Source organism: Anopheles funestus, unplaced genomic scaffold (genome assembly GCF_943734845.2).
Source record: "Anopheles funestus unplaced genomic scaffold, idAnoFuneDA-416_04 scaffold_18_ctg1, whole genome shotgun sequence".
NCBI lineage: Eukaryota > Metazoa > Arthropoda > Insecta > Diptera > Culicidae > Anopheles > Anopheles funestus.
Genome location: NW_026045355.1, coordinates 62842 through 196299, shown reverse-complemented (window position 1 = coordinate 196299; position 133458 = coordinate 62842). Strand labels below are relative to the sequence as shown.

General features: G+C 46.2%; 3 long non-coding RNA genes across 3 annotated transcripts; all 3 read left to right on the top strand.

Moving 5' to 3' along the window:
- Positions 1-23690: 23690 nt before the first annotated feature.
- Positions 23691-61941, top strand: LOC125774524 (uncharacterized). Its single transcript, XR_007421007.1, has 3 exons — positions 23691-24754; positions 60360-61017; positions 61604-61941. It is a non-coding gene; the product is annotated as an uncharacterized LOC125774524 (long non-coding RNA).
- Positions 27960-43013, top strand: LOC125774527 (uncharacterized). Its single transcript, XR_007421009.1, has 3 exons — positions 27960-29080; positions 40292-40599; positions 42964-43013. It is a non-coding gene; the product is annotated as an uncharacterized LOC125774527 (long non-coding RNA).
- Positions 61942-62747: 806 nt separating the features above from the next.
- LOC125774526 (uncharacterized) lies at positions 62748-109933 on the top strand. The gene is made up of 3 exons (XR_007421008.1): positions 62748-63855; positions 65144-66039; positions 109664-109933. It is a non-coding gene; the product is annotated as an uncharacterized LOC125774526 (long non-coding RNA).
- The last annotated feature ends 23525 nt before the right edge of the window (positions 109934-133458 follow it).

Here is a 133458-nt window from a genome sequence, read left to right as displayed (position 1 = left end):
ATGTGTCTTGGCTAATGTGTCTTGGCTAAGGTGTCTTGGCTAAGGTGTCTTGGCTCATGTGTCTTGGCCAAGGTGTCTTGGCTAAGGTGTCTTGGCTAAGGTGTCTTGGCTAATGTGTCTTGGCCAAGGTGTCTTGGCTAAGGTGTCTTGGCTAATGTGTCTCGGCTAATGTGTCTTGGCTAAGGTGTCTTGGCTAAGGTGTCTTGGCTAATGTGTCTTGGCTAAGGTGTCTTGGCTAATGTGTCTTGGCTAAGGTGTCTTGGCTAATGTGTCTTGGCTAATGTGTCTTGGCTAATGTGTCTTGGCTAAGGTGTCTTGGCTAAGGTGTCTTGGCTAATGTGTCTTGGCTAAGGTGTCTTGGCTAAGGTGTCTTGGCTAATGTGTCTCGGCTAATGTGTCTTGGCTAATGTGTCTTGGCTAAGGTGTCTCGGCTAATGTGTCTTGGCTAAGGTGTCTTGGCTAAGGTGTCTTGGCTAAGGTGTCTCGGCTAATGTGTCTTGGCTAATGTGTCTTGGCTAATGTGTCTTGGCTCAGGTGTCTTCGCTAAGGTGTCTTGGCTAAGGTGTCTTGGCTAAGGTGTCTTGGCTAAGGTGTCTTGGCTAATGTGTCTTGGCTAATGTGTCTTGGCTAAGGTGTCTTGGCTAAGGTGTCTTGGCTAAGGTGCCTTGGCTAATGTGTCTTGGCTAAGGTGTCTTGGCTAAGGTGTCTCGGCTAATGTGTCTTGGCTAATGTGTCTTGGCTAATGTGTCTTGGCTAAGGTGTCTTGGCTAAGGTGTCTTGGCTAATGTGTCTTGGCTAAGGTGTCTTGGCTAAGGTGTCTTGGCTAAGGTGTCTTGGCTCATGTGTCTTGGCTAAGGTGTCTTGGCTAAGGTGTCTTGGCTAATGTGTCTTGGCTAATGTGTCTTGGCTAAGGTGTCTTGGCTAAGGTGTCTTGGCTAAGGTGCCTTGGCTAATGTGTCTTGGCTAATGTGTCTTGGCTAATGTGTCTTGGCTAATGTGTCTTGGCTAAGGTGTCTTGGCTAAGGTGTCTTGGCTAAGGTGTCTTGGCTAATGTGTCTTGGCCAAGGTGTCTTGGCTAAGGTGTCTTGGCTAAGGTGTCTTGGCTAATGTGTCTTGGCTAAGGTGTCTTGGCTAAGGTGTCTTGGCTAAGGTGTCTTGGCTCATGTGTCTTGGCTAAGGTGTCTTGGCTAAGGTGTCTTGGCTAATGTGTCTTGGCCAAGGTGTCTTGGCTAAGGTGTCTTGGCTAAGGTGTCTTGGCTAATGTGTCTTGGCTAAGGTGTCTTGGCTAAGGTGTCTTGGCTAAGGTGCCTTGGCTAATGTGTCTTGGCTAATGTGTCTTGGCTAATGTGTCTTGGCTAATGTGTCTTGGCTAAGGTGTCTTGGCTAAGGTGTCTTGGCTCATGTGTCTTGGCTAAGGTGTCTTGGCTAAGGTGTCTTGGCTAATGTGTCTTGGCTAATGTGTCTTGGCTAAGGTGTCTTGGCTAAGGTGTCTTGGCTAAGGTGCCTTGGCTAATGTGTCTTGGCTAATGTGTCTTGGCTAATGTGTCTTGGCTAATGTGTCTTGGCTAAGGTGTCTTGGCTAAGGTGTCTTGGCTAAGGTGTCTTGGCTAATGTGTCTTGGCCAAGGTGTCTTGGCTAAGGTGTCTTGGCTAAGGTGTCTTGGCTAATGTGTCTTAGCTAAGGTGTCTTGGCTAAGGTGTCTTGGCTAATGTGTCTTGGCTAAGGTGTCTTGGCTAATGTGTCTTGGCTAAGGTGTCTTGGCTAAGGTGTCTTGGCTAATGTGTCTTGGCTAAGGTGTCTTGGCTAAGGTGTCTTGGCTAATGTGTCTTGGCTAAGGTGTCTTGGCTAAGGTGTCTTGGCTAAGGTGTCTTGGCTAATGTGTCTCGGCTAATGTGTCTTGGCTAAGGTGTCTTGGCTAATGTGTCTCGGCTAATGTGTCTTGGCTAAGGTGTCTTGGCTAAGGTGTCTTGGCTAAGGTGTCTCGGCTAATGTGTCTTGGCTAATGTGTCTTGGCTAAGGTGTCTTGGCTAATGTGTCTTGGCCAAGGTGTCTTGGCTAAGGTGTCTTGGCTAAGGTGTCTTGGCTAAGGTGTCTCGGCTAATGTGTCTTGGCTAAGGTGTCTTGGCTAAGGTGTCTTGGCTAATGTGTCTTGGCTAAGGTGTCTTGGCTAAGGTGTCTTGGCTAATGTGTCTTGGCTAATGTGTCTTGGCTAAGGTGTCTTGGCTAAGGTGTCTTGGCTAATGTGTCTTGGCTAAGGTGTCTTGGCTAAGGTGTCTTGGCTAAGGTGTCTTGGCTAATGTGTCTCGGCTAATGTGTCTTGGCTAAGGTGTCTTGGCTAATGTGTCTCGGCTAATGTGTCTTGGCTAAGGTGTCTTGGCTAAGGTGTCTTGGCTAAGGTGTCTCGGCTAATGTGTCTTGGCTAATGTGTCTTGGCTAAGGTGTCTTGGCTAAGGTGTCTTGGCTAATGTGCCTTGGCTAATGTGTCTTGGCTAATGTGTCTTGGCTAAGGTGTCTTGGCTAATGTGTCTTGGCTAAGGTGTCTTGGCTAAGGTGTCTTGGCTAATGTGTCTTGGCTAAGGTGTCTTGGCTAAGGTGTCTTGGCTAAGGTGTCTTGGCTAAGGTGTCTCGGCTAATGTGTCTTGGCTAAGGTGTCTTGGCTAAGGTGTCTTGGCTAAGGTGTCTCGGCTAATGTGTCTTGGCTAATGTGTCTTGGCTAAGGTGTCTTGGCTAATGTGTCTTGGCTAAGGTGTCTTGGCTAAGGTGTCTTGGCTAATGTGTCTTGGCTAACGTGTCTTGGCTAAGGTGTCTTGGCTAAGGTGTCTTGGCTAATGTGTCTTGGCTAAGGTGTCTTGGCTAAGGTGTCTTGGCTAATGTGTCTTGGCTAAGGTGTCTTGGCTAAGGTGTCTTGGCTAAGGTGTCTTGGCTAATGTGTCTTGGCCAAGGTGTCTTGGCTAAGGTGTCTTGGCTAAGGTGTCTTGGCTAAGGTGTCTCGGCTAATGTGTCTTGGCTAAGGTGTCTTGGCTAAGGTGTCTTGGCTAATGTGTCTTGGCTAAGGTGTCTTGGCTAAGGTGTCTTGGCTAATGTGTCTTGGCTAATGTGTCTTGGCTAAGGTGTCTTGGCTAAGGTGTCTTGGCTAATGTGTCTTGGCTAAGGTGTCTTGGCTAAGGTGTCTTGGCTAAGGTGTCTTGGCTAATGTGTCTCGGCTAATGTGTCTTGGCTAAGGTGTCTTGGCTAATGTGTCTCGGCTAATGTGTCTTGGCTAAGGTGTCTTGGCTAAGGTGTCTTGGCTAAGGTGTCTCGGCTAATGTGTCTTGGCTAATGTGTCTTGGCTAAGGTGTCTTGGCTAAGGTGTCTTGGCTAATGTGCCTTGGCTAATGTGTCTTGGCTAATGTGTCTTGGCTAAGGTGTCTTGGCTAATGTGTCTTGGCTAAGGTGTCTTGGCTAAGGTGTCTTGGCTAATGTGTCTTGGCTAAGGTGTCTTGGCTAAGGTGTCTTGGCTAATGTGTCTTGGCTAAGGTGTCTCGGCTAATGTGTCTTGGCTAAGGTGTCTTGGCTAAGGTGTCTTGGCTAAGGTGTCTCGGCTAATGTGTCTTGGCTAATGTGTCTTGGCTAAGGTGTCTTGGCTAATGTGTCTTGGCTAATGTGTCTTGGCTAAGGTGTCTTGGCTAAGGTGTCTTGGCTAAGGCGTCTTGGCTAATGTGTCTTGGCTAAGGTGTCTTGGCTAAGGTGTCTTGGCTAAGGTGTCTTGGCTAATGTGTCTTGGCTAATGTGTCTTGGCTAATGTGTCTCGGCTAAGGTGTCTTGGCTAAGCTGTCTCGGCTAATGTGTCTTGGCTAAGGTGTCTTGGCTAAGGTGTCTTGGCTAATGTGTCTTGGCTAAGGTGTCTTGGCTAAGGTGTCTTAGCTAAGGTGTCCCGGCTAATGTGTCTTGGCTAAGGTGTCTTGGCTAAGGTGTCTTGGCTAATGTGTCTTGGCTAAGGTGTCTTGGCTAAGGTGTCTTGGCTAAGGTGTCTTGGCTAAGGTGTCTCGGCTAATGTGTCTTGGCTAAGGTGTCTTGGCTAATGTGTCTTGGCTAATGTGTCTTGGCTAAGGTGTCTTGGCTAAGGTGTCTTGGCTAATGTGTCTTGGCTAATGTGTCTTGGCTAAGGTGTCTTGGCTAAGGTGTCTTGGCTAAGGTGTCTTGGCTAATGTGTCTTGGCTAAGGTGTCTTGGCTAAGGTGTCTTGGCTAATGTGTCTCGGCTAATGTGTCTCGGCTAATGTGTCTTGGCTAAGGTGTCTTGGCTAAGGTGTCTTGGCTAAGGTGTCTCGGCTAATGTGTCTTGGCTAATGTGTCTTGGCTAAGGTGTCTTGGCTAATGTGTCTCGGCTAATGTGTCTTGGCTAATGTGTCTTGGCTAAGGTGTCTTGGCTAAGGTGTCTTGGCTAAGGTGTCTCGGCTAATGTGTCTTGGCTAATGTGTCTTGGCTCAGGTGTCTTGGCTAATGTGTCTTGGCTAAGGTGTCTTGGCTAATGTGTCTTGGCTAATGTGTCTTGGCTAAAGTGTCTTGGCTAAGGTGTCTTGGCTAATGTGTCTTGGCTAAGGTGTCTTGGCTAAGGTGTCTTGGCTAATGTGTCTTGGCTAGTGTATCTTGGCTAAGGTGTCTTGGCTAAGGTGTCTTTGCTAATGTGTCTTGGCTAATGTGTCTTGGCTAAGGTGTCTTGGCTAATGTGTCTTGGCTAAGGTGTCTTGGCTAAGGTGTCTTGGGTAATGTGTCTTGGCTAAGGTGTCTTGGGTAAGGTGTCTTGGCTAATGTGTCTTGGCTAAGGTGTCTTGGCTAAGGTGTCTTGGCTAAGGTGTCTTGGCTAATGTGTCTTGGCTAATGTGTCTTGGCTAAGGTGTCTTGGCTAAGGTGTCTTGGCTAAGGTGTCTTGGCTAATGTGTCTTGGCTAATGTGTCTTGGCTAATGTGTCTCGGCTAAAGTGTCTTGGCTAAGGTGTCTTGGCTAATGTGTCTTGGCTAATGTGTCTTGGCTAAGGTGTCTTGGCTAAGGTGTCTTGGCTAATGTGTCTTGGCTAAGGTGTCTTGGCTAAGGTGTCTCGGCTAATGTGTCTTGGCTAATGTGTCTTGGCTAAGGTGTCTTGGCTAAGGTGTCTTGGCTAATGTGTCTTGGCTAATGTGTCTTGGCTAATGTGTCTTGGCTAATGTGTCTTGGCTAAGGTGTCTTGGCTAATGTGTCTTGGCTAAGATGTCTTGGCTAATGTGTCTTGGCTAATGTGTCTCGGCTAATGTGTCTTGGCTAATGTGTCTTGGCTAAGGTGTCTTGGCTAAGGTGTCTTGGCTAAGGTGTCTCGGCTAATGTGTCTTGGCTAATGTGTCTTGGCTAAGGTGTCTTGGCTAAGGTGTCTTGGCTAAGGTGTCTTGGCTTAGGTGTCTTGGCTAATGTGTCTTGGCTAAGGTGTCTTGGCTAAGGTGTCTTGGCTAAGGTGTGTTGGCTAATGTGTCTTGGCTAAGGTGTCTTGGCTAATGTGTCTTGGCTAAGGTGTCTTGGCTAAGGTATCTTGGCTAATGTGTCTTGGCTAAGGTGTCTTGGCTAAGGTGTCTTGGCTAATGTGTCTTGGCTAATGTGTCTTGGCTAATGTGTCTTGGCTAAGGTGTCTTGGCTAATGTGTTTTGGCTAAGGTGTCTTGGCTAAGGTGTCTTGGCTAATATGTCTCGGCTAATGTGTCTTGGCTAATGTATCTTGGCTAAGGTGTCTTGGCTAATGTGTCTTGGCTAATGTGTCTCGGCTAATGTGTCTTGGCTAAGGTGTCTTGGCTAAGGTGTCTTGGCTAAGGTGTCTTGGCTAAGGTGTCTTGGCTAATGTGTCTTGGCTAAGGTGTCTTGGCTAAGGTGTCTTGGCTAAGGTGTCTTGGCTAATGTGTCTTGGCTAATGTGTCTCGGCTAATGTGTCTTGGCTAATGTGTCTTGGCTAAGGTGTCTTGGCTAAGGTGTCTTGGCTAATGCGTCTTGGCTAATGTGTCTTGGCTAATGTGTCTTGGCTAATGTGTCTCGGCTAATGTGTCTTGGCTAATGTGTCTTGGCTAAGGTGTCTTGGCTAAGGTGTCCTGGCTAATGTGTCTCGGCTAATGTGTCTTGGCTAATGTGTCTTGGCTAAGGTGTCTTGGCTAATGTGTCTTGGCCAATGTGTCTTGGCTAGTGTGTCTTGGCTAAGGTGTCTTGGCTAAGGTGTCTTTGCTAATGTGTCTTGGCTAAGGTGTCTTGGCTAAGGTGTCTTGGCTAATGTGTCTTGGCTAAGGTGTCTTGGCTAATGTGTCTTGGCTAATGTGTCTTGGCTAAGGTGTATTGGGTAAGGTGTCTTGGCTAATGTGTCTTGGCTAAGGTGTCTTGGCTAAGGTGTCTTGGCTAAGGTGTCTTGGCTAATGTGTCTTGGCTAATGTGTCTTGGCTAAGGTGTCTTGGCTAAGGTGTCTTGGCTAAGGTGTCTTGGCTAAAGTGTCTTGGCTAAGGTGTCTTGGCTAATGTGTCTTGGCTAATGTGTCTTGGCTAAGGTGTCTTGGCTAAGGTGTCTTGGCTAAGGTGTCTTGGCTAATGTGTCTTGGCTAAGGTGTCTTGGCTAATGTGTCTTGGCTAATGTGTCTCGGCTAATGTGTCTTGGCTAATGTGTCTTGGCTAAGGTGTCTTGGCTAAGGTGTCTCGGCTAATGTGTCTTGGCTAATGTATCTTGGCTAAGGTGTCTTGGCTAATGTGTCTTGGCTAATGTGTCTCGGCTAATGTGTCTTGGCTAATGTGTCTTGGCTAATGTGTCTTGGCTAAGGTGTCTTGGCTAAGGTGTCTTGGCTAAGGTGTCTTGGCTAATGTGTCTTGGCTAAGGTGTCTTGGCTAAGGTGTCTTGGCTAAGGTGTCTTGGCTAATGTGTCTTGGCTAATGTGTCTCGGCTAATGTGTCTTGGCTAATGTGTCTTGGCTAAGGTGTCTTGGCTAAGGTGTCTTGGCTAAGGTGTCTTGGCTAATGTGTCTTGGCTAAGGTGTCTTGGCTAAGGTGTCTTGGCTAAGGTGTCTTGGCTAATGTGTCTTGGCTAAAGTGTCTTGGCTAATGTGTCTTCGCTAATGTGTCTTGGCTAAGGTGTCTTGGCTAAGGTGTCTTGGCTAATGTGTCTTGGCTAAGGTGTCTTGGCTAATGTGTCTTGGCTAAGGTGTCTTGGCTAAGGTATCTTGGCTAATGTGTCTTGGCTAAGGTGTCTTGGCTAAGGTGTCTTGGCTAATGTGTCTTGGCTAATGTGTCTTGGCTAATGTGTCTTGGCTAATGTGTCTTGGCTAAGGTGTCTTGGCTAAAGTGTCTTGGCTAAGGTGTCTTGGCTAATGTGTCTTGGCTAATGTGTCTTGGCTAAGGTGTCTTGGCTAATGTGTCTTGGCTAAGGTGTCTTGGCTAAGGTGTCGTGGCTAATGTGTCTTTTCTATTGTGTCTTGGGTAAGGTGTCTTGGCTAATGTGTCTTGGCTAAGGTGGCTTGGCTAAGGTGTCTTGGCTAAGGTGTCTTGGCTAATGTGTCTTGGCTAATGTGTCTTGGCTAAGGTGTCTTGGCTAAGGTGTCTTGGCTAAGGTGTCTTGGCTAAGGTGTCTTGGCTAATGTGTCTTGGCTAAGGTGTCTTGGCTAAAGTGTCTTGGCTAAGGTGTCTTGGCTAATGTGTCTTGGCTAAGGTGTCTTGGCTAAGGTGTTTTGGCTAATGTGTCTTGGCTAATGTGTCTTGGCTAATGTGTCTTGGCTAAGGTGTCTTGGCTAAGGTGTCTTGGCTAATGTGTCTTGGCTAAGGTGTCTTGGCTAAGGTGTCTTGGCTAATGTGTCTTGGCTAATGTGTCTTGGCTAATGTGTCTTGGCTAATGTGTCTTGGCTCAGGTGTCTTGGCTAAGGTGTCTTGGCTAATGTGTCTTGGCTAATATGTCTCGGCTAATGTGTCTTGGCTAATGTGTCTTGGCTAAGGTGTCTTGGCTAAGGTGTCTTGGCTAAGGTGTCTCGGCTAATGTGTCTTGGCTAATGTGTCTTGGCTAAGGTGTCTTGGCTTAGGTGTCTTGGCTAAGGTGTCTTGGCTTAGGTGTCTTGGCTAAGGTGTCTTGGCTAAGGTGTCTTGGCTAAGGTGTCTTGGCTTATGTGTCTTGGCTAAGGTGTCTTGGCTAATGTGTCCTGGCTAATGTGTCTTGGCTAATGTGTCTTGGCTAAGGTGTCTTGGCTAAGGTGTCTTGGCTAATGTGTCTTGGCTAAGGTGTCTTGGCTAAGGTGTCTTGGCTAATGTGTCTTGGCTAATGTGTCTTGGCTAATGTGTCTCGGCTAAGGTGTCTTGGCTAATGTGTCTTGGCTAAGGTGTCTTGGCTAATGTGTCTTGGCTAATGTGTCTCGGCTAATGTGTCTTGGCTAATGTGTCTTGGCTAATGTATCTTGGCTAAGGTGTCTTGGCTAATGTGTCTTGGCTAATGTGTCTCGGCTAATGTGTCTTGGCTAATGTGTCTTGGCTAAGGTGTCTTGGCTAAGGTGTCTTGGCTAAGGTGTCTTGGCTAAGGCGTCTTGGCTAAGGTGTCTTGGCTAAGGTGTCTTGGCTAAGGTGTCTTGGCTAAGGTGTCTCGGCTTATGTGTCTTGGCTAATGTGTCTTGGCTAAGGTGTCTTGGCTAAGGTGTCTTGGCTAAGGTGTCTCGGCTAATGTGTCTTGGCTAAGGTGTCTTGGCTAAGGTGTCTTGGCTAAGGTGTCTTGGCTAATGTGTCTTGGCTAAAGTGTCTTGGCTAAGGTGTCTTGGCTAAGGTGTCTTCGCTAAGGTGTCTTGGCTAAGGTGTCTTGGCTAATGTGTCTTGGCTAAGGTGTCTTGGCTAATGTGTCTTGGCTAAGGTGTCTTGGCTAAGGTGGCTTGGCTAATGTGTCTTGGCTAAGGTGTCTTGGCTAAGGTGTCTTGGCTAATGTGTCTTGGCTAATGTGTCTTGGCTAATGTGTCTTGGCTAATGTGTCTTGGCTAAGGTGTCTTGGCTAATGTGTCTTGGCTAAGGTGTCTTGGCTAATGTGTCTTGGCTAATGTGTCTTGGCTAAGGTGTCTTGGCTAAGGTGTCTTGGCTAATGTGTCTTGGCTAAGGTGTCTTGGCTAAGGTGTCTTGGCTACTGTGTCTTGGCTAATGTGTCTTGGCTAAGGTGTCTTCGCTAATGTGTCTTGGCTAAGGTGTCTTGGCTAATGTGTCTTGGCTAATGTGTCTTGGCTAAGGTGTCTTGGCTAATGTGTCTTGGCTAATGTGTCTTGGCTAATGTGTCTTGGCTAAGGTGTCTTGGCTAAGGTGTCATGGCTAATGTGTCTTGGCTAAGGTGTCTTGGCTAATGTGTCTTGGCTAAGGTGTCTTGGCTAAGGTGTCTTGGCTAAGGTGTCTTGGCTAAGGTGTCTTGGCTAATGTGTCTTGGCTAAGGTGTCTTGGCTAATGTGTCTTGGCTAATGTGTCTTGGCTAAGGTGTCTTGGCTAAGGTGTCTTGGCTAATGTGTCTTGGCTAAGGTGTCTTGGCTAATGTGTCTTGGCTAAGGTGTCTTGGCTAAGATATCTTGACTAATGTGTCTTGGCTAAGGTGTCTTGGCTAAGGTGTCTTGGCTAATGTGTCTTGGCTAATGTGTCTTGGCTAATGTGTCTTGGCTAAGGTGTCTTGGCTAATGTGTCTTGGCTAAGGTGTCTTGGCTAAGGTGTCTTGGCTAATGTGTCTCGGCTAATGTGTCTTGGCTAATGTATCTTGGCTAAGGTGTCTTGGCTAAGGTGTCTTGGCTAATGTGTCTCGGCTAATGTGTCTTTTCTATTGTGTCTTGGCTAAGGTGTCTTGGCTAAGGTGTCTTGGCTAATGTGTCTTGGCTAGTGTGTCTTGGCTAAGGTGTCTTGGCTAAGGTGTCTTGGCTAAGGTATCTTGGCTAATGTGTCTTGGCTAAGGTGTCTTGGCTAAGGTGTCTTGGCTAATGTGTCTTGGCTAATGTGTCTTGGCTAATGTGTCTTGGCTAAGGTGTCTTGGCTAAGGTGTCTTGGCTAAGGTGTCTTGGCTAAGGTGTCTCGGCTAATGTGTCTTGGCTAAGGTGTCTCGGCTAATGTGTCTTGGCTAAGGTGTCTTGGCTAAGGTGTCTTGGCTAAGGTGTCTTGGCTAATGTGTCTTGGCTAATGTGTCTTGGCTAATGTGTCTTGGCTAATGTGTCTTGGCTAAGGTGTCTTGGCTAATGTGTCTTGGCTAAGGTGTCTTGGCTAAGGTGTCTTGGCTAATGTGTCTCGGCTAATGTGTCTTGGCTAATGTATCTTGGCTAAGGTGTCTTGGCTAAGGTGTCTTGGCTAATGTGTCTCGGCTAATGTGTCTTTTCTATTGTGTCTTGGCTAATGTGTCTTGGCTAAGGTGTCTTGGCTAATGTGTCTTGGCTAATGTGTCTCGGCTAATGTGTCTAGGCTAATGTGTCTCGGCTAATGTGTCTTGGCTAATGTGTCTTGGCTAAGGTGTCTTGGCTAATGTGTCTTGGCTAATGTGTCTTGGCTAATGTGTCTTGGCTAAGGTGTCTTGGCTAATGTGTCTTGGCTAAGGTGTTTTGGCTAATGTGTCTTGGCTAAGGTGTCTTGGCTAATGTGTCTTGGCTAATGTGTCTTGGCTAAGGTGTCTTGGCTAAGGTGTCTTGGCTAATGTGTCTTGGCTAATGTGTCTTGGCTAATGTGTCTTGGCTAATGTGTCTTGGCTAAGGTGTCTTGGCTAAGGTAACTTGGCTAATGTGTCTTGGCTAATGTGTCTTGGCTAAAGTGTCTTGGCTAAGGTGTCTTGGCTAAGGTGTCTTGGCTAAGGTGTCTTGGCTAATGTGTCTTGGCTAATGTGTCTTGGCTAAGGTGTCTTGGCTAAGCTGTCTTGGCTAATGTGTCTTGGCTAATGTGTCTTGGGTAATGTGTCTTGGCTAAGGAGTCATGGCTAAGGTGTCTTGGCTAATGTGTCTTGGCTAAGGTGTCTTGGCTAATGTGTCTTGGCTAATGTGTCTTGGCTAATGTGTTTTGGCTAAGGTGTCTTGGCTAAGGTGTCTTGGCTAATGTGTCTTGGCTAATGTGTCTTGGCTAAGGTGTCTTGGCTAAGGTGTCTTGGCTAAGGTGTCTTGGCTAATGTGTCTTGGCTAAGGTGTCTCGGCTAATGTGTCTTGGCTAATGTGTCTTGGCTAATGTGTCTTGGCTAATGTGTCTTGGCTAAGGTGTCTTGGCTAATGTGTCTTGGCTAATGTGTCTTGGCTAATGTGTTTTGGCTAAGGTGTCTTGGCTAAGGTGTCTTGGCTTATGTGTCTTGGCTAATGTGTCTTGGCTAATGTGTCTTGGCTAAGGTGTCTTGGCTAAGGTGTCTCGGCTAATGTGTCTTGGCTAAGGTGTCTTGGCTAATGTGTCTTGGCTAATGTGTCTTGGCTAATGTGTCTCGACTAATGTGTCTTGGCTAATGTGTCTTGGCTAAGGTGTCTTGGCTAATGTGTCTTGGCTAATGTGTCTTGGCTAATGTGTCTTGGCTAAGGTGTCTTGGCTAAGGTGTCTTGGCTAAGGTGTCTTGGCTAATGTGTCTTGGCTAATGTGTCTTGGCTAATGTGTCTTGGCTAAGGTGTCTTGGCTAAGGTGTCTTGGCTAAGGTGTCTCGGCTAATGTGTCTTGGCTAATGTGTCTTGGCTAAGGTGTCTTGGCTAAGGTGGCTTGGCTAATGTGTCTTGGCTAAGGTGTCTTGGCTAAGGTGTCTTGGCTAATGTGTCTTGGCTAAGGTGTCTTGGCTAAGGTGTCTTGGCTAAGGTGTCTCGGCTAATGTGTCTTGGCTAATGTGTCTTGGCTAAGGTGTCTTGGCTAAGGTGTCTTGGCTAAGGTGTCTTGGCTAATGTGTCTTGGCTAATGTGTCTTGGCTAATGCGTCTTGGCTAAGGTGTCTTGGCTAATGTGTCTTGGCTAAGGTATCTTGGCTAAGGTGTCTTGGCTAATGTGTCTTGGCTAAGGTGTCTTGGCTAATGTGTCTTGGCTAAGGTGTCTTTTCTAAGGTGTCTTGGCTAAGGTGTCTCGGCTAATGTGTCTTGGCTAATGTGTCTTGGCTAATGTGTCTTGGCTAATGTGTCTTGGCTAAGGTGTCTTGGCTAAGGTGTCTTGGCTAAGGTGTCTTGGCTAAGGTGTCTTGACTAAGGTGTCTTGGCTAATGTGTCTTGGCTAATGTGTCTTGGCTAAGGTGTCTTGGCTAATGTGTCTTGGCTAAGGTGTCTTGGCTAAGGTGTCTTGGCTAATGTGTCTTAGCTAAGGTGTCTTGGCTAAGGTGTCTTGGCTAATGTGTCTTGGCTAAGGTGTCTTGGCTAATGTGTCTTGGCTAAGGTGTCTTGGCTAAGGTGTCTTGGCTAAGGTGTCTTGGCTAATGTGTCTTGGCTAAGGTGTCTTGGCTAATGTGTCTCGGCTAATGTGTCTCGGCTAATGTGTCTTGGCTAAGGTGTCTTGGCTAAGGTGTCTTGGCTAAGGTGTCTCGGCTAATGTGTCTTGGCTAATGTGTCTTGGCTAAGGTGTCTTGGCTAATGTGTCTCGGCTAATGTGTCTTGGCTAATGTGTCTTGGCTAAGGTGTCTTGGCTAAGGTGTCTTGGCTAAGGTGTCTCGGCTAATGTGTCTTGGCTAATGTGTCTTGGCTCAGGTGTCTTGGCTAAGGTGTCTTGGCTAAGGTGTCTTGGCTAATGTGTCTTGGCTAATGTGTCTTGGCTAAAGTGTCTTGGCTAAGGTGTCTTGGCTAATGTGTCTTGGCTAAGGTGTCTTGGCTAATGTGTCTTGGCTAATGTGTCTTGGCTAGTGTATCTTGGCTAAGGTGTCTTGGCTAAGGTGTCTTGGCTAATGTGTCTTGGCTAATGTGTCTTGGCTAAGGTGTCTTGGCTAATGTATCTTGGCTAAGGTGTCTTGGCTAAGGTGTCTTGGGTAATGTGTCTTGGCTAAGGTGTCTTGGGTAAGGTGTCTTGGCTAATGTGTCTTGGCTAAGGTGTCTTGGCTAAGGTGTCTTGGCTAAGGTGTCTTGGCTAATGTGTCTTGGCTAAGGTGTCTTGGCTAAGGTGTCTTGGCTAAGGTGTCTTGGCTAAGGTGTCTTGACTAAGGTGTCTTGGCTAATGTGTCTTGGCTAATGTGTCTTGGCTAAGGTGTCTTGGCTAATGTGTATTGGCTAAGGTGTCTTGGCTAAGGTGTCTTGGCTAATGTGTCTTAGCTAAGGTGTCTTGGCTAAGGTGTCTTGGCTAATGTGTCTTGGCTAAGGTGTCTTGGCTAATGTGTCTTGGCTAAGGTGTCTTGGCTAAGGTGTCTTGGCTAAGGTGTCTTGGCTAATGTGTCTTGGATAAGGTGTCTTGGCTAATGTGTCTTGGCTAATGTGTCTTGGCTAAGGTGTCTTGGCTAAGGTGTCTTGGCTAAGGTGTCTTGGCTAAGGTGTCTTGGCTAATGTGTCTTGGCTAAGGTGTCTTGGCTAAGGTGTCTTGGCTAATGTGTCTTGGCTAATGTGTCTTGGCTAAGGTGTCTTGGCTAAGGTGTCTTGGCTAAGGTGCCTTGGCTAATGTGTCTTGGCTAATGTGTCTTGGCTAATGTGTCTTGGCTAAGGTGTCTTGGCTAAGGTGTCTTGGCTAATGTGTCTTGGCTAATGTGTCTTTGCTAATGTGTCTTGGCTAAGGTGTCTTGGCTAAGGTGTCTTGGCTAATGTGTCTTGGCTAATGTGTCTTGGCTTATGTGTCTTGGCTAAGGTGTCTTGGCTAAGGTGTCTTGGCTAAGGTGTCTTGGCTAAGGTGTCTTGGCTAATGTGTCTTGGTTAAGGTGTCTTGGCTAAGGTGTCTTGGCTAATGTGTCTTGGCTAAGGTGTCTTGGCTAAGGTATCTTGGCTAATGTGTCTTGGCTAAGGTGTCTTGGCTAAGGTGTCTTGGCTAATGTGTCTTGGCTAAGGTGTCTTGGCTAATGTGTCTTGGCTAAGGTGTCTTGGCTAAGGTGTCTTGGCTAATGTGTCTTGGCTAATGTGTCTTGGCTAAGGTGTCTTGGCTTATGTGTCTTAGCTAATGTGTCTTGGCTAAGGTGTCTTGGCTAAGGTGTCTTGGCTAATGTGTCTTGGTTAAGGTGTCTTGGCTAAGGTGTCTTGGCTAATGTGTCTCGGCTAATGTGTCTTGGCTAAGGTGTCTTGGCTAATGTGTCTCGGCTAATGTGTCTTGGCTAAGGTGTCTTGGCTAATGTGTCTTGGCTAAGGTGTCTTGGCTAAGGTGTCTTGGCTAATGTGTCTTGGCTAAGGTGTCTTGGCTAATGTGTCTTGGCTAATGTGTCTTGGCTAATGTGTCTCGGCTAAGGTGTCTTGGCTAATGTGTCTTGGCTAATGTGTCTTGGCTAAGGTGTCTTGGCTAAGGTGTCTTGGCTAATGTGTCTCGGCTAATGTGTCTTGGCTAATGTGTCTTGGCTAAGGTGTCTCGGCTAATGTGTCTTGGCTAAGGTGTCTTGGCTAAGGTGTCTTGGCTAAGGTGTCTCGGCTAATGTGTCTTGGCTAATGTGTCTTGGCTAAGGTGTCTTGGCTAAGGTGTCTTGGCTAATGTGTCTTGGCTAAGGTGTCTTGGCTAAGGTGTCTTGGCTAAGGTGTCTTGGCTCATGTGTCTTGGCTAAGGTGTCTTGGCTAAGGTGTCTTGGCTAATGTGTCTTGGCTAATGTGTCTTGGCTAAGGTGTCTTGGCTAAGGTGTCTTGGCTAAGGTGCCTTGGCTAATGTGTCTTGGCTAATGTGTCTTGGCTAATGTGTCTTGGCTAATGTGTCTTGGCTAAGGTGTCTTGGCTAATGTGTCTTGGCTAATGTGTCTTGGCTAATGTGTCTTGGCTAAGGTGTCTTGGCTAAGGTGTCTTGGCTAATGTGTCTTGGCTAAGGTGTCTTGGCTAAGGTGTCTTGGCTAAGGTGTCTTGGCTAAGGTGTCTTGGCTAATGTGTCTCGGCTAATGTGTCTTGGCTAAGGTGTCTTGGCTAAGGTGTCTTGGCTAATGTGTCTTGGCTAAGGTGTCTTGGCTAAGGTGTCTTGGCTAAGGTGTCTTGGCTAATGTGTCTTGGCTAAGGTGTCTTGGCTAAGTTGTCTTGGCTAATGTGTCTTGGCCAAGGTGTCTTGGCTAAGGTGTCTTGGCTAAGGTGTCTTGGCTAAGGTGTCTCGGCTAATGTGTCTTGGCTAAGGTGTCTTGGCTAAGGTGTCTTGGCTAATGTGTCTTGGCTAAGGTGTCTTGGCTAATGTGTCTTGGCTAATGTGTCTTGGCTAAGGTGTCTTGGCTAAGGTGTCTTGGCTAAGGTGTCTCGGCTAATGTATCTTGGCTAAGGTGTCTTGGCTAAGGTGTCTTGGCTAAGGTGTCTTGGCTAAGGTGTCTTGGCTAAGGTGTCTCGGCTAATGTGTCTTGGCTAATGTGTCTTGGCTAAGGTGTCTTGGCTAAGGTGTCTTGGCTAATGTGTCTTGGCTAAGGTGTCTTGGCTAAGGTGTCTTGGCTAAGGTGTCTTGGCTCATGTGTCTTGGCTAAGGTGTCTTGGCTAAGGTGTCTTGGCTAAGGTGTCTTGGCTAATGTGTCTTGGCTAATGTGTCTTGGCTAAGGTGTCTTGGCTAAGGTGTCTTGGCTAAGGTGCCTTGGCTAATGTGTCTTGGCTAATGTGTCTTGGCTAATGTGTCTTGGCTCAGGTGTCTTGGCTAAGGTGTCTTGGCTAATGTGTCTTGGCTAATGTGTCTTGGCTAATGTGTCTCGGCTAAGGTGTCTTGGCTAATGTGTCTTGGCTAATGTGTCTTGGCTAAGGTGTCTTGGCTAATGTGTCTCGGCTAATGTGTCTTGGCTGAGGTGTCTTGGCTAAGCTGTCTCGGCTAATGTGTCTTGGCTAATGTGTCTTGGCTAAGGTGTCTTGGCTAAGGTGTCTTGGCTAAAGTGTCTTGGCTAAGGTGTCTTGGCTAAGGTGTCTTGGCTAATGTGTCTTGGCTAAGGTGTCTTGGCTAATGTGTCTTGGCTAAGGTGTCTTGGCTAAGGTGTCTTGGCTAAGGTGTCTTGGCTAAGGTGTCTCGGCTAATGTGTCTTGGCTAAGGTGTCTTGGCTAAGGTGTCTTGGCTAATGTGTCTTGGCTAAGGTGTCTTGGCTAAGGTGTCTTGACTAAGGTGTCTTGGCTAATGTGTCTTGGCTAAGGTGTCTTGGCTAATGTGTCTTGGCCAAGGTGTCTTGGCTAAGGTGTCTTGGCTAAGGTGTCTTGGCTAAGGTGTCTCGGCTAATGTGTCTTGGCTAAGGTGTCTTGGCTAAGGTGTCTTGGCTAATGTGTCTTGGCTAAGGTGTCTTGGCTAAGGTGTCTTGGCTAATGTGTCTTGGCTAATGTGTCTTGGCTAAGGTGTCTTGGCTAAGGTGTCTTGGCTAATGTGTCTTGGCTAAGGTGTCTTGGCTAAGGTGTCTTGGCTAAGGTGTCTTGGCTAATGTGTCTCGGCTAATGTGTCTTGGCTAATGTGTCTTGGCTAATGTGTCTTGGCTCAGGTGTCTTGGCTAAGGTGTCTTGGCTAATGTGTCTTGGCTAATGTGTCTTGGCTAATGTGTCTTGGCTAAGGTGTCTTGGCTAATGTGTCTTGGCTAAGGTGTCTTGGCTAAGGTGTCTTGGCTAATGTGTCTTGGCTAAGGTGTCTTGGCTAAGGTGTCTTGGCTAAGGTGTCTTGGCTAAGGTGTCTTGGCTAATGTGTCTCGGCTAACGTGTCTTGGCTAAGGTGTCTTGGCTAAGGTGTCTTGGCTAATGTGTCTTGGCTAAGGTGTCTTGGCTAATGTGTCTTGGCTAAGGTGTCTTGGCTAATGTGTCTTGGCTAATGTGTCTTGGCTAATGTGTCTTGGCTAAGGTGTCTTGGCTAAGGTGTCTTGGCTAATGTGTCTTGGCTAAGGTGTCTTGGCTAAGGTGTCTTGGCTAATGTATCTCGGCTAATGTATCTTGGCTAATGTGTCTTGGCTAAGGTGTCTCGGCTAATGTGTCTTGGCTAAGGTGTCTTGGCTAAGGTGTCTTGGCTAAGGTGTCTCGGCTAATGTGTCTTGGCTAATGTGTCTTGGCTAAGGTGTCTTGGCTAAGGTATCTTGGCTAATGTGTCTTGGCTAAGGTGTCTTGGCTAAGGTGTCTTGGCTAAGGTGTCTTGGCTCATGTGTCTTGGCTAAGGTGTCTTGGCTAAGGTGTCTTGGCTAATGTGTCTTGGCTAATGTGTCTTGGCTAAGGTGTCTTGGCTAAGGTGCCTTGGCTAATGTGTCTTGGCTAATGTGTCTTGGCTAATGTGTCTTGGCTTAGGTGTCTTGGCTAAGGTGTCTTGGCTAATGTGTCTTGGCTAATGTGTCTTGGCTAATGTGTCTTGGCTAAGGTGTCTTGGCTAATGTGTCTTGGCTAAGGTGTCTTGGCTAATGTGTCTTGGCTAATGTGTCTTGGCTAAGGTGTCTTGGCTAAGGTGTCTTGGCTAAGGTGTCTTGGCTAAGGTGTCTTGGCTAATGTGTCTCGGCTAATGTGTCTTGGCTAAGGTGTCTTGGCTAAGGTGTCTTGGCTAATGTGTCTTGGCTAAGGTGTCTTGGCTAAGGTGTCTTGGCTAATGTGTCTTGGCTAAGGTGTCTTGGCTAAGGTGTCTTGGCTAATGTGTCTTGGCCAAGGTGTCTTGGCTAAGGTGTCTTGGCTAAGGTGTCTTGGCTAAGGTGTCTCGGCTAATGTGTCTTGGCTAAGGTGTCTTGGCTAAGGTGTCTTGGCTAATGTGTCTTGGCTAAGGTGTCTTGGCTAAGGTGTCTTGGCTAATGTGTCTTGGCTAATGTGTCTTGGCTAAGGTGTCTTGGCTAAGGTGTCTTGGCTAATGTGTCTTGGCTAAGGTGTCTTGGCTAAGGTGTCTTGGCTAAGGTGTCTTGGCTAAGGTGTCTTGGCTAAGGTGTCTTGGCTAAGGTGTCTCGGCTAATGTGTCTTGGCTAATGTGTCTTGGCTAAGGTGTCTTGGCTAAGGTGTCTTGGCTAATGTGTCTTGGCTAAGGTGTCTTGGCTAAGGTGTCTTGGCTAAGGTGTCTTGGCTCATGTGTCTTGGCTAAGGTGTCTTGGCTAAGGTGTCTTGGCTAATGTGTCTTGGCTAAGGTGTCTTGGCTAAGGTGTCTTGGCTAAGGTGTCTTGGCTAAGGTGCCTTGGCTAATGTGTCTTGGCTAATGTGTCTTGGCTAATGTGTCTTGGCTAATGTGTCTTGGCTAAGGTGTCTTGGCTAAGGTGTCTTGGCTAAGGTGTCTTGGCTAATGTGTCTTGGCCAAGGTGTCTTGGCTAAGGTGTCTTGGCTAAGGTGTCTTGGCTAATGTGTCTTGGCTAAGGTGTCTTGGCTAAGGTGTCTTGGCTAAGGTGTCTTGGCTCATGTGTCTTGGCTAAGGTGTCTTGGCTAAGGTGTCTTGGCTAATGTGTCTTGGCCAAGGTGTCTTGGCTAAGGTGTCTTGGCTAAGGTGTCTTGGCTAATGTGTCTTGGCTAAGGTGTCTTGGCTAAGGTGTCTTGGCTAAGGTGCCTTGGCTAATGTGTCTTGGCTAATGTGTCTTGGCTAATGTGTCTTGGCTAATGTGTCTTGGCTAAGGTGTCTTGGCTAAGGTGTCTTGGCTCATGTGTCTTGGCCAAGGTGTCTTGGCTAAGGTGTCTTGGCTAAGGTGTCTTGGCTAATGTGTCTTGGCCAAGGTGTCTTGGCTAAGGTGTCTTGGCTAATGTGTCTCGGCTAATGTGTCTTGGCTAAGGTGTCTTGGCTAAGGTGTCTTGGCTAATGTGTCTTGGCTAAGGTGTCTTGGCTAATGTGTCTTGGCTAAGGTGTCTTGGCTAATGTGTCTTGGCTAATGTGTCTTGGCTAATGTGTCTTGGCTAAGGTGTCTTGGCTAAGGTGTCTTGGCTAATGTGTCTTGGCTAAGGTGTCTTGGCTAAGGTGTCTTGGCTAATGTGTCTCGGCTAATGTGTCTTGGCTAATGTGTCTTGGCTAAGGTGTCTCGGCTAATGTGTCTTGGCTAAGGTGTCTTGGCTAAGGTGTCTTGGCTAAGGTGTCTCGGCTAATGTGTCTTGGCTAATGTGTCTTGGCTAAGGTGTCTTGGCTAAGGTGTCTTGGCTAATGTGTCTTGGCTAAGGTGTCTTGGCTAAGGTGTCTTGGCTAAGGTGTCTTGGCTCATGTGTCTTGGCTAAGGTGTCTTGGCTAAGGTGTCTTGGCTAATGTGTCTTGGCTAATGTGTCTTGGCTAAGGTGTCTTGGCTAAGGTGTCTTGGCTAAGGTGCCTTGGCTAATGTGTCTTGGCTAATGTGTCTTGGCTAATGTGTCTTGGCTCAGGTGTCTTCGCTAAGGTGTCTTGGCTAAGGTGTCTTGGCTAAGGTGTCTTGGCTAAGGTGTCTTGGCTAATGTGTCTTGGCTAATGTGTCTTGGCTAAGGTGTCTTGGCTAAGGTGTCTTGGCTAAGGTGCCTTGGCTAATGTGTCTTGGCTAAGGTGTCTTGGCTAAGGTGTCTCGGCTAATGTGTCTTGGCTAATGTGTCTTGGCTAAGGTGTCTTGGCTAAGGTGTCTTGGCTAAGGTGTCTTGGCTAATGTGTCTTGGCTAAGGTGTCTTGGCTAAGGTGTCTTGGCTAAGGTGTCTTGGCTCATGTGTCTTGGCTAAGGTGTCTTGGCTAAGGTGTCTTGGCTAATGTGTCTTGGCTAATGTGTCTTGGCTAAGGTGTCTTGGCTAAGGTGTCTTGGCTAAGGTGCCTTGGCTAATGTGTCTTGGCTAATGTGTCTTGGCTAATGTGTCTTGGCTAATGTGTCTTGGCTAAGGTGTCTTGGCTAAGGTGTCTTGGCTAAGGTGTCTTGGCTAATGTGTCTTGGCCAAGGTGTCTTGGCTAAGGTGTCTTGGCTAAGGTGTCTTGGCTAATGTGTCTTGGCTAAGGTGTCTTGGCTAAGGTGTCTTGGCTAAGGTGTCTTGGCTCATGTGTCTTGGCTAAGGTGTCTTGGCTAAGGTGTCTTGGCTAATGTGTCTTGGCCAAGGTGTCTTGGCTAAGGTGTCTTGGCTAAGGTGTCTTGGCTAATGTGTCTTGGCTAAGGTGTCTTGGCTAAGGTGTCTTGGCTAAGGTGCCTTGGCTAATGTGTCTTGGCTAATGTGTCTTGGCTAATGTGTCTTGGCTAATGTGTCTTGGCTAAGGTGTCTTGGCTAAGGTGTCTTGGCTCATGTGTCTTGGCTAAGGTGTCTTGGCTAAGGTGTCTTGGCTAATGTGTCTTGGCTAATGTGTCTTGGCTAAGGTGTCTTGGCTAAGGTGTCTTGGCTAAGGTGCCTTGGCTAATGTGTCTTGGCTAATGTGTCTTGGCTAATGTGTCTTGGCTAATGTGTCTTGGCTAAGGTGTCTTGGCTAAGGTGTCTTGGCTAAGGTGTCTTGGCTAATGTGTCTTGGCCAAGGTGTCTTGGCTAAGGTGTCTTGGCTAAGGTGTCTTGGCTAATGTGTCTTAGCTAAGGTGTCTTGGCTAAGGTGTCTTGGCTAATGTGTCTTGGCTAAGGTGTCTTGGCTAATGTGTCTTGGCTAAGGTGTCTTGGCTAAGGTGTCTTGGCTAATGTGTCTTGGCTAAGGTGTCTTGGCTAAGGTGTCTTGGCTAATGTGTCTTGGCTAAGGTGTCTTGGCTAAGGTGTCTTGGCTAAGGTGTCTTGGCTAATGTGTCTCGGCTAATGTGTCTTGGCTAAGGTGTCTTGGCTAATGTGTCTCGGCTAATGTGTCTTGGCTAAGGTGTCTTGGCTAAGGTGTCTTGGCTAAGGTGTCTCGGCTAATGTGTCTTGGCTAATGTGTCTTGGCTAAGGTGTCTTGGCTAATGTGTCTTGGCCAAGGTGTCTTGGCTAAGGTGTCTTGGCTAAGGTGTCTTGGCTAAGGTGTCTCGGCTAATGTGTCTTGGCTAAGGTGTCTTGGCTAAGGTGTCTTGGCTAATGTGTCTTGGCTAAGGTGTCTTGGCTAAGGTGTCTTGGCTAATGTGTCTTGGCTAATGTGTCTTGGCTAAGGTGTCTTGGCTAAGGTGTCTTGGCTAATGTGTCTTGGCTAAGGTGTCTTGGCTAAGGTGTCTTGGCTAAGGTGTCTTGGCTAATGTGTCTCGGCTAATGTGTCTTGGCTAAGGTGTCTTGGCTAATGTGTCTCGGCTAATGTGTCTTGGCTAAGGTGTCTTGGCTAAGGTGTCTTGGCTAAGGTGTCTCGGCTAATGTGTCTTGGCTAATGTGTCTTGGCTAAGGTGTCTTGGCTAAGGTGTCTTGGCTAATGTGCCTTGGCTAATGTGTCTTGGCTAATGTGTCTTGGCTAAGGTGTCTTGGCTAATGTGTCTTGGCTAAGGTGTCTTGGCTAAGGTGTCTTGGCTAATGTGTCTTGGCTAAGGTGTCTTGGCTAAGGTGTCTTGGCTAAGGTGTCTTGGCTAAGGTGTCTCGGCTAATGTGTCTTGGCTAAGGTGTCTTGGCTAAGGTGTCTTGGCTAAGGTGTCTCGGCTAATGTGTCTTGGCTAATGTGTCTTGGCTAAGGTGTCTTGGCTAATGTGTCTTGGCTAAGGTGTCTTGGCTAAGGTGTCTTGGCTAATGTGTCTTGGCTAACGTGTCTTGGCTAAGGTGTCTTGGCTAAGGTGTCTTGGCTAATGTGTCTTGGCTAAGGTGTCTTGGCTAAGGTGTCTTGGCTAATGTGTCTTGGCTAAGGTGTCTTGGCTAAGGTGTCTTGGCTAAGGTGTCTTGGCTAATGTGTCTTGGCCAAGGTGTCTTGGCTAAGGTGTCTTGGCTAAGGTGTCTTGGCTAAGGTGTCTCGGCTAATGTGTCTTGGCTAAGGTGTCTTGGCTAAGGTGTCTTGGCTAATGTGTCTTGGCTAAGGTGTCTTGGCTAAGGTGTCTTGGCTAATGTGTCTTGGCTAATGTGTCTTGGCTAAGGTGTCTTGGCTAAGGTGTCTTGGCTAATGTGTCTTGGCTAAGGTGTCTTGGCTAAGGTGTCTTGGCTAAGGTGTCTTGGCTAATGTGTCTCGGCTAATGTGTCTTGGCTAAGGTGTCTTGGCTAATGTGTCTCGGCTAATGTGTCTTGGCTAAGGTGTCTTGGCTAAGGTGTCTTGGCTAAGGTGTCTCGGCTAATGTGTCTTGGCTAATGTGTCTTGGCTAAGGTGTCTTGGCTAAGGTGTCTTGGCTAATGTGCCTTGGCTAATGTGTCTTGGCTAATGTGTCTTGGCTAAGGTGTCTTGGCTAATGTGTCTTGGCTAAGGTGTCTTGGCTAAGGTGTCTTGGCTAATGTGTCTTGGCTAAGGTGTCTTGGCTAAGGTGTCTTGGCTAATGTGTCTTGGCTAAGGTGTCTCGGCTAATGTGTCTTGGCTAAGGTGTCTTGGCTAAGGTGTCTTGGCTAAGGTGTCTCGGCTAATGTGTCTTGGCTAATGTGTCTTGGCTAAGGTGTCTTGGCTAAGGTGTCATGGCTAATGTGTCTTGGCTAAGGTGTCTTGGCTAAGGTGTCTTGGCTAAGGCGTCTTGGCTAATGTGTCTTGGCTAAGGTGTCTTGGCTAAGGTGTCTTGGCTAAGGTGTCTTGGCTAATGTGTCTTGGCTAATGTGTCTTGGCTAATGTGTCTCGGCTAAGGTGTCTTGGCTAAGCTGTCTCGGCTAATGTGTCTTGGCTAAGGTGTCTTGGCTAAGGTGTCTTGGCTAATGTGTCTTGGCTAAGGTGTCTTGGCTAAGGTGTCTTAGCTAAGGTGTCCCGGCTAATGTGTCTTGGCTAAGGTGTCTTGGCTAAGGTGTCTTGGCTAATGTGTCTTGGCTAAGGTGTCTTGGCTAAGGTGTCTTGGCTAAGGTGTCTTGGCTAAGGTGTCTCGGCTAATGTGTCTTGGCTAAGGTGTCTTGGCTAATGTGTCTTGGCTAATGTGTCTTGGCTAAGGTGTCTTGGCTAAGGTGTCTTGGCTAATGTGTCTTGGCTAATGTGTCTTGGCTAAGGTGTCTTGGCTAAGGTGTCTTGGCTAAGGTGTCTTGGCTAATGTGTCTTGGCTAAGGTGTCTTGGCTAAGGTGTCTTGGCTAATGTGTCTCGGCTAATGTGTCTCGGCTAATGTGTCTTGGCTAAGGTGTCTTGGCTAAGGTGTCTTGGCTAAGGTGTCTCGGCTAATGTGTCTTGGCTAATGTGTCTTGGCTAAGGTGTCTTGGCTAATGTGTCTCGGCTAATGTGTCTTGGCTAATGTGTCTTGGCTAAGGTGTCTTGGCTAAGGTGTCTTGGCTAAGGTGTCTCGGCTAATGTGTCTTGGCTAATGTGTTTTGGCTCAGGTGTCTTGGCTAAGGTGTCTTGGCTAAGGTGTCTTGGCTAATGTGTCTTGGCTAATGTGTCTTGGCTAAAGTGTCTTGGCTAAGGTGTCTTGGCTAATGTGTCTTGGCTAAGGTGTCTTGGCTAAGGTGTCTTGGCTAATGTGTCTTGGCTAGTGTATCTTGGCTAAGGTGTCTTGGCTAAGGTGTCTTTGCTAATGTGTCTTGGCTAATGTGTCTTGGCTAAGGTGTCTTGGCTAATGTGTCTTGGCTAAGGTGTCTTGGCTAAGGTGTCTTGGGTAATGTGTCTTGGCTAAGGTGTCTTGGGTAAGGTGTCTTGGCTAATGTGTCTTGGCTAAGGTGTCTTGGCTAAGGTGTCTTGGCTAAGGTGTCTTGGCTAATGTGTCTTGGCTAATGTGTCTTGGCTAATGTGTCTCGGCTAAAGTGTCTTGGCTAAGGTGTCTTGGCTAATGTGTCTTGGCTAATGTGTCTTGGCTAAGGTGTCTTGGCTAAGGTGTCTTGGCTAATGTGTCTTGGCTAAGGTGTCTTGGCTAAGGTGTCTCGGCTAATGTGTCTTGGCTAATGTGTCTTGGCTAAGGTGTCTTGGCTAAGGTGTCTTGGCTAATGTGTCTTGGCTAATGTGTCTTGGCTAATGTGTCTTGGCTAATGTGTCTTGGCTAAGGTGTCTTGGCTAATATGTCTTGGCTAAGGTGTCTTGGCTAATGTGTCTTGGCTAATGTGTCTCGGCTAATGTGTCTTGGCTAATGTGTCTTGGCTAAGGTGTCTTGGCTAAGGTGTCTTGGCTAAGGTGTCTCGGCTAATGTGTCTTGGCTAATGTGTCTTGGCTAAGGTGTCTTGGCTAAGGTGTCTTGGCTAAGGTGTCTTGGCTTAGGTGTCTTGGCTAATGTGTCTTGGCTAAGGTGTCTTGGCTAAGGTGTCTTGGCTAAGGTGTGTTGGCTAATGTGTCTTGGCTAAGGTGTCTTGGCTAATGTGTCTTGGCTAAGGTGTCTTGGCTAAGGTATCTTGGCTAATGTGTCTTGGCTAAGGTGTCTTGGCTAAGGTGTCTTGGCTAATGTGTCTTGGCTAATGTGTCTTGGCTAATGTGTCTTGGCTAAGGTGTCTTGGCTAATGTGTTTTGGCTAAGGTGTCTTGGCTAAGGTGTCTTGGCTAATATGTCTCGGCTAATGTGTCTTGGCTAATGTATCTTGGCTAAGGTGTCTTGGCTAATGTGTCTTGGCTAATGTGTCTCGGCTAATGTGTCTTGGCTAAGGTGTCTTGGCTAAGGTGTCTTGGCTAAGGTGTCTTGGCTAAGGTGTCTTGGCTAATGTGTCTTGGCTAAGGTGTCTTGGCTAAGGTGTCTTGGCTAAGGTGTCTTGGCTAATGTGTCTTGGCTAATGTGTCTCGGCTAATGTGTCTTGGCTAATGTGTCTTGGCTAAGGTGTCTTGGCTAAGGTGTCTTGGCTAATGCGTCTTGGCTAATGTGTCTTGGCTAATGTGTCTTGGCTAATGTGTCTCGGCTAATGTGTCTTGGCTAATGTGTCTTGGCTAAGGTGTCTTGGCTAAGGTGTCCTGGCTAATGTGTCTCGGCTAATGTGTCTTGGCTAATGTGTCTTGGCTAAGGTGTCTTGGCTAATGTGTCTTGGCCAATGTGTCTTGGCTAGTGTGTCTTGGCTAAGGTGTCTTGGCTAAGGTGTCTTTGCTAATGTGTCTTGGCTAAGGTGTCTTGGCTAAGGTGTCTTGGCTAATGTGTCTTGGCTAAGGTGTCTTGGCTAATGTGTCTTGGCTAATGTGTCTTGGCTAAGGTGTATTGGGTAAGGTGTCTTGGCTAATGTGTCTTGGCTAAGGTGTCTTGGCTAAGGTGTCTTGGCTAAGGTGTCTTGGCTAATGTGTCTTGGCTAATGTGTCTTGGCTAAGGTGTCTTGGCTAAGGTGTCTTGGCTAAGGTGTCTTGGCTAAAGTGTCTTGGCTAAGGTGTCTTGGCTAATGTGTCTTGGCTAATGTGTCTTGGCTAAGGTGTCTTGGCTAAGGTGTCTTGGCTAAGGTGTCTTGGCTAATGTGTCTTGGCTAAGGTGTCTTGGCTAATGTGTCTTGGCTAATGTGTCTCGGCTAATGTGTCTTGGCTAATGTGTCTTGGCTAAGGTGTCTTGGCTAAGGTGTCTCGGCTAATGTGTCTTGGCTAATGTATCTTGGCTAAGGTGTCTTGGCTAATGCGTCTTGGCTAATGTGTCTCGGCTAATGTGTCTTGGCTAAGGTGTCTTGGCTAATGTGTCTTGGCTAAGGTGTCTTGGCTAAGGTGTCTTGGCTAAGGTGTCTTGGCTAATGTGTCTTGGCTAAGGTGTCTTGGCTAAGGTGTCTTGGCTAAGGTGTCTTGGCTAATGTGTCTTGGCTAATGTGTCTCGGCTAATGTGTCTTGGCTAATGTGTCTTGGCTAAGGTGTCTTGGCTAAGGTGTCTTGGCTAAGGTGTCTTGGCTAATGTGTCTTGGCTAAGGTGTCTTGGCTAAGGTGTCTTGGCTAAGGTGTCTTGGCTAATGTGTCTTGGCTAAAGTGTCTTGGCTAATGTGTCTTCGCTAATGTGTCTTGGCTAAGGTGTCTTGGCTAAGGTGTCTTGGCTAATGTGTCTTGGCTAAGGTGTCTTGGCTAATGTGTCTTGGCTAAGGTGTCTTGGCTAAGGTATCTTGGCTAATGTGTCTTGGCTAAGGTGTCTTGGCTAAGGTGTCTTGGCTAATGTGTCTTGGCTAATGTGTCTTGGCTAATGTGTCTTGGCTAATGTGTCTTGGCTAAGGTGTCTTGGCTAAAGTGTCTTGGCTAAGGTGTCTTGGCTAATGTGTCTTGGCTAATGTGTCTTGGCTAAGGTGTCTTGGCTAATGTGTCTTGGCTAAGGTGTCTTGGCTAAGGTGTCTTGGCTAATGTGTCTTTTCTATTGTGTCTTGGGTAAGGTGTCTTGGCTAATGTGTCTTGGCTAAGGTGGCTTGGCTAAGGTGTCTTGGCTAAGGTGTCTTGGCTAATGTGTCTTGGCTAATGTGTCTTGGCTAAGGTGTCTTGGCTAAGGTGTCTTGGCTAAGGTGTCTTGGCTAATGTGTCTTGGCTAAGGTGTCTTGGCTAAAGTGTCTTGGCTAAGGTGTCTTGGCTAATGTGTCTTGGCTAAGGTGTCTTGGCTAAGGTGTCTTGGCTAATGTGTCTTGGCTAATGTGTCTTGGCTAATGTGTCTTGGCTAAGGTGTCTTGGCTAAGGTGTCTTGGCTAATGTGTCTTGGCTAAGGTGTCTTGGCTAAGGTGTCTTGGCTAATGTGTCTTGGCTAATGTGTCTTGGCTAATGTGTCTTGGCTAATGTGTCTTGGCTCAGGTGTCTTGGCTAAGGTGTCTTGGCTAATGTGTCTTGGCTAATGTGTCTCGGCTAATGTGTCTTGGCTAATGTGTCTTGGCTAAGGTGTCTTGGCTAAGGTGTCTTGGCTAAGGTGTCTCGGCTAATGTGTCTTGGCTAATGTGTCTTGGCTAAGGTGTCTTGGCTTAGGTGTCTTGGCTAAGGTGTCTTGGCTTAGGTGTCTTGGCTAATGTGTCTTGGCTAAGGTGTCTTGGCTAATGTATCTTGGCTAAGGTGTCTTGGCTAAGGTGTCTTGGCTAAGGTGTCTTGGCTAATGTGTCTTGGCTAATGTGTCTTGGCTAAGGTGTCTTGGCTAATGTGTCTCGGCTAATGTGTCTTGGCTAATGTATCTTGGCTAAGGTGTCTTGGCTAAGGTGTCTTGGCTAATGTGTCTCGGCTAATGTGTCTTTTCTATTGTGTCTTGGCTAATGTGTCTTGGCTAAGGTGTCTTGGCTAATGTGTCTTGGCTAATGTGTCTCGGCTAATGTGTCTAGGCTAATGTGTCTCGGCTAATGTGTCTTGGCTAATGTGTCTTGGCTAAGGTGTCTTGGCTAATGTGTCTTGGCTAATGTGTCTTGGCTAATGTGTCTTGGCTAAGGTGTCTTGGCTAATGTGTCTTGGCTAAGGTGTTTTGGCTAATGTGTCTTGGCTAAGGTGTCTTGGCTAATGTGTCTTGGCTAATGTGTCTTGGCTAAGGTGTCTTGGCTAAGGTGTCTTGGCTAATGTGTCTTGGCTAATGTGTCTTGGCTAATGTGTCTTGGCTAAGGTGTCTTGGCTAAGGTGTCTTGGCTAAGGTAACTTGGCTAATGTGTCTTGGCTAATGTGTCTTGGCTAAAGTGTCTTGGCTAAGGTGTCTTGGCTAAGGTGTCTTGGCTAAGGTGTCTTGGCTAATGTGTCTTGGCTAATGTGTCTTGGCTAAGGTGTCTTGGCTAAGCTGTCTTGGCTAATGTGTCTTGGCTAATGTGTCTTGGGTAATGTGTCTTGGCTAAGGAGTCATGGCTAAGGTGTCTTGGCTAATGTGTCTTGGCTAAGGTGTCTTGGCTAATGTGTCTTGGCTAATGTGTCTTGGCTAATGTGTTTTGGCTAAGGTGTCTTGGCTAAGGTGTCTTGGCTAATGTGTCTTGGCTAATGTGTCTTGGCTAATGTGTCTTGGCTAAGGTGTCTTGGCTAAGGTGTCTTGGCTAATGTGTCTTGGCTAAGGTGTCTCGGCTAATGTGTCTTGGCTAATGTGTCTTGGCTAATGTGTCTTGGCTAATGTGTCTTGGCTAAGGTGTCTTGGCTAATGTGTCTTGGCTAATGTGTCTTGGCTAATGTGTTTTGGCTAAGGTGTCTTGGCTAAGGTGTCTTGGCTTATGTGTCTTGGCTAATGTGTCTTGGCTAATGTGTCTTGGCTAAGGTGTCTTGGCTAAGGTGTCTCGGCTAATGTGTCTTGGCTAAGGTGTCTTGGCTAATGTGTCTTGGCTAATGTGTCTTGGCTAATGTGTCTCGACTAATGTGTCTTGGCTAATGTGTCTTGGCTAAGGTGTCTTGGCTAATGTGTCTTGGCTAATGTGTCTTGGCTAATGTGTCTTGGCTAAGGTGTCTTGGCTAAGGTGTCTTGGCTAAGGTGTCTTGGCTAATGTGTCTTGGCTAATGTGTCTTGGCTAATGTGTCTTGGCTAAGGTGTCTTGGCTAAGGTGTCTTGGCTAAGGTGTCTCGGCTAATGTGTCTTGGCTAATGTGTCTTGGCTAAGGTGTCTTGGCTAAGGTGGCTTGGCTAATGTGTCTTGGCTAAGGTGTCTTGGCTAAGGTGTCTTGGCTAATGTGTCTTGGCTAAGGTGTCTTGGCTAAGGTGTCTTGGCTAAGGTGTCTCGGCTAATGTGTCTTGGCTAATGTGTCTTGGCTAAGGTGTCTTGGCTAAGGTGTCTTGGCTAAGGTGTCTTGGCTAATGTGTCTTGGCTAATGTGTCTTGGCTAATGCGTCTTGGCTAAGGTGTCTTGGCTAATGTGTCTTGGCTAAGGTGTCTTGGCTAAGGTGTCTTGGCTAATGTGTCTTGGCTAAGGTGTCTTTTCTAAGGTGTCTTGGCTAAGGTGTCTCGGCTAATGTGTCTTGGCTAATGTGTCTTGGCTAATGTGTCTTGGCTAATGTGTCTTGGCTAATGTGTCTTGGCTAATGTGTCTTGGCTAATGTGTCTTGGCTAAGGTGTCTTGGCTAATGTGTCTTGGCTAATGTGTCTTGGCTAATGTGTCTTGGCTAATGTGTCTTGGCTAATGTGTCTTGGCTAAGGTGTCTTGGCTAATGTGTCTTGGCTAATGTGTTTTGGCTAAGGTGTCTTGGCTAATTTGTCTTGGCTAATGTGTCTTGGCTAATGTGTCTTGGCTAATGTGTCTTGGCTAAGGTGTCTTGGCTAAGGTGTCTTGGCTAATGTGTCTTGGCTAAGGTGTCTCGGCTAATGTGTCTTGGCTAATGTGTCTTGGCTAATGTGTCTTGGCTAATGTGTCTTGGCTAAGGTGTCTTGGCTAATGTGTCTTGGCTAATGTGTCTTGGCTAATGTGTTTTGGCTAAGGTGTCTTGGCTAAGGTGTCTTGGCTAATGTGTCTTGGCTAATGTGTCTTGGCTAAGGTGTCTTGGCTAATGTGTCTTGGCTAATGTGTCTTGGCTAAGGTGTCTCGGCTAATGTGTCTTGGCTAATGTGTCTTGGCTAATGTGTCTCGGCTAATGTGTCTTGGCTAATGTGTCTTGGCTAATGTGTCTTGGCTAATGTGTCTTGGCTAATGTGTCTTGGCTAATGTGTCTTTTCTATTGTGTCTTGGCTAAGGTGTCTTGGCTAAGGTGTCTTGGCTAAGGTGTCTTGGCTAATGTGTCTTGGCTAAGGTGTCTTGGCTAATGTGTCTTGGCTAAGGTGTCTTGGCTAAGGTATCTTGGCTAATGTGTCTTGGCTAAGGTGTCTTGGCTAAGGTGTCTTGGCTAATGTGTCTTGGCTAATGTGTCTTGGATAATGTGTCTTGGCTAAGGTGTCTTGGCTAATGTGTCTTGGCTAAGGTGTCTTGGCTAAGGTGTCTCGGCTAATGTGTCTTGGCTAAGGTGTCTCGGCTAATGTGTCTTGGCTAATGTATCTTGGCTAAGGTGTCTTGGCTAAGGTGTCTTGGCTAAGGTGTCTTGGCTAATGTGTCTTGGCTAATGTGTCTTGGCTAATGTGTCTTGGCTAAGGTGTCTTGGCTAATGTGTCTTGGCTAAGGTGTCTTGGCTAAGGTGTCTTGGCTAATGTGTCTCGGCTAATGTGTCTTGGCTAATGTATCTTGGCTAAGGTGTCTTGGCTAAGGTGTCTTGGCTAATGTGTCTCGGCTAATGTGTCTTTTCTATTGTATCTTGGCTAATGTGTCTTGGCTAAGGTGTCTTGGCTAATGTGTCTTGGCTAATGTGTCTCGGCTAATGTGTCTTGGCTAATGTGTCTCGGCTAATGTGTCTTGGCTAAGGTGTCTTGGCTAATGTGTCTTGGCTAATGTGTCTTGGCTAAGGTGTCTTGGCTAAGGTGTCTTGGCTAATGTGTCTTGGCTAATGTGTCTTGGCTAAAGTGTCTTGGCTAATGTGTCTTGGCTAAGGTGTCTTGGCTAAGGTGTCTCGGCTAATGTGTCTTGGCTAATGTGTCTTGGCTAAGGTGTCTTGGCTAAGGTGTCTTGGCTAAGGTGTCTTGGCTAATGTGTCTTGGCTAATGTGTCTTGGCTAATGCGTCTTGGCTAAGGTGTCTTGGCTAATGTGTCTTGGCTAAGGTGTCTTGGCTAAGGTGTCTTGGCTAATGTGTCTTGGCTAATGTGTCTTGGCTAAAGTGTCTTGGCTAAGGTGTCTTGGCTAAGGTGTCTTGGCTAATGTGTCTTGGCTAATGTGTCTTGGCTAATGTGTCCTGGCTAAGGTGTCTTGGCTAATGTGTCTTGGCTAAGGTGTCTTGGCTAAGGTGTCTTGGCTAATGTGTCTTGGCTAAGGTGTCTTGGCTAAGGTGTCTCGGCTAATGTGTCTTGGCTAATGTGTCCTGGCTAAGGTGTCTTGGCTAAGGTGTCTTGGCTAATGTGTCTTGGCTAAGGTGTCTTGGCTAAGGTGTCTTGGCTAAGGTGTCTCGGCTAATGTGTCTTGGCTAATGTGTCTTGGCTAAGGTGTCTTGGCTAAGGTGTCTTGGCTAAGGTGTCTTGGCTAATGTGTCTTGGCTAATGCGTCTTGGCTAAGGTGTCTTGGCTAATGTGTCTTGGCTAAGGTGTCTTGGCTAAGGTGTCTTGGCTAATGTGTCTTGGCTAAGGTGTCTTGGCTAATTTGTCTTGGCTAATGTGTCTTGGCTAAGGTGTTTTGGCTAAGGTGTCTTGGCTAAGGTGTCTTGGCTAATGTGTCTTGGCTAATGTGTCTTGGCTAATGTGTCTTGGCTAAGGTGTCTTGGCTAAGGTGTCTTGGCTAATGTGTCTTGGCTAAGGTGTCTCGGCTAATGTGTCTTGGCTAATGTGTCTTGGCTAATGTGTCTCGGCTAATGTGTCTTGGCTAATGTGTCTTGGCTAATGTGTCTTGGCTAATGTGTCTTGGCTAAGGTGTCTTGGCTAAGGTGTCTTGGCTAAGGTGTCTTGGCTAATGTGTCTTGGCTAATGTGTCTTGGCTAAGGTGTCTTGGCTAAGGCGTCTTGGCTAAGGTGTCTTGGCTAATGTGTCTTGGCTAAGGTGTCTTGGCTAATGTGTCTTGGCTAATGTGTCTTGGCTAATGTGTCTTGGCTAATGTGTCTTGGTTAAGGTGTCTTGGCTAATGTGTCTTGGCTAATGTGTCTTGGCTAATGTGTCTTGGCTAAGGTGTCTTGGCTAAGGTGTCTTGGCTTATGTGTCTTGGCTAATGTGTCTTGGCTAATGTGTCCTGGCTAAGGTGTCTTGGCTAATGTGTCTTGGCTAAGGTGTCTTGGCTAAGGTGTCTTGGCTAATGTGTCTTGGCTAAGGTGTCTTAGCTAAGGTGTCTTGGCTAAGGTGTCTTGGCTAAGGTGTCTCGGCTAATGTGTCTTGGCTAATGTGTCCTGGCTAAGGTGTCTTGGCTAAGGTGTCTTGGCTAAGGTGTCTTGGCTAAGGTGTCTTGGCTAATGTGTCTTGGCTAAGGTGTCTTGGCTAAGGTGTCTTGGCTAAGGTGTCTCGGCTAATGTGTCTTGGCTAATGTGTCTTGGCTAAGGTGTCTTGGCTAAGGTGTCTTGGCTAAGGTGTCTTGGCTAATGTGTCTTGGCTAATGCGTCTTGGCTAAGGTGTCTTGGCTAATGTGTCTTGGCTAAGGTGTCTTGGCTAAGGTGTCTTGGCTAATGTGTCTTGGCTAAGGTGCTTGGCTAATTTGTCTTGGCTAATGTGTCTTGGCTAAGGTGTTTTGGCTAAGGTGTCTTGGCTAAGGTGTCTTGGCTAATGTGTCTTGGCTAATGTGTCTTGGCTAATGTGTCTTGGCTAAGGTGTCTTGGCTAATGTGTCTTGGCTAATGTGTCTTGGCTAATGTGTCTTGGCTAATGTGTCTTGGCTAATGTGTCTTGGCTAATGTGTCTTGGCTAAGGTGTCTTGGCTAATGTGTCTTGGCTAATGTGTCTTGGCTAATGTGTCTTGGCTAATGTGTTTTGGCTAAGGTGTCTTGGCTAAGGTGTCTTGGCTAATGTGTCTTGGCTAATGTGTCTTGGCTAATGTGTCTTGGCTAAGGTGTCTTGGCTAATGTGTCTTGGCTAAGGTGTCTTGGCTAATGTGTCTTGGCTAAGGTGTCTTGGCTAATGTGTCTTGGCTAATGTGTCTTGACTAATGTGTCTTGGCTAATGTGTCTTGGCTAAGGTGTCTTGGCTAATGTGTCTTGGCTAATGTGTCTTGGCTAATGTGTCTTGGCTAAGGTGTCTTGGCTAAGGTGTCTTGGCTAAGGTGTCTTGGCTAAGGTGTCTTGGCTAAGGTGTCTTGGCTAATGTGTCTTGGCTAATGTGTCTTGGCTAAGGTGTCTTGGCTAAGGTGTCTTGGCTAATGTGTCTTGGCTAATGTGTCTTGGCTAATGTGTCTTGGCTAAGGTGTCTTGGCTAATGTGTCTTGGCTAATGTGTCTTGGCTAATGTGTCTTGGCTAAGGTGTCTTGGCTAAGGTGTCTTGGCTAAGGTGTCTCGGCTAATGTGTCTTGGCTAATGTGTCTTGGCTAAGGTGTCTTGGCTAAGGTGTCTTGGCTAAGGTGTCTTGGCTAAGGTGTCTTGGCTAATGTGTCTTGGCTAAGGTGTCTTGGCTAAGGTGTCTTGGCTAAGGTGTCTTGGCTAAGGTGTCTTGGCTAATGTGTCTTGGCTAAGGTGTCTTGGCTAATGTGTCCTGGCTAAGGTATCTTGGCTAATGTGTCTTGGCTAAGGTGTCTTGGCTTATGTGTCTTGGCTAATGTGTCTTGGCTAAGGTGTCTTGGCTAAGGTGTCTTGGCTTAGGTGTCTCGGCTAATGTGTCTTGGCTAATGTGTCTTGGATAAGGTGTCTTGGCTAAGGTGTCTTGGCTAAGGTGTCTTGGCTAATGTGTCTTGGCTAATGTGTCTTGGCTAATGCGTCTTGGCTAAGGTGTCTTGGCTAATGTGTCTTGGCTAAGGTGTCTTGGCTAAGGTGTCTTGGCTAATGTGTCTTGGCTAAGGTGTCTTGGCTAAGGTGTCTTGGCTAAGGTGTCTTGGCTTATGTGTCTTGGCTAATGTGTCTTGGCTAATGTGTCTTGGCTAATGTGTCTTGGCTAATGTGTCCTGGCTAAGGTGTCTTGGCTAATGTGTCTTGGCTAATGTGTCTTGGCTAATGTGTCTTGGCTAATGTGTCTTGGCTAATGTGTCTTGGCTAATGTGTCTTGGCTAATGTGTCTTGGCTAATGTGTCTTGGCTAATGTGTCTTGGCTAATGTGTCTTGGCTAAGGTGTCTTGGCTAATGTGTCTTGGCTAATGTGTCTTGGCTAATGTGTCTTGGCTAATGTGTCTTGGCTAAGGTGTCTTGGCTAAGGTGTCTTGGCTAAGGTGTCTTGGCTAATGTGTCTTGGCTAATGTGTCTTGGCTAATGTGTCTTGGCTAAGGTGTCTTGGCTAAGGTGTCTTGGCTAATGTGTCTTGGCTAATGTGTCTTGGCTAATGTGTCCTGGCTAAGGTGTCTTGGCTAATGTGTCTTGGCTAAGGTGTCTTGGCTAAGGTGTCTTGGCTAATGTGTCTTGGCTAAGGTGTCTTGGCTAAGGTGTCTTGGCTAAGGTGTCTCGGCTAATGTGTCTTGGCTAATGTGTCTTGGCTAAGGTGTCTTGGCTAAGGTGTCTTGGCTAAGGTGTCTTGACTAATGTGTCTTTGCTAAGGTGTCTTGGCTAATGCGTCTTGGCTAAGGTGTCTTGGCTAATGTGTCTTGGCTAAGGTGTCTTGGCTAATGTGTCTTGTCTAATGTGTCTTGGCTAAGGTGTCTTGGCTAAGGTGTCTTGGCTAAGGTGTCTCGGCTAATGTGTCTTGGCTAATGTGTCTTGGCTAATGTGTCTTGGCTAATGTGTCTTGGCTAATGTGTCTTGGCTAATGTGTCTTGGCTAATGTGTCTTGGCTAATGTGTCTTGGCTAAGGTGTCTTGGCTAATGTGTCTTGGCTAATGTGTCTTGGCTAATGTGTCTTGGCTAATGTGTCTTGGCTAATGTGTCTTGGCTAATGTGTCTTGGCTAATGTGTCTTGGCTAAGGTGTCTTGGCTAATGTGTCTTGGCTAATGTGTCTTGGCTAATGTGTCTTGGCTAAGGTGTCTTGGCTAAGGTGTCTTGGCTAAGGTGTCTTGGCTAAGGTGTCTTGGCTAATGTGTCTTGGCTAATGTGTCTTGGCTAATGTGTCTTGGCTAAGGTGTCTTGGCTAATGTGTCTTGGCTAAGGTGTCTTGGCTAATGTGTCTTGGCTAAGGTGTCTTGGCTAATGTGTCTTGGCTAATGTGTCTTGACTAATGTGTCTTGGCTAATGTGTCTTGGCTAAGGTGTCTTGGCTAATGTGTCTTGGCTAATGTGTCTTGGCTAATGTGTCTTGGCTAAGGTGTCTTGGCTAAGGTGTCTTGGCTAAGGTGTCTTGGCTAAGGTGTCTTGGCTAAGGTAACTTGGCTAATGTGTCTTGGCTAATGTGTCTTGGCTAAAGTGTCTTGGCTAAGGTGTCTTGGCTAAGGTGTCTTGGCTAAGGTGTCTCGGCTAATGTGTCTTGGCTAATGTGTCTTGGCTAATGTGTCTTGGCTAAGGTGTCTTGGCTAATGTGTCTTGGCTAATGTGTCTTGGCTAAGGTGTCTTGGCTAAGGTGTCTTGGCTAATGTGTCTTGGCTAATGTGTCTTGGCTAAGGTGTCTTGGCTAAGGTGTCTTGGCTAAGGTGTCTTGGCTAAGGTGTCTCGGCTAATGTGTCTTGGCTAATGTGTCTTGGCTAATGTGTCTTGGCTAAGGTGTCTTGGCTAATGTGTCTTGGCTAATGTGTCTTGGCTAAGGTGTCTTGGCTAAGGTGTCTTGGCTAAGGTGTCTTGGCTAATGTGTCTTGGCTAATGTGTCTTGGCTAAGGTGTCTTGGCTAAGGTGTCTTGGCTAAGGTGTCTTGGCTAATGTGTCCTGGCTAAGGTGTCTTGGCTAATGTGTCTTGGCTAAGGTGTCTTGGCTAATGTGTCTTGGCTAATGTGTCTTGGCTAAGGTGTCTTGGCTAATGCGTCTTGGCTAAGGTGTCTTGGCTAAGGTGTCTTGGCTAAGGTGTCTTGGCTAATGTGTCTTGGCTAAGGTGTCTTGGCTAAGGTGTCTTGGCTAAGGTGTCTTGGCTAAAGTGTCTTGGCTAATGCGTCTTGGCTAAGGTGTCTTGGCTAAGGTGTCTCGGCTAATGTGTCCTGGCTAAGGTGTCTTGGCTAATGTGTCTTGGCTAAGGTGTCTTGGCTAAGGTGTCTTGGCTAATGTGTCTTGGCTAAGGTGTCTTGGCTAAGGTGTCTTGGCTAAGGTGTCTCGGCTAATGTGTCTTGGCTAATGTGTCTTGGCTAAGGTGTCTTGGCTAAGGTGTCTTGGCTAAGGTGTCTTGGCTAATGTGTCTTGGCTAAGGTGTCTTGGCTAATGTGTCTTGGCTAATGTGTCTTGACTAATGTGTCTTGGCTAATGTGTCTTGGCTAAGGTGTCTTGGCTAATGTGTCTTGGCTAATGTGTCTTGGCTAATGTGTCTTGGCTAAGGTGTCTTGGCTAAGGTGTCTTGGCTAAGGTGTCTTGGCTAAGGTGTCTTGGCTAAGGTAACTTGGCTAATGTGTCTTGGCTAATGTGTCTTGGCTAAAGTGTCTTGGCTAATGCGTCTTGGCTAAGGTGTCTTGGCTAAGGTGTCTCGGCTAAGGTGTCTTGGCTAATGTGTCTTGGCTAATGTGTCTTGGCTAAGGTGTCTTGGCTAATGTGTCTTGGCTAATGTGTCTTGGCTAAGGTGTCTTGGCTAAGGTGTCTTGGCTAATGTGTCTTGGCTAATGTGTCTTGGCTAAGGTGTCTTGGCTAAGGTGTCTTGGCTAAGGTGTCTTGGCTAAGGTGTCTCGGCTAATGTGTCTTGGCTAATGTGTCTTGGCTAATGTGTCTTGGCTAAGGTGTCTTGGCTAATGTGTCTTGGCTAATGTGTCTTGGCTAAGGTGTCTTGGCTAAGGTGTCTTGGCTAAGGTGTCTTGGCTAATGTGTCTTGGCTAATGTGTCTTGGCTAAGGTGTCTTGGCTAAGGTGTCTTGGCTAAGGTGTCTTGGCTAATGTGTCCTGGCTAAGGTGTCTTGGCTAATGTGTCTTGGCTAAGGTGTCTTGGCTAATGTGTCTTGGCTAATGTGTCTTGGCTAAGGTGTCTTGGCTAATGCGTCTTGGCTAAGGTGTCTTGGCTAAGGTGTCTTGGCTAAGGTGTCTTGGCTAATGTGTCTTGGCTAAGGTGTCTTGGCTAAGGTGTCTTGGCTAAGGTGTCTTGGCTAAGGTAACTTGGCTAATGTGTCTTGGCTAATGTGTCTTGGCTAATGTGTCTTGGCTAAAGTGTCTTGGCTAAGGTGTCTTGGCTAAGGTGTCTTGGCTAATGTGTCTTGGCTAATGTGTCTTGGCTAATGTGTCCTGGCTAAGGTGTCTTGGCTAATGTGTCTTGGCTAAGGTGTCTTGGCTAAGGTGTCTTGGCTAATGTGTCTTGGCTAAGGTGTCTTGGCTAAGGTGTCTTGGCTAAGGTGTCTCGGCTAATGTGTCTTGGCTAATGTGTCTTGGCTAAGGTGTCTTGGCTAAGGTGTCTTGGCTAATGTGTCTTGGCTAATGTGTCCTGGCTAATGTGTCTTGGCTAATGCGTCTTGGATAAGGTGTCTTGGCTAATGTGTCTTGGCTAAGGTGTCTTGGCTAAGGTGTCTTGGCTAATGTGTCTTGGCTAAGGTGTCTTGGCTAAGGTGTCTTGGCTAAGGTGTCTCGGCTAATGTGTCTTGGCTAATGTGTCTTGGCTAATGTGTCTTGGCTAATGTGTCTTGGCTAATGTGTCTTGGCTTATGTGTCTTGGCTAATGTGTCTTACCTAATGTGTCTTGGCTAAGGTGTCTTGGCTAATGTGTCTTGGCTAATTTGTCTTGGCTAATGTGTCTTGGCTAATGTGTCTTGGCTAATGTGTCTTGGCTAAGGTGTCTTGGCTAATGTGTCTTGGCTAATGTGTCTTGGCTAATGTGTCTTGGCTAAGGTGTCTTGGCTAAGGTGTCTTGGCTAAGGTGTCTTGGCTAAGGTGTCTTGGCTAATGTGTCTTGGCTAAGGTGTCTTGGCTAATGTGTCTTGGCTAAGGTGTCTTGGCTAAGGTGTCTTGGCTAAGGTGTCTTGGCTAATGTGTCCTGGCTAAGGTGTCTTGGCTAATGTGTCTTGGCTAAGGTGTCTTGGCTAAGGTGTCTTGGCTAATGTGTCTTGGCTAAGGTGTCTTGGCTAAGGTGTCTTGGCTAATGTGTCTTGGCTAATGTGTCTTGGCTAAGGTGTCTTGGCTAATGTGTCTTGGCTAATGTGTCTTGGCTAATGTGTCTTGGCTAAGGTGTCTTGGCTAAGGTGTCTTGGCTAAGGTGTCTTGGCTAAGGTGTCTTGGCTAATGTGTCTTGGCTAATGTGTCTTGGCTAATGTGTCTTGGCTAAGGTGTCTTGGCTAATGTGTCTTGGCTAAGGTGTCTTGGCTAATGTGTCTTGGCTAAGGTGTCTTGGCTAATGTGTCTTGGCTAATGTGTCTTGACTAATGTGTCTTGGCTAATGTGTCTTGGCTAAGGTGTCTTGGCTAATGTGTCTTGGCTAATGTGTCTTGGCTAATGTGTCTTGGCTAAGGTGTCTTGGCTAAGGTGTCTTGGCTAAGGTGTCTTGGCTAATGTGTCTTGGCTAATGTGTCTTGGCTAATGTGTCTTGGCTAAGGTGTCTTGGCTAAGGTGTCTTGGCTAATGTGTCTTGGCTAATGTGTCTTGGCTAATGTGTCTTGGCTAAGGTGTCTTGGCTAATGTGTCTTGGCTAAGGTGTCTTGGCTAATGTGTCTTGGCTAAGGTGTCTTGGCTAATGTGTCTTGGCTAAGGTGTCTTGGCTAAGGTGTCTTGGCTAAGGTGTCTTGGCTAAGGTAACTTGGCTAATGTGTCTTGGCTAATGTGTCTTGGCTAATGTGTCTTGGCTAAAGTGTCTTGGCTAAGGTGTCTTGGCTAAGGTGTCTTGGCTAATGTGTCTTGGCTAATGTGTCTTGGCTAATGTGTCCTGGCTAAGGTGTCTTGGCTAATGTGTCTTGGCTAAGGTGTCTTGGCTAAGGTGTCTTGGCTAATGTGTCTTGGCTAAGGTGTCTTGGCTAAGGTGTCTTGGCTAAGGTGTCTCGGCTAATGTGTCTTGGCTAATGTGTCTTGGCTAAGGTGTCTTGGCTAATGTGTCTTGGCTAAGGTGTCTTGGCTAAGGTAACTTGGCTAATGTGTCTTGGCTAATGTGTCTTGGCTAATGTGTCTTGACTAATGTGTCTTGGCTAATGTGTCTTGGCTAAGGTGTCTTGGCTAATGTGTCTTGGCTAAGGTGTCTTGGCTAATGTGTCTTGGCTAAGGTGTCTTGGCTAATGTGTCTTGGCTAATGTGTCTTGACTAATGTGTCTTGGCTAATGTGTCTTGGCTAAGGTGTCTTGGCTAATGTGTCTTGGCTAATGTGTCTTGGCTAAGGTGTCTTGGCTAAGGTGTCTTGGCTAAGGTGTCTTGGCTAAGGTGTCTTGGCTAATGTGTCTTGGCTAATGTGTCTTGGCTAATGTGTCTTGGCTAAGGTGTCTTGGCTAAGGTGTCTTGGCTAAGGTGTCTTGGCTAATGTGTCTTGGCTAATGTGTCTTGGCTAATGTGTCTTGGCTAATGTGTCCTGGCTAAGGTGTCTTGGCTAATGTGTCTTGGCTAAGGTGTCTTGGCTAATGTGTCTTGGCTAATGTGTCTTGGCTAATGTGTCTTGGCTAATGTGTCTTGGCTAATGTGTCTTGGCTAATGTGTCTTGGCTAAGGTGTCTTGGCTAAGGTGTCTTGGCTAATGTGTCTTGGCTAATGTGTCTTGGCTAAGGTGTCTTGGCTAAGGTGTCTTGGCTAAGGTGTCTTGGCTAAGGTGTCTTGGCTAATGTGTCTTGGCTAAGGTGTCTTGGCTAATGTGTCTGGGCTAAGGTGTCTTGGCTAAGGTGTCTTGGCTAAGGTGTCTTGGCTAATGTGTCCTGGCTAATGTGTCTTGGCTAAGGTGTCTTGGCTAATGTGTCTTGGCTAAGGTGTCTTGGCTAAGGTGTCTTGGCTAATGTGTCTTGGCTAAGGTGTCTTGGCTAAGGTGTCTTGGCTAAGGTGTCTCGGCTAATGTGTCTTGGCTAATGTGTCTTGGCTAAGGTGTCTTGGCTAAGGTGTCTTGGCTAATGTGTCTTGGCTAATGTGTCCTGGCTAATGTGTCTTGGCTAATGCGTCTTGGATAAGGTGTCTTGGCTAATGTGTCTTGGCTAAGGTGTCTTGGCTAAGGTGTCTTGGCTAATGTGTCTTGGCTAAGGTGTCTTGGCTAAGGTGTCTTGGCTAAGGTGTCTCGGCTAATGTGTCTTGGCTAATGTGTCTTGGCTAATGTGTCTTGGCTAATGTGTCTTGGCTAATGTGTCTTGGCTAATGTGTCTTGGCTAATGTGTCTTGGCTAAGGTGTCTTCGCTAATGTGTCTTGGCTAATGTGTCTTGGCTAAGGTGTCTTGGCTAAGGTGTCTTGGCTAAGGTGTCTCGGCTAATGTGTCTTGGCTAATGTGTCTTGGCTAAGGTGTCTTGGCTAATGTGTCTTGGCTAAGGTGTCTTGGCTAATGTGTCTTGGCTAATGTGTCTTGGCTAAGGTGTCTTGGCTAATGTGTCTTGGCTAAAGTATCTTGGCTAAGGTGTCTTGGCTAAGGTGTCTTGGCTAAGGTGTCTTGGCTAAGGTGTCTTGGCTAAGGTGTCTTGGCTAAGGTGTCTTGGCTAATGTGTCTTGGCTAATGTGTCTTGGCTAATGTGTCTTGGCTAATGTGTCTCGGCAAATGTGTCTTGGCTAATGTATCTTGGCTAAGGTGTCTTGGCTAAGGTGTCTTGGCTAAGGTGTCTCGGCTTATGTGTCTTGGCTAATATGTATTGGCTAAGGTGTCTTGGCTAATGTGTCTTGGCTAAAGTGTCTTGGCTAAGGTGTCTTGGCTATGGTGTCTTGGCTAATGTGTCTTGGCTAAGGTGTCTTGGCTAAGGTGTCTTGGCTAAGGTGTCTTGGCTAATGTGTCTTGGCTAATGTGTCTTGGCTAATGTGTCGGAGAATGTGTCTTGGCTAATGTGTCTTGGTTAATGTGTCTTGGCTAAGGTGTCTTGGGTAAGGTGTCTTGGCTAATGTGTCTTGGCTAATGTGTCTTGGCTAATGTGTCTTGGCTAATGTGTCTTGGCTAATGTGTCTTGGCTAATGTGTCTTGGCTAAGGTGTCTTGGCTAAGGTGTCTTGGCTAAGGTGTCTTGGCTAAGGTGTCATGGCTAATGTGTCTTGGCTAATGTGTCTTGGCTAATGTGTCTTGGCTAATGTGTCTTGGCTAATGTGTCTTGGCTCAGGTGTCTTGGCTAAGGTGTCTTGGCTAATGTGTCTTGGCTAATGTGTCTTGGCTAAGGTGTTTTGGCTAATGTGTCTTGGCTAATGTGTCTTGGCTAAGGTGTCTTGGCTCATTTGTCTTGGCTAATGTGGCTTGGCTAAGGTGTCTTCGCTAATGTGTCTTGGCTAAGGTGTCTTGGCTAAGGTGTCTTGGCTAATGTGTCTTGGCTAAGGTGTCTTGGCTAAGGTGTCTTGGCTAAGGTGTCTTGGCTAATGTGTCTTGGCTAATGTGTCTTGGCTAATGTGTCTTGGCTAATGTGTCTTGGCTAATGTGTCTTGGCTAATGTGTCTTGGCTAAGGTGTCTTGGCTAATGTGTCTTGGCTAATGTGTCTTGGCTAATGTGTCTTGGCTAATGTGTCTTGGCTAATGTGTCTTGGCTAAGGTGTCTTGGCTAATGTGTCTTGGCTAAGGTGTCTTGGCTAATGTGTCTTGGCTAAGGTGTCTTGGCTAATGTGTCTTGGCTAATGTGTCTTGGCTAATGTGTCTTGGCTAAGGTGTCTTGGCTAAGGTGTCTTGGCTAAGGTGTTTTGGCTAAGGTGTCTTGGCTAATGTGTCTTGGCTAAGGTGTCTTGGCTAATGTGTCTTGGCTAAGGTGTCTTGGCTAAGGTGTCTTGGCTAAGGTGTCTTGGCTAATGTGTCCTGGCTAAGGTGTCTTGGCTAATGTGTCTTGGCTAAGGTGTCTTGGCTAAGGTGTCTTGGCTAATGTGTCTTGGCTAAGGTGTCTTGGCTAAGGTGTCTTGGCTAAGGTGTCTCGGCTAATGTGTCTTGGCTAATGTGTCTTGGCTAAGGTGTCTTGGCTAAGGTGTCTTGGCTAAGGTGTCTAGGCTAATGTGTCTTGGCTAATGTGTCTTGGCCAATGTGTCTTGGCTAAGGTGTCTTGGCTAAGGTGTCTTGGCTAATGTGTCTTGGCTAATGTGTCTTGGCTAATGTGTCTTGGCTAAGGTGTCTTGACAAATGTGTCTTGGCTAATGTGTCTTGGCTAATGTGTCTTGGCTAAGGTGTCTTGGGTAATGTGTCTTGGCTAAGGTGTCTTGGCTAAGGTGTCTTGGCTAAGGTGTCTTGGCTAATGTGTCTTGGCTAATGTGTCTTGGCTAATGTGTCTTGGCTAAGGTGTCTTGGCTAAGGTGTCTTGGCTAAGGTGTCTTGGCTAAGGTGTCTTGGCTAATGTGTCTCGGCTAATGTGTCTTGGCTAAGGTGTCTTGGCTAAGGTGTCTTGGCTACGGTGTCTCGGCTAATGTGTCTTGGCTAATGTGTCTTGGCTAAGGTGTCTTGGCTAATGTGTCTTGGCTAAGGTGTCTTGGCTAATGTGTCTTGGCTAATGTGTCTTGGCTAAGGTGTCTTGGCTAATGTGTCTTGGCTAAGGTGTCTTGGCTAAGGTGTCTTGGCTAAGGTGTCTTGGCTAAGGTGTCTTGGCTAAGGTGTCTTGGCTAAGGTGTCTTGGCTAAGGTGTCTTGGCTAATGTGTCTTGGCTAATGTGTCTTGGCTAAAGTGTCTTGGCTAAGGTGTCTTGGCTAAGGTGTCTTGGCTAAGGTGTCTTGGCTAATGTGTCTTGGCTAAGGTGTCTTGGCTAAGGTGTCTTGGCTAATGTGTCTTGGCTAATGTGTCTTGGCTAAGGTGTCTTGGCTAATGTGTCTCGGCAAATGTGTCTTGGCTAATGTATCTTGGCTAAGGTGTCTTGGCTAAGGTGTCTTGGCTAAGGTGTCTCGGCTTATGTGTCTTGGCTAATATGTATTGGCTAAGGTGTCTTGGCTAAGGAATCTTGGCTAAGGTGTCTTGGCTAAGGTGTCTTGGCTAATGTGTCTTGGCTAAGGTGTCTTGGCTAAGGTGTCTTGGCTAATGTGTCTTGGCTAATGTGTCTTGGCTAATGTGTCGGAGAATGTGTCTTGGCTAAGGTGTCTTGGTTAATGTGTCTTGGCTAAGGTGTCTTGGGTAAGGTGTCTCGGCTTATGTGTCTTGGCTAATGTGTCTTTGCTAATGTGTCTTGGCTAAGGTGTCTTGGCTTATGTATCTTGGCTAATGTGTCTTGGCTAATGTGTCTTAGCTAATGTGTCTTGGCTAAGGTGTCTTGGCTAATGTGTCTTGGCTTATGTGTCTTGGCTAATGTGTCTTGGCTAATGTGTCTTGGCTAAGGTGTCTTCGCTAATGTGTCTTGGCTAATGTGTCTTGGCTAATGTGTCTTGGCTAAGGTGTCTTGGCTAAGGTGTCTTGGCTAATGTGTCTTGGCTAAGGTGTCTTGGCTAATGTGTCTTGGCTAAGGTGTCTTGGCTAAGGTGTCTTGGCTAATGTGTCTTGGCTAATGTATCTTGGCTAAGGTGTCTTGGCTAATGTGTCTTGGCTAATGTGTCTTGGCTAAGGTGTCTTCGCTAGTGTGTCTTGGCTAAGGTGTCTTGGCTAATGTGTCTTGGCTAAGGTGTCTTGGCTAATGTGTCTTGGCTAAGGTGTCTTCGCTAAGGTGTCTTGGCTAATGTGTCCTGGCTAAGGTGTCTTTTCTAAGGTGTCTTGGCTAATGTGTCTTGGCTAATTTGTCTTGGCTCAGGTGTCTTGGCTAAGGTGTCTTGGCTAAGGTGTCTTGGCTAATGTGTCTTGGCTAAGGTGTCTTGGCAAAGGTGTCTTGGCTAATGTGTCTTGGCTAATGTGTCTAAGCTGAGGTGTCTTCGCTAATGTGTCTTGGCTAAGGTGTCTTGGCTAATGTGTCTTGGCTAATGTGTCATGGCTAAGGTGTCTTTTCTAAGGTGTCTTGGCTAATGTGTCTTGGCTAATTTGTCTTGGCTCAGGTGTCTTGGCTAAGGTGTCTTGGCTAAGGTGTCTTGGCTAATGTGTCTTGGCTAAGGTGTCTTGGCAAAGGTGTCTTGGCTAATGTGTCTTGGCTAATGTGTCTAAGCTGAGGTGTCTTCGCTAATGTGTCTTGGCTAAGGTGTCTTGGCTAATGTGTCTTGGCTAATGTGTCATGGCTAAGGTGTCTTGGCTAAGGTGTCTTGGCTAATGTGTCTTGGCTAATGTGTCTTGGCTAAGGTGTCTTCGCTAGTGTGTCTTGGCTAAGGTGTCTTGGCTAATGTGTCTTGGCTAATGTGTCTTGGCTAATGTGTCTTGGCTAAGGTGTCTTGGCTAAGGTGTCTTGGCAAAGGTGTCTTGGCTAAGGTGTCTTGGCTAAGGTGTCATGGCTAATGTGTCTTGGCTAATGTGTCTTGGCTAATGTGTCTTGGCTAATTTGTCTTGGCTCAGGTGTCTTGGCTAAGGTGTCTTGGCTAATGTGTCTTGGCTAATGTGTCTTGGCTAAGGTGTTTTGGCTAATGTGTCTTGGCTAATGTGTCTTGGCTAAGGTGTCTTGGCTCATTTGTCTTGGCTAATATGGCTTGGCTAAGGTGTCTTCGCTAATGTGTCTTGGCTAATGTGTCTTGGCTAATGTGTCTTGGCTAAGGTGTCTTGGCTAAGGTGTCTTGGCTAAGGTGTCTTGGCTAAGGTGTCTTGGCTAATGTGTCTTGGCTAAGGTGTCTTGGCTAATGTGTCTCGGCTAATGTGTCTCGGCTTATGTGTCTTGGCTAATGTGTCTTTGCTAATGTGTCTTGGCTAATGTGTCTAAGCTAAGGTGTCTTCGCTAATGTGTCTTGGCTAAGGTGTCTTGGCTAATGTGTCTTGGCTAATGTGTCTTGGCTAAGGTGTCTTGGCTAAGGTGTCTTGGCTAAGGTGTCTTGGCTAAGGTGTCTTGGCTAATGTGTCTTGGCTAAGGTGTCTTGGCTAATGTGTCTCGGCTAATGTGTCTTGGCTAATGTGTCTTGGCTAATGTGTCTTGGCTAATGTGTCTTGGCTAATGTGTCTAAGCTAAGGTGTCTTCGCTAATGTGTCTTGGCTAAGGTGTCTTGGCTAATGTGTCTTGGCTAATGTGTCTTGGCTAAGGTGTCTTGGCTAAGGTGTCTTGGCTAATGTGTCTTGGCTAATGTGTCTTGGCTAAGGTGTCTTCGCTAATGTGTCTTTGCTAAGGTGTCTTGGCTAATGTGTCTTGGCTAATGTGTCTTTGCTAAGGTAACTTGGCTAATGTGTCTTGGCTAATGTGTCTTGGCTAAGGTGTCTCGGCTAATGTGTCTTGGCTAAGGTGTCTTGGCTAAGGTGTCTTGGCTAATGTGTCTTGGCTAATGTATCTTGGCTAAGGTGTCTTGGCTAATGTGTCTTGGCTAAGGTGTCTTCGCTAATGTGTCTTGGCTAATGTGTCTCGGCTAATGTGTCTTGGCTAATGTGTCTTGGCTAATGTGTCTTGGCTAAGGTGTCGTGGCTAAGGTGTCTTGGCTAATGTGTCTCGGCTAATGTGTCTCGGCTTATGTGTCTTGGCTAATGTGTCTTTGCTAATGTGTCTTGGCTAAGGTGTCTTGGCTTATGTATCTTGGCTAATGTGTCTTGGCTAATGTGTCTTGGATAATGTGTCTTGGCTAAGGTGTCTTGGCTAATGTGTCTTGGCTTATGTGTCTTGGCTAATGTGTCTTGGCTAATGTGTCTTGGCTAAGGTGTCTTCGCTAATGTGTCTTGGCTAATGTGTCTTGGCTAATGTGTCTTGGCTAAGGTGTCTTGGCTAAGGTGTCTTGGCTAATGTGTCTTGGCTAAGGTGTCTTGGCTAATGTGTCTTGGCTAAGGTGTCTTGGCTAAGGTGTCTTGGCTAATGTGTCTTGGCTAATGTGTCTTGGCTAAGGTGTCTTGGCTAATGTGTCTTGGCTAATGTGTCTTGGCTAATGTGTCTTGGCTAATGTGTCTTGGCTAAGGTGTCTTCGCTAATGTGTCTTGGCTAAGGTGTCTTGGCTAATGTGTCTTGGCTAAGGTGTCTTTGCTAAGGTAACTTGGCTAATGTGTCTTGGCTAATGTGTCTTGGCTAAGGTGTCTTGGCTAATGTGTCTTGGCTAAGGTGTCTTGGCTAATGTGTCTTGGCTAATGTGTCTTGGCTAATGTGTCTTGGCTAAGGTGTCTTCGCTAATGTGTCTTGGCTAAGGTGTCTTGGCTAATGTGTCTTGGCTAAGGTGTCTTGGCTAAGGTGTCTTGGCTAATGTGTCTTGGCTAAGGTGTCTTGGCTAATGTGTCTTGGCTAAGGTGTCTTGGCTAAGGTGTCTTGGCTAAGGTGTCTTGGCTAATGTGTCTCGGCTAATGTGTCTTGGCTAATGTGTCTTGGCTAAGGTGTCTTGGCTAATGTGTCTTGGCTAAGGTGTCTCGGCTAATGTGTCTTGGCTAAGGTGTCTTGGCTAAGGTGTTTTGGCTAATGTGTTTTGGCTTAGGTGTCTTGGCTGATGTGTCTTGGCTAATGTGTCTCTGCTAATGTGTCTTGGCTAATGTGTCTCGGCTAATGTGTCTCGGCTAATGTGTCTTGGCTAATGTGTCTTGGCTAAGGTGTCTTGGCTAATGTGTCTTGGCTAAGGTGCCTTGGCTAAGGTGTCTTGGCTAATGTGTCTTGGCTAATGTGTCTTGGCTAATGTGTCTTGGCTAATGTGTCTTGGCTAATGTGTCTCGGCTAATGTGTCTCGGCTAATGTGTCTTGGCTAAGGTGTCTTGGCTAAGGTGTCGTGGCTAAGGTGTCTTGGCTAATGTTTCTCGGCTAATGTGTCTTGGCTAATGTGTCTCGGCTAATGTGTCTTGGCTAAGGTGTCTGGGCTAAGGTGTCTTGGCTAAGGTGTCTCGGCTAATTTGTCTTGGCTCAGGTGTCTTGGCTAAGGTGTCTTGGCTAATGTGTCTTGGCTAATGTGTCTTTGCTAATGTGTCTTGGCTAAGGTGTCTTGACTAAGGTGTCTTGGCTAAGGTGTCTTGGCTAAGGTGTCTTGGCTAAGGTGTCTTGGCTAAGGTGTCTTGGCTAAGGTAACTTGGCTAATGTGTCTTGGCTAATGTGTCTTGGCTAATGTGTCTTGGCTCAGGTGTCTTGGCTTATGTGTCTTGGCTAATGTGTCTTGGCTAAGGTGTCTTGGCTAATGTGTCTTGGCTAAGGTGTCTTGGCTAATGTGTCTTGGCTAAGGTGTCTTGGCTAAGGTGTCTTGGCTAAGGTGTCTTGGCTAATGTGTCTTGGCTAAGGTGTCTTGGCTAAGGTGTCTTGGCTAATGTGTCTTGGCTAATGTGTCTTGGCTAAGGTGTCTTGGCTAATGTGTCTTGGCTAATGTGTCTTGGCTAATGTGTCTTGGCTAATGTGTTTTGGCTAATGTGTCTTGGCTAAGGTGTCTTCGCTAATGTGTCTTGGCTAATGTGTCTTGGCTAAGGTGTCTTGGCTAAGGTGTCTTGGCTAATGTGTCTTGTATGGTGTCTTGGCTAATGTGTCTTGGCTAAGGTGTCTTGGCTAATGTGTCTTGGCTAATGTGTCTTGGCTAATGTGTTTTGGCTAAGGTGTCTTAGCTAAGGTGTCTTATCTAAGGTGTCTTGGCTAAGGTGTCTTGGCTAATGTGTCTTGGCTAATGTGTCTTGGCTAAGGTGTCTTCGCTAATGTTTCTAAGCTAAGTTGTCTTGGCTAATGTGTCTTGGCTAAGGTGTCTTGGCTAATGTGTCTTGGCTAAGGTGTCTTGGCTAAGGTGTCTTGGCTAATGTGTCTTGGCTAATGTGTCTTGGCTAAGGTGTCTTGGCTAATGTGTCTTGGCTAAGGTGTCTTGGCTAAGGTGTCTTGGCTAATGTGTCTTGGCTAATGTGTCTTGGCTAAGGTGTCTTGGCTAAGGTGTCTCGGCTAATGTGTCTTGGCTAATGAGTCTTGGCTAAGGTGTCTTGGCTAAGGTGTCTTGGCTAAGGTGTCTTGGCTAATGTGTCTTGGCTAATGTGTCTTGGCTAATGTGTCTTGGCTAAGGTGTCTTGGCTAATGTGTCTTGGCTAAGGTGTCTTGGCTAATGTGTCTTGGCTAATGTGTCTTGGCTAAGGTGTCTTGGCTAATGTTTCTTGGCTAATGTGTCTTGGCTAAGGTGTCTTCGCTAAGGTGTCTTGGCTAATGTGTCTCTGCTAATGTGTCTCGGCTAAAGTGTCTTGGCTAATGTGTCTTGGCTAAGGTGTCTTGGCTAAGATGTCTTGGCTAAGGAGTCTTGGCTAAGGTGTCTTGGCTAAGGTGTCTTGGCTAAGGTGTCTTGGCTAAGGTGTCTTGGCTAAAGTGTCTTCGCTAATGTGTCTTGGCTAAGGTGTCTTGGCTAATGTGTCTTGGCTAATGTGTCTCGGCTAATGTGTCTTGGCTAATGTGTCTTGGCTAAGGTGTCTTGGCTAATGTGTCTCGGCTAAGGTGTCTTGGCTTAGGTGTCTTGGCTAATGTGTCTTGGCTAATGTGTCTTGGCTAATGTGTCTTGGCTAATGTGTTTTGGCTAATGTGTCTCGGCTAATGTGTCTTGGCTGATGTGTCTTGGCTAAGGTGTCTTGGCTAAGGTGTCGTGGCTAAGGTGTCTTGGCTAATGTGTCTCGGCTAATGTGTCTTGGCTAATGTGTCTCGGCTAATGTGTCTTGGCTAAGGTGTCTGGGCTAAGGTGTCTTGGCTAAGGTGTCTCGGCTAATGTGTTTTGGCTAATGTGTCTTGGCTAATGTGTCTCGGCTAATGTGTCTTGGCTAATGTGTCTTTGCTAATGTGTCTTGGCTAAGGTGTCTTGGCTAATGTGTCTTGGCTAATGAGTCTTGGTGAATGTGTCTTGGCTAAGGTGTCTTGGCTAAGGTGTCTTGGCTAATGTGTCTTGGCTAATGTGTCTTGGCTAAGGTGTCTTGGCTAATGTGTCTTGGCTAATGTGTCTTGGCTAAGGTGTCTTCGCTAATGTGTCTTGGCTAAGGTGTCTTGGCTAATGTGTCTTGGCTAAGGTGTCTTGGCTAAGGTGTCTTGGCTAAGGTGTCTTTGCTAAATTGTCTTGGCTAAGGTGTCTTGGCTAAGGTGTCTTGGCTAAGGTGTCTTGGCTAATGTGTCTTGGCTAATGTGTCTTGGCTAAGGTGTCTTCGCTAATGTGTCTTGGCTAAGGTGTCTTGGCTAATGTGTCTTGGCTAAGGTGTCTTGGCTAATGTGTCTTGGCTAATGTGTCTTGGCTAAGGTGTCTTGGCTAAGGTGTCTTGGCTAATGTGTCTTGGCTAATGTGTCTTGGCTAAGGTGTCTTGGCTAATGTGTCTTGGCTAATGTGTCTTGGCTAAGGTGTCTTCGCTAATGTGTCTTGGCTAATGTGTCTTCGCTAATGTGTCTCGGCTAAAGTGTCTTGGCTAATGTGTCTTGGCTAAGGTGTCTTGGCTAAGATGTCTTGGCTAAGGAGTCTTGGCTAATGTGTCTTCGCTAAGGTGTCTTGGCTAAGGTGTCTTGGCTAAGGTGTCTTGGCTAAGGTGTCTTGGCCAATGTGTCTTGGCTAATGTGTCTTGGCTAAGGTGTCTTCGCTAATGTGTCTTGACTAAGGTGTCTTGGCTAATGTGTCTTAGCTAATGTGTCTTGGCTAAGGTGTCTTGGCTAAGGTGTCTTGGCTAAGGTGTCTTGGCTAATGTGTCTTGGCTAATGTGTCTTGGCTAAGGTGTCTTGGCTAATGTGTCTTGGCTAAGGTGTCTTGGCTAAAGTGTCTTGGCTAAGGTGTCTTGGCTAATGTGTCTTGGCTAATGTGTCTTGGCTAAGGTGTCTTCGTTAATGTGTCTTGGCTAAGGTGTCTTGGCTAATGTGTCTTGGCTAATGTGTCTTGGCTAAGGTGTCTTCGCTAATGTGTCTTGGCTAAGGTGTCTTGGCTAATGTGTCTTGGCTAAGGAGTCTTGGCTAAGGTGTCTTGGCTAAGGTGTCTTGGCTAAGGTGTCTTGGCTAATGTGTCTTGGCTAATGTGTCTTGGCTAATGTGTCGGCCAATGTGTCTTGGCTAATGTGTCTTGGTTAATGTGTCTTGGCTAAGGTGTCTTGGCTAAGGTGTCTTGGCTAATGTGTCTTGGCTAAGGTGTCTTGGCTAAGGTGTCTTGGCTAAGGTGTCTTGGCTAAGGTGTCTTGGCTAATGTGTCTTGGCTAATGTGTCTTGGCTAAGGTGTCTTGGCTAATGTGTCTTGGCTAAGGTGTCTTGGCTAATGTGTCTTGGCTTATGTGTCTTCGCTAATGTGTCTTGGCTAATGTGTCTTCGCTAATGTGTCTTGGCTAATGTGTCTTGGCTAAAGTGTCTTGGCTAATGTGTCTTGGCTAAGGTGTCTTGGCTAAGATGTCTTGGCTAAGGTGTCTTGGCTAAGGAGTCTTCGCTAAGGTGTCTTGGCTAAGGTGTCTTGGCTAATGTGTCTTGGCTAATGTGTCTTGGCTAAGGTGTCTTGGCTAAAGTTTCTTGGCTAAGGTGTCTTGGCTAAGGTGTCTTGGCTAATATATCTTGGCTAAGGTGTCTTCGCAAATGTGTCTTGGCTAAGGTGTCTTGGCTAATGTGTCTTGGCTAATGTGTCTTGGCTAAGGTGTCTTCGCTAATGTGTCTTGGCTAAGGTGCCTTGGCTAAGGTGTCTTGGCTAAGGTGTCTTGGCTAATGTGTCTTGGCTAATGTGTCTTGGCTAATGTGTCTTGGCTAATGTGTCTTGGCTTATGTGTCTTGGCTAATGTGTCTTGGCTAAGGTGTATTCGCTAATGTGTCTTGGCTAAGGTGTCTTGGCTAATGTGTCTTAACTAAGGTGTCTTGGCTAATGTGTCTTGGCTAAGGTGTCTTGGCTAATGTGTGTTGGCTAATGTGTCTTGGCTAATGTGTCTTGGCTAAGGTGTCTTGGCTAATGCGTCTTGGCTAAGGTGTCTTGGCTAAGGTGTCTTGGCTAATGTGTCTTGGCTAAGGTGTCTTGGCTAAGGTGTCTTGGCTAAGGTGTCTTGGCTAATGTGTCTTGGCTAATGTGTCTTGGCTAATGTGTCTTGGCTAAGGTGTCTTGGCTAAGGTGTCTTGGCTAATGTGTCTTGGCTAATGTGTCTTGGCTAATGTGTCTTGGCTAAGGTGTCTTGGCTAATGTGTCTTGGCTAAGGTGTCTTGGCTAAGGTGTCTTGGCTAATGTGTCTCGGCTAATGTGTCTTGGCTAATGTGTCTTGGCTAACGTGTCTTGGCTAAGGTGTCTTGGCTAAGGTGTCTCGGCTAATGTGTCTTGGCTAATGTGTCTTGGCTAAGGTGTCTTGGCTAAGGTGTCTTGGCTAATGTGTCTTGGCTAATGTGTCTTGGCTAAAGTGTCTTGGCTAAGGTGTCTTGGCTAAGGTGTCTTGGCTAATGTGTCTTGGCTAATGTGTCTTGGCTAAAGTGTCTTGGCTTATGTGTCTTGGCTAAGGTGTCTTGGCTAATGTGTCTTCGCTAATGTGTCACTGCTAATGTGTCTCGGCTAAAGTGTCTTGGCTAATGTGTCTTGGCTAAGGTGTCTTGGCTAAGATGTCTTGGCTAAGGTGTCTTGGATAATGTGTCTTCGCTAAGGTGTCTTGGCTAAAGTGTCTTGGCTAAGGTGTCTTGGCTAAGGTGTCTTGGCTAATGTGTCTTGGCTAAGGTGTCTTGGCTAATGTGTCTTGGCTAAGGTGTCTTGGCTAAGGTGTCTTGGCTAATGTGTCTTGGCTAATGTGTCTTGGCTAAGGTGTCTTGGCTAAGATGTCTTGGCTAAGGTGTCTTGGCTAATGTGTCTTAGCTAATGTGTCTTGGCTAAGGTGTCTTCGCTAATGTGTATTGGCTAAGGTGTCTTGGCTAATGTGTCTTGGCTAATGTGTCTTGGCTAAGGTGTCTTCGCTAATGTGTCTTGGCTAATGTGTCTTGGCTAACGTGTCTTGGCTTATGTGTCTCGGCTAATGTGTCTTGACTAATGTGTCTTGGCTAAGGTGTCTTGGCTAAGGTGTCTTGGCTAAGGTGTCTTGGCTAAGGTGTCTCGGCTAATGTGTCTTGGCTAATGTGTCTTGGCTAAGGTGTCTTGGCTAAGGTGTCTTGGCTAAGGTGTCTTGGCTAAGGTGTCTTGGCTAATGTGTCTTGGCTAAGGTGTCTCGGCTAATGTGTCTTGGCTAATGTGTCTTGGCTAAGGTGTCTTGTCTAATGTGTCTTGGCTAATGTGTCTTGGCTAAGGTGTCTTGGCTAAGGTGTCTTGGCTAATGTGTCTCGGCTAATGTGTCTTGGCTAATGTGTCTTGGCTAAGGTGTCTTGGCTAATGTGTCTTGGCTAAGGTGTCTCGGCTAATGTGTCTTGGCTAATGTGTCTTGGCTAAGGTGTCTTGGCTAAGGTGTCTTGGCTAAGGTGTCTCGGCTAATGTGTCTTGGCTAATGTGTCTTGCCTAAGGTGTCTTGGCTAAGGTGTCTTGGCTTATGTGTCTTGGCTAATGTGTCTTGGCTAATGTGTGTTGGCTAAAGTGTCTTGGCTAAGGTGTCTTGGCTAATGTGTCTTGGCTAATGTGTCTTGGCTAATGTGTCTTGGCTAAGGTGTCTTGGCTAATGTGTCTTGGCTAAGGTGTCTTGGCTAAGGTGTCTTGGCTAATGTGTCTTGGCTAAGGTGTCTTGGCTAAGGTGTCTTGGCTAAGGTGTCTTGGCTAATGTGTCTTGGCTAATGTGTCTTGGCTAATGTGTCTTGGCTAAGGTGTCTTGGCTAAGGTGTCTTGGCTAATGTGTCTTGGCTAATGTGTCTTGGCTAATGTGTCTTGGCTAAGGTGTCTTGGCTAATGTGTCTTGGCTAAGGTGTCTTGGCTAAGGTGTCTTGGCTAATGTGTCTCGGCTAATGTGTCTTGGCTAATGTGTCTTGGCTAATGTGTCTTGGCTAAGGTGTCTTGGCTAAGGTGTCTCGGCTTATGTGTCTTGGCTAATGTGTCTTGGCTAAGGTGTCTTGGCTAAGGTGTCTTGGCTAATGTGTCTTGGCTAATGTGTCTAGGCTAAAGTGTCTTGGCTAAGGTGTCTTGGCTAAGGTGTCTTGGCTAATGTGTCTTGGCTAATGTGTCTTGGCTAAAGTGTCTTGGCTTATGTGTCTTGGCTAAGGTGTCTTGGCTAATGTGTCTTCGCTAATGTGTCACTGCTAATGTGTCTCGGCTAAAGTGTCTTGGCTAATGTGTCTTGGCTAAGGTGTCTTGGCTAAGATGTCTTGGCTAAGGTGTCTTGGATAATGTGTCTTGGCTAAGGTGTCTTGGCTAAAGTGTCTTGGCTAAGGTGTCTTGGCTAAGGTGTCTTGGCTAATGTGTCTTGGCTAAGGTGTCTTGGCTAATGTGTCTTGGCTAAGGTGTCTTGGCTAAGGTGTCTTGGCTAATGTGTCTTGGCTAATGTGTCTTGGCTAAGGTGTCTTGGCTAAGATGTCTTGGCTAATGTGTCTTGGCTAATGTGTCTTAGCTAATGTGTCTTGGCTAAGGTGTCTTCGCTAATGTGTATTGGCTAAGGTGTCTTGGCTAATGTGTCTTGGCTAATGTGTCTTGGCTAAGGTGTCTTCGCTAATGTGTCTTGGCTAATGTGTCTTGGCTAATGTGTCTTGGCTAAGGTGTCTTGGCTAATGTGTCTTGGCTAAGGTGTCTTGACTAAGGTGTCTTGGCTAATGTGTCTTGGTTAATGTGTCTTGGCTAAGGTGTCTTGGCTAATGTGTCTTGGCTAAGGTGTCTTGGCTAATGTGTCTTGGCTAATGTGTCTTGGCTAATGTGTCTTGGCTAACGTGTCTTGGCTAATGTGTCTTGGCTAAGGTGTCTTGGCTTATGTGTCTCGGCTAATGTGTCTTGACTAATGTGTCTTGGCTAAGGTGTCTTGGCTAAGGTGTCTTGGCTAAGGTGTCTCGGCTAATGTGTCTTGGCTAATGTGTCTTGGCTAAGGTGTCTTGGCTAAGGTGTCTTGGCTAATGTGTCTTGGCTAAGGTGTCTTGGCTAATGTGTCTTGGCTAAGGTGTCTCGGCTAATGTGTCTTGGCTAATGTGTCTTGGCTAAGGTGTCTTGTCTAATGTGTCTTGGCTAATGTGTCTTGGCTAAGGTGTCTTCGCTAATGTGTCTTGGCTAATGTGTCTTGGCTAATGTGTCTTGGCTAAGGTGTCTTGGCTAATGTGTCTTGGCTAAGGTGTCTTGACTAAGGTGTCTTGGCTAATGTGTCTTGGTTAATGTGTCTTGGCTAAGGTGTCTTGGCTAATGTGTCTTGGCTAAGGTGTCTTGGCTAATGTGTCTTGGCTAATGTGTCTTGGCTAATGTGTCTTGGCTAATGCGTCTTGGCTAAGGTGTCTTGGCTAAGGTGTCTTGGCTAATGTGTCTTGGCTAAGGTGTCTTGGCTAAGGTGTCTTGGCTAATGTGTCTTGGCTAAGGTGTCTTGGCTTATGTGTCTCGGCTAATGTGTCTTGACTAATGTGTCTTGGCTAAGGTGTCTTGGCTAAGGTGTCTTGGCTAAGGTGTCTTGGCTAATGTGTCTTGGCTAAGGTGTCTTGGCTAATGTGTCTTGGCTAAGGTGTCTCGGCTAATGTGTCTTGGCTAATGTGTCTTGGCTAAGGTGTCTTGTCTAATGTGTCTTGGCTAATGTGTCTTGGCTAAGGTGTCTTGGCTAAGGTGTCTTGGCTAATGTGTCTCGGCTAATGTGTCTTGGCTAATGTGTCTTGGCTAAGGTGTCTTGGCTAATGTGTCTTGGCTAAGGTGTCTCGGCTAATGTGTCTTGGCTAATGTGTCTTGGCTAAGGTGTCTCGGCTAATGTGTCTTGGCTAATGTGTCTTGGCTAAGGTGTCTTGGCTAAGGTGTCTTGGCTAAGGTGTCTCGGCTAATGTGTCTTGGCTAAGGTGTCTTGGCTAATGTGTCTTGGCTAAGGTGTCTTGGCTAATGTGTCTTGGCTAAGATGTCTTGGCTAAGATGTCTTGGCTAAGGTGTCTTGGCTAAGGTGTCTTGGCTAATGTGTCTCGGCTAATGTGTCTTGGCTAATGTGTCTCGGCTAAAGTGTCTTGGCTAAGGTGTCTGGGCTAAGGTGTCTTGGCTAAGGTGTCTCGGCTAATGTGTTTTGGCTAATGTGTCTTGGCTAATGTGTCTCGGCTAATGTGTCTTGGCTAATGTGTCTTTGCTAATGTGTCTTGGCTAAGGTGTCTTGGCTAATGTGTCTTGGCTAATGAGTCTTGGTGAATGTGTCTTGGCTAAGGTGTCTTGGCTAATGTGTCTTGGCTAATGTGTGTTGGCTAAAGTGTCTTGGCTAAGGTGTCTTGGCTAATGTGTCTTGGCTAATGTGTCTTGGCTAAGGTGTCTTCGCTAATGTGTCTTGGCTAAGGTGTCTTGGCTAATGTGTCTTGGCTAAGGTGTCTTGGCTAAGGTGTCTTGGCTAAGGTGTCTTTGCTAAATTGTCTTGGCTAAGGTGTCTTGGCTAAGGTGTCTTGGCTAAGGTGTCTTGGCTAATGTGTCTTGGCTAATGTGTCTTGGCTAAGGTGTCTTCGCTAATGTGTCTTGGCTAAGGTGTCTTGGCTAATGTGTCTTGGCTAAGGTGTCTTGGCTAATGTGTCTTGGCTAATGTGTCTTGGCTAAGGTGTCTTGGCTAAGGTGTCTTGGCTAATGTGTCTTGGCTAATGTGTCTTGGCTAAGGTGTCTTGGCTAATGTGTCTTGGCTAATGTGTCTTGGCTAAGGTGTCTTCGCTAATGTGTCTTGGCTAATGTGTCTTCGCTAATGTGTCTCGGCTAAAGTGTCTTGGCTAATGTGTCTTGGCTAAGGTGTCTTGGCTAAGATGTCTTGGCTAAGGAGTCTTGGCTAATGTGTCTTCGCTAAGGTGTCTTGGCTAAGGTGTCTTGGCTAAGGTGTCTTGGCTAAGGTGTCTTGGCCAATGTGTCTTGGCTAATGTGTCTTGGCTAAGGTGTCTTCGCTAATGTGTCTTGGCTAAGGTGTCTTGGCTAATGTGTCTTAGCTAATGTGTCTTGGCTAAGGTGTCTTGGCTAAGGTGTCTTGGCTAAGGTGTCTTGGCTAATGTGTCTTGGCTAATGTGTCTTGGCTAAGGTGTCTTGGCTAATGTGTCTTGGCTAAGGTGTCTTGGCTAAAGTGTCTTGGCTAAGGTGTCTTGGCTAATGTGTCTTGGCTAATGTGTCTTGGCTAAGGTGTCTTCGTTAATGTGTCTTGGCTAAGGTGTCTTGGCTAATGTGTCTTGGCTAATGTGTCTTGGCTAAGGTGTCTTCGCTAATGTGTCTTGGCTAAGGTGTCTTGGCTAATGTGTCTTGGCTAAGGAGTCTTGGCTAAGGTGTCTTGGCTAAGGTGTCTTGGCTAAGGTGTCTTGGCTAATGTGTCTTGGCTAATGTGTCTTGGCTAATGTGTCGGCCAATGTGTCTTGGCTAATGTGTCTTGGTTAATGTGTCTTGGCTAAGGTGTCTTGGCTAAGGTGTCTTGGCTAATGTGTCTTGGCTAAGGTGTCTTGGCTAAGGTGTCTTGGCTAAGGTGTCTTGGCTAAGGTGTCTTGGCTAATGTGTCTTGGCTAATGTGTCTTGGCTAAGGTGTCTTGGCTAATGTGTCTTGGCTAAGGTGTCTTGGCTAATGTGTCTTGGCTTATGTGTCTTCGCTAATGTGTCTTGGCTAATGTGTCTTCGCTAATGTGTCTTGGCTAATGTGTCTTGGCTAAAGTGTCTTGGCTAATGTGTCTTGGCTAAGGTGTCTTGGCTAAGATGTCTTGGCTAAGGTGTCTTGGCTAAGGAGTCTTCGCTAAGGTGTCTTGGCTAAGGTGTCTTGGCTAATGTGTCTTGGCTAATGTGTCTTGGCTAAGGTGTCTTGGCTAAAGTTTCTTGGCTAAGGTGTCTTGGCTAAGGTGTCTTGGCTAATATATCTTGGCTAAGGTGTCTTCGCAAATGTGTCTTGGCTAAGGTGTCTTGGCTAATGTGTCTTGGCTAATGTGTCTTGGCTAAGGTGTCTTCGCTAATGTGTCTTGGCTAAGGTGCCTTGGCTAAGGTGTCTTGGCTAAGGTGTCTTGGCTAATGTGTCTTGGCTAATGTGTCTTGGCTAATGTGTCTTGGCTTATGTGTCTTGGCTAATGTGTCTTGGCTAAGGTGTATTCGCTAATGTGTCTTGGCTAAGGTGTCTTGGCTAATGTGTCTTAACTAAGGTGTCTTGGCTAATGTGTCTTGGCTAAGGTGTCTTGGCTAATGTGTGTTGGCTAATGTGTCTTGGCTAATGTGTCTTGGCTAAGGTGTCTTGGCTAATGCGTCTTGGCTAAGGTGTCTTGGCTAAGGTGTCTTGGCTAATGTGTCTTGGCTAAGGTGTCTTGGCTAAGGTGTCTTGGCTAAGGTGTCTTGGCTAATGTGTCTTGGCTAATGTGTCTTGGCTAATGTGTCTTGGCTAAGGTGTCTTGGCTAAGGTGTCTTGGCTAATGTGTCTTGGCTAAGGTGTCTTGGCTAATGTGTCTTGGCTAAGGTGTCTTGGCTAATGTGTCTTGGCTAAGGTGTCTTGGCTAAGGTGTCTTGGCTAATGTGTCTCGGCTAATGTGTCTTGGCTAATGTGTCTTGGCTAATGTGTCTTGGCTAAGGTGTCTTGGCTAAGGTGTCTCGGCTTATGTGTCTTGGCTAATGTGTCTTGGCTAAGGTGTCTTGGCTAAGGTGTCTTGGCTAATGTGTCTTGGCTAATGTGTCTTGGCTAAAGTGTCTTGGCTAAGGTGTCTTGGCTAAGGTGTCTTGGCTAATGTGTCTTGGCTAATGTGTCTTGGCTAAAGTGTCTTGGCTTATGTGTCTTGGCTAAGGTGTCTTGGCTAATGTGTCTTCGCTAATGTGTCACTGCTAATGTGTCTCGGCTAAAGTGTCTTGGCTAATGTGTCTTGGCTAAGGTGTCTTGGCTAAGATGTCTTGGCTAAGGTGTCTTGGATAATGTGTCTTCGCTAAGGTGTCTTGGCTAAAGTGTCTTGGCTAAGGTGTCTTGGCTAATGTGTCTTGGCTAATGTGTCTTGGCTAAGGTGTCTTGGCTAATTTGTCTTGGCTAAGGTGTCTTGGCTAAGGTGTCTTGGCTAAGGTGTCTTGGCTAAGGTGTCTTGGCTAAGGTGTCTTGGCTAATGTGTCTTGGCTAAGGTGTCTTGGCTAATTTGTCTAAGCTAATGTGTCTTGGCTAAGGTGTCTTCGCTAATGTGTATTGGCTAAGGTGTCTTGGCTAATGTGTCTTGGCTAATGTGTCTTGGCTAAGGTGTCTTCGCTAATGTGTCTTGGCTAATGTGTCTTGGCTAACGTGTCTTGGCTAAGGTGTCTTGGCTAATGTGTCTTGGCTAAGGTGTCTTGACTAAGGTGTCTTGGCTAATGTGTCTTGGCTAATGTGTCTTGGCTAAGGTGTCTTGGCTAATGTGTCTTGGCTAAGGTGTCTTGGCTAATGTGTCTTGGCTAATGTGTCTTGGCTAATGTGTCTTGGCTAACGTGTCTTGGCTAATGTGTCTTGGCTAAGGTGTCTTGGCTTATGTGTCTCGGCTAATGTGTCTTGACTAATGTGTCTTGGCTAAGGTGTCTTGGCTAAGGTGTCTTGGCTAAGGTGTCTTGGCTAAGGTGTCTCGGCTAATGTGTCTTGGCTAATGTGTCTTGGCTAAGGTGTCTTGGCTAAGGTGTCTTGGCTAAGGTGTCTTGGCTAAGGTGTCTTGGCTAATGTGTCTTGGCTAAGGTGTCTCGGCTAATGTGTCTTGGCTAATGTGTCTTGGCTAAGGTGTCTTGTCTAATGTGTCTTGGCTAATGTGTCTTGGCTAAGGTGTCTTGGCTAAGGTGTCTTGGCTAATGTGTCTTAGCTAATGTGTCTTGGCTAATGTGTCTTGGCTAAGGTGTCTTGGCTAATGTGTCTTGGCTAAGGTGTCTCGGCTAATGTGTCTTGGCTAATGTGTCTTGGCTAAGGTGTCTTGGCTAAGGTGTCTTGGCTAAGGTGTCTCGGCTAATGTGTCTTGGCTAATGTGTCTTGCCTAAGGTGTCTTGGCTAAGGTGTCTTGGCTTATGTGTCTTGGCTAATGTGTCTTGGCTAATGTGTGTTGGCTAAAGTGTCTTGGCTAAGGTGTCTTGGCTAATGTGTCTTGGCTAATGTGTCTTGGCTAATGTGTCTTGGCTAAGGTGTCTTGGCTAATGTGTCTTGGCTAAGGTGTCTTGGCTAAGGTGTCTTGGCTAATGTGTCTTGGCTAAGGTGTCTTGGCTAAGGTGTCTTGGCTAAGGTGTCTTGGCTAATGTGTCTTGGCTAATGTGTCTTGGCTAATGTGTCTTGGCTAAGGTGTCTTGGCTAAGGTGTCTTGGCTAATGTGTCTTGGCTAATGTGTCTTGGCTAATGTGTCTTGGCTAAGGTGTCTTGGCTAATGTGTCTTGGCTAAGGTGTCTTGGCTAAGGTGTCTTGGCTAATGTGTCTCGGCTAATGTGTCTTGGCTAATGTGTCTTGGCTAATGTGTCTTGGCTAAGGTGTCTTGGCTAAGGTGTCTCGGCTTATGTGTCTTGGCTAATGTGTCTTGGCTAAGGTGTCTTGGCTAAGGTGTCTTGGCTAATGTGTCTTGGCTAATGTGTCTAGGCTAAAGTGTCTTGGCTAAGGTGTCTTGGCTAAGGTGTCTTGGCTAATGTGTCTTGGCTAATGTGTCTTGGCTAAAGTGTCTTGGCTTATGTGTCTTGGCTAAGGTGTCTTGGCTAATGTGTCTTCGCTAATGTGTCTTGGCTAATGTGTCTTGGCTAAAGTGTCTTGGCTAATGTGTCTTGGCTAAGGTGTCTTGGCTAAGATGTCTTGGCTAAGGTGTCTTGGATAATGTGTCTTGGCTAAGGTGTCTTGGCTAAAGTGTCTTGGCTAAGGTGTCTTGGCTAAGGTGTCTTGGCTAATGTGTCTTGGCTAAGGTGTCTTGGCTAATGTGTCTTGGCTAAGGTGTCTTGGCTAAGGTGTCTTGGCTAATGTGTCTTGGCTAATGTGTCTTGGCTAAGGTGTCTTGGCTAAGATGTCTTGGCTAATGTGTCTTGGCTAATGTGTCTTAGCTAATGTGTCTTGGCTAAGGTGTCTTCGCTAATGTGTATTGGCTAAGGTGTCTTGGCTAATGTGTCTTGGCTAATGTGTCTTGGCTAAGGTGTCTTCGCTAATGTGTCTTGGCTAATGTGTCTTGGCTAATGTGTCTTGGCTAAGGTGTCTTGGCTAATGTGTCTTGGCTAAGGTGTCTTGACTAAGGTGTCTTGGCTAATGTGTCTTGGCTAATGTGTCTTGGCTAAGGTGTCTTGGCTAATGTGTCTTGGCTAATGTGTCTTGGCTAATGTGTCTTGGCTAACGTGTCTTGGCTAATGTGTCTTGGCTAAGGTGTCTTGGCTTATGTGTCTCGGCTAATGTGTCTTGACTAATGTGTCTTGGCTAAGGTGTCTTGGCTAAGGTGTCTTGGCTAAGGTGTCTTGGCTAAGGTGTCTCGGCTAATGTGTCTTGGCTAATGTGTCTTGGCTAAGGTGTCTTGGCTAAGGTGTCTTGGCTAATGTGTCTTGGCTAAGGTGTCTTGGCTAATGTGTCTTGGCTAAGGTGTCTCGGCTAATGTGTCTTGGCTAATGTGTCTTGGCTAAGGTGTCTTGTCTAATGTGTCTTGGCTAATGTGTCTTGGCTAAGGTGTCTTGGCTAAGGTGTCTTGGCTAATGTGTCTCGGCTAATGTGTCTTGGCTAATGTGTCTTGGCTAAGGTGTCTTGGCTAATGTGTCTTGGCTAAGGTGTCTCGGCTAATGTGTCTTGGCTAATGTGTCTTGGCTAAGGTGTCTTGGCTAAGGTGTCTTGGCTAAGGTGTCTCGGCTAATGTGTCTTGGCTAATGTGTCTTGCCTAAGGTGTCTTGGCTAAGGTGTCTTGGCTTATGTGCCTTGGCTAATGTGTCTTGGCTAATGTGTGTTGGCTAAAGTGTCTTGGCTAAGGTGTCTTGGCTAAGGTGTCTTGGCTAAGGTGTCTTGGCTAATGTGTCTCGGCTAATGTGTCTTGGCTAATGTGTCTTGCCTAAGGTGTCTTGGCTAAGGTGTCTTGGCTTATGTGTCTTGGCTAATGTGTCTTGGCTAATGTGTGTTGGCTAAAGTGTCTTGGCTAAGGTGTCTTGGCTAAGGTGTCTTGGCTAAGGTGTCTTGGCTAATGTGTCTCGGATAATGTGTCTTGGCTAAGGTGTCTTGGCTAAGGTGTCTTGGCTAAGGTGTCTTGGCTAATGTGTCTTGGCTAAGGTGTCTTGGCTAAGGTGTCTTGGCTAATGTGTCTTGGCTAAGGTGTCTTGGCTTATGTGTCTCGGCTAATGTGTCTTGACTAATGTGTCTTGGCTAAGGTGTCTTGGCTAAGGTGTCTTGGCTAAGGTGTCTTGGCTAAGGTGTCTTGGCTAAGGTGTCTTGGCTAATGTGTCTTGGCTAAGGTGTCTCGGCTAATGTGTCTTGGCTAATGTGTCTTGGCTAAGGTGTCTTGTCTAATGTGTCTTGGCTAATGTGTCTTGGCTAAGGTGTCTTGGCTAAGGTGTCTTGGCTAATGTGTCTCGGCTAATGTGTCTTGGCTAATGTGTCTTGGCTAAGGTGTCTTGGCTAATGTGTCTTGGCTAAGGTGTCTCGGCTAATGTGTCTTGGCTAATGTGTCTTGGCTAAGGTGTCTCGGCTAATGTGTCTTGGCTAATGTGTCTTGGCTAAGGTGTCTTGGCTAAGGTGTCTTGGCTAAGGTGTCTCGGCTAATGTGTCTTGGCTAAGGTGTCTTGGCTAATGTGTCTTGGCTAAGGTGTCTTGGCTAATGTGTCTTGGCTAAGATGTCTTGGCTAAGATGTCTTGGCTAAGGTGTCTTGGCTAAGGTGTCTCGGCTAATGTGTCTTGGCTAATGTGTCTTGGCTAAGGTGTCTTGGCTAAGGTGTCTTGGCTAATGTGTCTTGGCTAATGTGTTGGAGAATGTGTCTTGGCTAATGTGTCTTGGTTAATGTGTCTTGGCTAAGGTGTCTTGGCTAAGATGTCTTGGCTAAGGTGTCTTGGCTAAGGTGTATTGGCTAAGGTGTCTTGGCTAATGTGTCTTGGCTAATGTGTCTTGGCTAATGTGTCTTGGCTAATGTGTCTTGGCTAATGTGTCTTGGCTAAGGTGTCTTGGCTAAGGTGTCATGGCTAAGGTGTCTTGGCTAATGTGTCTTGGCTAAGGTGTCTTGGCTTATGTGTCTCGGCTAATGTGTCTTGGCTAATGTGTCTTGGCTAAGGTGTCTTGGCTAAGGTGTCTTGGCTAAGGTGTCTTGGCTAATGTGTCTTGGCTAAGGTGTCTTGGCTAATGTGTCTTGGCTAAGGTGTCTCGGCTAATGTGTCTTGGCTAATGTGTCTTGGCTAAGGTGTCTTGTCTAATGTGTCTTGGCTAATGTGTCTTGGCTAAGGTGTCTTGGCTAAGGTGTCTTGGCTAATGTGTCTCGGCTAATGTGTCTTGGCTAATGTGTCTTGGCTAAGGTGTCTTGGCTAATGTGTCTTGGCTAAGGTGTCTCGGCTAATGTGTCTTGGCTAATGTGTCTTGGCTAAGGTGTCTCGGCTAATGTGTCTTGGCTAATGTGTCTTGGCTAAGGTGTCTTGGCTAAGGTGTCTTGGCTAAGGTGTCTCGGCTAATGTGTCTTGGCTAAGGTGTCTTGGCTAATGTGTCTTGGCTTAGGTGTCTTGGCTAATGTGTCTTGGCTAAGGTGTCTTGGCTAAGATGTCTTGGCTAAGGTGTCTTGGCTAAGGTGTCTCGGCTAATGTGTCTTGGCTAATGTGTCTTGGCTAAGGTGTCTTGGCTAAGGTGTCTTGGCTAATGTGTCTTGGCTAATGTGTTGGAGAATGTGTCTTGGCTAATGTGTCTTGGTTAATATGTCTTGGCTAAGGTGTCTTGGCTAAGATGTCTTGGCTAAGGTGTCTTGGCTAAGGTGTATTGGCTAAGGTGTCTTGGCTAATGTGTCTTGGCTAATGTGTCTTGGCTAATGTGTCTTGGCTAATGTGTCTTGGCTAATGTGTCTTGGCTAATGTGTCTTGCCTAAGGTGTCTTGGCTAAGGTGTCGTGGCTAAGGTGTCTTGGCTAAGGTGTCTTGGCTAAAGTGTCTTGGCTAATGAGTCTTGGCTAATGTGTCTTGGCTAAGGTGTCTTGGCTAATGTGTCTTGGCTAATGTGTCTTGGCTAAGGTGTCTTGGCTAATGTGTCTTGGCTAATGTGTCTTGGCTAATGTGTCTTGGCTAACGTGTCTTGGCTAATGTGTCTTGGCTAAGGTGTCTTGGCTAAGGTGTCTTGGCTAATGTGTCTCGGCTAAGGTGTCTTGGCTAATGTGTCTTGGCTAAGGTGTCTTGGCTAAGGTGTCATGGCTAAGGTGTCTTGGCTAATGTGTCTTGGCTAATGTGTCTTGGCTAAGGTGTCTTGGCTAAGGTGTCGTGGCTAAGGTGTCTTGGCTAAGGTGTCTTGGCTAATGAGTCTTGGCTAATGTGTCTTGGATAAGGTGTCTTGGTCAAGGTGTGTTGGCTAAGGTGTCTTGGCTAAGGTGTCTTGGCTAATGTGTCTTGTCTAATGTGTCTTGGCTAATGTGTCTTGGCTAAGGTGTCTTGGCTAAGGTGTCTTGGCTAATGTGTCTTGGCTAATGTGTCTTGGCTAATGTGTCTTGGCTAAGGTGTCTTGGCTAATGTGTCTTGGCTAAGGTGTCTCGGCTAAGGTGTCTTGGCTAATGTGTCTTGGCTAAGGTGTCTTGGCTAATGTGTCTTGGCTAATGTGTCTTGGCTAAGGTGTCTTGGCTAAGGTGTCTTGGCTAAGGTGTCTTGGCTAATGTGTCTTGGCTAATGTGTCTTGCCTAAGGTGTCTTGGCTAAGGTGTCTTGGCTAAGGTGTCTTGGCTAAGGTGTCTTGGCTAAAGTGTCTTGGCTAATGAGTCTTGGCTAATGTGTCTTGGCTAAGGTGTCTTGGCTAATGTGTCTTGGCTAATGTGTCTTGGCTAAGGTGTCTTGGCTAATGTGTCTTGGCTAATGTGTCTTGGCTAATGTGTCTTGGCTAACGTGTCTTGGCTAATGTGTCTTGGCTAAGGTGTCTTGGCTAAGGTGTCTTGGCTAATGTGTCTCGGCTAAGGTGTCTTGGCTAATGTGTCTTGGCTAAGGTGTCTTGGCTAAGGTGTCATGGCTAAGGTGTCTCGGCTAATGTGTCTTGGCTAATGTGTATTGGCTAAGGTGTCTTGGCTAAGGTGTCTTGGCTAAGGTGTCTTGGCTAATGTGTCTTGGCTAAGGTGTCTTGGCTAATGTGTCTTGGCTAAGGTGTCTTGGCTAAGGTGTCTTGGCTAAGGTGTCTCGGCTAATGTGTCTTGGCTAATGTGTCTTGGCTAATGTGTCTTGGCTAAGGTGTCTTGGCTAAGGTGTCTTGGCTAATGTGTCTTGGCTAACGTGTCTTGGCTAATGTGTCTTGGCTAAGGTGTCTTGGCTAAGGTGTCTTGGCTAATGTGTCTCGGCTAATGTGTCTTGTCTAATGTGTCTTGGCTAAGGTGTCTTGGCTAAGGTGTCTTGGCTAAGGTGTCTCGGCTAATGTGTCTTGGCTAATGTGTCTTGGCTTAGGTGTCTTGGCTAAGGTGTCTTGGCTAAGGTGTCTTTTCTAATGTGTCTTGGCTAAGGTGTCTTGGCTAATGTGTCTTGGCTAAGGTGTCTTGGCTTATGTGTCTTGGCTAATGTGTCTTGGCTAAGGTGTCTTGGCTAAGGTGTCTTGGCTAAGGTGTCTCGGCTAATGTGTCTTGGCTAATGTGTCTTGGCTAAGGTGTCTTGGCTAAGGTGTCTTGGCTTATGTGTCTTGGCTAATGTGTCTTGGCTAATGTGTCTTGGCTAAAGCGTCTTCGCTAAGGTGTCTTGGCTAAGATGTCTTGGCTAAGGTGTCTTGGCTAATGTGTCTCGGATAATGTGTCTTGGCTAAGGTGTCTTGGCTAAGGTGTCTTGGCTTATGTGTCTTGGCTACTGTGTCTTGGCTAATGTGTCTTGGCTAATGTGTCTTGGCTAATGTGTCTTGGCTAAGGTGTCTTGGCTAAGGTGTCTTGGCTAAGGTGTCTTGGCTAATGTGTCTTGGCTAATGTGTCTTGCCTAAGGTGTCTTGGCTAAGGTGTCTTGGCTAAGGTGTCTTGGCTAATGTGTCTTGGCTAATGAGTCTTGGCTAATGTGTCTTGGCTAAGGTGTCTTGGCTAATGTGTCTTGGCTAAGGTGTCTTGGCTAATGTGTCTTGGCTAAGGTGTCTTGGCTAATGTGTCTTGGCTAAGGTGTCTTGGCTAAGGTGTCTTGGCTAATGTGTCTTGGCTAATGTGTCTTGGCTAAGGTGTCTTGGCTAATGTGTCTTAGCTAAGGTGTCTTGGCTAAGGTGTCTTGGCTAATGTGTCTTGGCTAATGTGTCTTGGCTAATGTGTCTTGGCTAAGGTGTCTTGGCTAAGGTGTCTTGGCTAAGGTGTCTTGGCTAAAGTGTCTTGGCTAAGGTGTCTTGGCTAATGTGTCTTGGCTAATGAGTCTTGGCTAATGTGTCTTGGCTAAGGTGTCTTGGCTAATGTGTCTTGGCTAAGGTGTCTTGGCTAAAGTGGCTTGGCTTATGTGTCTTGGCTAAGGTGTCTTGGCTAAGGTGTCTTGGCTAAGGTGTCTTGGCTAATGTGTCTTGGCTAATGTGTCTTGGCTAAGGTGTCTTGGCTAATGTGTCTTGGCTAAGGTGTCTTGGCTAAGGTGTCTTGGCTAAGGTGTCTTGGCTAATGTGTCTTGGCTAATGTGTCTTGGCTAATGTGTCTTGGCTAATGTGTCTTGGCTAAGGTGTCTTGGCTAATGTGTCTTGGCTAATGTGTCTTGGCTAATGTGTCTTGGCTAAGGTGTCTTGGCTAATGTGTCTTGGCTAAGGTGTCTTGGCTAAGGTGTCTTGGCTAAGGTGTCTTGGCTAATTTGTCTTGGCTAATGTGTCTTGGCTAATGTGTCTTGGCTAAGGTGTCTTGGCTTATGTGTCTTGGCTAATGTGTCTCGGCTAAGGTGTCTTGGCTAATGTGTCTTGGATAATGTGTCTTGGCTAATGTGTCTTGGCTAAGGTGTCTTGGCTAATGTGTCTCGGCTAATGTGTCTTGGCTAATGTGTCTTGGCTAAGGTGTCTTGGCTAAGGTGTCTTGGCTAAGGTGTCTCGGCTAATGTGTCTTGGCTAAGGTGTCTTGGCTAAGGTGTCTTGGCTAAGGTGTCTTGGCTAATGTGTCTTGGCTAAGGTGTCTTGGCTAAGGTGTCTTGGCTAAGGTGTCTTGGCTAATGTGTCTTGGCTAATGTGTCTTGGCTAAGGTGTCTTGGCTAAGGTGTCTTGGCTAAGGTGTTTCGGCTAATGTGTCTTGGCTAATGTGTCTTGGCTAAGGTGTCTTGGCTAAGGTGTCTTGGCTAATGTGTCTTGGCTAATGTGTCTTGGCTAATGTGTCTTGGCTGAAGTGTCTTGGCTAAGGTGTCTTGGCTAAGGTGTCTTGGCTAAGGTGTCTTGGCTAATGTGTCTCGGATAATGTGTCTTGGCTAAGGTGTCTTGGCTAATGTGTCTTGGCTAAGGTGTCTTGGCTAATGTGTCTTGGCTAAGGTGTCTTGGCTAAGGTGTCTTGGCTAATGTGTCTTGGCTAAGGTGTCTTGGCTAATGTGTCTTGGCTAAGGTGTCTTGGCTAATGTGTCTTGGCTAATGTGTCTTGGCTAAGGTGTCTTGGCTAAGGTGTCTTGGCTAAGGTGTCTCGGCCAATGTGTCTTGGCTAATGTGTCTTGGCTAAGGTGTCTTGGCTAAGGTGTCTTGGATAATGTGTCTTGGCTAATGTGTTTGAGAATGTGTCTTGGCTAATGTGTCTTGGTTAATGTGTCTTGGCTAAGGTGTCTTGGCTAAGATGTCTTGGCTAAGGTGTCTTGGCTAAGGTGTCTTGGCTAAGGTGTCTTGGCTGATGTGTCTTGGCTAATGTGTCTTGGCTAATGTGTCTTGGCTAATGTGTCTTGGCTAAGGTGTCTTGGCTAAGGTGTCTTGGCTAAGGTGTCATGGCTAAGGTGTCTTGGCTAATGTGTCTTGGCTAATGTGTCTTGCCTAAGGTGTCTTGGCTAAGGTGTCTTGGCTAAGGTGTCTTGGCTAATGTGTCTTGGCTAATGTGTCTTGGCTAATGAGTCTTGGCTATTGTGTCTTGGCTAAGGTGTCTTGGCTAAGGTGTCTTGGCTAAGGTGTCTTGGCTAATGTGTCTTGGCTAAGGTGTCTTGGCTAATGTATCTTGGCTAAGGTGTCTTGGCTAAGGTGTCTTGGCTAATGTGTCTTGGCTAATGTGTCTTGGCTAATGTGTCTTGGCTAATGTGTCTTGGCTAAGGTGTCTTGGCTAAGGTGTCTTGGCTAATGTGTCTTAGCTAATGTGTCTTGGCTAAGGTGTCTTGGCTAATGTGTCTTGGCTAAGGTGTCTCGGCTAATGTGTCTTGGCTAATGTGTCTTGGCTAAGGTGTCTTGGCTAAGGTGTCTTGGCTAATGTGTCTTGGCTAATGTGTCTTGGCTAAGGTGTCTTGGCTAAGGTGTCTTGGCTAAGGTGTCTTGGCTAATGTGTCTTGGCTAATGTGTCTCGGCTTATGTGTCTTGGCTAATGTGTCTTGGCTAATGTGTCTTGGCTAAGGTGTCTTGGCTAATGTGTCTCGGCTAATGTGTCTTGGCTAATGTGTCTTGGCTAAGGTGTCTTGGCTAAGGTGTCTTGGCTAAGGTGTCTTGGCTAATGTGTCTTGGCTAAAGTGTCTTGGCTAAGGTGTCTTGGCTAAGGTGTCTTGGCTAATGTGTCTTGGCTAATGTGTCTTGGCTAATGTGTCTTGGCTAAGGTGTCTTGGCTAATGTGTCTTGGCTAAGGTGTCTTGGCTAAGGTGTCTTGGCTAATGTGTCTTGGCTAATGTGTCTTGTCAAATGTGTCTTGGCTAAGGTGTCTTGGCTAATGTGTCTTGGCTAAGGTGTCTTGGCTAAGGTGTCTTGGCTAATGTGTCTCGGCTAATGTGTCTTGGCTAATGTGTCTTGGCTAATGTTTCTTTTTTTTTTTTTTTTTTTTTTTTTCCAAGGAGTTTAAAATCTTCGAAAGACACCCACAATGGGGGACATGGGATTTTTACCCAGTAAAAAACTCTCCTTGAACCCTGTGCACCCCCCCACGGAATCACCTCGCGGTGTTACTTCATGTGAGGGGCAGGGCTCTGGCACTCAGTCTGTCTTATGATACGCGCTAGCAACAAGCAACACTTTTGTTTGTTTTTTTTTTCACAACACAACACAACACTGGACATCACATACACAGCACAGCACACACTCATGCGAGACCAAACCGTTGATCTTGTCGCCACTGTTTCTGCAGTTTCACCAGAATCGATCGCATCGCCGTTTCAGCTGCCTTGCACAGATCTGCACTCGGCAACATCACTTGCAGGATGTTCGACGCGTTCACTGCCGTTCCGCACTTGTCGCTCAATTGCCGGCGCTCCTCAGCGAATCTAGGACAGTAGAACAAAACGTGTTCAGCTGTCTCATCTACGTCCCCGCATGCTGGGCATCGTGATGAAGCGGCATGTCGGAATCTATGCAGGCAGTTCCTGAAACAGCCATGACCGGAGAGAAATTGTGTGACGAAGAAGTTCACTTCGCCATGTTTCCTTCCCAGCCACGTTTCAACGTCAGCTAATGTGTCTCTGCTTATGTGTCTTGGCTAATGTGTCTCGGCTAAGGTGTCTTGGCTAATGTGTCTTGGCTAATGTGTCTTGGCTAAGGTGTCTTGGCTAATGTGTCTTGGCCAAGGTGTCTTGGCTAATGTGTCTTGGCTAAGGTGTCTTGGCTAAGGTGTCTTGGCTAATGTGTCTTGGCTAAGGTGTCTTGGCTAATGTGTCTTGGCTAAGGTGTCTTGGCTAAGAAGTCTTGGCTAAGGTGTCTTGGCTAAGGTGTCTTGGCCAAGGTGCCTTAGCTAAGGTGTCTTGGCTAAGGTGTCTCGGCTAATGTGTCTTGGCTAAGGTGTCTTGGCTAATGTGTCTTGGCTAATGTGTTTTGGCAAAAGTGTCTTGACTAAGGTGTCTTGGCTAAGGTGTCTTGGCTAAGGTGTCTTGGCTAATGTGTCTTCGCTAATGTGTCTTGGCTAAGGTGTCTTGGCTAAGGTGTCTTGGCTAATGTGTCTTGGCTAAGGTTTCTTGGCTAAGGTGTCTTGGCTAAGGTGTCTCGGCTTGTGTGTCTTGGCTAATGTGTCTTGGCTAAGGTGTCTTGGCTAAGGTGTCTTGGCTAAGGTGTCTTGGCTAATGTGTCTTGGCTAATGTGTCTTGGCTAAAGTGTCTTGACTAAGGTGTCTTGGCTAAGGTGTCTTGGCTAAGGTGTCTTGGCAAATGTGTCTTGGCTTAGGTGTCTTGGCTAAGGTTTCTTGGCTAAGGTGTCTTGGCTAAGGTGTCTCGGCTTGTGTGTCTTGGCTAATGTGTCTTGGCTAAGGTGTCTTGGCTAAGGTGTCTTGGCTAAGGTGTCTTGGCTAATGTATCTTGGCTAATGTGTCTTGGCTAAAGTGTCTTGACTAAGGTGTCTTGGCTAAGGTGTCTTGGCTAAGGTGTCTTGGCAAATGTGTCTTGGCTTAGGTGTCTTGGCTAATGTGTCTTGGCTAAGGTGTCTCGGCTTATGTGTCTTGGCTAATGTGTCTTGGCTAAGGTGTCTTAGCTAATGTGTCTTGGCTAAGGTGTCTTGGCTAAGGTGTCTTGGCTAATGTGTCTTGACTAATGTGTCGGCCAATGTGTCTTGGCTAATGTGTCTTGGTTAATGTGTCTTGGCTAAGGTGTCTTGGCTAAGGTGTCTTGGCTAAGGTGTCTTGGCTAATGTGTCTTGGCTAATGTGTCTTGGCTAATGTGTCTTGGCTAATGTGTCTTGGCTAATGTGTCTTGGCTAATGTGTCTTGGCTAAGGTGTCTTGGCTAAGGAGTCTTGGCTAAGGTGTCTTGGCTAAGGTGTCTTGGCGAAGGTGTCTTGGCTAAGGTGTCTTGGCTAATGTGTCTTGGCTAATGTGTCTTGGCTAATGTGTCTTGGCTAATGTGTCTTGGCTAAGGTGTCTTGGCTAATGTGTCTTGGCTAATGTGTCTTGGCTTATGTGTCTTGGCTAAGGTGTCTTGGCTAAGGTGTCTTGGCTAAGGTGTCTTGGCTAAGGTGTCTTGGCTAATGTGTCTTGGCTAATGTGTCTTGGCTAATGTGTCTTGGCTAATGTGTCTTGGCTAATGTGTCTTCGCTAATGTGTCTTGGCTAAGGTGTCTTGGCTTAGGTAACTTGGCTAATGTGTCTTGGCTAATGTGTCTTGGCTTAGGTGTCTTGGCTAATGTGTCTTGGCTAAGGTGTCTTGGCAAAGGTGTCTTGGCTAATGTGTCTTGGCTAATGTCTCTTGGCTAAGGTGTCTTCGCTAATGTGTCTTGGCTAAGGTGTCTTGGCTAATGTGTCTTGGCTAATGTGTCTTGGCTAAGGTGTCTTGGCTAATGTGTCTTGGCTAATGTGTCTTGGCTAAGGTGTCTTCGCTAATGTGTCTTGGCTAAGGTGTCTTGGCTAATGTGTCTTGGCTAATGTGTCTTGGCTAAGGTGTCTTGGCTAATGTGTCTTGGCTAATGTGTCTTGGCTAAGCTGTCTTGGCTAATGTGTCTTGGCTTATGTGTCTTGGCTAAGGTGTCTTGGCTAATGTGTCTTGGCTAATGTGTCTTGGCTAATGTGTCTTGGCTAAGGTGTCTTGGCTAAGGTGTCTTGGCGAATGTGTCTTTGCTAAGGTGTCTTGGCTAATGTGTCTTGGCTAAGGTGTCTTGGCTAATGTGTCTTGGCTAAGGTGTCTTGGCTAAGGTGTCTTGGCTAATGTGTCTTGGCTAATGTGTCTTGGCTAATGTGTCTTGGCTAAGGTGTCTTGGCTAATGTGTCTTGGATAATGTGTCTTTTTCTAAGGTGTCTTGGCTAATGTGTCTTGGCTAATGTGTCTTGGCTAATGTGTCTTGGCTAAGGTGTCTTCGCTAATGTGTCTTGGCTAATGTGTCTTGGCTAAGGTGTCTTGGCTAATGTGTCTTGGCTAAGGTGTCTTGGCTAATGTGTCTTGGCTAAATTGTCTTGGCTAAGGTGTCTTGGCTAAGGTGTCTTGTCTAATGTGTCTTGGCTAATGTGTCTTGGCTAAGGTGTCTTGGCTAAGGTGTCTTGGCTAAGGTGTCTTGGCTAATGTGTCTTGGCTAATGTGTCATGGCTAAGGTGTCTTGGCTAAGGTGTCTTGGCTAAGGTGTCTTGGCTAATGTGTCTTGGCTAATGTGTCTTGGCTAAGGTGTCTTGGCTAAGGTGTCTTGGCTAATGTGTCTTGGCTAATGTGTCTTGGCTAAGGTGTCTTGGCTAATGTGTCTTGGCTAATGTGTCTTGGCTAAGGTGTCTTGGCTAATGTGTCTTGGCTAATGTGTCTTGGCTAATGTGTCTCGGCTAAAGTGTCTTCGCTAATGTGTCTTGGCTAAGGTGTCTTGGCTAAGATGTCTTGGCTAAGGAGTCTTGGCTAAGGTGTCTTGGCTAATGTGTCTTGGCGAAGGTGTCTTGGCTAAGGTGTCTTGGCTAAGGTGTCTTGGCTAATGTGTCTTGGCTAATGTGTCGGCCAATGTGTCTTGGCTAATGTGTCTTGGTTAATGTGTCTTGGCTAAGGTGTCTTGGCTAAGGTGTCTTGGCTAATGTGTCTAAGCTAAGGTGTCTTGGCTAAGGTGTCTTGGCTAAGGTGTCTTGGCTAATGTGTCTTGGCTAATGTGTCTTGGCTAATGTGTCTTGGCTAAGGTGTCTTGGCTAATGTGTCTTGGCTAATGTGTCTTGGCTAATGTGTCTTGGCTAATGTGTCTTGGCTAAGGTGTCTTGGCTAAGGTGTCTTGGCTAAGGTGTCTTGGCTAAGGTGTCTTGGCTAATGTGTCTCGGATAATGTGTCTTGGCTAAGGTGTCTTGGCTAATGTGTCTTGGCTAAGGTGTCTTGGCTAATGTGTCTTGGCTAAATTGTCTTGGCTAAGGTGTCTTGGCTAAGGTGTCTTGGCTAAGGTGTCTTGGCTAAGGTGTCTTGGCTAATGTGTCTTGGCTAATGTGTCATGGCTAAGGTGTCTTGGCTAAGGTGTCTTGGCTAAGGTGTCTTGGCTAATGTGTCTTGGCTAATGTGTCTTGGCTAAGGTGTCTTGGCTAAGGTGTCTTGGCTAATGTGTCTTGGCTAATGTGTCTTGGCTAAGGTGTCTTGGCTAATGTGTCTTGGCTAATGTGTCTTGGCTAAGGTGTCTTGGCTAATGTGTCTTGGCTAATGTGTCTTGGCTAATGTGTCTCGGCTAAAGTGTCTTCGCTAATGTGTCTTGGCTAAGGTGTCTTGGCTAAGATGTCTTGGCTAAGGAGTCTTGGCTAAGGTGTCTTGGCTAATGTGTCTTGGCGAAGGTGTCTTGGCTAAGGTGTCTTGGCTAAGGTGTCTTGGCTAATGTGTCTTGGCTAATGTGTCGGCCAATGTGTCTTGGCTAATGTGTCTTGGTTAATGTGTCTTGGCTAAGGTGTCTTGGCTAAGGTGTCTTGGCTAATGTGTCTAAGCTAAGGTGTCTTGGCTAAGGTGTCTTGGCTAAGGTGTCTTGGCTAATGTGTCTTGGCTAATGTGTCTTGGCTAATGTGTCTTGGCTAAGGTGTCTTGGCTAATGTGTCTTGGCTAATGTGTCTTGGCTAATGTGTCTTGGCTAATGTGTCTTGGCTAAGGTGTCTTGGCTAATGTGTCTTGGCTAATGTGTCTTGGCTAATGTGTCTTGGCTAAGGTGTCTTGGCTAATGTGTCTTGGCTAAGGTGTCTTGACTAAGGTGTCTCTGCTAATGTGTCTTGGCTAAAGTGTCTTGGCTTATGTGTCTTGGCTAAGGTGTCTTGGCTAAGATGTGTTGGCTAAGGTGTCTTGGCTAATGTGTCTTGGCTAATGTGTCTTGGCTGAAGTGTCTTGGCTAAGGTGTCTTGGCTAAGGTGTCTTGGCTAAGGTGTCTTGGCTAATGTGTCTCGGATAATGTGTCTTGGCTAAGGTGTCTTGGCTAATGTGTCTTGGCTAAGGTGTCTTGGCTAATGTGTCTTGGCTAAGGTGTCTTGGCTAAGGTGTCTTGGCTAATGTGTCTTGGCTAAGGTGTCTTGGCTAATGTGTCTTGGCTAAGGTGTCTTGGCTAATGTGTCTTGGCTAATGTGTCTTGGCTAAGGTGTCTTGGCTAAGGTGTCTTGGCTAAGGTGTCTCGGCTAATGTGTCTTGGCTAATGTGTCTTGGCTAAGGTGTCTTGGCTAAGGTGTCTTGGCTAATGTGTCTTGGCTAATGTGTTTGAGAATGTGTCTTGGCTAATGTGTCTTGGTTAATGTGTCTTGGCTAAGGTGTCTTGGCTAAGATGTCTTGGCTAAGGTGTCTTGGCTAAGGTGTCTTGGCTAAGGTGTCTTGGCTGATGTGTCTTGGCTAATGTGTCTTGGCTAATGTGTCTTGGCTAAGGTGTCTTGGCTAAGGTGTCTTGGCTAAGGTGTCATGGCTAAGGTGTCTTGGCTACTGTGTCTTGGCTAATGTGTCTTGCCTAAGGTGTCTTGGCTAAGGTGTCTTGGCTAAGGTGTCTTGGCTAATGTGTCTTGGCTAATGTGTCTTGGCTAATGAGTCTTGGCTATTGTGTCTTGGCTAAGGTGTCTTGGCTAAGGTGTCTTGGCTAAGGTGTCTTGGCTAATGTGTCTTGGCTAAGGTGTCTTGGCTAATGTGTCTTGGCTAAGGTGTCTTGGCTAAGGTGTCTTGGCTAATGTGTCTTGGCTAATGTGTCTTGGCTAAGGTGTCTTGGCTAATGTGTCTTGGCTAAGGTGTCTTGGCTAAGGTGTCTTGGCTAATGTGTCTTAGCTAATGTGTCTTGGCTAAGGTGTCTTGGCTAAGGTGTCTTGGCTAAGGTGTCTCGGCTAATGTGTCTTGGCTAATGTGTCTTGGCTAAGGTGTCTTGGCTAATGTGTCTTGGCTAATGTGTCTTGGCTAATGTGTCTTGGCTAAGGTGTCTTGGCTAAGGTGTCTTGGCTAAGGTGTCTTGGCTAATGTGTCTTGGCTAATGTGTCTCGGCTTATGTGTCTTGGCTAATGTGTCTTGGCTAAGGTGTCTTGACTAAGGTGTCTATGCTAATGTGTCTTGGCTAAAGTGTCTTGGCTTATGTGTCTTGGCTAAGGTGTCTTGGCTAAGATGTGTTGGCTAAGGTGTCTTGGCTAATGTGTCTTGGCTAATGTGTCTTGGCTGAAGTGTCTTGGCTAAGGTGTCTTGGCTAAGGTGTCTTGGCTAAGGTGTCTTGGCTAATGTGTCTCGGATAATGTGTCTTGGCTAAGGTGTCTTGGCTAATGTGTCTTGGCTAAGGTGTCTTGGCTAATGTGTCTTGGCTAAGGTGTCTTGGCTAAGGTGTCTTGGCTAATGTGTCTTGGCTAAGGTGTCTTGGCTAATGTGTCTTGGCTAAGGTGTCTTGGCTAATGTGTCTTGGCTAATGTGTCTTGGCTAAGGTGTCTTGGCTAAGGTGTCTTGGCTAAGGTGTCTCGGCTAATGTGTCTTGGCTAATGTGTCTTGGCTAAGGTGTCTTGGCTAAGGTGTCTTGGCTAATGTGTCTTGGCTAATGTGTTTGAGAATGTGTCTTGGCTAATGTGTCTTGGTTAATGTGTCTTGGCTAAGGTGTCTTGGCTAAGATGTCTTGGCTAAGGTGTCTTGGCTAAGGTGTCTTGGCTAAGGTGTCTTGGCTGATGTGTCTTGGCTAATGTGTCTTGGCTAATGTGTCTTGGCTAAGGTGTCTTGGCTAAGGTGTCTTGGCTAAGGTGTCATGGCTAAGGTGTCTTGGCTAATGTGTCTTGGCTAATGTGTCTTGCCTAAGGTGTCTTGGCTAAGGTGTCTTGGCTAAGGTGTCTTGGCTAATGTGTCTTGGCTAATGTGTCTTGGCTAATGAGTCTTGGCTATTGTGTCTTGGCTAAGGTGTCTTGGCTAAGGTGTCTTGGCTAAGGTGTCTTGGCTAATGTGTCTTGGCTAAGGTGTCTTGGCTAAGGTGTCTTGGCTAATGTGTCTTGGCTAATGTGTCTTGGCTAAGGTGTCTTGGCTAATGTGTCTTGGCTAAGGTGTCTTGGCTAAGGTGTCTTGGCTAATGTGTCTTGGCTAATGTGTCTTGGCTAATGTGTCTTGGCTAAGGTGTCTTGGCTAAGGTGTCTTGGCTAAGGTGTCTTGGCTAATGTGTCTTGGCTAATGTGTCTCGGCTTATGTGTCTTGGCTAATGTGTCTTGGCTAATGTGTCTTGGCTAATGTGTCTTGGCTAAAGTGTCTTGACTAAGGTGTCTTGGCTAAGGTGTCTTGGCTAAGGTGTCTTGGCAAATGTGTCTTGGCTTAGGTGTCTTGGCTAATGTGTCTTGGCTAAGGTGTCTCGGCTAATGTGTCTTGGCTAATGTGTCTTGGCTAAGGTGTCTTAGCTAATGTGTCTTGGCTAAGGTGTCTTGGCTAAGGTGTCTTGGCTAATGTGTCTTGGCTAATGTGTCGGCCAATGTGTCTTGGCTAATGTGTCTTGGTTAATGTGTCTTGGCTAAGGTGTCTTGGCTAAGGTGTCTTGGCTAAGGTGTCTTGGCTAATGTGTCTTGGCTAATGTGTCTTGGCTAATGTGTCTTGGCTAAGGTGTCTTGGCTAAGGTGTCTTGGCTAATGTGTCTTGGCTAATGTGTCTTGGCTAATGTGTCTTGGCTAATGTGTCTTGGCTAATGTGTCTTCGCTAATGTGTCTTGGCTAAGGTGTCTTGGCTTAGGTAACTTGGCTAATGTGTCTTGGCTAATGTGTCTTGGCTTAGGTGTCTTGGCTAATGTGTCTTGGCTAATGTGTCTTGGCTAAGGTGTCTTGGCTAATGTGTCTTGGCTAATGTGTCTTGGCTTATGTGTCTTGGCTAAGGTGTCTTGGCTAAGGTGTCTTGGCTAAGGTGTCTTGGCTAATGTGTCTTGGCTAATGTGTCTTGGCTAATGTGTCTTGGCTAATGTGTCTTGGCTAATGTGTCTTCGCTAATGTGTCTTGGCTAATGTGTCTTGGCTTAGGTAACTTGGCTAATGTGTCTTGGCTAATGTGTCTTGGCTTAGGTGTCTTGGCTAATGTGTCTTGGCTAAGGTGTCTTGGCAAAGGTGTCTTGGCTAATGTGTCTTGGCTAATGTCTCTTGGCTAAGGTGTCTTCGCTAATGTGTCTTGGCTAAGGTGTCTTGGCTAATGTGTCTTGGCTAATGTGTCTTGGCTAATGTGTCTCGGCTAAGGTGTCTTGGCTAATGTGTCTTGGCTAATGTGTCTTGGCTAAGGTGTCTTGGCTAATGTGTCTTGGCTAATGTGTCTTGGCTAAGGTGTCTTGGCTAATGTGTCTTGGCTAAGGTGTCTTGGCTAATGTGTCTTGGCTAATGTGTCTTGGCTAAGGTGTCTTGGCTAAGGTGTCTTGGCTAAGGTGTCTCGGCTAATGTGTCTTGGCTAATGTGTCTTGGCTAAGGTGTCTTGGCTAAGGTGTCTTGGCTAATGTGTCTTGGCTAATGTGTTTGAGAATGTGTCTTGGCTAATGTGTCTTGGTTAATGTGTCTTGGCTAAGGTGTCTTGGCTAAGATGTCTTGGCTAAGGTGTCTTGGCTAAGGTGTCTTGGCTAAGGTGTCTTGGCTGATGTGTCTTGGCTAATGTGTCTTGGCTAATGTGTCTTGGCTAAGGTGTCTTGGCTAAGGTGTCTTGGCTAAGGTGTCATGGCTAAGGTGTCTTGGCTAATGTGTCTTGGCTAATGTGTCTTGGCTAAGGTGTCTTGGCTAAGGTGTCTTGGCTAAGGTGTCTTGGCTAATGTGTCTTGGCTAATGTGTCTTGGCTAATGAGTCTTGGCTATTGTGTCTTGGCTAAGGTGTCTTGGCTAAGGTGTCTTGGCTAAGGTGTCTTGGCTAATGTGTCTTGGCTAAGGTGTCTTGGCTAATGTGTCTTGGCTAAGGTGTCTTGGCTAAGGTGTCTTGGCTAATGTGTCTTGGCTAATGTGTCTTGGCTAAGGTGTCTTGGCTAATGTGTCTTGGCTAAGGTGTCTTGGCTAAGGTGTCTTGGCTAATGTGTCTTAGCTAATGTGTCTTGGCTAAGGTGTCTTGGCTAAGGTGTCTTGGCTAAGGTGTCTCGGCTAAGGTGTCTTGGCTAATGTGTCTTGGCTAAGGTGTCTTGGCTAATGTGTCTTGGCTAATGTGTCTTTTTCTAAGGTGTCTTGGCTAATGTGTCTTGGCTAATGTGTCTTGGCTAAGGTGTCTTCGCTAATGTGTCTTGGCTAATGTGTCTTGGCTAAGGTGTCTTGGCTAATGTGTCTTGGCTAAGGTGTCTTGGCTAATGTGTCTTGGCTAAATTGTCTTGGCTAAGGTGTCTTGGCTAAGGTGTCTTGGCTAATGTGTCTTGGCTAATGTGTCTTGGCTAAGGTGTCTTGGCTAAGGTGTCTTGGCTAAGGTGTCTTGGCTAATGTGTCTTGGCTAATGTGTCTTGGCTAAGGTGTCTTGGCTAAGGTGTCTTGGCTAAGGTGTCTTGGCTAAGGTGTCTTGGCTAATGTGTCTTGGCTAATGTGTCTTGGCTAAGGTGTCTTGGCTAAGGTGTCTTGGCTAATGTGTCTTGGCTAATGTGTCTTGGCTAAGGTGTCTTGGCTAATGTGTCTTGGCTAATGTGTCTTGGCTAAGGTGTCTTGGCTAATGTGTCTTGGCTAATGTGTCTTGGCTAATGTGTCTCGGCTAAAGTGTCTTCGCTTATGTGTCTTGGCTAAGGTGTCTTGGCTAAGATGTCTTGGCTAAGGAGTCTTGGCTAAGGTGTCTTGGCTAATGTGTCTTGGCGAAGGTGTCTTGGCTAAGGTGTCTTGGCTAAGGTGTCTTGGCTAATGTGTCTTGGCTAATGTGTCGGCCAATGTGTCTTGGCTAATGTGTCTTGGTTAATGTGTCTTGGCTAAGGTGTCTTGGCTAAGGTGTCTTGGCTAATGTGTCTAAGCTAAGGTGTCTTGGCTAAGGTGTCTTGGCTAAGGTGTCTTGGCTAATGTGTCTTGGCTAATGTGTCTTGGCTAAGGTGTCTTGGCTAAGGTGTCTTGGCTAAGGTGTCTTGGCTAAGGTGTCTCGGCTAATGTGTCTTGGCTAATGTGTCTTGGCTAAGGTGTCTTGGCTAAGGTGTCTTGGCTAATGTGTCTTGGCTAATGTGTTTGAGAATGTGTCTTGGCTAATGTGTCTTGGTTAATGTGTCTTGGCTAAGGTGTCTTGGCTAAGATGTCTTGGCTAAGGTGTCTTGGCTAAGGTGTCTTGGCTAAGGTGTCTTGGCTGATGTGTCTTGGCTAATGTGTCTTGGCTAATGTGTCTTGGCTAAGGTGTCTTGGCTAAGGTGTCTTGGCTAAGGTGTCATGGCTAAGGTGTCTTGGCTAATGTGTCTTGGCTAATGTGTCTTGCCTAAGGTGTCTTGGCTAAGGTGTCTTGGCTAAGGTGTCTTGGCTAATGTGTCTTGGCTAATGTGTCTTGGCTAATGTGTCTTGGCTAATGTGTTTTGGCTAAGGTGTCTTGGCTAAGGTGTCATGGCTAAGGTGTCTTGGCTTATGTGTCTCGGCTAATGTGTCTTGGCTAATGTGTCTCGGCTAATGTGTCTTGGCTAATGTGTCTTGGCTAATGTGTCTTGGCTAATGTGTCTTGGCTAAGGTGTCTTGGCTAATGTGTCTTGGCTAAGGTGTCTTGACTAAGGTGTCTTGGCTAAGGTGTCTTGGCTAAAGTGTCTTGGCTTATGTGTCTTGGCTAAGGTGTCTTGGCTAAGATGTGTTGGCTAAGGTGTCTTGGCTAATGTGTCTTGGCTAATGTGTCTTGGCTGAAGTGTCTTGGCTAAGGTGTCTTGGCTAAGGTGTCTTGGCTAAGGTGTCTTGGCTAATGTGTCTCGGATAATGTGTCTTGGCTAAGGTGTCTTGGCTAATGTGTCTTGGCTAAGGTGTCTTGACTAATGTGTCTTGGCTAAGGTGTCTTGGCTAAGGTGTCTTGGCTAATGTGTCTTGGCTAAGGTGTCTTGGCTAATGTGTCTTGGCTAAGGTGTCTTGGCTAATGTGTCTTGGCTAATGTGTCTTGGCTAAGGTGTCTTGGCTAAGGTGTCTTGGCTAAGGTGTCTCGGCTAATGTGTCTTGGCTAATGTGTCTTGGCTAAGGTGTCTTGTCTAAGGTGTCTTGGCTAATGTGTCTTGGCTAATGTGTTTGGGAATGTGTCTTGGCTAATGTGTCTTGGCTAAGGTGTCTTGGCTAATGTGTCTTGGCTAAGGTGTCTTGGCTAAGGTGTCTTGGCTAATGTGTCTTGGCTAATGTGTCTTGGCTAAGGTGTCTTGGCTAATGTGTCTTGGCTAATGTGTCTTGGCTAATGTGTCTTGGCTAATGTGTCTTGGCTAATGTGTCTCGGCTAATGTGTCTCGGCTAATGTGTCTTGGCTAAGGTGTCTCGGCTAATGTGTCTCTGCTGAGGTGTCTTGGCAAATGTGTCTTGGCTAATGTGTCTTGGCTAAGGTGTCTTGTCTAAGGTGTCTTGGCTAATGTGTCTTGGCTAATGTGTTTGAGAATGTGTCTTGGCTAATGTGTTTTGGCTAAGGTGTCTTGGCTAAGGTGTCATGGCTAAGGTGTCTTGGCTTATGTGTCTCGGCTAATGTGTCTTGGCTAATGTGTCTCGGCTAATGTGTCTTGGCTAATGTGTCTTGGCTAATGTGTCTTGGCTAAGGTGTCTTGGCTAATGTGTCTTGGCTAATGTGTCTTGGCTAATGTGTCTTGGCTAAGGTGTCTTGGCTAATGTGTCTTGGCTAATGTGTCTTGGCTAATGTGTCTTGGCTAATGTGTCTTGGCTAATGTGTCTCGGCTAATGTGTCTCGGCTAATGTGTCTTGGCTAAGGTGTCTCGGCTAATGTGTCTCTGCTGAGGTGTCTTGGCAAATGTGTCTTGGCTAATGTGTCTTGGCTAATGTGTCTTGGCTAATGTGTCTTGGCTAATGTGTCTTGGCTAATGTGTTTTGGCTAAGGTGTCTTGGCTAATGTGTCTTGGCTAATGTGTCTTGGCTGAAGTGTCTTGGCTAAGGTGTCTTGGCTAAGGTGTCTTGGCTAAGGTGTCTTGGCTAATGTGTCTCGGATAATGTGTCTTGGCTAAGGTGTCTTGGCTAAGGTGTCTTGGCTAATGTGTCTTGGCTAAGGTGTCTTGGCTAAGGTGTCTTGGCTAATGTGTCTTGGCTAAGGTGTCTTGGCTAATGTGTCTTGGCTAAGGTGTCTTGGCTAAGGTGTCTTGGCTAATGTGTCTTGGCTAATGTGTCTTGGCTAAGGTGTCTTGGCTAATGTGTCTTGGCTAATGTGTCTTGGCTAATGTGTCTCGGCTAATGTGTCTTGGCTAATGTGTCTTGGCTAATGTGTCTCGGCTAATGTGTCTTGGCTTATGTGTCTTGGCTAAGGTGTCTTGGCTAATGTGTCTTGGCTAAGGTGTCTTGGCTAATGTGTCTTGACTAATGTGTCTTGGCTAAGGTGTCTTGGCTAATGTGTCTTGGCTAAGGTGTCTTGGCTAAGGTGTCTTGGCTAATGTGTCTTGGCTAAGGTGTCTTGGCTAAGGTGTCTTGGCTAATGTGTCTTGGCTAATGTGTCTTGGCTAATGTGTCTTGGCTAATGTGTCTTGGCTAATGTGTCTTGGCTAATGTGTCTTGGCTAAGGTGTCTTGGCTAATGTGTCTTGGCTAATGTGTCTTGGCTAAGGTGTCTTGGCTAATGTGTCTTGGCCAAGGTGTCTTGGCTAATGTGTCTTGGCTAAAGTGTCTTGGCTAATGTGTCTTGGCTAAGGTGTCTTGGCTAAGGTGTCTTGGCTAAGGTGTCTTGGCTAATGTGTCTTGGCTAATGTGTCTTGGCTAAGGTGTCTTGGCTAATGTGTCTTGGCTAATGTGTCTTGGCTAAGGTGTCTTCGCTAATGTGTCTTGGCTAATGTGTCTTGGCTAAAGTGTCTTGGCTAATGTGTCTTGGCTAAGGTGTCTTGGCTAAGATGTCTTGGCTAAGGAGTCTTGGCTAATGTGTCTTGGCTAAGGTGTCTTGGCTAAGGTGTCTTGGCTAAGGTGTCTTGGCTAATGTGTCTTCGCTAATGTGTCTTGGCTAATGTGTCGGCCAATGTGTCTTGGCTAATGTGTCTTGGTTAATGTGTCTTGGCTAAGGTGTCTTGGCTAAGGTGTCTTGGCTAATGTGTCTTGGCTAATGTGTCTTGGCTAATGTGTCTTGGCTAAGGTGTCTTGGCTAAGGTGTCTTGGCTAAGGTGTCTTGGCTAATGTGTCTTGGCTAAGGTGTCTTGGCTAAGGTGTCTTGGCTAAGATGTCTTGGCTAAGGTGTCTTGGCTAATGTGTCTTGGCTAAGGTGTCTTGGCTAAGGTGTCTTGGCTAATGTGTCTTGGCTAAGGTGTCTTGGCTAATGTGTCTTGGCTAATGTGTCTTGGCTAAGGTGTCTTGGCTAATGTGTCTTGGCTAAGGTGTCTTGGCTAAGGTGTCTTGGCTAATGTGTCTTGGCTAATGTGTCTTGGCTAAGGTGTCTTGGCTAATGTGTCTTGGCTAAGGTGTCTTGGCTAATGTGTCTTGGCTAATGTGTCTTGGCTAATGTGTCTTGGCTAATGTGTCTTGGCTAAGGTGTCTTGGCTAAGGAGTCTTGGCTAAGGTGTCTTGGCTAAGGAGTCTTGGCTAATGCGTCTTGGCTAAGGTGTCTTGGCTAAGGTGTCTTGGCTAAGGTGTCTTGGCTAATGTGTCTTCGCTAATGTGTCTTGGCTAATGTGTCGGCCAATGTGTCTTGGCTAATGTGTCTTGGTTAATGTGTCTTGGCTAATGTGTATTGGCTAAGGTGTCTTGGCTAAGGTGTCTTGGCTAATGTGTCTTGGCTAATGTGTCTTGGCTAAGGTGTCTTGGCTAATGTAACTTGGCTAAGGTGTCATGGCTTAGGTGTCTTGGCTTAGGTGTCTTGGCTAATGTGTCTTGGCTAAGGTGTCTTGGCTAATGTGTCTTGGCTAATGTGTCTTCGCTAATGTGTCTTGGCTAAGGTGTCTTGGCTAATGTGTCTTGGCTAAGGTGTCTTGGCTAATGTGTCTTGGCTAAGGTGTCTTGGCTAATGTGTCTTGGCTAATGTGTCTTGGCTAATGTGTCTTGGCTAATGTGTCTTGGCTAAGGTGTCTTGGCTAATGTGTCTTGGCTAAGGTGTCTTGGCTAAGGTGTCTTGGCTAATGTGTCTTGGCTAATGTGTCTTCGCTAATGTGTCTTGGCTAAGGTGTCTTGGCTAATGTGTCTTGGCTAATGTGTCTTGGCTAAGGTGTCTTGGCTAATGTGTCTTAGCTAATGTGTCTTGGCTAAGGTGTCTTGGCTAATGTGTCTTGGCTAATGTGTCTTGGCTAAGGTGTCTTCGCTAATGTGTCTTGGCTAAGGTGTCTTGGCTAATGTGTCTTTGCTAATGTGTCTTGGCTAATGTGTCTTGGCTAATGTGTCTTGGCTAAGGTGTCTTGGCTAAGGTGTCTTGGCTAATGTGTCTTGGCTAATGTGTCTTGGCTAAGGTGTCTTGGCTAAGATGTCTTGGCTAAGGTGTCATGGCTAAGGTGTCTTGGCTAAGGTGTCTTGGCTAATGTGTCTTGGCTAAGGTGTCTTGGCTAAGGTGTCTTGGCTAATGTGTCTTGGCTAAGGTGTCTTGGCTAATGTGTCTTGGCTAATGTGTCTTGGCTAATGTGTCTTGGCTAAGGTGTCTTGGCTAAGGTGTCTTGGCTAATGTGTCTTGGCTAATGTGTCTCTGCTAATGTGTCTCGGCTAAAGTGTCTTGGCTAATGTGTCTTGGCTAAGGTGTCTTGGCTAAGATGTCTTGGCTAAGGTGTCTTGGCTAATGTGTCTTGGCTAAGGTGTCTTGGCTAAGGTGTCTTGGCTAATGTGTCTTGGCTAAGGTGTCTTGGCTAAGGTTTCATGGCTAAGGTGTCTTGGCTAATGTGTCTTGGCTAATGTGTCTTGGCTAATGTGTCTTGGCTAAGGTGTCTTGGCTAAGGTGTCTTGGCTAATGTGTCTTGGCTAATGTGTCTTGGCTTATGTGTCTTGGCTAATGTGTCTTGGCTAATGTGTCTTGGCTAATGTGTCTTGGCTAAGGTGTCTTGGCTAATGTGTCTTGGCTAACGTGTCTTGGCTAAGGTGTCTTCGCTAATGTGTCTTGGCTAAGGTGTCTTGGCTAATGTGTCTTGGCTAATGTGTCTTGGCTAAGGTGTCTTGGCTAAGGTGTCTTGGCTAAGGTGTCTTGGCTAATGTGTCTTGGCTAATGTGTCTTGGCTAATGTGTCTTGGCTAAGGTGTCTTGGCTAATGTGTCTTGGCTAAGGTGTCTTGGCTAATGTGTCTTGGCTAAGGTGTCTTGGCTAATGTAACTTGGCTAAGGTGTCTTGGCTAAGGTGTCTTGGCTAATGTGTCTTGGCTAATGTGTCTTGGCTAATTTGTCTTGGCTAAGGTGTCTTGGCTAATGTGTCTTGGCTAAGGTGTCTTGGCTAAGGTGTCTTGGCTAATGTGTCTTGGCTAATGTGTCTTCGCTAATGTGTCTTGGCTAAGGTGTCTTGGCTAATGTGTCTTGGCTAATGTGTCTTGACTAAGGTGTCTTGGCTAATGTGTCTTAGCTAATGTGTCTTGGCTAAGGTGTCTTGGCTTATGTGTCTTGGCTAATGTGTCTTGGCTAAGGTGTCTTCGCTAATGTGTCTTGGCTAAGGTGTCTTGGCAAATGTGTCTTGGCTAATGTGTCTTGGCTAATGTGTCTTGGCTAAGGTGTCTTGGCTAAGGTGTCTTGGCTAAGGTGTCTTGGCTAATGTGTCTTGGCTAATGTGTCTTGGCTAATGTGTCTTGGCTAAGGTGTCTTGGCTAAGGTGTCTTGGCTAAGGTGTCTTGGCTAATGTGTCTTGGCTAATGTGTCTTGGCTAAGGTGGTTTTTCTAATGTGTCTTGGCTAAGGTGTCTTGGCTAAGGTGTCTTGGCTAATGTGTCTTGGCTAAGGTGTCTTGGCTAATGTGTCTCGGCTAATGTGTCTTGGCTAAGGTGTCTTGGCTAATGTGTCTTGGCTAATGTGTCTTGGCTAAGGTGTCTTCGCTAATGTGTCTTGGCTAAGGTGTCTTGGCTAATGTGTCTTGGCTCATGTGTCTTGGCTAATGTGTCTTGGCTAATGTGTCTTGGCTAAGGTGTCTTGGCTAAGGTGTATTGGCTAAGGTGTCTTGGCTAATGTGTCTTGGCTAATGTGTCTTGGCTAATGTGTCTTGGCTAATGTGTCTTGGCTAAGGTGTCTTCGCTAATGTGTCTTGGCTAAGGTGTCTTGGCTAATGTGTCTTGGCTAAGGTGTCTTGGCTAATGTGTCTTGGCTAATGTGTCTTGGCTAAGGTGTCTTGGCTAATGTGTCTTGACTAATGTGTCTTGGCTAAGGTGTCTTGGCTTATGTGTCTTGGCTAAGGTGTCTTGGCTAAGGTGTCTTGGCTTATGTGTCTTGGCTAATGTGTCTTGGCTAAGGTGTCTTGGCTAATGTTTCTTGGCTAAGGTGTCTTGGCTAATGTGTCTTGGCTAAGGTGTCTTGGCTAAGGTGTCTTGGCTAATGTGTCTTGGCTAATGTGTCTTGGCTAAGGTGTCATGGCTAATGTGTCTTGGCTAATGTGTCTTGGCTAAGGTGGCTTGGCTAATGTGTCTTGGCTAAGGTGTCTTGGCTAAGGTGTCTTGGCTAAGGTGTCTTGGCTAATGTGTCTTGGCTAAGGTGTCTTGGCTAATGTGTCTCGGCTAATGTGTCTTGGCTAAGGTGTCTTGGCTAATGTGTCTTGGCTAATGTGTCTTGGCTAAGGTGTCTTCGCTAATGTGTCTTGGCTAAGGTGTCTTGGCTAATGTGTCTTGGCTCATGTGTCTTGGCTAATGTGTCTTGGCTAATGTGTCTTGGCTAAGGTGTCTTGGCTAAGGTGTATTGGCTAAGGTGTCTTGGCTAATGTGTCTTGGCTAATGTGTCTTGGCTAATGTGTCTTGGCTAATGTGTCTTGGCTAAGGTGTCTTCGCTAATGTGTCTTGGCTAAGGTGTCTTGGCTAATGTGTCTTGGCTAAGGTGTCTTGGCTAATGTGTCTTGGCTAATGTGTCTTGGCTAAGGTGTCTTGGCTAATGTGTCTTGACTAATGTGTCTTGGCTAAGGTGTCTTGGCTTATGTGTCTTGGCTAAGGTGTCTTGGCTAAGGTGTCTTGGCTTATGTGTCTTGGCTAATGTGTCTTGGCTAAGGTGTCTTGGCTAATGTGTCTTTGCTAATGTGTCTTGGCTAATGTGTCTTGGCTAAGGTGTCTTGGCTAAGGTGTCTTGGCTAAGGTGTCTTGGCTAATGTGTCTTGGCTAATGTGTCTTGGCTAATGTGTCTTGGCTAAGGTGTCTTGGCTAAGGTGTCTTGGCTAAGGTGTCTTGGCTAATGTGTCTTGGCTAATGTGTCTTGGCTAAGGTGGCTTGGCTAATGTGTCTTGGCTAAGGTGTCTTGGCTAAGGTGTCTTGGCTAAGGTGTCTTGGCTAATGTGTCTTGGCTAAGGTGTCTTGGCTAATGTGTCTCGGCTAATGTGTCTTGGCTAAGGTGTCTTGGCTAATGTGTCTTGGCTAATGTGTCTTGGCTAAGGTGTCTTCGCTAATGTGTCTTGGCTAAGGTGTCTTGGCTAATGTGTCTTGGCTCATGTGTCTTGGCTAATGTGTCTTGGCTAATGTGTCTTGGCTAAGGTGTCTTGGCTAAGGTGTATTGGCTAAGGTGTCTTGGCTAATGTGTCTTGGCTAATGTGTCTTGGCTAATGTGTCTTGGCTAATGTGTCTTGGCTAAGGTGTCTTCGCTAATGTGTCTTGGCTAAGGTGTCTTGGCTAATGTGTCTTGGCTAAGGTGTCTTGGCTAATGTGTCTTGGCTAATGTGTCTTGGCTAAGGTGTCTTGGCTAATGTGTCTTGACTAATGTGTCTTGGCTAAGGTGTCTTGGCTTATGTGTCTTGGCTAAGGTGTCTTGGCTAAGGTGTCTTGGCTTATGTGTCTTGGCTAATGTGTCTTGGCTAAGGTGTCTTGGCTAATGTTTCTTGGCTAAGGTGTCTTGGCTAATGTGTCTTGGCTAAGGTGTCTTGGCTAAGGTGTCTTGGCTAATGTGTCTTGGCTAATGTGTCTTGGCTAATGTGTCTTGGCTAATGTGTCTTGGCTAATGTGTCTTGGCTAAGGTGTCTTGGCTAATGTGTCTTGGCTAAGGTGTCTTCGCTAATGTGTCTTGGCTAATGTGTCTTGGCTAAGGTGTCTTGGCTAAGGTGTCTTGGCTAAGGTGTCTTGGCTAATGTGTCTTGGCTAAGGTGTCTTGGCTAATGTGTCTTGGCTAAGGTGTCTTGGCTAAGGTGTCTTTGCTAATGTGTCTTGGCTAATGTGTCTTGGCTAAGGTGTCTTGGCTAAGGTGTCTTGGCTAATGTGTCTTGGCTAATGTGTCTTGGCTAAGGTGTCTCGGCTAAGGTGTCTTGGCTAAGGTGTCTCGGCTAATGTGTCTTGTCTAAGGTGTCTTGGCTAATGTGTCTTGGCTAATGTGTCTTGGCTAATGTGTCTTGGCTAAGGTGTCTCGGCTAAGGTGTCTCGGCTAATGTGTCTTGGCTAAGGTGTCTTGGCTAAGGTGTCTTGGCTAATGTGTCTTGGCTAATGTGTCTTGGCTAAGGTGTCTTGGCTAAGGTGTCTTTACTAATGTGTCTTGGCTAATGTGTCTTGGCTAATGCGTCTTGGCTAATGTGTCTTGGCTAAGGTGTCTTGGCTAAGGTGTCTTGGCTAATGTGTCTTGGCTAAAGTGTCTTGGCTAAGGTGTCTTCGCTAATGTGTCTTGGCTAAGGTGTCTTGGCTAATGTGTCTTGGCTAATGTGTCTTGGCTAAGGTGTCTTGGCTAAGGTGTCTTGGATAAGGTATCTTGGCTAATGTGTCTTGGCTAAGGTGTCTTGGCTAAGGTGTCTTGGCTAAGGTGTCTTGGCTAAGGTGTCTTGGCTAATGTGTCTTGGCTAAGGTGTCTTGGCTAATGTGTCTTGGCTAAGGTGTCTTGGCTAAGGTGTCTTGGCTAAGGTGTCTTGGCTAATGAGTCTTGGCTAATGTGTCTAGGCTAAAGTGTATTGGCTAATGTGTCTTGGCTAAGGTGTCTTGGCTAAGATGTCTTGGCTAAGGAGTCTTGGCTAATGTGTCTTGGCTAAGGTGTCTTGGCTAAGGTGTCTTGGCTAAAGTTTCTTGGCTAATGTGTCTTGGCTAATGTGTCTTGGCTAATGTGTCTTGGCCAATGTGTCTTGGCTAATGTGTCTTGGTTAATGTGTCTTGGCTAAGGTGTCTTGGCTAAGGTGTCTTGGCTAATGTGTCTTGGCTAATGTGTCTTGGCTAATGTGTCTTGGCTAATGTGTCTTGGCTAAGATATCTTGGCTAAGGTGTCATGGCTAAGGTGTCTTGGCTAATGTGTCTTGGCTAAGGTGTCTTGGCTAAGGTGTCTTGGCTAAGGTGTCTTGGCTAATGTGTCTTGGCTAAGGTGTCTTGGCTAATGTGTCTTGGCTAAGGTGTCTTGGCTAAGGTGTCTTGGCTAATGTGTCTTGGCTAATGTGTCTTGGCTAATGTGTCTTGACTAAGGTGTCTTGGCTAATGTGTCTTGGCTAAGGTGTCTTGGCTAAGGTGTGTTGGCTAAGGTGTCTTGGCTAATGTGTCTTGGCTAAGGTGTCTTGGCTAATGTGTCTTGGCTAAGGTGTCTTGGCTAAGGTGTCTTGGCTAATGTGTCTTGGCTAATGTGTCTTGGCTAAGGTGTCTTGGCTAATGTGTCTTGGCTAAGGTGTCTTGGCTAAGGTGTCTTGGCTAATGTGTCTTGGCTAAGGTGTCTTGGCTAAGGTGTCTTGGCTAAGGTGTCTTGGCTAATGTGTCTTGGCTAATGTGTCTTGGCTAATGTGTCTTGGCTAAGATGTCTTGGCTAAGGTGTCTTGGCTAAGGTGTCTTGGCTAATGTGTCTTGGCTAATGTGTCTTGGCTAATGTGTCTTGGCTAAGGTGTCTTGGCTAATGTGTCTTGGCTAATGTGTTTTGGCTAATGTGTCTTGGCTAAGGTGTCTTGGCTAAGGTGTCTTGGCTAAGGTGTCTTGGCTAATGTGTCTTGGCTAAGGTGTCTTGGCTAAGGTGTCTTGGCTAATGTGTCTTGGCTAATGTGTCTTGGCTAATGTGTCTTGGCTAAGGTGTCTTGGCTAATGTGTCTTGGCTAAGGTGTCTTGGCTAATGTGTCTTGGCTAAGGTGTCTTGGCTAATGTGTCTTGGCTAAGGTGTCTTGGCTAATGTGTCTTGGCTAAGGTGTCTTGGCTAATGTGTCTTGGCTAAGATGTCTTGGCTAAGGTGTCATGGCTAAGGTGTCTTGGCTAATGTGTCTTTTAATGTGTCTTGGCTAATGTGTCTTGGCTAAGGTGTCTTGGCTAAGGTGTCTTGGCTAATGTGTCTTGGCTAATGTGTCTTGGCTAATGTGTCTTGGCTAAGGTGTCTTGGCTAATGTGTCTTGGCTAAGGTGTCTTGGCTAAGGTGTCTTGGCTAATGTGTCTTGGCTAATGTGTCTTGGCTAATGTGTCTTCGCTAATGTGTCTTGGCTAAGGTGTCTTGGCTAATGTGTCTTGGCTAATGTGTCTTGGCTAATGTGTCTTGGCTAATGTGTGTTGGCTAATGTGTCTTCGCTAATGTGTCTTGGCTAAGGTGTCTTGGCTAATGTGTCTTGGCTAAGGTGTCTTGGCTAAGGTGTCTTGGCTAATGTAACTTGGCTAAGGTGTCTTGGCTAAGGTGTTTTGGCTAATGTGTCTTGGCTAATGTGTCTTGGCTAATGTGTCTTGGCTAAAGTGTCTTGGCTAAGGTGTCTTGGTTAAGGTGTCTTGGCTAATGTGTCTTGGCTAATGTGTCTTGGCTAAGGTGTCTTGGCTTAGATGTCTTGGCTAATGTGTCTTGGCTAATGTGTCATGGCTAAGGTGTCTTGGCTAATGTTTCTTAGCTAATGTGTCTTGGCTAAGGTGTCTTGGCTTATGTGTCTTGGCTAATGTGTCTTGGCTAAGGTGTCTTCGCTAATGTTTCTTGGCTAAGGTGTCTTGGCTAATGTGTCTTGGCTAAGGTGTCTTGGCTAAGGTGTCTTGGCTAAGGTGTCTTGGCTAATGTGTCTTGGCTAATATGTCTTGGCTAATGTGTCTTGGCTAAGGTGTCTTGGCTAAGGTGTCTTTACTAATGTGTCTTGGCTAATGTGTCTTGGCTAATGCGTCTTGGCTAATGTGTCTTGGCTAATGTGTCTTGGCTAATGTGTCTTGGCCAATGTGTCTTGGCTAATGTGTCTTGGTTAATGTGTCTTGGCTAAGGTGTCTTGGCTAAGGTGTCTTGGCTAATGTGTCTTGGCTAAGGTGTCTTGGCTAAGGTGTCTTGGCTAATGTGTCTTGGCTAATGTGTCTTGGGTAATGTGTCTTGGCTAATGTGTCTTGGCTAATGTGTCTTGGCTAAGGTGTCTTGGCTAAGGTGTGTTGGCTAAGGTGTCTTGGCTAATGTGTCTTGGCTAAGGTGTCTTGGCTAAGGTGTCTTGGCTAATGTGTCTTGGCTAATGTGTCTTGGCTAATGTGTCTTGGCTAATTTGTCTTGGCTAATGTGTCTTGGCTAAGGTGTCATGGCTAAGGTGTCTTGGCTAATGTGTCTTGGCTAATGTGTCTTGGCTAATGTGTCTTGGCTAAGGTGTCTTGGCTAATGTGTCTTGGCTAATGTGTCTTGGCTAATGTGTCTTGGCTAATGTGTCTTGGCTAAGGTGTCTTGGCTAAGGTGTCTTGGCTAATGTGTCTTGGCTAAGGTGTCTTGGCTAATGTGTCTTGGCTAAGGTGTCTTGGCTAAGGTGTCTTGGCTAAGGTGTCTTGGCTAATGTGTCTTGGCTAATGTGTCTTGGCTAATGTGTCTTGGCTAATGTGTCTTGGCTAATGTGTCTTGGCTAAGGTGTCTTGGCTAAGGTGTGTTGGCTAAGGTGTCTTGGCTAATGTGTCTTGGCTAAGGTGTCTTGGCTAATGTGTCTTGGCTAAGGTGTCTTGGCTAAGGTGTCTTGGCTAATGTGTCTTGGCTAATGTGTCTTGGCTAAGGTGTCTTGGCTAATGTGTCTTGGCTAAGGTGTCTTGGCTAAGGTGTCTTGGCTAAGGTGTCTTGGCTAATGTGTCTTGGCTAATGTGTCTTGGCTAATGTGTCTTGGCTAAGGTGTCTTGGCTAATGTGTCTTGGCTAATGTGTCTTGGGTAATGTGTCTTGGCTAAGGTGTCTTGGCTAATGTGTCTTGGCTAAGGTGTCTTGGCTAAGGTGTCTTGGCTAAGGTGTCTGGGCTAATGTGTCTTGGCTAATGTGTCTAGGCTAAAGTGTATTGGCTAATGTGTCTTGGCTAAGGTGTCTTGGCTTAGATGTCTTGGCTAAGGAGTCTTGGCTAATGTGTCTTGGCTAATGTGTCTTGGCTAATGTGTCTTGGCTAATGTGTCTTGGCTAAGGTGTCTTGGCTAAGGTGTCTTGGCTAATGTGTCTTGGCTAAGGTGTCTTGGCTAAGGTGTCTTGGCTAAAGTGTCTTGGCTAAGGTGTCTTGGCTAATGTGTCTTGGCTAACGTGTCTTGGCTAAGGTGTCTTCGCTAATGTGTCTTGGCTAAGGTGTCTTGGCTAAGGTGTCTTGGCTAAGGTGTCTGGGCTAATGTGTCTTGGCTAATGTGTCTAGGCTAAAGTGTATTGACTAATGTGTCTTGGCTAAGGTGTCTTGGCTAAGGTGTCATGGCTAAGGTGTCTTGGCTAATGTGTCTTGGCTAATGTGTCTTGGCTAATGTGTCTTGGCTAAGGTGTCTTGGCTAATGTGTCTTGGCTAAGGTGTCTTGGCTAAGGTGTCTTGGCTAATGTGTCTTGGCTAATGTGTCTTGGCTAAGGTGTCTTGGCTAAGGTGTCTTGGCTAATTAGTCTTGGCTAAGGTGTCTTGGCTAATGTGTCTTGGCTAACGTGTCTTGGCTAAGGTGTCTTGGCTAATGTGTCTTGGCTAAGGTGTCTTGGCTAAGGTGTCTTGGCTTATGTGTCTTGGCTAATGTGTCTTGGCTAATGTGTCTTGGCTAATGTGTCTTGGCTAATGTGTCTTGGCTAAGGTGTCTTGGCTAAGGTGTGTTGGCTAAGGTGTCTTGGCTAATGTGTCTTGGCTAAGGTGTCTTGGCTTATGTGTCTTGGCTAAGGTGTCTTGGCTAAGGTGTCTTGGCTAATGTGTCTTGGCTAATGTGTCTTGGCTAATGTGTCTTGGCTAAGGTGTCTTTTCTAAGGTGTCTTGGCTTATGTGTCTTGGCTAATGTGTCTTGGCTAAGATGTCTTGGCTAAGGTGTCTTGGCTAAGGTGTCTTGGCTAATGTGTCTTGGCTAAGGTGTCTTGGCTAATGTGTCTTGGCTAAGGTGTCTTGGCTAAGGTGTCTTGGCTAATGTGTCTTGGCTAATGTGTCTTGGCTAATGTGTCTTGGCTAATGTGTCTTGGCTAATGTGTCTTGGCTAAGGTGTCTTGGCTAAGGTGTCTTGGGTAATGTGTCTTGGCTAAGGTGTCTTGGCTAAGGTGTCTTTGCTAATGTGTCTTGGCTAATGTGTCTTGGCTAAGGTGTCTTGGCTAATGTGTCTTGGCTAATGTGTCTTGGCTAAGGTGTCTTGGCTAATGTGTCTTGGCTAAGGTGTCTTGGCTAAGGTGTCTTGGCTAATGTGTCTTGGCTAAGGTGTCTTGGCTAAGGTGTCTTGGCTAAGGTGTCTTGGCTAATGTGTCTTGGCTAATGTGTCTTGGCTAATGTGTCTTGGCTAAGATGTCTTGGCTAAGGTGTCATGGCTAAGGTGTCTTGGCTAATGTGTCTTGGCTAATGTGTCTTGGCTAATGTGTCTTGGCTAAGGTGTCTTGGCTAAGGTGTCTTGGCTAATGTGTCTTGGCTAAGGTGTCTTGGCTAATGTGTCTTGGCTAAGGTGTCTTGGCTAAGGTGTCTTGGCTAATGTGTCTTGGCTAATGTGTCTTGGCTAATGTGTCTTGGCTAATGTGTCTTGGCTAATGTGTCTTGGCTAAGGTGTCTTGGCTAAGGTGTGTTGGCTAAGGTGTCTTGGCTAATGTGTCTTGGCTAAGGTGTCTTGGCTAATGTGTCTTGGCTAAGGTGTCTTGGCTAAGGTGTCTTGGCTAATGTGTCTTGGCTAATGTGTCTTGGCTAAGGTGTCTTGGCTAATGTGTCTTGGCTAAGGTGTCTTGGCTAAGGTGTCTTGGCTAATGTGTCTTGGCTAAGGTGTCTTGGCTAAGGTGTCTTGGCTAATGTGTCTTGGCTAATGTGTCTTGGCTAAGGTGTCTTGGCTAATGTGTCTTGGCTAAGATGTCTTGGCTAAGGTGTCATGGCTAAGGTGTCTTGGCTAATGTGTCTTGGCTAATGTGTCTTGGCTAATGTGTCTTGGCTAAGGTGTCTTGGCTAATGTGTCTTGGCTAATGTGTCTTGGCTAATGTGTCTTGGCTAAGGTGTCTTGGCTAAGGTGTCTTGGATAATGTGTCTTGGCTAAGGTGTCTTGGCTAAGGTGTCTTGGCTAAGGTGTCTTGGCTAAGGTGTCTTGGCTAAGGTGTCTTGGCTAATGTGTCTTCGCTAATGTGTCTTGGCTAAGGTGTCTTGGCTAATGTGTATTGGCTAATGTGTCTTGGCTAAGGTGTCTTGGCTAAGGTGTCTTGGCTAAGGTGTCTTGGCTAATGTGTCTTGGCTAAGGTGTCTTGGCTAATGTGTCTTGGCTAAGGTGTCTTGGCTAATGTGTCTTGGCTAATGTGTCTTGGCTAATGTGTCTTGGCTTAGGTGTCTTGGCTAATGTAACTTGGCTAAGGTGTCTTGGCTAAGGTGTCTTGGCTAATGTGTCTTGGCTAATGTGTCTTGGCTAATGTGTCTTGGCTAAGGTGTCTTGGCTAATGTGTCTTGGCTAAGGTGTCTTGGCTAAGGTGTCTTGGCTAATGTGTCTTGGCTAATGTGTCTTCGCTAATGTGTCTTGGCTAAGGTGTCTTGGCTAATGTGTCTTGGCTAATGTGTCTTGGCTAAGGTGTCTTGGCTAATGTGTCTTGGCTAATGTGTCTTGGCTAAGGTGTCTTGGCTAATGTGTCTTGGCTAAGATGTCTTGGCTAAGGTGTCTTCGCTAATGTGTCTTGGCTAAGGTGTCTTAGCTAATGTGTCTTTGCTAATGTGTCTTGGCTAATGTGTCTTGGCTAAGGTGTCTTGGCTAAGGTGTCTTGGCTAAGGTGTCTTGGCTAATGTGTCTTGGCTAAGGTGTCTTGGCTAATGTGTCTTGGCTAAGGTGTCTTGGCTAATGTGTCTTGGCTAAGGTGTCTTGGCTAATGTGTCTTGGCTTAGGTGTCTTGGCTAATGTAACTTGGCTAAGGTGTCTTGGCTAAGGTGTCTTGGCTAATGTGTCTTGGCTAATGTGTCTTGGCTAATGTGTCTTGGCTAAGGTGTCTTGGCTAATGTGTCTTGGCTAAGGTGTCTTGGCTAATGTGTCTTGGCTAATGTGTCTTGGGTAATGTGTCTTGGCTAATGTGTCTTGGCTAATGTGTCTTGGCTAAGGTGTCTTGGCTAAGGTGTGTTGGCTAAGGTGTCTTGGCTAATGTGTCTTGGCTAAGGTGTCTTGGCTAAGGTGTCTTGGCTAATGTGTCTTGGCTAATGTGTCTTGGCTAAGGTGTCTTGGCTAATTTGTCTTGGCTAATGTGTCTTGGCTAAGGTGTCATGGCTAAGGTGTCTTGGCTAATGTGTCTTGGCTAATGTGTCTTGGCTAATGTGTCTTGGCTAAGGTGTCTTGGCTAATGTGTCTTGGCTAATGTGTCTTGGCTAATGTGTCTTGGCTAAGGTGTCTTGGCTAAGGTGTCTTGGCTAAGGTGTCTTGGCTAAGGTGTCTTGGCTAATGTGTCTTGGCTAAGGTGTCTTGGCTAAGGTGTCTTGGCTAATGTGTCTTGGCTAATGTGTCTTGGCTAATGTGTCTTGGCTAATGTGTCTTGGCTAATGTGTCTTGGCTAATGTGTCTTGGCTAAGGTGTCTTGGCTAAGGTGTGTTGGCTAAGGTGTCTTGGCTAATGTGTCTTGGCTAAGGTGTCTTGGCTAATGTGTCTTGGCTAAGGTGTCTTGGCTAAGGTGTCTTGGCTAATGTGTCCTGGCTAATGTGTCTTGGCTAAGGTGTCTTGGCTAATGTGTCTTGGCTAAGGTGTCTTGGCTAAGGTGTCTTGGCTAATGTGTCTTGGCTAAGGTGTCTTGGCTAATGTGTCTTGGCTAATGTGTCTTGGCTAAGGTGTCTTGGCTAATGTGTCTTGGCTAAGGTGTCTTGGGTAATGTGTCTTGGCTAAGGTGTCTTGGCTAATGTGTCTTGGCTAAGGTGTCTTGGCTAAGGTGTCTTGGCTAAGGTGTCTGGGCTAATGTGTCTTGGCTAATGTGTCTAGGCTAAAGTGTATTGGCTAATGTGTCTTGGCTAAGGTGTCTTGGCTAAGATGTCTTGGCTAAGGAGTCTTGGCTAATGTGTCTTGGCTAATGTGTCTTGGCTAATGTGTCTTGGCTAATGTGTCTTGGCTAAGGTGTCTTGGCTAAGGTGTCTTGGCTAATGTGTCTTGGCTAAGGTGTCTTGGCTAAGGTGTCTTGGCTAAAGTGTCTTGGCTAAGGTGTCTTGGCTAATGTGTCTTGGCTAACGTGTCTTGGCTAAGGTGTCTTCGCTAATGTGTCTTGGCTAAGGTGTCTTGGCTAAGGTGTCTTGGCTAAGGTGTCTGGGCTAATGTGTCTTGGCTAATGTGTCTAGGCTAAAGTGTATTGGCTAATGTGTTTTGGCTAAGGTGTCTTGGCTAAGGTGTCATGGCTAAGGTGTCTTGGCTAATGTGTCTTGGCTAATGTGTCTTGGCTAATGTGTCTTGGCTAATGTGTCTTGGCTAAGGTGTCTTGGCTAAGGTGTCTTGGCTAATGTGTCTTGGCTAAGGTGTCTTGGCTAATGTGTCTTGGCTAATGTGTCTTGGCTAATGTGTCTTGGCTAAGGTGTCTTGGCTAAGGTGTCTTGGCTAATGTGTCTTGGCTAATGTGTCTTGGCTAATGTGTCTTGGCTAATGTGTCTTGGCTAAGGTGTCTTGGCTAAGGTGTCTTGGCTAATGTGTCTTGGCTAAGGTGTCTTGGCTAAGGTGTGTTGGCTAAGGTGTCTTGGCTAATGTGTCTTGGCTAAGGTGTCTTGGCTAATGTGTCTTGGCTAAGGTGTCTTGGCTAAGGTGTCTTGGCTAATGTGTCTTGGCTAATGTGTCTTGGCTAAGGTGTCTTGGCTAATGTGTCTTGGCTAAGGTGTCTTGGCTAAGGTGTCTTGGCTAATGCGTCTTGGCTAAGGTGTCTTGGCTAAGGTGTCTTGGCTAAGGTGTCTTGGCTAATGTGTCTTGGCTAATGTGTCTTGGCTAATGTGTCTTGGCTAAGATGTCTTGGCTAAGGTGTCATGGCTAAGGTGTCTTGGCTAATGTGTCTTGGCTAATGTGTCTTGGCTAATGTGTCTTGGCTAAGGTGTCTTGGCTAATGTGTCTTGGCTAATGTGTCTTGGCTAATGTGTCTTGGCTAATGTGTCTTGGCTAAGGTGTCTTGGCTAATGTGTCTTGGCTAAGGTGTCTTGGCTAAGGTGTCTTGGCTAATGTGTCTTGGCTAAGGTGTCTTGGCTAAGGTGTCTTGGCTAATGTGTCTTGGCTAATGTGTCTTGGCTAAGGTGTCTTGGCTAAGGTGTCTTGGCTAATGTGTCTTGGCTAAGGTGTCTTGGCTAAGGTGTCTTGGCTAAGGTGTCTTGGCTAAGGTGTCTTGGCTAAGGTGTCTTGGCTAATGTGTCTTCGCTAATGTGTCTTGGCTAAGGTGTGTTGGCTAATGTGTATTGGCTAATGTGTCTTGGCTAAGGTGTCTTGGCTAAGGTGTCTTGGCTAAGGTGTCTTGGCTAATGTGTCTTGGCTAAGGTGTCTTGGCTAATGTGTCTTGGCTTAGGTGTCTTGGCTAATGTAACTTGGCTAAGGTGTCTTGGCTAAGGTGTCTTGGCTAATGTGTCTTGGCTAATGTGTCTTGGCTAATGTGTCTTGGCTAAGGTGTCTTGGCTAATGTGTCTTGGCTAAGGTGTCTTGGCTAAGGTGTGTTGGCTAATGTGTCTTGGCTAATGTGTCTTCGCTAATGTGTCTTGGCTAAGGTGTCTTGGCTAATGTGTCTTGGCTAATGTGTCTTGGCTAAGGTGTCTTGGCTAATGTGTCTTAGCTAATGTGTCTTGGCTAATGTGTCTTGGCTAATGTGTCTTGGCTAATGTGTCTTGGCTAAGGTGTCTTCGCTAATGTGTCTTGGCTAAGGTGTCTTAGCTAATGTGTCTTTGCTAATGTGTCTTGGCTAATGTGTCTTGGCTAAGGTGTCTTGGCTAAGGTGTCTTGGCTAAGGTGTCTTGGCTAATGTGTCTTGGCTAATGTGTCTTGGCTAATGTGTCTTGGCTAAGGTGTCTTGGCTAAGGTGTCTTGGCTAATGTGTCTTGGCTAAGGTGTCTTGGCTAATGTGTCTTGGCTAAGGTGTCTTGGCTAAGGTGTGTTGGCTAATGTGTCTTGGCTAATGTGTCTTCGCTAATGTGTCTTGGCTAAGGTGTCTTGGCTAATGTGTCTTGGCTAATGTGTCTTGGCTAAGGTGTCTTGGCTAATGTGTCTTAGCTAATGTGTCTTGGCTAATGTGTCTTGGCTAATGTGTCTTGGCTAATGTGTCTTGGCTAAGGTGTCTTCGCTAATGTGTCTTGGCTAAGGTGTCTTAGCTAATGTGTCTTTGCTAATGTGTCTTGGCTAATGTGTCTTGGCTAAGGTGTCTTGGCTAAGGTGTCTTGGCTAAGGTGTCTTGGCTAATGTGTCTTGGCTAATGTGTCTTGGCTAATGTGTCTTGGCTAAGGTGTCTTGGCTAAGGTGTCTTGGCTAAGGTGTCTTGGCTAAGGTGTCTTGGCTAATGTGTCTTGGCTAAGGTGTCTTGGCTAATGTGTCTTGGCTAAGGTGTCTTGGCTAAGGTGTCTTGGCTAATGTGTCTTGGCTAATGTGTCTTGGCTAAGGTGTCTTGGCTAATGTGTCTTGGCTAAGGTGTCTTGGCTAAGGTGTCTTGGCTAATGTGTCTTGGCTAAGGTGTCTTGGCTAAGGTGTCTTGGCTAAGGTGTCTTGGCTAATGTGTCTTGGCTAATGTGTCTTGGCTAATGTGTCTTGGCTAAGATGTCTTGGCTAAGGTGTCATGGCTAAGGTGTCTTGGCTAATGTGTCTTGGCTAATGTGTCTTGGCTAATGTGTCTTGGCTAAGGTGTCTTGGCTAATGTGTCTTGGCTAATGTGTCTTGGCTAATGTGTCTTGGCTAATGTGTCTTGGCTAAGGTGTCTTGGCTAATGTGTCTTGGCTAATGTGTCTTGGCTAAGGTGTCTTGGCTAAGGTGTCTTGGCTAATGTGTCTTGGCTAAGGTGTCTTGGCTAAGGTGTGTTGGCTAAGGTGTCTTGGCTAATGTGTCTTGGCTAAGGTGTCTTGGCTAATGTGTCTTGGCTAAGGTGTCTTGGCTAAGGTGTCTTGGCTAATGTGTCTTGGCTAATGTGTCTTGGCTAAGGTGTCTTGGCTAATGTGTCTTGGCTAAGGTGTCTTGGCTAAGGTGTCTTGGCTAATGTGTCTTGGCTAAGGTGTCTTGGCTAAGGTGTCTTGGCTAAGGTGTCTTGGCTAATGTGTCTTGGCTAATGTGTCTTGGCTAATGTGTCTTGGCTAAGATGTCTTGGCTAAGGTGTCATGGCTAAGGTGTCTTGGCTAATGTGTCTTGGCTAATGTGTCTTGGCTAATGTGTCTTGGCTAAGGTGTCTTGGCTAATGTGTCTTGGCTAATGTGTCTTGGCTAATGTGTCTTGGCTAATGTGTCTTGGCTAAGGTGTCTTGGCTAATGTGTCTTGGCTAAGGTGTCTTGGCTAAGGTGTCTTGGCTAATGTGTCTTGGCTAAGGTGTCTTGGCTAAGGTGTCTTGGCTAATGTGTCTTGGCTAATGTGTCTTGGCTAAGGTGTCTTGGCTAAGGTGTCTTGGCTAATGTGTCTTGGCTAAGGTGTCTTGGCTAAGGTGTCTTGGCTAAGGTGTCTTGGCTAAGGTGTCTTGGCTAAGGTGTCTTGGCTAATGTGTCTTCGCTAATGTGTCTTGGCTAAGGTGTGTTGGCTAATGTGTATTGGCTAATGTGTCTTGGCTAAGGTGTCTTGGCTAAGGTGTCTTGGCTAAGGTGTCTTGGCTAATGTGTCTTGGCTAAGGTGTCTTGGCTAATGTGTCTTGGCTAAGGTGTCTTGGCTAATGTGTCTTGGCTTAGGTGTCTTGGCTAATGTAACTTGGCTAAGGTGTCTTGGCTAAGGTGTCTTGGCTAATGTGTCTTGGCTAATGTGTCTTGGCTAATGTGTCTTGGCTAAGGTGTCTTGGCTAATGTGTCTTGGCTAAGGTGTCTTGGCTAAGGTGTGTTGGCTAATGTGTCTTGGCTAATGTGTCTTCGCTAATGTGTCTTGGCTAAGGTGTCTTGGCTAATGTGTCTTGGCTAATGTGTCTTGGCTAAGGTGTCTTGGCTAATGTGTCTTAGCTAATGTGTCTTGGCTAATGTGTCTTGGCTAATGTGTCTTGGCTAATGTGTCTTGGCTAAGGTGTCTTCGCTAATGTGTCTTGGCTAAGGTGTCTTAGCTAATGTGTCTTTGCTAATGTGTCTTGGCTAATGTGTCTTGGCTAAGGTGTCTTGGCTAAGGTGTCTTGGCTAAGGTGTCTTGGCTAAGGTGTCTTGGCTAATGTGTCTTGGCTAATGTGTCTTGGCTAATGTGTCTTGGCTAAGGTGTCTTGGCTAAGGTGTCTTGGCTAAGGTGTCTTGGCTAAGGTGTCTTGGCTAATGTGTCTTGGCTAATGTGTCTTGGGTAAGGTGGCTTGGCTAAGGTGTCTTGGCTAAGGTGTCTTGGCTAAGGTGTCTTGGCTAATGTGTCTTGGCTAATGTGTCTTGGCTAAGGTGTCTTGGCTAAGGTGTCTTGGCTAATGTGTCTTGGCTAATGTGTCTTGGCTAAGGTGTCTTGGCTAATGTGTCTTGGCTAATGTGTCTTGGCTAAGGTGTCTTGGCTAATGTGTCTTGGCTAATGTGTCTTGGCTAAGGTGGCTTCGCTAATGTGTCTTGGCTAAGATGTCTTGGCTAAGGTTTCTTGGCTAAGGTGTCTTGGCTAATGTGTCTTGGCTAATGTGTCTTGGCTAATGTGTCTTGGCTAATGTGTCTTGGCTAAGGTGTCTTGGCTAAGGTGTGTTGGCTAAGGTGTCTTGGCTAATGTGTCTTGGCTAAGGTGTCTTGGCTAATGTGTCTTGGCTAAGGTGTCTTGGCTAAGGTGTCTTGGCTAATGTGTCTTGGCTAATGTGTCTTGGCTAAGGTGTCTTGGCTAAGGTGTCTTGGCTTATGTGTCTTGGCTAATGTGTCTTGGCTAAGATGTCTTGGCTAAGGTGTCTTGGCTAAGGTGTCTTGGCTAATGTGTCTTGGCTAAGGTGTCTTGGCTAAGGTGTCTTGGCTAATGTGTCTTGGCTAATGTGTCTTGGCTAAGGTGTCTTGGCTAAGGTGTCTTGGCTAATGTGTCTTGGCTAATGTGTCTTGGCTAATGTGTCTTGGCTAATGTGTCTTGGCTAATGTGTCTTGGCTAAGGTGTCTTGGCTAAGGTGTCTTGGCTAATGTGTCTTGGCTAATGTGTCTTGGCTAAGGTGTCTTGGCTAATGTGTCTTGGCTAAGGTGTCTTGGCTAAGGTGTCTTGGCTAATGTGTCTTGGCTAATGTGTCTTGGCTAAGTTGTCTTGGCTAAGGTGTCTTGGCTTATGTGTCTTGGCTAATGTGTCTTGGCTAAGATGTCTTGGCTAAGGTGTCTTGGCTAAGGTGTCTTGGCTAATGTGTCTTGGCTAATGTGTCTTGGCTAAGATGTCTTGGCTAAGGTGTCTTGGCTAAGGTGTCTTGGCTAATGTGTCTTGGCTAAGGTGTCTTGGCTAATGTGTCTTGGCTAAGGTGTCTTGGCTAAGGTGTCTTGGCTAATGTGTCTTGGCTAATGTGTCTTGGCTAATGTGTCTTGGCTAATGTGTCTTGGCTAATGTGTCTTGGCTAAGGTGTCTTGGCTAAGGTGTGTTGGCTAAGGTGTCTTGGCTAAGGTGTCTTGGCTAAGGTGTCTTGGCTAAGGTGTCTTGGCTAATGTGTCTTGGCTAATGTGTCTTGGCTAATGTGTCTTGGCTAAGATGTCTTGGCTAAGGTGTCATGGCTAATGTGTCTTGGCTAATGTGTCTTGGCTAATGTGTCTTGGCTAATGTGTCTTGGCTAAGGTGTCTTGGCTAATGTGTCTTGGCTAATGTGTCTTGGCTAATGTGTCTTGGCTAAGGTGTCTTGGCTAAGGTGTCTTGGCTAATGTGTCTTGGCTAATGTGTCTTGGCTAATGTGTCTTGGCTAAGGTGTCTTGGCTAAGGTGTCTTGGGTAATGTGTCTTGGCTAAGGTGTCTTGGCTAAGGTGTCTTGGCTAAGGTGTCTTGGCTAATGTGTCTTGGCTAAGGTGTCTTGGCTAATGTGTCTTGGCTAAGGTGTCTTGGCTAAGGTGTCTTGGCTAAGGTGTCTTGGCTAATGTGTCTTCGCTAATGTGTCTTGGCTAATGTGTCTTGGCTAATGTGTCTTGGCTAAGGTGTCTTGGCTAAGGTGTCTTGGCTAAGGTGTCTTGGCTAATGTGTCTTGGCTAAGGTGTCTTGGCTAATGTGTCTTGGCTAAGGTGTCTTGGCTAATGCGTCTTGGCTAAGGTGTCTTGGCTAATGTGTCTTGGCTAAGGTGTCTTGGCTAATGTAACTTGGCTAAGGTGTCTTGGCTAAGATGTCTTGGCTAATGTGTCTTGGCTAATGTGTCTTGGCTAATGTGTCTTGGCTAAGGTGTCTTGGCTAATGTGTCTTGGCTAAGGTGTCTTGGCTAAGGTGTCTTGGCTAATGTGTCTTGGCTAATGTGTCTTCGCTAATGTGTCTTGGCTAAGGTGTCTTGGCTAATGTGTCTTGGCTAATGTGTCTTGGCTAAGGTGTCTTGGCTAATGTGTCTTAGCTAATGTGTCTTGGCTAAGGTGTCTTGGCTAATGTGTCTTGGCTAATGTGTCTTGGCTAAGGTGTCTTCGCTAATGTGTCTTGGCTAAGGTGTCTTGGCTAATGTGTCTTTGCTAATGTGTCTTGGCTAATGTGTCTTGGCTAAGGTGTCTTGGCTAAGGTGTCTTGGCTAAGGTGTCTTGGCTAATGTGTCTTGGCTAATGTGTCTTGTCTAATGTGTCTTGGCTAAGGTGTCTTGGCTAAGGTGTCTTGGCTAAGGTGTCTTGGCTAAGGTGTCTTGGCTAATGTGTCTTGGCTAATGTGTCTTGGCTAAGGTGGCTTGGCTAATGTGTCTTGGCTAAGGTGTCTTGGCTAAGGTGTCTTGGCTAATGTGTCTTGGCTAAGGTGTCTTGGCTAAGGTGTCTTGGCTAATGTGTCTTGGCTAATGTGTCTTGGCTAATGTGTCTTGGCTAATGTGTCTTGGCTAATGTGTCTTGGCTAAGGTGTCTTGGCTAATGTGTCTTGGCTAATGTGTCTTGGCTAATGTGTCTTGGCTAATGTGTCTTGGCTAAGGTGTCTTGGCTAAGGTGTCTTGGCTAATGTGTCTTGGCTAAGGTGTCTTGGCTAATGTGTCTTGGCTAAGGTGTCTTGGCCAAGGTGTCTTGGCTAATGTGTCTTGGCTAATGTGTCTTGGCTAATGTGTCTTGGCTAAGGTGTCTTGGCTAATGTGTCTTGGCTAAGGTGTCTTGGCTAAGGTGTGTTGGCTAAGGTGTCTTGGCTACTGTGTCTTGGCTAAGGTGTCTTGGCTAATGTGTCTTGGCTAAGGTGTCTTGGCTAATGTGTCTTGGCTAATGTGTCTTGGCTAAGGTGTCTTGGCTAATGTGTCTTGGCTAAGGTGTCTTGGCTAAGGTGTCTTGGCTAATGTGCCTTGGCTAAGGTGTCTTGGCTAAGGTGTCTTGGCTAATGTGTCTTGGCTAATGTGTCTTGGCTAATGTGTCTTGGCTAATGTGTCTTTGCTAAGATGTCTTGGCTAAGGTGTCTTGGCTAATGTGTCTTGGCTAAGGTGTCTTGGCTAAGGTGTCTTTGCTAATGTGTCTTGGCTAAGGTGTCTTGGCTAAGGTGTCTTGGCTAAGGTGTCTTGGCTAATGTGTCTTGGCTAATGTGTCTTGGCTAATGTGTCTTGGCTAAGATGTCTTGGCTAAGGTGTCATGGCTAAGGTGTCTTGGCTAATGTGTCTTGGCTAATGTGTCTTGGCTAATGTGTCTTGGCTAAGGTGTCTTGGCTAATGTGTCTTGGCTAAGGTGTCTTGGCTAAGGTGTCTTGGCTAAGGTGTCTTGGCTAATGTGTCGTGACTAATGTGTCTTGGCTAATGTGTCTTGGCTAAGGTGTCTTGGCTAATGTGTCTTGGCTAAGGTGTCTTGGCTAAGGTGTCTTGGCTAATGTGTCTTGGCTAATGTGTCTTGGCTAATGTGTCTTGGCTAATGTGTCTTGGCTAAGGTGTCTTGGCTAAGGTGTGTTGGCTAAGGTGTCTTAGCTAATGTGTCTTGGCTAAGGTGTCTTGGCTAAGGTGTCTTGGCTAAGGTGTCTTGGCTAAGGTGTCTTGGCTAATGTGTCTTGGCTAACGTGTCTTGGCTAAGGTGTCTTGGCTAATGTGTCTTGGCTAAGGTGTCTTGGCTAAGGTGTCTTGGCTAATGTGTCTTGGCTAAGGTGTCTTGGCTAAGGTGTCTTGGCTAATGTGTCTTGGCTAATGTGTCTTGGCTAATGTGTCTTGGCTAAGATGTCTTGGCTAAGGTGTCATGGCTAAGGTGTCTTGGCTAATGTGTCTTGGCTAATGTGTCTTGGCTAAGGTGTCTTGGCTAATGTGTCTTGGCTAAGGTGTCTTGGCTAAGGTGTCTTGGCTAATGTGTCTTGGCTAAGGTGTCTTGGCTAAGGTGTCTTGGCTAAGGTGTCTTGGCTAATGTGTCTTGGCTAATGTGTCTTGGCTAATGTGTCATGGCTAAGGTGTCTTGGCTAATGTGTCTTGGCTAATGTGTCTTGGCTAATGTGTCTTGGCTAAGGTGTCTTGGCTAATGTGTCTTGGCTAATGTGTCTTGGCTAATGTGTCTTGGCTAAGGTGTCTTGGCTAAGGTGTCTTGGCTAAGGTGTCTTGGCTAATGTGTCTTGGCTAAGGTGTCTTGGCTAATGTGTCTTGGCTAAGGTGTCTTGGCTAATGTGTCTTGGCTAATGTGTCTTGGCTAAGGTGTCTTGGCTAAGGTGTGTTGGCTAAGGTGTCTTGGCTAATGTGTCTTGGCTAAGGTGTCTTGGCTAATGTGTCTTGGCTAAGTTGTCTTGGCTAAGGTGTCTTGGCTAATGTGTCTGGGCTAATGTGTCTTGGCTAAGGTGTCTTGGCTAATGTGCCTTGGCTAAGGTGTCTTGGCTAAGGTGTCTTGGCTAAGGTGTCTTGGCTAATGTGTCTTGGCTAATGTGTCTTGGCTTATGTGTCTTGGCTAAGGTGTCTTGGCTAAGGTGTCTTGGGTAATGTGTCTTGGCTAAGGTGTCTTGGCTAATGTGTCTTGGCTAAGGTGTCTTGGCTAAGGTGTCTTGGCTAAGGTGTCTGGGCTAATGTGTCTTGGCTAATGTGTCTAGGCTAAAGTGTATTGGCTAATGTGTCTTGGCTAAGGTGTCTTGGCTAATGTGTCTTGGCTAAGGTGTCTTGGCTAATGTGTCTTGGCTAAGGTGTCTTGGCTAATGTGTCTTGGATAATGTGTCTTGGCTAAGGTGTCTTGGCTAATGTGTCTTGGCTAAGGTGTCTTGGCTAAGGTGTCTTGGCTAATGTGTCTTGGCTAAGGTGTCTTGGCTAAGGTGTCTTGGCTAAGGTGTCTTGGCTAATGTGTCTTGGCTAATGTGTCTTGGCTAATGTGTCTTGGCTAAGATCTCTTGGCTAAGGTGTCTTGGCTAATGTGTCTTGGCTAAGGTGTCTTGGCTAAGGTGTCTTGGCTAATGTGTCTTCGCTAATGTGTCTTGGCTAAGGTGTCTTGGCTAATTTGTCTTGGCTAATGTGTCTTGGCTAAGGTGTCTTGGCTAATGTGTCTTAGCTAATGTGTCTTGGCTAAGGTGTCTTGGCTAATGTGTCTTGGCTAATGTGTCTTGGCTAAGGTGTCTTCGCTAATGTGTCTTGGCTAAGGTGTCTTGGCTAATGTGTCTTTGCTAAGGTGTCTTGGCTAAGGTGTCTTGGCTAAGGTGTCTTGGCTAATGTGTCTTGGCTAATGTGTCTTGGCTAAGATGTCTTGGCTAAGGTGTCTTGGCTAATGTGTCTTGGCTAAGGTGTCTTGGCTAATGTGTCTTGGATAATGTGTCTTGGCTAAGGTGTCTTGGCTAAGGTGTCTTGGCTAAGGTGTCTTGGCTAATGTGTCTTGGCTAATGTGTCTTGGCTAATGTGTCTTGGCTAAGATGTCTTGGCTAAGGTGTCATGGCTAAGGTGTCTTGGCTAATGTGTCTTGGCTAATGTGTCTTGGCTAATGTGTCTTGGCTAATGTGTCTTGGCTAAGGTGTCTTGGCTAATGTGTCTTGGCTAAGGTGTCTTGGCTAAGGTGTCTTGGCTAAGGTGTCTTGGCTAATGTGTCTTGGCTAATGTGTCTTGGCTAAGGTGTCTTGGCTAAGGTGTCTTGGCTAATGTGTCTTGGCTAAGGTGTCTTGGCTAAGGTGTCTTGGCTAATGTGTCTTGGCTAATGTGTCTTGGCTAATGTGTCTTGGCTAAGGTGTCTTGGCTAATGTGTCTTGGCTAATGTGTCTTGGCTAAGGTGTCTTGGCTAATGTGTCTTGGCTAAGGTGTCTTGGCTAATGTGTCTTGGCTAAGGTGTCTTGGCTAAGGTGTCTTGGCTAAGGTGTCACGGCTAAGGTGTCTTGGCTAAGGTGTCTTGGCTAATGTGTCTTGGCTAAGGTGTCTTGGCTAAGGTGTCTTGGCTAATGTGTCTTGGCTAAGGTGTCTTGGCTAAGGTGTCTTGGCTAAGGTGTCTTGGCTAATGTGTCTTGGCTAATGTGTCTTGGCTAATGTGTCTTGGCTAAGATGTCTTGGCTAAGGTGTCTTGGCTAAGGTGTCTTGGCTAATGTGTCTTGGCTAATGTGTCTTGGCTAAGGTGTCTTGGCTAATGTGTCTTGGCTAAGGTGTCTTGGCTAAGGTGTCTTGGCTAATGTGTCTTGGCTAAGGTGTCTTGGCTAAGGTGTCTTGGCTAAGGTGTCTTGGCTAATGTGTCTTGGCTAATGTGTCTTGGCTAATGTGTCTTGGCTAAGATGTCTTGGCTAATGTGTCTTGGCTAAGGTGTCTTGGCTAAGTTGTCTTGGCTAAGGTGTCTTGGCTAATGTGTCTTGGCTAATGTGTCTTGGCTAATGTGTCTTGGCTAAGATGTCTTGGCTAAGGTGTCATGGCTAAGGTGTCTTGGCTAATGTGTCTTGGCTAAGGTGTCTTGGCTAATGTGTCTTGGCTAAGGTGTCTTGGCTAATGTGTCTTGGCTAAGGTGTCTTGGCTAAGGTGTCTTGGCTAAGGTGTCTTGGCTAATGTGTCTTGGCTAAGGTGTCTTGGCTAATGTGTCTTGGCTAAGGTGTCTTGGCTAATGTGTCTTGGCTAATGTGTCTTGGCTAATGTGTCTTGGCTAATGTGTCTTGGCTAAGGTGTCTTGACTAAGGTGTCTTGGCTAAGGTGTCTTGGCTAATGTGTCTTGGCTAAGGTGTCTTGGCTAATGTGTCTTGGCTAAGGTGTCTTGGCTAATGTGTCTTGGCTAATGTGTCTTGGCTAATGTGTCTTGGCTAAGGTGTCTTGGCTAATGTGTCTTGGCTAAGGTGTCTTGGCTAAGGTGTCTTGGCTAAGGTGTCTTGGCTAATGTGTCTTGGCTAATGTGTCTTGGCTAAGGTGTCTTGGCTAAGGTGTCTTGGCTAAGGTGTCTTGGCTAAGGTGTCTTGGGTAATGTGTCTTGGCTAAGGTGTCTTGGCTAATGTGTCTTGGCTAAGGTGTCTTGGCTAAGGTGTCTTGGCTAAGGTGTCTGGGCTAATGTGTCTTGGCTAATGTGTCTAGGCTAAAGTGTATTGGCTAATGTGTCTTGGCTAAGGTGTCTTGGCTAAGATGTCTTGGCTAAGATGTCTTGGCTAAGGAGTCTTGGCTAAGGTGTCTTGGCTAATGTGTCTTGGCTAAGGTGTCTTGGCTAAGGTGTCTTGGCTAATGTGTCTTCGCTAATGTGTCTTGGCTAATGTGTCGGCCAATGTGTTTTGGCTAATGTGTCTTGGTTAATGTGTCTTGGCTAAGGTGTCTTGGCTAAGGTGTCTTGGCTAATGTGTCTTGGCTAAGGTGTCTTGGCTAAGGTGTCATGACTAAGGTGTCTTGGCTAATGTGTCTTGGCTAAGGTGTCTTGGCTAAGGTGTCTTGGCTAAGGTGTCTTGGCTAATGTGTCTTGGCTAATGTGTCTTGGCTAAGGTGTCTTGGCTAATGTGTCTTGGCTAAGGTGTCTTGGCTAAGGTGTCTTGGCTAAGGTGTCTTGGCTAAGGTGTCTTGGCTAAGGTGTCTTGGCTAATGTGTCTTGGCTAATGTGTCTTGGCTAATGTATCTTGGCTAATGTGTCTTGGCTAAGGTGTCTTGGCTAAGGTGTCTTGGCTAAGGTGTCTTGGCTAATGTGTCTTGGCTAAGGTGTCTTGGCTAAGGTGTCTTGGCTAAGGTGTCTTGGCTAATGTGTCTTGGCTAATGTGTCTTGGCTAAGATGTCTTGGCTAATGTGTCTTGGCTAATGTGTCTTGGCTAAGTTGTCTTGGCTAATGTGTCTTGGCTAATGTGTCTTGGCTAATGTGTCTTGGCTAAGGTGTCTTGGCTAAGGTGTCTTGGCTAAGGTGTCTTGGCTAAGGTGTCTTGGCTAAGGTGTCACGGCTAAGGTGTCTTGGCTAATGTGTCTTGGCTAATGTGTCTTGGCTAAGGTGTCTTGGCTAATGTGTCTTGGCTAAGGTGTCTTGGCTAAGGTGTCTTGGCTAATGTGTCTTGGCTAAGGTGTCTTGGCTAAGGTGTCTTGGCTAAGGTGTCTTGGCTAATGTGTCTTGGCTAATGTGTCTTGGCTAAGATGTCTTGGCTAATGTGTCTTGGCTAAGGTGTCTTGGCTAAGTTGTCTTGGCTAAGGTGTCTTGGCTAAGGTGTCTTGGCTAATGTGTCTTGGCTAATGTGTCTTGGCTAATGTGTCTTGGCTAAGATGTCTTGGCTAAGGTGTCATGGCTAAGGTGTCTTGGCTAATGTGTCTTGGCTAATGTGTCTTGGCTAAGGTGTCTTGGCTAATGTGTCTTGGCTAATGTGTCTTGGCTAAGGTGTCTTGGCTAAGGTGTCTTGGCTAAGGTGTCTTGGCTAATGTGTCTTAGCTAAGGTGTCTTGGCTAATGTGTCTTGGCTAAGGTGTCTTGGCTAATGTGTCTTGGCTAATGTGTCTTGGCTAATGTGTCTTGGCTAATGTGTCTTGGCTAATGTGTCTTGGCTAAGGTGTCTTGGCTAAGGTGTGTTGGCTAAGGTGTCTTGGCTAATGTGTCTTGGCTAAGGTGTCTTGGCTAATGTGTCTTGGCTAATGTGTCTTGGCTAAGGTGTCTTGGCTAATGTGTCTTGGCTAATGTGTCTTGGCTAAGGTGTCTTGGCTAATGTGTCTTGGCTAAGGTGTCTTGGCTAAGGTGTCTTGGCTAAGGTGTCTTGGCTAATGTGTCTTGGCTAATGTGTCTTGGCTAATGTGTCTTGGCTAAGGTGTCTTGGCTAAGGTGTCTTGGCTAAGGTGTCTTGGCTAATGTGTCTTGGCTAAGGTGTCTTGGCTAATGTGTCTTGGCTAAGGTGTCTTGGCTAATGTGTCTTGGCTAAGGTGTCTGGGCTAATGTGTCTTGGCTAATGTGTCTAGGCTAAAGTGTATTGGCTAATGTGTCTTGGCTAAGGTGTCTTGGCTAAGATGTCTTGGCTAAGATGTCATGGCTAAGGAGTCTTGGCTAATGTGTCTTGGCTAAGGTGTCTTGGCTAAGGTGTCTTGGCTAAGGTGTCTTGGCTAATGTGTCTTGGCTAATGTGTCTTGGCTAATGTGTCTTTGCTAAGATGTCTTGGCTAATTTGTCTTGGTTAATGTGTCTTGGCTAAGGTGTCTTGGCTAAGGTGTCTTGGCTAATGTGTCTTGGCTAAGGTGTCTTGGCTAAGGTGTCATGGCTAATGTGTCTTGGCTAAGGTGTCTTGGCTAAGGTGTCTTGGCTAATGTGTCTTGGCTAATGTGTCTTGGCTAAGGTGTCTTGGCTAAGGTGTCTTGGCTAAGGTGTCTTGGCTAAGGTGTCTTGGCTAAGGTGTCTTGGCTAATGTGTCTTGGCTAATGTGTCTTGGCTAATGTGTCTTGGCTAATGTGTCTTGGCTAAGGTGTCATGGCTAAGGTGTCTTGGCTAAGGTGTCTTGGCTAATGTGTCTTGGCTAAGGTGTCTTGGCTAAGGTGTCATGGCTAAGGTGTCTTGGCTAATGTGTCTTGGCTAAGGTGTCTTGGCTAAGGTGTCTTGGCTAATGTGTCTTGGCTAAGGTGTCTTGGCTAAGGTGTCTTGGCTAAGGTGTCTTGGCTAAGGTGTCTTGGCTAAGGTGTCTTGGCTAAGGTGTCTTGGCTAATGTGTCTTGGCTAATGTGTCTTGGCTAATGTGTCTTGGCTAATGTGTCTTGGCTAATGTGTCTTGGCTAAGGTGTCTTGGCTAAGGTGTGTTGGCTAAGGTGTCTTGGCTAATGTGTCTTGGCTAAGGTGTCTTGGCTAATGTGTCTTGGCTAAGGTGTCTTGGCTAAGGTGTCTTGGCTAATGTGTCTTGGCTAATGTGTCTTGGCTAAGGTGTCTTGGCTAATGTGTCTTGGCTAAGGTGTCTTGGCTAAGGTGTCTTGGCTAAGGTGTCTTGGCTAATGTGTCTTGGCTAATGTGTCTTGGCTAATGTGTCTTGGCTAAGGTGTCTTGGCTAAGGTGTCTTGGCTAAGGTGTCTTGGGTAATGTGTCTTGGCTAAGGTGTCTTGGCTAATGTGTCTTGGCTAAGGTGTCTTGGCTAAGGTGTCTTGGCTAAGGTGTCTGGGCTAATGTGTCTTGGCTAATGTGTCTAGGCTAAAGTGTATTGGCTAATGTGTCTTGGCTAAGGTGTCTTGGCTAAGATGTCTTGGCTAAGGAGTCTTGGCTAATGTGTCTTGGCTAAGGTGTCTTGGCTAAGGTGTCTTGGCTAAGGTGTCTTGGCTAATGTGTCTTCGCTAATGTGTCTTGGCTAATGTGTCGGCCAATGTGTCTTGGCTAATGTGTCTTGGCTAATGTGTCTTGGCTAAGGTGTCTTGGCTAAGGTGTCTTGGCTAAGGTGTCTTGGCTAAGGTGTCTTGGCTAAGGTGTCTTGGCTAAGGTGTCTTGGCTAAGGTGTCTTGGCTAATGTGTCTTGGCTAATGTGTCTTGGCTAATGTGTCTTGGCTAAGGTGTCATGGCTTAGGTGTCTTGGCTAATGTGTCTTGGCTAAGGTGTCTTGGCTAAGGTGTCTTGGCTAATGTGTCTTGGCTAATGTGTCTTGGCTAAGGTGTCTTGGCTAATGTGTCTTGGCTAAGGTGTCTTGGCTAAGGTGTCTTGGCTAATGTGTCTTGGCTAATGTGTCTTGGCTAAGGTGTCTTGGCTAAGGAGTCTTGGCTAATGTGTCTTGGCTAAGGTGTCTTGGCTAAGGTGTCTTGGCTAATGTGTCTTGGCTAATGTGTCTTGGCTAAGGTGTCTTGGCTAAGGTGTCATGGCTAAGGTGTCTTGGCTAATGTGTCTTGGCTAATGTGTCTTGGCTAATGTGTCTTGGCTAAGTTGTCTTGGCTAAGGTGTCTTGGCTAATGTGTCTTGGCTAATGTGTCTTGGCTAATGTGTCTTGGCTAAGGTGTCTTCGTTAATGTGTCTTGGCTAATGTGTCTTGGCTAATGTGTCTCGGCTAAGGTGTCTTGGCTAATGTGTCTTGGCTAATGTGTCTTGACTAAGATGTCTTGGCTAAGGAGTCTTGGCTAATGTGTCTTGGCTAAGGTGTCTTGGCTAAGGTGTCTTGGCTAAGGTTTTTTGGCTAATGTGTCTTCGCTAATGTGTCTTGGCTAATGTGTCGGCCAATGTGTCTTGGCTAATGTGTCTTGGTTAATGTGTCTTGGCTAATGTGTCTTGGCTAAGGTGTCTTGGCTAAGGTGTCTTGGCTAATGTGTCTTGGCTAATGTGTCTTGGCTAAGGTGTCTTGGCTAATGTAACTTGGCTAAGGTGTCTTGGCTTACGTGTCTTGGCTAATGTGTCTTGGCTAAGGTGTCTTGGCTAATGTGTCTTGGCTAAGGTGTCTTCGCTAATGTGTCTTGGCTAAGGTGTCTTGGCTAATGTGTCTTGGCTAAGGTGTCTTGGCTAATGTAACTTGGCTAAGGTGTCTTGGCTAAGGTGTCTTGGCTAATATGTCTTGGCTAATGTGTCTTGGCTAATGTGTCTTGGCTAAGGTGTCTTGGCTAATGTGTCTTGGCTAAGGTGTCTTGGCTAAGGTGTCTTGGCTAATGTGTCTTGGCTAATGTGTCTTGGCTAATGTGTCTTGGCTAAGGTGTCTTGGCTAATGTGTCTTGGCTAATGTGTCTCGGCTAAGGTGTCTTGGCTAATGTGTCTTAGCTAATGTGTCTTGGCTAAGGTGTCTTGGCTAATGTGTCTTGGCTAATGTGTCTTGGCTAAGGTGTCTTCGCTAATGTGTCTTGGCTAATGTGTCTTGGCTAATGTGTCTTGGCTAAGGTGTCTTGGCTAATGTGTCTTGGCTAATGTGTCTTGGCTAAGGTGTCTTCGCTAATGTGTCTTGGCTAATGTGTCTTGGCTAATGTGTCTCGGCTAAAGTGTCTTGGCTAATGTGTCTTGGCTAAGGTGTCTTGGCTAAGATGTCTTGCCTAAGGAGTCTTGGCTAATGTGTCTTGGCTAAGGTGTCTTGGCTAAGGTGTCTTGGCTAAGGTGTCTTGGCTAATGTGTCTTGGCTAAGGTGTCTTGGCTAAGGTGTCTTGGCTAAGGTGTCTTGGCTAATGTGTCTTCGCTAATGTGTCTTGGCTAATGTGTCGGCCAATGTGTCTTGGCTAATGTGTCTTGGTTAATGTGTCTTGGCTAAGGTGTCTTGGCTAAGGTGTCTTGGCTAATGTGTCTTGGCTAAGGTGTCTTGGCTAATGTGTCTTGGCTAAGATGTCTTGGCTAAGGAGTCTTGGCTAATGTGTCTTGGCTAAGGTGTCTTGGCTAAGGTGTCTTGGCTAAAGTGTCTTGGCTAATGTGTCTTGGCTAATGTGTCTTGGCCAATGTGTCTTGGCTGATGTGTCTTGGTTAATGTGTCTTGGCTAATGTGTCTTGGCTAAGGTGTCTTGGCTAAGGTGTCTTGGCTAATGTGTCTTGGCTAAGGTGTCTTGGCTAATGTGTCTTGGCTTATGTGTCTTGGCTAAGCTGTCTTCGCTAATGTGTCTTGGCTAATGTGTCTTGGGTAATGTGTCTCGGCTAAAGTGTATTTTCTAATGTGTCTTGGCTAAGGTGTCTTGGCTAAGATGTCTTGGCTAAGGAGTCTTGGCTAATGTGTCTTGGCTAAGGTGTCTTGGCTAAGGTGTCTTGGCTAAGGTGTCTTGGCTAATGTGTCTTCGCTAATGTGTCTTGGCTAATGTGTCGGCCAATGTGTCTTGGCTAATGTGTCTTGGTTAATGTGTCTTGGCTAATGTGTCTTGGCTAAGGTGTCTTGGCTAAGGTGTCTTGGCTAATGTGTCTTGGCTAATGTGTCTTGGCTAAGGTGTCTTGGCTAATGTGTCTTGGCTAATGTGTCTTGGCTAAGGTGTCTTGGCTAAGGTGTCTTGGCTAATGTGTCTTGGCTAATGTGTCTTGGCTAATGTGTCTTGGCTAAGGTGTCTTGGCTAAGGTGTCTTGGCTAAGGTGTCTTGGCTAATGTGTCTTCGCTAATGTGTCTTGGCTAATGTGTCGGCCAATGTGTCTTGGCTAATGTGTCTTCGCTAATGTGTCTTGGCTAAGGTGTCTTGGCTAATGTGTCTTGGCTAATGTGTCTTGGCTAAGGTGTCTTGGCTAATGTGTCTTAGCTAATGTGTCTTGGCTAAGGTGTCTTGGCTAATGTGTCTTGGCTAATGTGTCTTGGCTAAGGTGTCTTCGCTAATGTGTCTTGGCTAATGTGTCTTGGCTAATGTGTCTTGGCTAATGTGTCTTGGCTAATGTGTCTTGGCTAATGTGTCTTGGCTAAGGTGTCTTGGCTAAGGTGTCTTGGCTAATGTGTCTTGGCTAATGTGTCTCGGCTAAAGTGTCTTGGCTAATGTGTCTTGGCTAAGGTGTCTTGCCTAATATGTCTTGGCTAAGGTGTCTCGGCTAATGTGTCTTGGCTAAGGTGTCTTGGCTAAGGTGTCTTGGCTAAGGTGTCTTGGCTAATGTGTCTTCGCTAATGTGTCTTGGCTAATGTGTCGGCCAATGTGTCTTGGCTAATGTGTCTTGGTTAATGTGTCTTGGCTAAGGTGTCTTGGCTAAGGAGTCTTGGCTAATGTGTCTTGGCTAAGGTGTCTTGGCTAAGGTGTCTTGGCTAAGGTGTCTTGGCTAATGTGTCTTCGCTAATGTGTCTTGGCTAATGTGTCGGCCAATGTGTCTTGGCTAATGTGTCTTGGTTAATGTGTCTTGGCTAAGGTGTCTTGGCTAAGGTGTCTTGGCTAATGTGTCTTGGCTAAGGTGTCTTGGCTAATGTGTCTTGGCTAAGATGTCTTGGCTAAGGAGTCTTGGCTAATGTGTCTTGGCTAAGGTGTCTTGGCTAAGGTGTCTTGGCTAAAGTGTCTTGGCTAATGTGTCTTGGCTAATGTGTCTTGGCTAATGTGTCTTGGCCAATGTGTCTTGGCTAATGTGTCTTGGTTAATGTGTCTTGGCTAAGGTGTCTTGGCTAAGGTGTCTTGGCTAATGTGTCTTGGCTAATGTGTCTTGGCTAATGTGTCTTGGCTAATGTGTCTTGGCTAAGATGTCTTGGCTAATGTGTCTTGGCTAAGGTGTCTTGGCTAATGTGTCTTGGCTAAGGTGTCTTGGCTAAGGTGTCTTGGCTAAGGTGTCTTGGCTAATGTGTCTTGGCTTAGGTGTCTTGGCTAATGTGTCTTGGCTAAGGTGTCTTGGCTAAGGTGTCTTGGCTAATGTGTCTTGGCTAATGTGTCTTGGCTAATGTGTCTTGGCTGATGTGTCTTGGCTAATGTGTCTTGGCTAAGGTGTCTTGGCTATGGTGTGTTGGCTAAGGTGTCTTGGCTAATGTGTCTTGGCTAAGGTGTCTTGGCTAATGTGTCTTGGCTAAGGTGTCTTGGCTAATGTGTCTTGGCTAATGTGTCTCGGCTAAGGTGTCTTGGCTAATGTGTCTTGGCTAAGGTGTCTTGGCTAATGTGTCTTGGCTAAGGTGTCTTGGCTAATGTGTCTTGGCTAAGGTGTCTTGGCTAATGTGTCTTGGCTAAGGTGTCTTGGCTAATGTAACTTGGCTAAGGTGTCTTGGCTAAGGTGTCTTGGCTAATGTGTCTTGGCTAATGTGTCTTGGCTAATGTGTCTTGGCTAAGGTGTCTTGGCTAAGGTGTCTTGGCTAAGGTGTCATGGCTAAGGTGTCTTGGCTAATGTGTCTTGGCTAATGTGTCTTGGCTAAGGTGTCTTGGCTAAGGTGTGTTGACTAAGGTGTCTTGGCTAATGTGTCTTGGCTAATGTGTCTTGGCTAATGTGTCTTGGCTAAGGTGTCTTGGCTAAGGTGTCTTGGCTAATGTGTCTTGGCTAAGGTGTCTCTGCTTATGTGTCTCGGCTAAAGTGTCTTGGCTAATGTGTCTTGGCTAAGGTGTCTTGGCTAAGATGTCTTGGCTAAGGTGTCTTGGCTAATGTGTCTTGGCTAAGGTGTCTTGGCTAAGGTGTCTTGGCTAATGTGTCTTGGCTAAGGTGTCTTGGCTAAGGTGTCATGGCTAAGGTGTCTTGGCTAATGTGTCTTGGCTAAGGTGTCTTGGCTAAGGTGTCTTGGCTAAGGTGTCTTGGCTAATGTGTCTTGGCTAAGGTGTCTTGGCTAAGGTGTCTTGGCTAATGTGTCTTGGCTAAGGTGTCTTGGCTAAGGTGTCTTGGCTAATGTGTCTTGGCTAATGTGTCTTGGCTAATGTGTCTTCGCTAAGGTTTCTTGGCTAAGGTGTCATGGCTAAGGTGTCTTGGATAATGTGTCTTGGCTAATGTGTCTTGGCTAATGTGTCTTGGCTAAGGTGTCTTGGCTAATGTGTCTTGGCTAATGTGTCTTGGCTAAGGTGTCTTGGCTAAGGTGTCTTGGCTAAGGTGTCTTGGCTAATGTGTCTTGGCTAAGGTGTCTTGGCTAATGTGTCTTGGCTAAGGTGTCTTGGCTAATGTGTCTTGGCTAATGTGTCTTGGCTAAGGTGTCTTGTCTAAGGTGTCTTGGCTAAGGTGTCTTGGCTAATGTGTCTTGGCTATTGTGTCTTGGCTAAGGTGGCTTGGCTAATGTGTCTTGGCTAAGGTGTCTTAGCTAATGTTTCTTGGCTAAGGTGTCTTGGCTAAGGTGTCATGGCTAAGGTGTCTTGGCTAATGTGTCTTGGCTAAGGTGTCTTGGCTAACGTGTCTTGGCTAATGTGTCTTGGCTAATGTGTCTTGGCTAATGTGTCTTGGCTAAGGTGTCTTTTCTAATGTGTCTTGGCTAAGGTGTCTTGGCTAAGGTGTCTTGGCTAAGGTGTCTTGGCTAAGGTGTCTTGGCTAATGTGTCTTGGCTAATGTGTCTTGGCTAAGGTGTCTTGGCTAATGTGTCTTGGCTAATGTGTCTTGGCTAATGTTTCTTGGCTAATGTGTCTTGGCTAAGGTGTCTTGGCTAATGTGTCTTGGCTAATGTGTCTTGGCTAAGGTGTCTTGGCTAAGGTGTCTTGGCTAATGTGTCTTGGCTAATGTGTCTTGGCTAAGGTGTCTTGGCTAAGGTGTCTTGGCTAAGGTGTCTTGGCTAATGTGTCTTTACTAATGTGTCTTGGCTAATGTGTCTTGGCTAATGTGTCTTGGCTAAGGTGTCTTGGCTAATGTGTCTTGGCTAAGATGTCTTGGCTAAGGAGTCTTGGCTAATGTGTCTTGGCTAAGGCGTCTTGGCTAATGTGTCTTGGCTAAGGTGTCTTGGCTAAGGTGTCTTGGCTAATGTGTCTTGGCTAATGTGTCTTGGCTAAGGTGTCTTGGCTAAGGTGTCTTGGCTAAGGTGTCTTGGCTAATGTGTCTTGGCTAATGTGTCTTGGCTAATGTGTCTTGGCTAATGTGTCTTGGCTAAGGTGTCTTGGCTAAGGTGTCTTGGCTAATGTGTCTTGGCTAATGTGTCTTGGCTAATGTGTCTTGGCTAATGTGTCTTGGCTAAGGTGTCTTGGCTAAGGTGTCTTGGCTAATGTGTCTTGGGTAAGGTGTCTTGGCTAAGGTGTCTTGGCTAAGGTGTCTTGGCTAATGTGTCTTGGCTAATGTGTCTTGGCTAATGTGTCTTGGCTAAGATGTCTTGGCTAAGGTGTCATGGCTAAGGTGTCTTGGCTAATGTGTCTTGGCTAATGTGTCTTGGCTAATGTGTCTTGGATAAGGTGTCTTGGCTAATGTGTCTTGGCTAATGTGTCTTGGCTAATGTGTCTTGGCTAAGGTGTCTTGGCTAATGTGTCTTCGCTAAGGTGTCTTGGCTAATGTGTCGGCCAATGTGTCTTGGCTAATGTGTCTTGGTTAATGTGTCTTGGCTAAGGTGTCTTGGCTAAGGAGTCTTGGCTAATGTGTCTTGGCTAAGGTGTCTTGGCTAAGGTGTCTTGGCTAAGGTGTCTTGGCTAATGTGTCTTCGCTAATGTGTCTTGGCTAATGTGTCGGCCAATGTGTCTTGGCTAATGTGTCTTGGTTAATGTGTCTTGGCTAAGGTGTCTTGGCTAAGGTGTCTTGGCTAATGTGTCTTGGCTAAGGTGTCTTGGCTAATGTGTCTTGGCTAAGATGTCTTGGCTAAGGAGTCTTGGCTAATGTGTCTTGGCTAAGGTGTCTTGGCTAAGGTGTCTTGGCTAAAGTGTCTTGGCTAATGTGTCTTGGCTAATGTGTCTTGGCCAATGTGTCTTGGCTGATGTGTCTTGGTTAATGTGTCTTGGCTAATGTGTCTTGGCTAAGGTGTCTTGGCTAAGGTGTCTTGGCTAATGTGTCTTGGCTAAGGTGTCTTGGCTAATGTGTCTTGGCTTATGTGTCTTGGCTAAGGTGTCTTCGCTAATGTGTCTTGGCTAATGTGTCTTGGCTAATGTGTCTCGGCTAAAGTGTATTGGCTAATGTGTCTTGGCTAAGGTGTCTTGGCTAAGATGTCTTGGCTAAGGAGTCTTGGCTAATGTGTCTTGGCTAAGGTGTCTTGGCTAAGGTGTCTTGGCTAAGGTGTCTTGGCTAATGTGTCTTCGCTAATGTGTCTTGGCTAATGTGTCGGCCAATGTGTCTTGGCTAATGTGTCTTGGCTAAGGTGTCTTTCTAATGTGTCTTGGCTAAGGTGTCTTGGCTAAGGTGTCTTGGCTAATGTGTCTTGGCTAATGTGTCTTGGCTAAGGTGTCTTGGCTAATGTAACTTGGCTAAGGTGTCTTGGCTTAGGTGTCTTGGCTAATGTGTCTTGGCTAATGTGTCTTGGCTAAGGTGTCTTGGCTAATGTGTCTTGGCTAAGGTGTCTTCGCTAATGTGTCTTGGCTAAGGTGTCTTGGCTAATGTGTCTTGGCTAAGGTGTCTTGGCTAATGTAACTTGGCTAAGGTGTCTTGGCTAAGGTGTCTTGGCTAATGTGTCTTGGCTAATGTGTCTTGGCTAATGTGTCTTGGCTAAGGTGTCTTGGCTAATGTGTCTTGGCTAAGGTGTCTTGGCTAAGGTGTCTTGGCTAAGGTGTCTTGGCTAATGTGTCTTGGCTAAGGTGTCTTGGCTAAGGTGTCTTGGCTAAGGTGTCTTGGCTAATGTGTCTTCGCTAATGTGTCTTGGCTAATGTGTCGGCCAATGTGTCTTGGCTAATGTGTCTTCGCTAATGTGTCTTGGCTAAGGTGTCTTGGCTAATGTGTCTTGGCTAATGTGTCTTGGCTAAGCTGTCTCTGCTAATGTGTCTTAGCTAATGTGTCTTGGCTAAGGTGTCTTGGCTAATGTGTCTTGGCTAATGTGTCTTGGCTAAGGTGTCTTCGCTAATGTGTCTTGGCTAATGTGTCTTGGCTAATGTGTCTTGGCTAATGTGTCTTGGCTAATGTGTCTTGGCTAATGTGTCTTGGCTAAGGTGTCTTGGCTAAGGTGTCTTGGCTAATGTGTCTTGGCTAATGTGTCTCGGCTAAAGTGTCTTGGCTAATGTGTCTTGGCTAAGGTGTCTTGCCTAATATGTCTTGGCTAAGGTGTCTCGGCTAATGTGTCTTGGCTAAGGTGTCTTGGCTAAGGTGTCTTGGCTAAGGTGTCTTGGCTAATGTGTCTTCGCTAATGTGTCTTGGCTAATGTGTCGGCCAATGTGTCTTGGCTAATGTGTCTTGGTTAATGTGTCTTGGCTAAGGTGTCTTGGCTAAGGAGTCTTGGCTAATGTGTCTTGGCTAAGGTGTCTTGGCTAAGGTGTCTTGGCTAAGGTGTCTTGGCTAATGTGTCTTCGCTAATGTGTCTTGGCTAATGTGTCGGCCAATGTGTCTTGGCTAATGTGTCTTGGTTAATGTGTCTTGGCTAAGGTGTCTTGGCTAAGGTGTCTTGGCTAATGTGTCTTGGCTAAGGTGTCTTGGCTAATGTGTCTTGGCTAAGATGTCTTGGCTAAGGAGTCTTGGCTAATGTGTCTTGGCTAAGGTGTCTTGGCTAAGGTGTCTTGGCTAAAGTGTCTTGGCTAATGTGTCTTGGCTAATGTGTCTTGGCTAATGTGTCTTGGCCAATGTGTCTTGGCTAATGTGTCTTGGTTAATGTGTCTTGGCTAAGGTGTCTTGGCTAAGGTGTCTTGGCTAATGTGTCTTGGCTAATGTGTCTTGGCTAATGTGTCTTGGCTAATGTGTCTTGGCTAAGATGTCTTGGCTAATGTGTCTTGGCTAAGGTGTCTTGGCTAATGTGTCTTGGCTAAGGTGTCTTGGCTAAGGTGTCTTGGCTAAGGTGTCTTGGCTAATGTGTCTTGGCTTAGGTGTCTTGGCTAATGTGTCTTGGCTAAGGTGTCTTGGCTAAGGTGTCTTGGCTAATGTGTCTTGGCTAATGTGTCTTGGCTAATGTGTCTTGGCTGATGTGTCTTGGCTAATGTGTCTTGGCTAAGGTGTCTTGGCTATGGTGTGTTGGCTAAGGTGTCTTGGCTAATGTGTCTTGGCTAAGGTGTCTTGGCTAATGTGTCTTGGCTAAGGTGTCTTGGCTAATGTGTCTTGGCTAATGTGTCTTGGCTAAGGTGTCTTGGCTAATGTGTCTTGGCTAAGGTGTCTTGGCTAATGTGTCTTGGCTAAGGTGTCTTGGCTAATGTGTCTTGGCTAAGGTGTCTTGGCTAATGTGTCTTGGCTAAGGTGTCTTGGCTAATGTAACTTGGCTAAGGTGTCTTGGCTAAGGTGTCTTGGCTAATGTGTCTTGGCTAATGTGTCTTGGCTAATGTGTCTTGGCTAAGGTGTCTTGGCTAAGGTGTCTTGGCTAAGGTGTCATGGCTAAGGTGTCTTGGCTAATGTGTCTTGGCTAATGTGTCTTGGCTAAGGTGTCTTGGCTAAGGTGTGTTGACTAAGGTGTCTTGGCTAATGTGTCTTGGCTAATGTGTCTTGGCTAATGTGTCTTGGCTAAGGTGTCTTGGCTAAGGTGTCTTGGCTAATGTGTCTTGGCTAAGGTGTCTCTGCTTATGTGTCTCGGCTAAAGTGTCTTGGCTAATGTGTCTTGGCTAAGGTGTCTTGGCTAAGATGTCTTGGCTAAGGTGTCTTGGCTAATGTGTCTTGGCTAAGGTGTCTTGGCTAAGGTGTCTTGGCTAATGTGTCTTGGCTAAGGTGTCTTGGCTAAGGTGTCATGGCTAAGGTGTCTTGGCTAATGTGTCTTGGCTAAGGTGTCTTGGCTAAGGTGTCTTGGCTAAGGTGTCTTGGCTAATGTGTCTTGGCTAATGTGTCTTGGCTAAGGTGTCTTGGCTAATGTGTCTTGGCTAAGGTGTCTTGGCTAAGGTGTCTTGGCTAATGTGTCTTGGCTAAGGTGTCTTGGCTAAGGTGTCTTGGCTAAGGTGTCTTGGCTAATGTGTCTTGGCTAATGTGTCTTGGCTAATGTGTCTTGGCTAAGATGTTTTGGCTAAGGTGTCATGGCTAAGGTGTCTTGGATAATGTGTCTTGGCTAATGTGTCTTGGCTAATGTGTCTTGGCTAAGGTGTCTTGGCTAATGTGTCTTGGCTAATGTGTCTTGGCTAAGGTGTCTTGGCTAAGGTGTCTTGGCTAAGGTGTCTTGGCTAATGTGTCTTGGCTAAGGTGTCTTGGCTAATGTGTCTTGGCTAAGGTGTCTTGGCTAATGTGTCTTGGCTAATGTGTCTTGGCTAAGGTGTCTTGTCTAAGGTGTGTTGGCTAAGGTGTCTTGGCTAATGTGTCTTGGCTATTGTGTCTTGGCTAAGGTGGCTTGGCTAATGTGTCTTGGCTAAGGTGTCTTGGCTAATGTTTCTTGGCTAAGGTGTCTTGGCTAAGGTGTCATGGCTAAGGTGTCTTGGCTAATGTGTCTTGGCTAAGGTGTCTTGGCTAACGTGTCTTGGCTAAGGTGTCTTGGCTAATGTGTCTTGGCTAATGTGTCTTGGCTAAGGTGTCTTTTCTAATGTGTCTTGGCTAAGGTGTCTTGGCTAAGGTGTCTTGGCTAAGGTGTCTTGGCTAATGTGTCTTGGCTAATGTGTCTTGGCTAAGGTGTCTTGGCTAATGTGTCTTGGCTAATGTGTCTTGGCTAATGTTTCTTGGCTAATGTGTCTTGGCTAAGGTGTCTTGGCTAATGTGTCTTGGCTAATGTGTCTTGGCTAAGGTGTCTTGGCTAAGGTGTCTTGGCTAATGTGTCTTGGCTAATGTGTCTTGGCTAAGGTGTCTTGGCTAAGGTGTCTTGGCTAAGGTGTCTTGGCTAATGTGTCTTGGCTAATGTGTCTTGGCTAATGTGTCTTGGCTAATGTGTCTTGGCTAAGGTGTCTTGGCTAATGTGTCTTGGCTAAGATGTCTTGGCTAAGGAGTCTTGGCTAATGTGTCTTGGCTAAGGTGTCTTGGCTAATGTGTCTTGGCTAAGGTGTCTTGGCTAAGGTGTCTTGGCTAATGTGTCTTGGCTAATGTGTCTTGGCTAAGGTGTCTTGGCTAAGGTGTCTTGGCTAAGGTGTCTTGGCTAATGTGTCTTGGCTAATGTGTCTTGGCTAATGTGTCTTGGCTAATGTGTCTTGGCTAATGTGTCTTGGCTAAGGTGTCTTGGCTAAGGTGTCTTGGCTAATGTGTCTTGGCTAATGTGTCTTGGCTAAGGTGTCTTGGCTAATGTGTCTTGGCTAATGTGTCTTGGCTAAGGTGTCTTGGCTAAGGTGTCTTGGCTAATGTGTCTTGGCTAAGGTGTCTTGGCTAAGGTGTCTTGGCTAAGGTGTCTTGGCTAATGTGTCTTGGCTAATGTGTCTTGGCTAATGTGTCTTGGCTAAGATGTCTTGGCTAAGGTGTCATGGCTAAGGTGTCTTGGCTAATGTGTCTTGGCTAATGTGTCTTGGCTAATGTGTCTTGGATAAGGTGTCTTGGCTAATGTGTCTTGGCTAATGTGTCTTGGCTAATGTGTCTTGGCTAAGGTGTCTTGGCTAAGGTGTCTTGGCTAAGGTGTCTTGGCTAATGTGTCTTGGCTAAGGTGTCTTGGCTAATGTGTCTTGGCTAAGGTGTCTTGGCTAATGTGTCTTGGCTAAGGTGTCTTGGCTAATGTGTCTTGGCTAATGTGTCTTGGCTAATGTGTCTTGGCTAATGTGTCTTAGCTAAGGTGTCTTGGCTAAGGTGTGTTGGCTAAGGTGTCTTGGCTAAGGTGTCTTGGCTAAGGTGTCTTGGCTAAGGTGTCTTGGCTAAGGTGTCTTGGCTAAGGTGTCTTGGCTAATGTGTCTTGGCTAATGTGTCTTGGCTAAGGTGTCTTGGCTAATGTGTCTTGGCTAAGGTGTCTTGGCTAAGGTGTCTTGGCTAAGGTGTCTTGGGTAATGTGTCTTGGCTAAGGTGTCTTGGCTAATGTGTCTTGGCTAAGGTGTCTTGGCTAAGGTGTCTTGGCTAATGTGTCTGGGCTAATGTGTCTTGGCTAATGTGTCTAGGCTAAAGTGTATTGGCTAATGTGTCTTGGCTAAGGTGTCTTGGCTAAGATGTCTTGGCTAATGTGTCTTGGCTAATGTGTCTTGGCTTATGTGTCTTGGCTAATGTGTCTCGGCTAAAGTGTCTTGGCTAATGTGTCTTGGCTAATGTGTCTTGGCTAATGTGTCTTGGCTAAGGTGTCTTGGCTAAGGTGTCTTGGCTAATGTGTCTTGGCTAAGGTGTCTGTGCTAATGTGTCTTGGCTAATGTGTCTTGGCTAATGTGTCTTGGCTAAGGTGTCTTGGCTAAGGTGTCTTGGCTAAGGTGTCTTGGCTAAGGTGTCTTGGCTAAGGTGTCATTGCTAATGTGTCTTGGCTAATGTGTCTTGGCTAAGGTGTCTTGGCTAATGTGTCTTGGCTAATGTGTCTTGGCTAAGGTGTCTTCGCTAATGTGTCTTGGCTAATGTGTCTTGGCTAATGTGTCTCGGCTAAAGTGTCTTGGCTAATGTGTCTTGGCTAATGTGTCTTGGCTAAGGTGTCTTGGCTAATGTGTCTTCGCTAATGTGTCTCTGCTAATGTGTCTCGGCTAAAGTGTCTTGGCTAATGTGTCTTGGCTAAGGTGTCTTGGCTAAGATGTCTAGGCTAAGGTGTCTTGGCTAATGTGTCTTGGCTAAGGTGTCTTGGCTAAGGTGTCTTGGCTAATGTGTCTTGGCTAAGGTGTCTTGGCTAAGGTGTCATGGCTAAGGTGTCTTGGCTAATGTGTCTTGGCTAAGGTGTCTTGGCTAAGGTGTCTTGGCTAAGGTGTGTTGGCTGATGTGTCTTGGCTCATGTGTCTTGGCTAAGGTGTCATGGCTAATGTGTCTTGGCTAAGGTGTCTTGGCTAAGGTGTCTTGGCTAATGTGTCTTGGCTAAGGTGTCTTGGCTAATGTGTCTTGGCTAAGGTGTCTTGGCTAATGTGTCTTGGCTAATGTGTCTTGGCTAATGTGTCTTGGCTAAGATGTCTTGGCTAAGGTGTCATGGCTAAGGTGTCTTGGCTAATGTGTCTTGGCTAATGTGTCTTGGCTAATGTGTCTTGGCTAAGGTGTCTTGGCTAATGTGTCTTGGCTAATGTGTCTTGGCTAATGTGTCTTGGCTAAGGTGTCTTGGCTAAGGTGTCTTGGCTAAGGTGTCTTGGCTAATGTGTCTTGGCTAAGGTGTCTTGGCTAATGTGTCTTGGCTAAGGTGTCTTGGCTAATGTGTCTTGGCTAATGTGTCTTGGCTAAGGTGTCTTGGCTAAGGTGTGTTGGCTAAGGTGTCTTGGCTAATGTGTCTTGGCTAATGTGTCTTGGCTAAGGTGGCTTGGCTAATGTGTCTTGGCTAAGGTGTCTTGGCTAAGGTGTCTTGGCTAATGTGTCTTGGCTAATGTGTCTTGGCTAAGGTGTCTTGGCTAAGGTGTCTTGGCTAATGTGTCTTGGCTAAGGTGTCTTGGCTAATGTGTCTTGGCTAAGGTGTCTTGGCTAAGGTGTCTTGGCTAATGTGTCTTGGCTAAGGTGTCTTGGCTAAGGTGTCTTGGCTAAGGTGTCTTGGGTAATGTGTCTTGGCTAACCCCGTGCCTACATGCTTAGCAATTGTCGCGTTTGCGAACGCGACAATCGTAGCACAGTTTTCCCAAAAAATTTTGCGACTTTCGGCGCGACTTCAAGGTTGTTTAAGTTTTCTCGTGCAAGGTTTGTTTATGTTTTCAATCTGGCCGGTAGCGGGAAATTAATTTCGAATTAAATTAAATTAATTTAAACAAAGAAAATTATAATAAATAGTAAATTTATTGTTTTGATGAAGTTGATGAGAAAGGCAAGTTTTTTAACCCCAGTGACGATGTTTTAAAACAATGGACCATCAAGAAAGCTCGTGGCAGGATGCTGCTAACTCCTGTGATACCAATAACGGCTGTTGCTAACAGTACCGCAGATTGGTCCGTTTTGTTTTGTGTTTAACGCTGAAAAATCTTGTTATAATTTTTTCCGGTAGCCAGAAAGAATTGTAACAAGATAAATAGGTGAACGAAGATGTGTTTGCCCACCGCGTCATACACCGGGCAAAATAGAATTGGGATCGGCAGCTTCGAGTAGCATATAGGTAAAAATCTTCGAATACGGGTAATCAAACGTGTATGGCTTTTTTCTCATTTCATGACCGTCACCGTACCCTCAATATACAGGTATTCATAACCACGATTCCAACTCAGCTTCCAAACTACCATCAATATACAGGTATTCATAACCACGATTCCAACACAGCTTCCAAAAGGGATCGAACACTGTGCTGTGGACTATCTAATATTTTTTAACTCTATTTTTTTAACTCTAATATTTTTTCTAATTAATTAATTTAATTAATTATTAATTAATTATTAATTAATTTATCTTGTTCAAGCAAGTTCAACATACAAGTAATAAATTCATAAACAATGCAGCCATGCATTTGTCCACGATATGGGATTTTTGTTTTGAATTAACAGCGATTCTTCTGTTTTAAAAATAATATTGACATTCACAATAATTATATACAAATCCTGCGTGCTTTTAAAAAATAAATAGCACTCGATTTGTTAATTTAATTTACAATATTTAATAACACTCAAAATATTTAATTTTTTAATTTGTATTAGTTTACCTTGGTATTGCCATGTTTACCTTGTTATTACAGAAAACTGTCATGGCGTCAAGTCGCGCTTCGAATCGCGATTTTTCGCTGAAAATACACGTATAGCGACTTTTCACAATTTTTTTTATATGGAGTTTCGCAAAATTTTTCTGATTCGCGTTCGCAAACGCGACAATTGCTAAGCGTTTAGAGCCGGGGTAAGGTGTCTTGGCTAATGTGTCTTGGCTAAGGTGTCTTGGCTAATGTGTCTTGGCTAATGTGTCTGGGCTAATGTGTCTTGGCTAATGTGTCTAGGCTAAAGTGTATTGGCTAATGTGTCTTGGCTAAGGTGTCTTGGCTAAGATGTCTTAGCTAAGGAGTCTTGGCTAAGGTGTCTTGGCTAATGTGTCTTGGCTAATGTGTCTTGGCTAATGTGTCTTGGCTAAGGTGTCTTGGCTAATGTGTCTTGGCTAATGTGTCTTGGCTAAGGTGTCTTGGCTAATGTGTCTTGGCTAATGTGTCTTGGCTAAGGTGTCTTGGCTAATGTGTCTTGGCTTATGTGTCTTGGCTAAGGTGTCTTGGCTAATGTGTCTTCGCTAATGTGTCTCTGCTAATGTGTTTTGGCTAAAGTGTCTTGGCTTATGTGTCTTGGCTAAGGTGTCTTGGCTAAGATGTCTTGGCTAAGGTGTCTTGGCTAAGGAGTCTTGGCTAATGTGTCTTGGCTAAGGTGTCTTGGCTAAGGTGTCTTGGCTAAAGTGTCTTGGCTAATGTGTCTTGGCTAATGTGTCTTGGCCAATGTGTCTTGGCTGATGTGTCTTGGTTAATGTGTCTTGGCTAATGTGTCTTGGCTAAGGTGTCTTGGCTAAGGTGTCTTGGCTAATGTGTCTTGGCTAAGGTGTCTTGGCTAATGTGTCTTGGCTTATGTGTCTTGGCTAAGGTGTCTTCGCTAATGTGTCTTGGCTAATGTGTCTTGGCTAATGTGTCTCGGCTAAAGTGTATTGGCTAATGTGTCTTGGCTAAGGTGTCTTGGCTAAGATGTCTTGGCTAAGGAGTCTTGGCTAATGTGTCTTGGCTAAGGTGTCTTGGCTAAGGTGTCTTGGCTAAGGTGTCTTGGCTAATGTGTCTTCGCTAATGTGTCTTGGCTAATGTGTCGGCCAATGTGTCTTGGCTAATGTGTCTTGGTTAATGTGTCTTGGCTAATGTGTCTTGGCTAAGGTGTCTTGGCTAAGGTGTCTTGGCTAATGTGTCTTGGCTAATGTGTCTTGGCTAAGGTGTCTTGGCTAATGTAACTTGGCTAAGGTGTCTTGGCTTAGGTGTCTTGGCTAATGTGTCTTGGCTAATGTGTCTTGGCTAAGGTGTCTTGGCTTATGTGTCTTGGCTAAGGTGTCTTCGCTAATGTGTCTTGGCTAAGGTGTCTTGGCTAATGTGTCTTGGCTAAGGTGTCTTGGCTAATGTAACTTGGCTAAGGTGTCTTGGCTAAGGTGTCTTGGCTAATGTGTCTTGGCTAATGTGTCTTGGCTAATGTGTCTTGGCTAAGGTGTCTTGGCTAATGTGTCTTGGCTAAGGTGTCTTGGCTAAGGTGTCTTGGCTAATGTGTCTTGGCTAAGGTGTCTTGGCTAAGGTGTCTTGGCTAAGGTGTCTTGGCTAATGTGTCTTCGCTAATGTGTCTTGGCTAATGTGTCGGCCAATGTGTCTTGGCTAATGTGTCTTCGCTAATGTGTCTTGGCTAAGGTGTCTTGGCTAATGTGTCTTGGCTAATGTGTCTTGGCTAAGGTGTCTTGGCTAATGTGTCTTAGCTAATGTGTCTTGGCTAAGGTGTCTTGGCTAATGTGTCTTGGCTAATGTGTCTTGGCTAAGGTGTCTTCGCTAATGTGTCTTGGCTAATGTGTCTTGGCTAATGTGTCTTGGCTAATGTGTCTTGGCTAATGTGTCTTGGCTAAGGTGTCTTGGCTAAGGTGTCTTGGCTAATGTGTCTTGGCTAATGTGTCTCGGCTAAAGTGTCTTGGCTAATGTGTCTTGGCTAAGGTGTCTTGCCTAATATGTCTTGGCTAAGGTGTCTCGGCTAATGTGTCTTGGCTAAGGTGTCTTGGCTAAGGTGTCTTGGCTAAGGTGTCTTGGCTAATGTGTCTTCGCTAATGTGTCTTGGCTAATGTGTCGGCCAATGTGTCTTGGCTAATGTGTCTTGGTTAATGTGTCTTGGCTAAGGTGTCTTGGCTAAGGAGTCTTGGCTAATGTGTCTTGGCTAAGGTGTCTTGGCTAAGGTGTCTTGGCTAAGGTGTCTTGGCTAATGTGTCTTCGCTAATGTGTCTTGGCTAATGTGTCGGCCAATGTGTCTTGGCTAATGTGTCTTGGTTAATGTGTCTTGGCTAAGGTGTCTTGGCTAAGGTGTCTTGGCTAATGTGTCTTGGCTAAGGTGTCTTGGCTAATGTGTCTTGGCTAAGATGTCTTGGCTAAGGAGTCTTGGCTAATGTGTCTTGGCTGATGTGTCTTGGCTAATGTGTCTTGGCTAAGGTGTCTTGGCTATGGTGTGTTGGCTAAGGTGTCTTGGCTAATGTGTCTTGGCCAATGTGTCTTGGCTAATGTGTCTTGGTTAATGTGTCTTGGCTAAGGTGTCTTGGCTAAGGTGTCTTGGCTAATGTGTCTTGGCTAATGTGTCTTGGCTAATGTGTCTTGGCTAATGTGTCTTGGCTAAGATGTCTTGGCTAATGTGTCTTGGCTAAGGTATCTTGGCTAATGTGTCTTGGCTAAGGTGTCTTGGCTAAGGTGTCTTGGCTAAGGTGTCTTGGCTAATGTGTCTTGGCTTAGGTGTCTTAGCTAATGTGTCTTGGCTAAGGTGTCTTGGCTAAGGTGTCTTGGCTAATGTGTCTTGGCTAATGTGTCTTGGCTAATGTGTCTTGGCTGATGTGTCTTGGCTAATGTGTCTTGGCTAAGGTGTCTTGGCTATGGTGTGTTGGCTAAGGTGTCTTGGCTAATGTGTCTTGGCTAAGGTGTCTTGGCTAATGTGTCTTGGCTAAGGTGTCTTGGCTAATGTGTCTTGGCTAATGTGTCTCGGCTAAGGTGTCTTGGCTAATGTGTCTTGGCTAAGGTGTCTTGGCTAATGTGTCTTGGCTAAGGTGTCTTGGCTAATGTGTCTTGGCTAAGGTGTCTTGGCTAATGTGTCTTGGCTAAGGTGTCTTGGCTAATGTAACTTGGCTAAGGTGTCTTGGCTAAGGTGTCTTGGCTAATGTGTCTTGGCTAATGTGTCTTGGCTAATGTGTCTTGGCTAAGGTGTCATGGCTAAGGTGTCTTGGCTAATGTGTCTTGGCTAATGTGTCTTGGCTAAGGTGTCTTGGCTAAGGTGTGTTGACTAAGGTGTCTTGGCTAATGTGTCTTGGCTAATGTGTCTTGGCTAATGTGTCTTGGCTAAGGTGTCTTGGCTAAGGTGTCTTGGCTAATGTGTCTTGGCTAAGGTGTCTCTGCTTATGTGTCTCGGCTAAAGTGTCTTGGCTAATGTGTCTTGGCTAAGGTGTCTTGGCTAAGATGTCTTGGCTAAGGTGTCTTGGCTAATGTGTCTTGGCTAAGGTGTCTTGGCTAAGGTGTCTTGGCTAATGTGTCTTGGCTAAGGTGTCTTGGCTAAGGTGTCATGGCTAAGGTGTCTTGGCTAATGTGTCTTGGCTAAGGTGTCTTGGCTAAGGTGTCTTGGCTAAGGTGTCTTGGCTAATGTGTCTTGGCTAATGTGTCTTGGCTAAGGTGTCTTGGCTAATGTGTCTTGGCTAAGGTGTCTTGGCTAAGGTGTCTTGGCTAATGTGTCTTGGCTAAGGTGTCTTGGCTAAGGTGTCTTGGCTAAGGTGTCTTGGCTAATGTGTCTTGGCTAATGTGTCTTGGCTAATGTGTCTTGGCTAAGATGTTTTGGCTAAGGTGTCATGGCTAAGGTGTCTTGGATAATGTGTCTTGGCTAATGTGTCTTGGCTAATGTGTCTTGGCTAAGGTGTCTTGGCTAATGTGTCTTGGCTAATGTGTCTTGGCTAAGGTGTCTTGGCTAAGGTGTCTTGGCTAAGGTGTCTTGGCTAATGTGTCTTGGCTAAGGTGTCTTGGTTAATGTGTCTTGGCTAAGGTGTCTTGGCTAATGTGTCTTGGCTAATGTGTCTTGGCTAAGGTGTCTTGTCTAAGGTGTGTTGGCTAAGGTGTCTTGGCTAATGTGTCTTGGCTATTGTGTCTTGGCTAAGGTGGCTTGGCTAATGTGTCTTGGCTAAGGTGTCTTGGCTAATGTTTCTTGGCTAAGGTGTCTTGGCTAAGGTGTCATGGCTAAGGTGTCTTGGCTAATGTGTCTTGGCTAAGGTGTCTTGGCTAACGTGTCTTGGCTAGGGTGTCTTGGCTAATGTGTCTTGGCTAATGTGTCTTGGCTAAGGTGTCTTTTCTAATGTGTCTTGGCTAAGGTGTCTTGGCTAAGGTGTCTTGGCTAAGGTGTCTTGGCTAATGTGTCTTGGCTAATGTGTCTTGGCTAAGGTGTCTTGGCTAATGTGTCTTGGCTAATGTGTCTTGGCTAATGTGTCTTGGCTAATGTGTCTTGGCTAAGGTGTCTTGGCTAATGTGTCTTGGCTAATGTGTCTTGGCTAAGGTGTCTTGGCTAAGGTGTCTTGGCTAATGTGTCTTGGCTAATGTGTCTTGGCTAAGGTGTCTTGGCTAAGGTGTCTTGGCTAATGTGTCTTGGCTAATGTGTCTTGGCTAAGGTGTCTTCGCTAATGTGTCTTGGCTAAGGTGTCTTGGCTAATGTGTCTTGGCTAATGTGTCTTGGCTAAGGTGTCTTGGCTAAGGTGTCTTGGCTTAGGTGTCTTGGCTAATGTGTCTTGGCTAATGTGTCTTGGCTAAGGTGTCTTGGCTAAGGTGTCTTGGCTAATGTGTCTTGGCTAATGTGTCTTGGCTAAGGTGTCTTGGCTAAGGTGTCTTGGCTAAGGTGTCTTGGCTAATGTGTCTTGGCTAATGTGTCTTGGCTAATGTGTCTTGGCTAATGTGTCTTGGCTAATGTGTCTTGGCTAAGGTGTCTTGGCTAAGGTGTCTTGGCTAATGTGTCTTGGCTAATGTGTCTTGGCTAAGGTGTCTTGGCTAATGTGTCTTGGCTAATGTGTCTTGGCTAAGGTGTCTTGGCTAAGGTGTCTTGGCTAATGTGTCTTGGCTAAGGTGTCTTGGCTAAGGTGTCTTGGCTAAGGTGTCTTGGCTAATGTGTCTTGGCTAATGTGTCTTGGCTAATGTGTCTTGGCTAAGATGTCTTGGCTAAGGTGTCATGGCTAAGGTGTCTTGGCTAATGTGTCTTGGCTAATGTGTCTTGGCTAATGTGTCTTGGATAAGGTGTCTTGGCTAATGTGTCTTGGCTAATGTGTCTTGGCTATTGTGTCTTGGCTAAGGTGTCTTGGCTAAGGTGTCTTGGCTAAGGTGTCTTGGCTAATGTGTCTTGGCTAAGGTGTCTTGGCTAATGTGTCTTGGCTAAGGTGTCTTGGCTAAGGTGTCTTGGCTAAGGTGTCTTGGCTAATGTGTCTTGGCTAATGTGTCTTGGCTAATGTGTCTTGGCTAATGTGTCTTAGCTAAGGTGTCTTGGCTAAGGTGTGTTGGCTAAGGTGTCTTGGCTAAGGTGTCTTGGCTAAGGTGTCTTGGCTAAGGTGTCTTGGCTAAGGTGTCTTGGCTAAGGTGTCTTGGCTAATGTGTCTTGGCTAATGTGTCTTGGCTAAGGTGTCTTGGCTAATGTGTCTTGGCTAAGGTGTCTTGGCTAAGGTGTCTTGGCTAAGGTGTCTTGGCTAATGTGTCTTGGCTAATGTGTCTTGGCTAATGTGTCTTGGCTAAGGTGTCTTGGCTAAGGTGTCTTGGCTAAGGTGTCTTGGGTAATGTGTCTTGGCTAAGGTGTCTTGGCTAATGTGTCTTGGCTAAGGTGTCTTGGCTAAGGTGTCTTGGCTAATGTGTCTGGGCTAATGTGTCTTGGCTAATGTGTCTAGGCTAAAGTGTATTGGCTAATGTGTCTTGGCTAAGGTGTCTTGGCTAAGATGTCTTGGCTAATGTGTCTTGGCTAATGTGTCTTGGCTTATGTGTCTTGGCTAATGTGTCTCGGCTAAAGTGTCTTGGCTAATGTGTCTTGGCTAATGTGTCTTGGCTAATGTGTCTTGGCTAAGGTGTCTTGGCTAAGGTGTCTTGGCTAATGTGTCTTGGCTAAGGTGTCTGTGCTAATGTGTCTTGGCTAATGTGTCTTGGCTAATGTGTCTTGGCTAAGGTGTCTTGGCTAAGGTGTCTTGGCTAAGGTGTCTTGGCTAAGGTGTCTTGGCTAAGGTGTCTTGGCTAAGGTGTCTTGGCTAATGTGTCTTGGCTAAGGTGTCTTGGCTAATGTGTCTTGGCTAATGTGTCTTGGCTAAGGTGTCTTCGCTAATGTGTCTTGGCTAATGTGTCTTGGCTAATGTGTCTCGGCTAAAGTGTCTTGGCTAATGTGTCTTGGCTAATGTGTCTTGGCTAAGGTGTCTTGGCTAATGTGTCTTCGCTAATGTGTCTCTGCTAATGTGTCTCGGCTAAAGTGTCTTGGCTAATGTGTCTTGGCTAAGGTGTCTTGGCTAAGATGTCTAGGCTAAGGTGTCTTGGCTAATGTGTCTTGGCTAAGGTGTCTTGGCTAAGGTGTCTTGGCTAATGTGTCTTGGCTATGGTGTCTTGGCTAAGGTGTCATGGCTAAGGTGTCTTGGCTAATGTGTCTTGGCTAAGGTGTCTTGGCTAAGGTGTCTTGGCTAAGGTGTGTTGGCTGATGTGTCTTGGCTAATGTGTCTTGGCTAAGGTGTCATGGCTAATGTGTCTTGGCTAAGGTGTCTTGGCTAAGGTGTCTTGGCTAATGTGTCTTGGCTAAGGTGTCTTGGCTAATGTGTCTTGGCTAAGGTGTCTTGGCTAATGTGTCTTGGCTAATGTGTCTTGGCTAATGTGTCTTGGCTAAGATGTCTTGGCTAAGGTGTCATGGCTAAGGTGTCTTGGCTAATGTGTCTTGGCTAATGTGTCTTGGCTAATGTGTCTTGGCTAAGGTGTCTTGGCTAATGTGTCTTGGCTAATGTGTCTTGGCTAAGGTGTCTTGGCTAAGGTGTCTTGGCTAAGGTGTCTTGGCTAATGTGTCTTGGCTAAGGTGTCTTGGCTAATGTGTCTTGGCTAAGGTGTCTTGGCTAATGTGTCTTGGCTAATGTGTCTTGGCTAAGGTGTCTTGGCTAAGGTGTGTTGGCTAAGGTGTCTTGGCTAATGTGTCTTGGCTAATGTGTCTTGGCTAAGGTGGCTTGGCTAATGTGTCTTGGCTAAGGTGTCTTGGCTAAGGTGTCTTGGCTAATGTGTCTTGGCTAATGTGTCTTGGCTAAGGTGTCTTGGCTAAGGTGTCTTGGCTAATGTGTCTTGGCTAAGGTGTCTTGGCTAATGTGTCTTGGCTAAGGTGTCTTGGCTAAGGTGTCTTGGCTAATGTGTCTTGGCTAAGGTGTCTTGGCTAAGGTGTCTTGGCTAAGGTGTCTTGGGTAATGTGTCTTGGCTAAGGTGTCTTGGCTAATGTGTCTTGGCTAAGGTGTCTTGGCTAATGTGTCTTGGCTAAGGTGTCTGGGCTATTGTGTCTTGGCTAATGTGTCTAGGCTAAAGTGTATTGGCTAATGTGTCTTGGCTAAGGTGTCTTGGCTAAGATGTCTTAGCTAAGGAGTCTTGGCTAAAGTGTCTTGGCTAATGTGTCTTGGCTAATGTGTCTTGGCTAATGTGTCTTGGCTAAGGTGTCTTGGCTAATGTGTCTTGGCTAATGTGTCTTGGCTAAGGTGTCTTGGCTAATGTGTCTTGGCTAAGGTGTCTTGGCTAAGGTGTCTTGGCTAATGTGTCTTGGCTTATGTGTCTTGGCTAAGGTGTCTTGGCTAATGTGTCTTCGCTAATGTGTCTCTGCTAATGTGTTTTGGCTAAAGTGTCTTGGCTTATGTGTCTTGGCTAAGGTGTCTTGGCTAAGATGTCTTGGCTAAGGTGTCTTGGCTAATGTGTCTTGGCTAAGGTGTCTTGGCTAATGTGTCTTGTCTAATGTGTCTTGGCTAATGTGTCTTGGCTAAGGTGTCTTGGCTAAGGTGTCATGGCTAAGATGTCTTGGCTAATGTGTCTTGGCTAATGTGTCTTGGCTAAGGTGTCTTGGCTAAGGTGTCTTGGCTAATGTGTCTTGGCTAATGTGTCTTGGCTAATGTGTCTTGGCTAAGGTGTCTTGGCTAATGTGTCTTGGCTAATGTGTCTTGGCTAAGGTGTCTTGGCTAATGTGTCTTGGCTAATGTGTCTTGGCTTAGGTGTCTTCGCTAATGTGTCTTGGCTAAGGTGTCTTGGCTAATGTGTCTTGGCTAATGTGTCTTGGCTAAGGTGTCTTGGCTAATGTGTCTTGGCTAATGTGTCTTGGCTAAGGTGTCTTGGCTAATGTGTCTTGGCTAATGTGTCTTGGCTAAGGTGTCTTGGCTAATGTGTCTTGGCTAAGGTGTCTTGGCTAATGTGTCTTGGCTAAGGTGTCTTGGCTAATGTGTCTTGGCTAAGGTGTCTTGGCTAAGGTGTCTTGGCTAATCTGTCTTGGCTAAGGTGTCTTGGCTAATGTGTCTTGGCCAATGTGTCTTGGCTAATGTGTCTTGGCTAAGGTGTCTTGGCTAAGGTGTCTTGGCTAATGTGTCTTGGCTAATGTGTCTTGGCTAAGGTGTCTTGGCTAAGGTGTCTTGGCTAAGGTGTCTTGGCTAAGGTGTCTTGGCTAATGTTTCTTGGCTAATGTGTCTTGGCTAATGTGTCTTGGCTAAGGTGTCTTCGCTAATGTGTCTTGGCTAAGGTGTCTTGGCTAAGGTGTTTTGGCTAATGTGTCTTGGCTAATGTGTCTTGGCTAAGGTGTCTTGGCTAATGTGTCTTGGCTAAGGTGTCTTGGCTAAGGTGTCTTGGCTAATGTGTCTTGGCTAATGTGTCTTGGCTAAGGTGTCTTCGCTAATGTGTCTTGGCTAAGGTGTCTTGGCTAATGTGTCTTGGCTAATGTGTCTTGGCTAAGGTGTCTTGGCTAAGGTGTCTTGGCTTAGGTGTCTTGGCTAATGTGTCTTGGCTAATGTGTCTTGGCTAATGTGTCTTGGCTAAGGTGTCTTGGCTAAGGTGTCTTGGCTAAGGTGTCTTGGCTAATGTGTCTTGGCTAAGGTGTCTTGGCTAATGTGTCTTGGCTAAGGTGTCTTGGCTAAGGTGTCTTGGCTAATGTGTCTTGGCTAATGTGTCTTGGCTAATGTGTCTTGGCTAATGTGTCTTGGCTAAGGTGTCTTGGCTAAGGTGTCTTGGCTAATGTGTCTTGGCTAATGTGTCTTGGCTAAGGTGTCTTGGCTAATGTGTCTTGGCTGATGTGTCTTGGCTAATGTGTCTTGGCTAATGTGTCTTGGCTAATGTGTCTCGGCTAATGTGTCTCGGCTAATGTGTCTTGGCTAATGTGTCTTGGCTAAGGTGTCTTGGCTAAGGTGTCTCGGCTAATGTGTCTTGGCTGAGGTGTCTTGGCAAATATGTCTTGGCTAATGTGTCTTGGCTAAGGTGTCATGGCTAAGGTGTCTTGGCTTATGTGTCTCGGCTAATGTGTCTTGGCTAATGTGTCTCGGCTAATGTGTCTTGGCTAATGTGTCTTGGCTAAGGTGTCTTGGCTAAGGTGTCTTGGCTTATGTGTCTTTGCTAAGGTGTCTTGGCTAATGTGTCTTGGCTAAGGTGTCTTGGCTAATGTGTCTTGGCTAAGGTGTCTTGGCTAATGTGTCTTGGCTAAGGTGTCTTGGCTAATGTAACTTGGCTAAGGTGTCTTGGCTAAGGTGTCTTGGCTAATGTGTCTTGGCTAATGTGTCTTGGCTAATGTGTCTTGGCTAAGGTGTCTTGGCTAATGTGTCTTGCCTAATGTGTCTTGGCTAAGGTGGCTTGGCTAAGGTGTCTTGGCTAAGGTGTCTCGGCTAAGGTGTCTTGGCTAATGTGTCTTGGCTAATGTGTCTTGGCTAAGGTGTCTTGGCTAATGTGTCTTGGCTAAGGTGTCTTGGCTAATGTGTCTTGGCTAAGGTGTCTTGGCTAATGTGTCTTGGCTAAGGTGTCTTGGCTAATGTGTCTTGGCTAATGTGTCTTGGCTAAGGTGTCTTGGCTAAGGTGTCTTGGCTAATGTGTCTTGGCTAATGTGTCTCGGCTAAAGTGTCTTGGCTAAGGTGTCTTGGCTAAGGTGTCTTGGCTAAGATGTCTTGGCTAAGGAGTCTTGGCTAATGTGTCTTGGCTATGGTGTCTTGGCTAAGGTGTCTTGGCTAAGGTGTCTTGGCTAATGTGTCTTCGCTAATGTGTCTTGGCTAATGTGTCGGCCAATGTGTCTTGGCTAATGTGTCTTGGTTAATGTGTCTTGGCTAATGTGTCATGGCTAAAGTGTCTTGGCTAAGGTGTCTCGGCTAAT